Genomic DNA, 111745 nt, shown 5'->3' with positions numbered 1-111745 from the left:
CCCTCGGGTAACAATTCATCTTATTGTGTCGCATACGCTCTTGACTTTGGCCAACTTTTTCTTTTTTTATTATTATTAATTTTTTTTGCGAACACCTTGTGAGCTGTAATCCTCCTGAATGGAAACACACACAGATGAATACCCAAATGTTGGGAGAATGTCAGGACATTAGCATTGACCCGGCAGGGTAAGGCAGGATTTTCCGTGCTGATCTACGCCTACCTATGCTACACACGTCAATCATTGCCTGTGAATAGGGAAGTTGCTCTTTTGATTCTATTTATGTCTGTCATGATATGATCCCCAAAGAACATCCTATTTCCCTCCTTCCTCTCTGTCACGCGCTCACAGAGCAAAGCGATGACCTCATTAATCTTTGGTGCATTGTGCGGACCCATCTTGTCATTCCCTGACACCGGACTTTGTGACACGGGCGCCGCTCATTAAATCATCTGACAGGATGAGGTCGGCCTTGAGGTGAGGAGTCTCCAGCTGTGCGAGCGCAGATAGCAGAAGCCGCCGGCGCTCACTTTTGTGTTTTGAGAGCTAGTGCCCACGACGGACGGATGTGGCAGCCACAGATGAGTCACGAGGTCGCTGTGGTCATTTGGGCGTTAAAATGAAAAGGAAAAGCCCTCATTTGAAGCATTTGCTGTGTTCAGAACACCTGAAATCACATCTCCTTCAGTTCTTTTGTTTGTCTTTTTCCCGTCGAAGCTTTCCTCAGCAAAGATGCCACCAAAGACCGAAACGCTTGGAAATTGACCAGAACAAGGGCTCCGTCCAAACATGTCAAAGTGTACAATCTGTCACTCATTTTGCTGTTATATGATGACTTGGCCTTGTCCAAAAGTAAATGCGGGGTGGACGTCAATTCCAGCGGCGCTGCTTAAAATAACAGCACACGGCACGGAACTCCCCCTGAACCCTCGCTTGCCTTGGTTGTTGCCAAAGTGTGTCTGAAGACATGTGGGACGGAAGGCAGGCAGGCAGGCAGGCAGGCAGGCAGGCAAGCAGGCAGACTACTGTGAGAGGGAAAATAGGAGGCATAATGGCCTCAGGAATGGAGCCAGCCATCAATAATGCAGCGGAAACGCCGCTTAATGCCCTCAGTTAGTCCAACAGGTCCACAGCCGCTGGGACAGTTATTCTTCTTCCGCCGCAGACACTCGGCTAGAGGCCGCTACAGGCTAGAGGCTTGATGACCGTGTGCGTGCGGGCGGGCGGGCACCGCGTCTTTTGCCGACCTTTGTCCCGCATGAGCCGTTAATGGCTTTCTAGCAATAGAGCCGGAAAAGGAGCAGCCATCTTGGCCCGGTCTCTAAAGAGGGTAGACTACTGTAATCAAAGGGAACCACCTTGCTGAGGTGGTGTCAGGTGATGGACAACAATCAACAAATACTATCATCTACAAAAACACAGTACAAACTGTGGCTGGCATCTGAGGATGGAGAAGATGAAGCACAAAAAGAAGAGGCATATGGCCAAGAAGTCAGCGACCAAGAACACAAAGGTAAAGGCAGCTACAAAAAAAAAACAATGTCAACAATGGAGAAACCGGTGAGGAATATCAAAAAGACTAAAAACATGAAGTGAAACAGGTGATGAAGCGACAAAGTGCAAATCTATGACCACAGAAAATAACAGGACATAGAAGAGCAGTACTTGAAGTCCATCTAGTGGACAACTCACAAAAGCGCAAGCTCAATCATGTTGTCGTCACTTACGTTGCAAAACATGAAGAATAAAAATACTGATGATAACAATACCACAACAAAACTAAATAGCTACATGTAAAGTCTATATATTGGAATAAAAAGAAATACAAATGAAGTGGAATGAAGTAGATTACATTTCAATGAAAATACCTTGTTTGAATGCACCTTATGTTCTGTTGTTGCTGATAACAGATGGAATCACAACAGGCTCTTATAATCAAATAGTTGCGTCATAAAAGTACACATCCGCTGATATCAGCGTAAGAGATAAGCTGAGAAATGGATTATGCCCTGAGATAAAGCCCTGTTAGGTCACCTCAACATATAGTTATGTTTGACATTGCATCAGCTCGAATAAACAACATCATTTGACCATATAAAAACTGTAAGTAAGATCAAGGGCGTTGCACCAGCCGAACTTATATGCAAGAACCAGAACTGAATTTGCCGAAATTTCTAGTTTAGTTGTTTTGTATTTAGCGCCCGGAGATTTTTATTTATTTTTTCCCTAAAAATATTTGCAGTAATATAAAGATTATGTTGTAGGCTAGTGATTGGAGACATGTGACATGTGTACAAACAAAGCCGCCCCGAATGCAGTACATATATGCGTACTTATATACATTTTGATGTGCGTAAGGGTTGTTTTTTTTTTTTTTTTTTTACTGGGGGCTGTGAATGAGGCAAACGCCGCCTGGTCGTCACATGGGTGCTCAGAGGAGGGGAGGGGAAAGAAAAAAAAGAGAGCTCGCTTCCTGAAATGCTCCTCGTCATTGACTGCGTCTTCCGTTCGCCTCCCTAGTGCGAACCCTTTGCTTTCTCTCCTTTTTATTTGATTCTTTTCTTTTGTGTTTGTTGTGCGTCGGCGCACGAATCGATGCCGACGATGATCAGCAAAGTGAAAAGCGCCATGTCCACGCTGGTGGGAGGGATGATGCCCCACGGCCACCATCACCACCAACACCAACACCACCACCACCATCATCACAACCATCACGGTGGAGGTGGAGGCAGCGGTGCGGAGTCCGGGGGAGCTGACGGCCTGCCGCCGCGCTTCCCCTACGGCCGGCCCGATTTCTTGGAGCTCACCCCGGAGCTGCTGCAGTACTCCACCGAGCACGCATCGCGGCCGGTGCTGACGCTCAAGCGAGGCAGCAGGCTCCCCTGGCACACCGGATACGCCGAGTGAGTGCCTGACTGGCGTGTCCGTTTGGCCTTGTTTTTTCTTATAGTGGCGCTTTCATCACACGCACGCTTAATTAGCGAACGTTTTTGACGTTGAGTGCTGGTGCAGGGTGATCACCAGATCGCAGAGCACTGCCGCATCTGCAGCAGCCACTAAAACCAAATGCTGCTGCACTGACTCCTCCTGGTTCCGCTGCAGAGGTTCTTCCCCTCAGCTCCACTCATTAGCTTCTTCTTTCAATGTTTACACTCACACTTTGGGCTATGTAGGGTCTACAATGATGGCATCAGCATCAGGCTCAAACCCTCATGTTCTGCTGTGTACAATACCTTGCAAAATGACTCGCCCCACTTTCTGAACCATTGCCACATTTTAGGGCAAAAAAACAAAACAAAAGAAAAAAATCTCTCTCTCTCTCTCTCTCTCTCTCTCTCTCTCTCTCTCTCTCTCTCTCTCTCTCTCTCTCTCTCTCTATATATATATATATATATATATATATATATATATATATATTTATATATATATATATATTGCATTTCCGCAAATACAATATGGTAAAAATGCTACACTGTTGGCCAGGTCCAAATAAAACGCAAGCAATTGTCAGGCGGGGCTGCAGGTTGCAATAGAGAAAAGTGTCTCTGTTGGTTGCATGCCAAAGTGCCTAGCATGTTTTGGCCTTGACAGCAAAGTTTAAATGACTATCATGAAACCTTTAAGTCTCCCTTGGCATTAGTCCTAATGTGCAGCATTCCCGCAGTGCCAGTCCTCTGCTTTCAACTGATTAGAAAGAAAGGAAAAATGGAGGGAAAAAAATATAATCCAGATTTGGCCATTTGGGTCTCTCCCATATCAGGCTCTTCTCTGATGATTGTAATCAGCTAAACTCTTTAGAAAGCCAGCAGTTGGAGATTTGTGTCTGAATTTCCTTTTGTTTGAATGTTTTTTTTTGGGGGGGTTCTTCTCGAGGTCTCCGCTCCTGCTCGTCTCACTGTGTTTAGTTCGCTTGAGTGAATATTCCTAATCCTCTGTCTGTGTGAAGCCAATACATGAATTAGCGGAGTTGTGCAACAGGCTCGAGGTGCAAATGAGATGTAAAAGATGTCATTCGATTTCAAGCTACAACAGTCAATGATGCACTGATATCGTGTAGTCACGGCACAGGCTCATAATGAATCCCTTTGCCACTTCCCCTTGGGACATAACTGCATCCTGTCCCACACATTTTTGTGATTCTGTTTCATGCTTGTGGCTTTTCCGCACCAGGGTGATCAATGCCGGCAAGAGCATGCTGAACGAGGACCAGGCCTCCTGTGAGAAGGTGTATGTGAGAAAGTCCAGCGGCAAACAGCGCAACTCCACTCTGCTGGAGGACAACGGGGTGAGCCAAGGGCAAACTTCACTCATGACATCCGATCAGGAGCCTGAGAGAGGGCACGTGAGCAAACGAGTCTGGCAAACGACGCTTGCTCATCATTCTTAGTGTACTGTGTTGTCATTTTTGGGCAAAAGTGGTGCAAAAAAAAAAATCACATTCCTGAGCCCTGCCATGAATAGCAAAAAATGTCATCGTTTCGAATTTCCTATATTGATCGTTTCAATGGTACCGTGAATACATCACAAACTGTGATCCCCAAACTCAGTATCATTTCAAAATTGTGAAACCCTAACTCTAAAAGTAAATGGCCAAAAGCGACTTCAAAACTTGTCTAGAGTGCGTATTCAAATGCACATGTGGAGAAGACTCCCCACTAGCAACCCAGGCTAAACTTACTGTAGCTCCTGTCTGACATGTAAAGCTTGTTTTCAAAAGTTCATAATGTCAACAATCTCAAGTAGCTTAATAACATTTTAAAAGTAGTTGGGGATTTTGATCTTTTTTCCAGGATGGCCCAGGGATTCCCCTTTACTTCTGGGGCGTCTTTGATGGACACGCCGGTTCTGGTGCCGCCATCATGGCCTCCAAGTTGCTCCACCGCCTCATCCGGGACCGGCTGGGCGAGATCTTCCACTTGCTGACGGGGGGAGCGCCGCCGCCCATTTGCTTAGCCAAGAACGGCAGCCCCTACCAGGCCGAAGTCAAGAAGGGGGCAGCGCAGGAGTCGGGGGAGCCCGACGCCGTCAGCGATTCGGCGGTGGCCTACCACATGGAGAAGGTCGTCAGCCTGGAGAGTCTGGTGATGGGTGTCATTGAGACTGCCTTCAAGCAGATGGTGAATACGCAGCTAACCTTTAGATTATTTATTTTTTTGCCTGTGCCATTGAGAGTCGAGTGAAAACTGGATGGTCCTTCTGAGGTTTTTATTTGTTTACTTTTGCTTTATTTCAGGATGACCTGATCGAAAAGGAGAAAGCGTCCTACGCTATTTCTGGTGGCTGTTGTGCCTTAGCTGCCATACATCTAATGGGCAAACTCTATGTGGCCAATGCTGGAGATAGCAGGTGAGAGAGAGCCCTTTCGTCAAATCTTCAGGGCAGAGTTATTTCCTCTTTATTGATTGCTTGATTGATAAAGTACACTTGTGTAATATTGAGTGGTTATAGAGAACATTTTGTCTCTAATATTTTTTTACAACTATTATATACTTATTTGGAATGTATAGTACATGTGTAAATGTATATTTTTATTCCAATTTGGTGGGTTAAAAAAGCCGAGCGTCTGAAATTTGAAGAAATGAACATTTTATGTCAAACTTTGGATGTTCTGCAGGGCTATAATAATCCGGAATAAGGAAATTGTTCCCATGACCAACGAGTTTACACCAGAGTCCGAGAGACAACGGCTACAGTATTTGGTATGGCACCTCCGTTTGGCTTTGTATGTAGAAAGCGTCCATTCACTTTGTACTTGTTCAAGTAGGTGAGCTGGATGCAGGCTTACTATTATTCCTTTTTTTTTCTGTTACTTTATTTGTTATTTCGGATTTGTATTGCTGTTTCTGTCTTGCAGTTCTCAGCTTCTTTATTTCCATCTTTATCTTCATAGCTCTTACACAGCAACTTTTACTGTCTCCAAGACCGTAATGCTCAACAACTCGAGACAATTTGTCGTCATGAGTGTTGTTGGTCTGTTTGCAGGGTTTCCTGAGGCCTGAGCTCCTGGGCAACGAGTTCACTCACATTGAGTTCCCACGCAGGATCCAGCACTGCGAGCTGGGCAAGAAGATGCTATACAGAGACCACACCATGAGTGGCTGGTAAGCCACTTTTGAATTCAAGCTCATTTGTTCCAATAACAGCAAGCAACTTCCTTTGCTTCACTTCTGGATATCATTAAGTCTAGCTGAAGCTGCACTGAAATACAGTGGAATTGATTGATTGATTGATTGACAATTGTCGCTTGGGCGGTTTTGTTGCAGGGCGTACAAGACAATCGTTGAAGATGATCTGAAATTTCCGCTCATATATGGAGAAGGTAAAAAGGTAAGTCAATTCGATTCAAAGCACTTTCAGGTCTTTGATGCTTTGCAGGCGTTTTGAAGCAAAACACTTTTTGGAAAACTCTTAACACTGCAGCACAGAACAACTGCTCGGCAAAAGCTGAGCATAAAATGCTACATTTGCTACATTACTATGCCCGTATGTGTATGCCGAGCTTAAGTGACATGTGTGTGTGTGTTTTGAACAGGCACGGGTCATGGCAACTATCGGAGTGACTCGCGGGTTGGGGGATCACGACCTGAAGGTGTATAGCTCCAACATTTATATCAAGCCGTTCCTCTCGTGCGTCCCTGAGGTGAGTACACACCTTCAAACATACTGTAAAAAAAAAAATATATATTTTTTTTTTAAAAAGCGCAAGATTTACACCTCGAGTATGACGTTTAAATTTAAAAACTTGCAGCTTCGTGTTAGTCACTTTCGGTTATGAAAAAGCTGCCCCAGTGTGTAAACAGAATAAATAATAATGATAATCCGCCAGAAATAAAATGGTCATTTTTGCTCATTTTTAATGATATGAGGTGGAGGACATCTGGGTTTAAATCTGAAGGATCACTTACCCTGATGTTTTCTTGTTCTGGTCATTATCTTGCTTTGTGATGATAATACTGTGAAGGTTCATACCGTCTTCATTGATCATTGTCATATCCATTTGTAATGTTAATGCATATCATAAATACATGTGAATTAATGAATTACGGCACACACAGGTGCAGGTCTACAACTTTGATGACAACAAACACGGCCCAGACGACGTCCTTGTCATGGGCACGGATGGACTGTGGGACGTAACCACGGACAGGGAGGTGGCAGATGCCGTCTCGGCCTACCTGGCGTCTTGCGATCCTTCTGACCCCATGAGGTATACCTTGCGCGCCTTTCAAAATTGGCTCAACCTACCTCACAAGAGCTCAGATCTATGAATGATGTCGATTTTGTTTGGATTAAACCAACAGCGTTTTTTTCGTTGACCGTGCTCATTCTCCGAATGTGTTCTCTCGAAACTCATGAGATGTGACTCTTCTTTCCCATGTGCAGGGAGGGCATGCCAGTTATTTTGACTATTTATCGAGGTGGATGTGCGTGTTTTCTGCAGGTACACACTGGCAGCACAGGACCTGCTGATGCGCTCCAGAGGAGTTCTGAAGGAGCGCGGCTGGCGGCTTCCCAACGACAGGCTGGGCTCGGGCGACGACATCACCGTGTTTGTTGTCCCACTGGCGGGATATGAGGCAGAGACATGAGACATCACAAAAGAAATGAATCGCGACCCCACCCACCCCCTCCACAGAAGAAGACTCGAGTTGAGCAGCACTTTGATGGACTCCTAGATATTTTGGACCCTACAACTCCTGAGGAAATTTTCCAGTGGTGTCGCCGATGGTTGCCGGTGAGATTGAACCCTAACCCTCGCATCTACTTTCTCCTAGTGTTCAAGGCTGGGCAGCTCATTTAAAACCTCAGCATGGACTGTGCGTCTATCTAGCTTCACACCACTCACAGATGAGAAGTGATTCCCTGTTTGTATAAACGAGCCTCTTTGTAGCGTCAAGATTGTGAGGAAACCAAAGAGATGCCTTGGTGGCACCAGGATGGAATGAAAACATGAACAAAGAAGAAGCATGGGGTTGAAGTCATTGAACCGGCACCACATAATCATTGTCTGTCTGTATTTTCTTTTGTTGGTGGTGAAGGTAGGGCAGCACTTGAAGAATGTTTGCACATATGACACTGTTCATGTTAAGCATGAAGGATCAGAATCATTGGTTTTTTTTCTTATTTCAGGTAAACAATGTCTAGGTATAGTAAGCTGTGATAAAATTCACGCATATGCCTTATTAAAAAAGGACTAAAGCGTTTGTATTATCACACCGTGTGAGGACTATGACCTTAAATGTACCATATACCTCTCTTTATATATTTTTTGTCATTATGATGGTTATTTAGATTCTCCATATATTTCCAAAGAGTACGGAAAATGTTTTACTTGTTACCTTTCTTATCCATAAGTGCTTGTTTAGGAAGGTGGTGTGTGGTATAGAAGACCGACTAAAATGTGAATGATGTCATTTCCTCTTTAGAAATAAATCACAATTTTCCCATTTGTCTCTTCGGACTCCTATTTATTTCATTTCATCCTGACACATTTGTTACTCAGGTTGCTTTATGTTAGCATAATATTCTCGAGATGATCAAGATTTCAACCTATTCTCCAGCCCCACGTGTATTGATCAAGCCCCTCTTTCGCCACAGGAGAAAGACAAATCTGGAAGTGTGACTGGAATTTTTGCATGATCATTTATTTTGGTGACATAGGTGGAGGTGGTGGAGTACTGTGAGATGTTGAAGCTTTGGGGTTGGGAAAACTGCTCTAGTTATGAATGATTTCTATGATAACATTGAAAGCACACCCAATACGTGTAATTGTGAACAACAACGGTTTGATTAAATGAAAGAAACAAGTGCACCATTCAGTGTGCCATTGCTGACAATGGATCATAGTTTGTGGGCCATGGTGAAGATTCCAACTTGAGCCCAGCACCTCCTGTTGCACCCACCGGTAGTCCTGTTCTACTTTGCAGATGATGTCATTTTCCACCAGTGAGGGGAGGCATGCGAATGACTCCATGCAGCAGCAGTTTAAATCACCGATGCGCTGCATTTCCCGGAAACTAAGATAATTCACCTTCGAAATAAATGTGTTTTGTCAATTTACCCAGTTACTTCTGTTAATAGGTCCAAAAAGGTTTGCGCCGAATGTTATTTAGAGAACAAAACATTCATTTCGTTGACGTTTAGTTGACTTAAATACGGAAGGGTCAATATTTCTATGTAAGTTTTATATTTTATTTCGGAAACATAGGCGGAATCAGCTTATATCAGCAATTTAGTGGGCGGGACTTGTTGGCCTCCTGTGTAGCATTCGGCGAGCACTGCAGTGTGGAAAAAGGCGAGGAACAAGTCCCTGTTAAGGAGGCGCAAACGGGGTCTGAATATCTTGGAAGAGGACTCAAGTGGCTGAAGAGAAGGTAATTACAATTTCTTTTTCTTGGAAGGTGAGGCCATTACTTTTCTTAATCTTATTAATTTCGCGTGACTGACACAGTAGTTGTGACTCATTTAGGGTGGTGGCTCCCGCTCCAAACATTCGCCCTTTTCCCTTTTTGGATAAACTAACCTAACCTCCTCCGTGCTGCCAGTTCTAACCAGTTTTTGACTTTAATTTTTATTTTGTTTAGTTTTTTCATCCCATAAAGTTGATAGTGTTAAAGTGCGAAGAGATACACACCACCGTCTCGGTGTACACCGTTCACCGCAGCGATCTGTATCAAGGAGGAGGTAAATCTAATGAGCCGCCGCCGCGTCTATTCCTGGAAACCGCTCCAGTTCCTCATTAGTTAAGTTAACTTTTTTTTTAAATTATTGTAGAAGGCTATCTAGCATTCCCAAAGCCAACAAAACTTACATTTCATGATTTTTTGTAACGTTGTAGATTGTGTACAACTTCAAAGGTCCTATCAAATCCTTTTCTTCCAGAAGGAAACGTTTATCCCCTGGAATGTCCTCATGGTATCTTCCACATTCCCATGGGAATGAGTGGATCACAGGATTATGTCAGAACATTTTCCCATTTCACTTGGACCTCAGCTAGTTGACTTAGATTGACAAAACCTTCAGAAATGCACATGCTTAGAGTCAAAACAATACCTACTGCACATCATGACTCCGAGAAGGGGTTGTTAAAGTTACAATCTTAAAATACTTGCACAGTTAATAGCATGACGCGTGGACCGACTATTCTGTTTACGTAATATATTTTTGGGAATTCCCAAGCGAAAGCTCAGTTCTGCACCTTCGTAGTCCCGGTCGTAAACTCTCTGACAAGTTTACTTGAGGAGCATGTCTGATCCTGCAGGTGATCTGTGTTTCCCATCAGATTAAAACCGCTAAGACGTTTATCATGTGTTGCTTGAATGTAGCGGCGCTGCCTCTGACGCTTTCTAAATTGGTTTGGCCCACTTAACGGGCAGACTATACTGGTACGCTCTACGTCTTTTATGGCGTTTTTGGCATATTCATATTCTCTCAGCAGCACCGGGTCACGTTCTGCTTTCTGATCATGTGGTTGAACGTGTTGCATAATCACCATCGGCCCCTAAGCCTCAGGAAGCCTCCTTAGAGAAAGAAAGGCAGCAGCGTGTTCATTAACCTGCCACTTGAGTTGCGCCATTGCTTCGGTGTGTCTCGGTGGATTCCTGCTAAACCTTGGCATTCTTTCGTGCAGTTTACAACTCTCGCATTGTGATTGTTTCCATTGCCAAGTCACGTGTCATTACAGCCCATGAACAAGTTTATTGTCTAGTATGCCGGTAGTTAATTAGACACAAAGTATTCACAATGTGGATTATCAGTTGGGCCGGAAAAGTTAGTTTTGCTGTTTGCAGTGTTCTATTTTCCCTTCAGTGAGCTCAGTTAACAAAAAAACCCCACTCAATTTCCTGTCACCCAGAACATCAGAAAGGGTGTTATATTTCTTTTCTTTTTTAGGCAGTGTTTGTTTGAGTTCCCTGTGTGCGTTGCCAAACCGGCCAGATTTTATACAAACCGATTCAACTAAACATTGCCTTTAACTTGAAGTGATTAGTTAATTTATTTAGCAAACTGATCTTGTCACAGCTGTAAATGAAGAATGATGTGCTAATTATCACTTTTTTTTTTTAGATGTTACCAATGACAAATGTTTTTGGGCTATTGTAAGATTGTATCGGGTTTTTTGGTGGCCTTCACGCCTTCTTTTCAAGCTTTATCACATCAAAAAAATCGATCTGACACTTAATTCAAGACCTTGACAACCAACTTCAACAATAATGTTTGGACAATCCCCCCCGCCCTTTTTTTCCTCTGCAGATATGGCGGCCATTCGGAAAAAGCTGGTGATCGTCGGCGATGGCGCTTGCGGAAAAACTTGCCTGCTGATCGTTTTCAGTAAAGACCAGTTTCCTGAAGTCTACGTGCCGACGGTGTTTGAGAACTATATCGCTGATATCGAAGTGGATGGCAAACAGGTTTGTAGCGACTTTCATGATTTGTTACTTGCACACAGGATCACCACTTAGCAGCATAACAGGAAATGACTCAAGCTCCCGGCCGGCTTCCTGTTCAGACGGGGAACGAAGACGTCGTCCTCTCAAATCCCCACTCCATCCCTCAGGACTTTCTTCCTCCCAGTGTGATAAAAGTCTCCCATTTCCTGCCATTTTAGACCTTGGATAAAAAGAAATGGGATCCACGCTGGACTTGAGTCTAGTTGGGAATCACGGGGACATTTTGAGGCCTCTCCCTCTCTGTTATACAACCAGATCAAATTCCTTTGCCTGAAATCTCCAACCTTCATGCAGATGGGCCCTGCTTCCGTTTTTTTCTCTCCCAAAAGCCCGTGGGAGCACAGCCGCTACACTTGCTCATGCACGGTGCTGCCACCTCCCACCGTCCGCCTCTGCAGACCTCTATTTTGGGACTGATGCCTGCGCTCTCCTGAAGGCATCACTTTTACCTTTTGAGTTTGAAGTGAAGCTCTTTTTTTTTTTTTTTTTTTTTTTTTTTTTGTCAATTTAGTGCGAATGAGCAAATGACCGCAGCCGAGAGAGAGAGAGGTGGCTCTCGTGTGCAAGCGCAGAAGGTGATGCTTGCTAATCTCCCACTTTCCCTAATTGAATTAATCAGCAGCTTGCGGGGATGGAGCCAGTGTAAGCCTTGTGTAAATTTCCACAGCAGTGACACCACAATGATTAGGATTGAGTGATGATTGGAGAAGCAACTTCCTCCACATCCCAAAATGCATCACTTCTACAGTTTGACCACAACAATGACGATTGTGTATTGTTACGCTGTGTAATCATCCATTGCTTTTCTCATTAATCATTTGAAGCATCTCGTGATGTTTGTCGCTGCTTTTCCTGTAGGTGGAATTAGCATTGTGGGATACAGCGGGCCAAGAGGACTACGACAGGTTGAGGCCTCTCTCCTACCCAGACACTGACGTCATCCTAATGTGCTTTTCCATCGATAGCCCTGACAGTTTAGGTATGTTTGGTGATTCACCCCATGATTCACAGAAATGTTTCGACTGCTTGTGATTCTTTGAAGCAGCCTGAAAGTATGTGGGATGAATGCAGCTCCAAACATGCTTGCTTGCAGAGCAATCTATCAAGTGACGCTGCGCTGCGCTGCACTGCCTGTCTGTCGTCCTTTTTATAGTCATCCCCTTTGAGTATTTCTTTCCTTCTCTCTCTCACTTGGGACAGAAAACATTCCGGAGAAGTGGACGCCTGAGGTGAAACACTTCTGTCCCAATGTTCCCATCATCCTCGTGGGGAACAAGAAGGACCTGAGGAACGACGAGCACACGCGGAGAGAGCTGGCCAAGATGAAGCAGGTACACCGTCAAAGGCCTGCTGGGATGTCGCTGTGAGATGTCTGCGGGCACATTTTCAAAATCAGCTTGTTGACACATACACCTATTTATACGTAACACTTGATTGAAACTCGTTCACTGTGTGCAGTTTGTAAGCTGGGAACATCGTATGTCAGAAGCGTTATAAACCGACATCTTCCTGTCGTCTACCATGTAGGAGCCGGTCAAGACTGAGGAAGGCCGCGATATGGCCAACAGGATCAACGCCTTTGGCTACCTGGAGTGCTCTGCCAAGACCAAGGACGGTGTGAGGGATGTGTTTGAGATGGCCACCAGGGCGGCGTTGCAAGTTCGCAAGCGCAAGAAGAGAAGCGGCTGCGCGCTGTTGTGAGCCATCTGTTAAGACGCCGTTGTGAAATTGGAGAAACAGGATGAGCGAGAGAGGAAAAACACGAAAAGGCCTGACGACCCCCCCCCCCCCCCCAATGGCATCTTTGTACTGTATCCTGCGCTTCGTAGTGGGAGTCAGGCCGTCAAATTATACGCAAAACTAACGGTGAACTTTGTCTATATTAGAAATTGATGTTTGGAAAAAAACGTTATTGCTTTGCTTTGTCTTTCAAAACAAAAAGCATGTTTTCTTTCATATATAGATTTTTTTATTTTTTCTCAACCTGGCAGTGAGCATGATAGAATATCGTCAAGCAAGGGTGGTCAGCGTCCTTCCTCGCAAATAAGCCGTCTCTCTGAGGAAGTTCCCATCCACAGCGTTCCCACCGGCAAATCCACGCCTGCGTTAACTGCTAGTGCCTTTTTGTACCTTTTCGACACCTTTTGGTTCCTTCTCATTGTCTCGTCATTACAAAGTACGCAGCTGCTGAGAGCGACAACTTCTTGTGGTTCCTGTTCTTGCCTTGCGCGAGTCACCCGTAAAATTGCCTCCGCACGACGGGAATGCGACAAACGCAGGAATGCTCGCCACGTTGCTCGAGAAGCGATGACTCGCTGGAAAGTGGTGAAAGCAACACGAGCGTCTATGTATGACTGTCAGTCTCCATGCAGAGGCAGGCGTGATGAATTGCGCTTACTGGCATCCCCACCCGTGGCCGGAATCTGCGCTTAACTGGTTAGCCTGGAACTCGTGTCGTGTTAGTGTCGTTTTCTCACGTGAGCTTCCAATGCTTGTCATTTTTTTGCGTATCTTATGGGCGTTAAGTGACAGTGAGGAGTTTGTCCCCCCCTCCGGTGCCTTGTCTGTGCCGGTGCGCCATTTGCATTCTCTAGCAGACAGACCTGTTAGACCAGTTGAGCTTGTGTGGTTTTTGTTGTTCCCCTTCTTGCTGCTCAAATGCAAACATTTCATTTGTAGCTTACACTACTCCTAAACGGGGATATCGGCGATTTCAGGATGAACCTAAAATGCACTACACACAGTTTTCGTTCAAGTGATCAGTATTTATTTGTACGTCATGTTGGAGGTTGCGATATCAACTCTTGTGAATTTTCCAATCCCAATAGATGTGCAAAGATGAGGGCTAAAACAAGAGTTTTGATTAACTTTGGGTGCGATGGCAGACATGATAGAATGACAAAGCACCTATGATCCTACATAATTGAATCATCTCCCACTCCCTGTATGCGAAGATAATCGCAAATAAAGATGAGACTGCTTCACTTCATGACAGTTAGTCACAGCTTGTCTTTAGCTGAAACAAAAGTTAAGCAAAAAAGGACCAAAACACTGAAGAGTTGGGCATGGCCATTCCAATCTTTGAAGAAGGTCAAATCGAATTCATTGCAAAGTACAATTTTCACTTTTTAGTAGTTGTCAAGGAAGTTATTGCTACCTGAACATTGCTCAACAGCCATCCGCATGACTACTGGTGACAAAAGTACATGACTACTGTCAATCATTAAGACAAACACCCACAATAATTAACTTGCTGGCTGAAGTGGCAGCTACTCGAAATAGAAAGCATTGGAGTCAAACTGATTCCTCCCACATGTCTCTGCACATCATGCACATTAACAGGTGTTTGCATGGAGGCCGCTTGTTCTGTTCAAGTTTGTTGCTTATGGACGTGCAACAAAGATGAATTGTTCGTTGCAGCTGCTGCGCAATCATGCACAACAAGCACACTGACGTGACGTGACAAGACGGTTCTTATCAATGCACATGAATCTTGTCACTGCTCAGTGTCACATCATTACCACCCTCTGAGAATATTTGAAAAGTCAGAATGCAAATTTAGACACAAATTCACTGGCGCACACAGCTTTGTTAACAAATGTTTCATCCCAAGTGGACTTTGTTAATAAACTATTTTTGTGATAAGACCAAACTGCTATACTATGCTGAAGAGTTTCTTGGTTGGTCATAGTTGGAGCGTGCCTGTGTCGTTGGCCATTTTGTGAGATGGGGATCACTCAAATGAGGTGTATTTTTTTTTTCAACCAAGAATTGAGTTAATTTTTTTTATATTCACAATGGCAGATACATTTAACGAGTATCATGTGTCATAAAAACTGCATGGCAGTAAAGGCAAACTTCCTATGTTCCTTTTTTCTTTTTAATAAAATGCCTATTTTGTAGACGTAATAGATTTATTGAAAATGTCGTTGTAGCCTACAGCTCCCTTTCAAAAAAAATACAGTGAAGTGCTAAGAATTAAATTGAATACAAAAGTGCTTCATCAATACCAGAGTTTTAACACTAGGTGGCAACCACGTAATGACCCACATGGCTAGGGAGTAGAATAAAGAGGCACGAAGAAGGAATCTGGCAATTGTTGACGTCTATTGGGAGTTGAAATTATACCTCCGACCTGGGGGCGGCGGCAGCGAGCAAAGTAGCGTAGCGGAGATTCAGTTAAGCAGCCATCTGTCCTAAAAGAAGAAGTAGGAGTGGGGGTTGACTTTGTATGAAGACAACGGAGACGTGGGCTTGACGGGATAAAACCAGATTAAATCCTCTTTGGAAGGTAATTCCTAATGTCTTTATGTCCCAAAGCAAACGTGGCTTCGCTCTACTTTAAAGCAAAACGCCCGTACCCTTTCTTTTACTTGTTAGCTAAGCTATCAGCTACTGGCTAGCACACAGTTATTTATGTAGGTAAAACCGCGCGACCTGAGGTACGTATCAAAGAGGCCGTGAGGTACGATTAAGTAAGCGACTGAATGCGCCCGTTATTACGGACATCTTTTTTGTTGTTGGTGCTATTTGGGGGTTAGCACTACTCCAGCCCCTCGAACTTCGCCATTTAGCGAGGCTCGCGCGTTTGGCGGTGGACTCCATATTGTCTTTTTCCACAGTCGAATAGGCATGCGCAGCGCGCGGGCTGGAGAGTATTTTCAGCCAATTCCCGGATGATTTGAATTTCGAACCAATATCTGATGACTCGAGCCTGAAATACTATTATTTCATGATTAAGTGCATTTCGGTTGTTAATAAACGCTGGTTCTCTACGCCGCCGCGCATCGTTCGATCACGTAATCCTTGGTTGTTGTCGCAACGACGCCACCGAGTGGCTATGGAGGATGACGAAATATCAAAACTGTCTGAAACTGGTCAATAAACCCACTTTTATCAACAGTTTTTGATTTACTTTTGTATATTTCGGCAAGTACAACACACTTATTACAAGTTAATTTCACATTTTGATTGACATGACATGAAGCAGGTTGAAGCAAATGTGCTTATCTAGTCCCGCCCCCTAAAAAGGTTGAAAGGCAAAATAAAAGTTTTACAAGACTGTATAATGTGTGGGCCGTCGGGCTGAGCGATTTGCCTGGAAGCTTGCAGTGTCATATGCAACGTATGATGACATCCATGTTCCTGGCTCAAGCGGTGCCGCAAATGCTTCTTTGCAGAAGACCCAGTTATATGAACCTTAATTATTTGTTAACAGGCTCTTTACTGCCATCGGACATGTTATTGTTTTACCTGATTGTGACTTGCGTGGAATGCTGATGGTTGGAGCCAGCTAACGTCCAAGCTAGCACGTCAGAGAACTTTGACATCCTGTATCCATCCAGGGGTGCTCAATGTCATCTTATAATCTAATTGCGGGTGAGGCATCTGGTCATTTATTTGAACCACGTTAAGCCCCAATCTTGTGTTTGACGTATAAATACGATGCACCTCTTTGTTGTTTCAAACAGCTTTTCCTTCGCTCGGTTACTCGGCTGCATTCAAAACCTGCTGTCGTGCTCCAAATGTCTCAGACGTACACACTTTAGGGTTCCTAATCAACGTCTCCTTACAAGACTTTTTCGATTCTCTTTCAGACGCTTGTCAAATTGATTGGAAGTGCCATCCTCGCCTTCTGGATTACCACCAAGGTATTTGCAAAGTTGTTTGCTGAGCAGCATTATAAATGTTTGCCTGTTTTTGGGAATCCCTACATTTTTCTTTGGATGAAACAATTTTGCGTTGTGCCGTCAAACTCTTTCAAAAGCGGACCTTTGCCCGATGGCAAGACGCATAATGGTGCCTTTTCGTTTCAGCATTTGCCAAAACCATTTCATGTCTCCAAAGTAATTTTTCCATCAAGACATTTGAATTTGAATCACCATTTGCGAGGAGGGGCTGCCAAGGAGGACCCGTGCGAATTTTGCTGTCTCTGATTGTGATTTCTGCGTCACTCAAATATAGAATAGATCTTTATCGTCATTGTATCTAGTGGACTGTAGAGTTTGTACATTTTCACATGGGACAAAATGTGACACACAGTACGCCATGTTTTCTTTCCACATTGGGGTGTGTATTTTCCAAGACAAACCTTCTCTCGTCGTACAGGGGGTTCTCGGTCTTGGAATGGCATGTAGTGAACGAGTTTGCGCGGTGGCTCTACTTGAATACATCAAGGCACACGCTAAGTTACTGCGTACTGTTTTTTTAATTTTTTCTTTGTCTTACTTTTATGCCCGTGATGTGTCTTGAACACAAACATTTATTGTGTAACTTGACAACTTTGCGAGTATAGGTTAGCGATGGACTTTTGAGTGTTCCAACTTGCGTTCATTAGAGTTACATACCTGCCATAGATCTCAGTCATAAACCGAGGATTCCCTGTACTCAATTGCTTCATAATAATAGAGAGAGGTGGGACACATTCTCAATTGGAATAACGTCGATCAGGTTAAAACGGCCCCCGTACACATTACAGTGGGGGATCCTCGCCCAAGCTTGATGGTGAGCTTATGTGGCCACGAATAAAAACGACTAAAACGATGCCAATCGTTTCTTTGTCCCCTTCGTTTCTTGCATCAAATTTTCAAACCATGGATTGGATCCACATTTATACGTGGTGCATTTTACCGGAGCGCGCCGGGCCGCTAATCGTTGAAGAGTTTCCGAGCCGACCGTTTTCCTGCGTCCGTTGAATTTCCCCATTTCCAACGCACAACCTCTTGACTCCATTTGCAACTTTTCATCCTACAGAGAAATTTTAATCTCTTCTGTCACCCCCATTGACATGTTTCAGGATCGTGGACGCTCGTATCCGCTCAAAAGTAAACGTTTCCGAGCATTTCCGAACGTACGAAGAACCAATCTGCTAAACCTGGGGATCAAGTCCCATGTCTCGCCGAAGAAGCCGGAGTCCTTCGCCGGTGCACTTCTCACGCACCTGTAGCAGTACAGATCCACGGGAAATGGAGCGAAGGATTTTTGTGGGGAATTTGCCAACGTCTGACATGGATAAGAAGGATTTGGAAGATCTTTTCAGTCCATATGGAAAGATACTTGGTCAGTAAATACGTCATCCTGAGCAAAACAAAATCCACAGATTGTAGCTCATTGCAATGCCTTGTCTAATTTGCAATTTGTCTTAAGCATGTAACTATTCCAACCGTGCTTGGCTAAATGGGTAGGTATCCACTCCAATGTTTTCTTGTACCACTGAAAGTATCCCTCTTTCAGGCGTTTCCCTGTTACGTGGATATGGATTTGTACAATTTGAGCGTGTAGAGGAAGCCGAAGCTGCAAAGTTGGCCCAAAAGGGTCGCATTTATAAAGGTTATAAAATAGGTAAGCCTTGACTGTATCAAGTCTGACTATACTTCCTATGCATAACCTGTGTGACAACCCCATCGAACAAATCGTGTTAATTACGAGGGTAGATAGATGATTGAGTACCTTCTGTTGGATTGATCAAGTCAAATACAGCTAAACTCATATCGTTGGTTGCAATGTTTTTGCCTTTTCTCCTTGGAAACTTGTTTTGAATGATTGGCAGACAAAGTAAATAAACACTTACACAATTAGTTTAATTTCCCCCCAATTGTCTTTGCATTTACTTCGGAATGCCTTTAATACGTTGTCCAAATGCGCCTCGCCGGAAAAGAATTTTCGCCTCGTCGTTTCATTCGACAGACTGCATCTCCGCGCGCTGCATTTCGACCTGTCGTCCAGTCAGGAAACTCGCGCATTTTCATTTTGGACCATGGGAATTTCTTTGCCGTGCCCAATTTTGCGTTCGTTCTGCGCGTACTCTGATTGCCATGCCATTGTTTTTTGTTCAACGTTTGGATTGATTTATTTTCAGATGTAAATATGGCAGTGGAGCGACGGTGCGCTAAACCTCATTCCCAGCCGAGCCCTCCACGCAGGTAAAGTAACACAAATTCTGTGGGAAGACCTAGCATCGCCTCCAAAGCAGCCGCTCAAAAACCAGCGACTAAAACGTGATTTTTAAACCTTCGATGGTTCGGGTTGGTTACGGAGGTGTTCAAGCCACTATTTTGGAAATTGTTTCCGTTATTTCACTGGCAGGAATTTGAGTCAAAATAAACCTGATAAGGGAATGTCACAATTTGTCTGCAGACATCTTTTTTGGCTCTCATTTTGTTTGTACTGAAGTTTTTAAGCATGGTCGGATTTCATCGTACATTAGTGGAGCAATATTCGCACACTTTAAAATCAAATTGACTAGACTACTTGATGATGATGATGTCAGCTCCGACAAATAGGTTCACACTTGGGCCAGAGCCCCTTCAGGCAGCATTCTGCTCAGGAGTTTTTTCCCCATCCCACCCCGTAAAACCTAAAAATGATGCTCATGGTTGAACAAATAGATGTAGCGCCCAACCACCTTTGGAAAAGGTCAATCAAGTCGAGCAAGGCCAAAAGGTGCTTCTCTTCAAATATATGAAAGAAAGTACCATTGAAAATGAATTTGACCTCTCGTTTCAAACCATTTTCATCACGTGACGACGGACGGACGGACGGACGGGCATAATACCTCGAGTGGAAAACTGCAGTCAATTTCAGCGGTGCCCTGCTACCTTTTGTAAAGGCCGTTCAGTGAATCAAGAAAATCCAATATCATCAATAGTTTTCGGCGGACGGTGCAAATCTATTTCGGTTTCAAGGCGTGACAAGTTTTTCAGTTCCTGTGAATACAATTTCGATTGCCTTCAGTAACCAGCTAGTCTCTTAACTGACTTTGGCTATGCTCTTAAAGTAATGCAATTCATCAAAAGAGCTTTCATACAATGGGTGGGCGCAAAAGAAATCTCTGCCGCAATTTGCGTAGCACAAGCAGTGGCTTCGCGGTTAAGACGGACGGTCCTGACATTCGGCGTTCCGACCGTAAGAAATAGGGTCACGCGCAACAAGAGGGCACCCGTGCCCATTATTTTTTGTTGTGTTGTCATACAAATTGCCGGTGTAAATGTCACGTACTGCTTACTGGTAGGGCCACGGACCTCTATGAACTCGTGAAGGAATCTGGGTTATGTGGCGGCCCTGTGAACCAAACGCTATCATCGAGTATTGTGTTTGTTTGGTTTATTCCGTCTTCTTTACAAGCACAAGCCTCTGTGTGATGGTAGTGACTGGGAGAGTTTTTGAGAAGCAAATATTGAATGTATTTGATAGATCGCAACACTTGCCACGAAGTAAAAGAAAGACTTTAGAAGTTATTCAATTCTTGTCAGAATTTTCAGGACGAGTATGGTATCACAACAGCTAAACATTTTAAATCCAAACTACAAGCTTCACCTTTTTCCATCCCATGGCGTCGTAATGGACTTTCCCAGCCTTTGTGCACGCCTAGAAGGATACTTGTGGGTTGTCATAGTTATCTTGAGCTTGGTCTCGTCTTCAAATCAGTTCCCCTTCGTCACCCCATTGAGCTTGGGAAATAGAAAATGACATGGACCCTGGTGAGGTGAGTAGGGAGGTTGCACCAGCACGGCGTTTTTCTCGGCCGTGTTGCGCTGCCTCAACGTTTGCGTCTTTTCGCGCGCTGAACTAAGCAAACGCAGCAGCTTCTTGTTCTATCATCTGGCACAAAAAACTCGAAGCTTGTAGTTTGGGTTTGAACTTGTACAACACCAGTCTTGGAAGTTCTCACACACCTCATCCACTTGGATTCATCTCAGTCATACAAGCAGACTTTGCGTATTTTACTCGAACACCAACTTCTCTGGTTACTTCCAAGCATTGGGACCTTGGATAAAGTATTTCATGGGGTATCAATCATAATGTTCCAGGGCCAGCTTGCATTATAATTTCATTTATTCCTCACGGATGTGAAGTTTAATTGTTTTTTTTTCTTCTCTCTTTTCTTTCTCTGAATGTGTCTCTGCTTATTTACAAAATGGTGAGACTTTACGGGAAACGAATAAAGAACGATCAAAAGGTTGAAGTTTGTATTTAAGAGGATTAGGAACAAGGACCACTTGTACACGTGGAAAAAAACGTCGGAGTCTCCTGGGTTGAATTTATTTGATGCAGATTGACTGTATTTATTCCTTGGCGTCAGTAAACACTGTACTTTTAAAGTTTACGTACGAGAATGTACCCTCTCACGATTTGTACCTTCTTACGCAGGCCATACGGCGGGTTCGGGGACGGTAAGGATCCCCGGCCTCGTTCCCGCTCGCCGGTGTTCCCCCGTGATAGCAGAGATCGAGATGCACGCGAATCCCGAGATCGAGACTCCCGTGACGGACGTGACGGGAGAGACCCCAGGGACCCTGTTCGAGATTCCGGCAGAGAGCCAAGAACGGGAAGCCACGAGTATCGTTATCGCGGCTCCGAGAACAGAGACAAGGACCTGAGAGGCGGCCCGCGGGATCCCGCCCACAAGTAAAGGATATGCATTGCAGCTAAAAGAGCATATCGCATTTTTCCATTGACTTCTTGTTTGTTTTGATACAGCAGAGAGGAATACGACCGTTACTATCGTGGTGGAAACGCCCCAGATGACTACTACGGCAGAAGGAAGGATGACCTTTACAGGGACCAGTACAAAGACCCATGGAACGGGCGACGCGAGGCTGATAGTTGGTCATCTTTATCTTTCACGTTTTCCCAACTCCATAGAGACGACCAATTTTTTATTTTTTTTGGTCCTCACCAGTAGATGACCGCGGTCGTCCGGAGGAGCGCCGGCGTAATGAGCTCTATCGACAGTACTATGAGGAACTGCAACGGCGCCACGAAACAGAACGCCCTGTCGACTGCTCCGTCATTGTCGTCAACAAAGCACAGAAGTAAGGCTGCACTGTGTTCTCATTTCAGGGCAAGGTTTAAGAAGTTTATTTCACTTCACGTGGCGCCTTTTTTGCATTTGAACCAACAGCAGGGAGTATGCTGAGACAGTCGGACGCAAAGTTCACGACTTGGGCATGGTGGTGGACCTGATCTTCCTCAACACCGAGGTGTCCCTGACTCAGGCGCTGGAGGATGTGGGCCGCGCTCGCACTCCTTTTGCCATCATCATTACCCAGCAGCATCAGGTGCACCGATCCTGCACCGTCAACATCCTGTTTGGCACGCCTCAAGGTAACCTCACCTTATACTTGTGTATTCTCCATGTCAGTAATGAGGGTTTATATCGCCGGGAGGGAAATAAAAGCACATCTGCTTGAACCTTTCACAGAGCACCGGAACATGCCGATGCAGGATGCCATGATGCTGATCGGCCACAATTACGACACCTACAAGGTGGAAACCCGCGAGAAGGATCGCGAGGAGATTGCCCGCAAGGCCGCCAAAATGGCAGACGATGTGCTACTCCGTGAGCCTGACCGTGAAAGCCACCCAGTGTCTGTGCTAACCTTCATCACGTTGCTTGCAGAGAACAGGTAAGAAAGCTCACCTCCCTGCTAGGAGCTTCACTTCAATCCTGGTTGGAAAATGATTTACTTACATGATGAACAGTTTGGACTGTGCCTTGGGTCAATAAGGGTTGGGAAAACTTGGTTTTGTTGTCACTCGATAGGTTTTTAATGCCCGAGGAACTGGAAGGTCTGATCGCGTACCTCACTGACAAACGGACGCGGCTGATGAGAAATCCCGCAGACCCTCACGCAGGTATGACTCGTCATCCTTAACGCCGGCCGGCCGGCGCAGCAGGGAATGAATGTTGTCACGCTAACATGCTAACCCGTTTCTCTGGACAGCTACGGTCCTTCCGGTCACCGCTGATGGCCAGCCCTCGGCTGCAGGGTTGCCTTTGGTGGGTGCAGCGGCGGCGTTGCCTCCCGCCCTTTCTGCTCGCCCAGTACCACAGCAGTCTAGCCACATGGTTCCGCACTCGGGCCTCGTGGGGCCCCATTCTGGTCTCATGGCACCGCAGCAGTCTAGCCACATGGCGGTTCAGTCCAGCCCCATGGCGGCACAGTCGGGCCACTTGGCGCCCCAGCCCGGCGGCCTCATGGCGCCTCAGCCAAGTCACATGGCACCCCAGTCCAGCCACATGGCACCCCAGTCCAGCCACATGGCACCCCAGTCCAGCCACATGGCGCCCCAGTCCAGCCACATGGCGTCTCAGCCAATGTCAACGCCTCTGAGCACGCAGACCAACCCCAATGAGGAGCTCCAGGCCAAGATCCTCAGTCTGTTCAAGAGCAGCGCTTCAGGCGCTTCCTCTGTCCAGTCCCAAGACTACAGCTCGGGGCGCCAAGGCGGAGCAGCGTCTCAGGGCTACGGCGCCTCTATGGGCCGCTCGCCCTCAGCCGGTGCTTCTGCGGGTGGTCCGAGAGGCGCCAACTCTACCGGCGGTATCAATTTTGATAACCCGAGTGTCCAGAAAGCTCTGGACACTCTAATCCAGAGTGGACCGGCTCTCAACCACCTGGTGAACACCGGCAGCCTGGCACTTCAACAGCAACCCCAGCAGCAGCAGCAGCAGCAACAACAACAAATGCACCACCAGTCCCAAATGCACCACCACCACCACCAACAACAGCAGCAGCAGCAGCAGCTACCACCAGTTCGACCAGCAGCCAACATGGGCCAAATGACACAAATGTACCCCCGGCATTACTGAGATGTTCTAGATAATTTTGTAAACGATTTTACTTTTGTTGTTGTTTTTCATATCCGCACCCCATGTTTGAGGTTCTGTTGGTGTTAGGATGATTCCATAAACATCTCCCCGCATGCAAATGTTTCAGTCCATCGACTGCTCCTTCTCTTACGTTTGATGTATTCCATTAAAAAAAGTCACCACACTGCTGTAATAAAATGGTATTGGTTTATTGCATTTTGTGCTGACAAATCTATAAAATAGAACGGGTATCATAGCCATAAGCCAGAGATAGAAGCATTTGAAATGTAAGATAAAACTACTTTCTTTTGAAATGTATCATGAAACACAATAGAGAATACATGTTGACTTTTTTTTTTTTTTTTTTCCTGTTTTTCAATCCTTAGAATATTTCACTGACACTAACACAGAAAATAAACACTTCCACACTAATTATATTTAGTTTATTTACACATAGCCCACCCTCTCGCTCTCCACCAGCCCCGCACCCCCAGCACATGTGCAAAACACATCCCACCCCACAAAACCTAAAGGAACAATAAATACACTTTTACCACAATATGAGCGATTCTCAATGGAAAAACTTGTGACTTGTCCATTTGCAGTACAGTATTTAACAACCTACACTGAATTTTTAGGCATCGTACAAAGTGTTTCCCATGACTCCAGTGAATTAAAAACAACTAGTGGCGTGTACATTACGGGCCGCCATCCATATTCTGGATAATAAAATCGTATCTCAAACGGATTGCATTTTTACCCATACAACAGAACTGGGAAATACTTAACGTAGCATATCTTGAACTGCATTGTCTTGCTTTTTAGTGTTAACATTTTATTGGACACTCCTGATGATGATGATGATGTGTATAGCTCTACGGGTGCATCCCATTGCCTGTTCACTGATTTTATTCTGCAATTGAAACTATATCAGAGCAATGGATACTGACTTTTTAGAGCACTTTTGATTGTAGCTCACAGCTTTTCAAGAAATGAAATCCATATTGCAAATTTATAAATGAGGCAGGGTATTGTTGAAATGCATTCAAATGAATATAGTATGTGAGTTTCACATTTTGAATTGAAATTTGAAGAACATTTCTACAGCATTGTCAATTGCTCGATGCGTCTACCATTTCTCAAGTCATAAATTGGACTTTTCTTTGGCACAATTTTCCCCAAAATATTTGCATCTAATTCACTGGAGCACATGTTTGCACAATATGTTTTTATATATGAATGTGAATATATAGTTAATAAATATACTTTGGTAGTATTTTTTTTTCTCCAGATAATACATGAAAAATAGAATCTTGTACTCTTCTATACTAATAGTCATCATTTGGAAACATTTCCAGTGCTAAAAGATAGCGAGGGAAGGGAAGGGAAGGGAGGTCTGAAACACAGAGTCGTGCGACCGGAAAGAGGAGAAGAAGAAAAAAAACACTTTTGGGAACACAAATATATTCTTGTCATGTTCACACGTGCATGCACACAATAATGTTTACACCGGCTGACTGGAGAGCGCCTCTGCTGGCAGCCGCATTTGATGCGAGATTGTGGTGACGTCGTTGGCCACCAGGGGGTGCTGTTTTTCTGGTGGTTTGTTTACTCCTCTACCCGCTCACTCATGTGTTTAGTCAGAGCCCTTGACATCCATTGAAGGATGGAGACTTGAGAAATGATCACCGGCAGCTCTTTTTGTCTCATGCTACAGTTTGTTGCTTGCTTGGGTGGGTTAGTGGGTTGGTGGGTGCTCCGCGTCTGTGTGTGTGTGTGTGTGTGCGCGTGTGTGTATGTGTGTGCGTGTGCGCGTGTGTCGGTTCCGAAACGGACTGTTGTGAGGGGCGGTGTCCAAGCAGAGTCGCTCCCAGCGTTGGAAGCGCGACTTTGATATTCTTTCATCACTTTTGGAGCATGATACTGCAGTCACATTTAAAATACACAGCCTTTGGGAGGAAGAGGAGAGAAAGAGAGAGAGAGAGAGAGAGAGAGAGAGAGAGAGAGAGAGAGAGAGAGAGAGAGAGAGAGAGAGAGAGAGAGAGAGAGAGAGAGAGGCTGGGGGAGGAAGGATGAAGGGCTGGCTTTGTGGGATGATGAATGAACATTTCCAGCATTACAAACTTTGTAACTTAGCCAGTCTTGACTTTGAAGAGAGAGAAAAGTGGCCAGAGCATGCCAAGTTGTTAAAAAACGCAAAATAAATGTGCCGAGTGGACAAAATGAGCAGGTAGTCAGTCCTTAAGCAGCTTTTTGTGGGGAGGATGCGAGCGAGCGAGATATGCGAGATGGCTGGTGTTATTGGCGTGGCTGTCCAATTCAAATCATTTTCATCACCATATGTTGTGTTTCTTGTTTGGTTGCTTTTCATTGGACAGTGGACACTTGGACGGCCAACCAGAGAAAGCAAAGATATCTCCAAATTGTCACTATCCGTGACGGAAACAAAATGAATTAAAACACGTTTGATTATTTGTATTCACAATATGACAAAAACATTTTCCCTTGCGCCTTGAATAAAAGAATATTTGGGATTTTGAGTGAAAGAAATTTGGAGATGCATGCTTCTTCTCATCAGACAGTAACACTCCAAGGTCCAATCACAAAGAGATTGGATTCATGTCTCCCACAAATTGCAACAGGTCATTTTCTTTGCGTTTTAGCTCGTACAAATGGAGATACGGGACATGTGATTTTCCAAAATAAAAAGCAAGCATTTTTTTAATCTCAAAAACAACATAAGTCTTTGATATAAAGACGCAGAAGTATGCCTTTTTTTTTTTTTTACCATGAAACACTTGTCTCACCAAAGTTTGTTTTAGAATGTTTATATAAAAGCCAAAAAAAGACGAATTTTATTTGGATACACAGTTTCAAATTTGGAGTCCGAGTTAAAAGAAACCCCACAAAATATGGATATGTCACCATATCTCAAAATGATGAGTTAAGATTTTTATAATCAATCCATCTTTTGGGATGGAGAAAAGACTCACACCATTTGGAGATACAGTATATGCTTTTCATTGGGCAGCAATGGTTAAGGATGAGGACAAAAATAAAGCCAGTGCGGAGCTTGTACAGTCAAAACAAAACCAAAAGATAAATAATATTGCACATCATCTTACAAAACTCTTAAGACTTGAGTCCACAGTGATCAAACAGTGTACAAGAAGACAACACTAGTAAGTTAACAGTGTCTGTAGTGATTCATTCATATTATGTACAAGTGACTGCCCAAGGTCTCGCAACAAAAAACAACACTATTTGAAGCAAGAAATAGAACAAATAACGATAAAGTGAACAGATCTTGAGTTGTTGTTTTTTTTTGCAAAAGACCTTTTCAGATTGATGTTTGGCAGCCTCCCCCATCTTTAGCGCGTGTAGTCACTATAAAAACCACGAAAACAAATATCGCCACACGATACCATGCAAACGGCATTTATAAAACATTGAGATTTTTTTTTTTACGGAAATAGATTACGTCAAAACCTTTTGCGTGTCTCCTTTTCGTACTTTTTCAAAGGCTCAGTTGATGCAGGCAAATGTTCTCAAACCATCCAAAAACCCAAACAAACACCATTTTTTGTTTTTGACTTGTTAGCCCAGATTATTCGTAAATTACGGTCACACTTTGACAATTTCCAAATAATTGATACAACGAATAATTAATTTATTGATAACTGAAGGAGCATGTTCTATTGCATCGGTTTTTCAAATACTTTTGCTTTCGCAGCCACGGCTGATATGTATTGTCTGTCTGTCTGTCTGTCTGTCTGTCTGTCTGTCTGTCTATCTATCTATCTATCTATCTATCTATCTATCTATCTATCTATCTATCTATCTATCTATCTATCTATCTATCTATCTATCTATCTATCTATCTATCTATCTATCTATCTATCTATCTATCTATCTATCTATCTATCTATCTATCTATCTATCTATCTCTCCCCTTTTTAGTTGTTCATTCTTCACCACCTGGTGGTGTCAATGTGGTTTTGGTGGTCTTTCTGTACAGTACAAAGACCCAAATCTACCAGAACTAGCAGCATTCACCACAAATGGTCCTAGACATTCAAGCAACACCAAAAAGAAAGCTTTTTTGTTTTGTTTGCTTTAAATAGCTAACTAGAAACTAATTTATTTTTCAATACTCATATACTGTATAGATATAGATATATATGTCTGTATATATGTATAAATATGTAAAGTATCTCTTTATAATTCTACTACAAGTGCAAGTGACCCCACCCCAAAAACAAATAAAGTGACTCGAGATGACTCTTCAGAAGATGTTATACAAAATAGATGCCTTAAGAAAAAAATGAACATGAGTCCATATTTGAGCTATTGCACGTTCCTTCCGAGATGCGCTTCTCAACCTAATAACACAATCCAGCGTTTATACAGTCGCTAAGTCTTAAACCACCATCAGATTGATTGTTTTAGCAAACAGATTTTTATTTTTTAAAGCTACTACTTCCTGGCTCACAGAGACGGACGGGCCGTATCATTGTGATTTGGGAACGACGGGGGAGTTTGTTTTCAAACATTTTGGTACCATTTCAACATTTGAAGAATACATTTGAATTGAATCACATTTTTGACTGTGTTAGAAACTGCATCATGTCAGTCACAGTGGCTTCTAATAACATGAAATACAGGCCTACTTTGAGGAATAAAGCCTTTGTCTATTTTTTTCTGAATATAAACAGAATGAGGTAGCAAAGTCATTCTACCATCAGAGAAGTCGTTTGTTTTCGAAGTGGGAATGCAGCGCTGGAAGTGGTCTGAAGCTGGACATTTTGCGGCATCTTTTGCGTGTAAAAAAGGTTCAGATTTAGGATAGAAAGAAAAAACAACAACTCAATTTTAAAACTTCATTTAGCATGTAAACGGCCAATTCATTTCAATTGCTCATGCTGCTGATTTGATCGTCATAGCAATATTTTGCCTCGGCTGGGTTCTGCAGCTGTTGTGGCTCCGAAGAGGCAATTTTTCATGAACTCCGCGTGAATGTGGAGTCATTGCTTTTGTGGAATCTTGCAAGCTTAGAATAGAAAAAGGAGGACAAAACAACAAAGGTAGCTTCAGGTGGCTTAAGACTCGCGCACAGTACCGGGTATTCATGAAATATGTACTGTATATTTCTCGGTATAAAAAATGTCACTGGTGAGTCTACTGCATAGAAGTCTGTCAGGTGGACAAAGTGGGTCTCCTTGCTACAGAAGCCGAAATCCTCTCGTCATGAAATTCCTACTTTATCTACTTTCCAATAATCCCACGCTTCACGTAGACCTCTTTTCCTTTTTTCTTTGTTCTCCGATGATATCGAATTTGACTCTGTAAATTATATGGCACGTATATTGTATCGAAATTTGGCAAAGAAACGACAAATAGGTTGTCGAGTGGATGACATACTCTATCGATAAACTCCGTCTACAAACATAAATAGCTATTTTTTTTTGTTCTCTAGATGAAAAAATAACACTTTTCGATGAACAGTGCAGGTGCAGTGTGCGCATGGGCCATCCCATAAATAAATAGAAATTTAAAACCACCGTTCGTTTTCAAGCGCTCTCTCATAGCGAAGGACTGTTTATCCCCCTTGTTCTTTTCTTCTTGGAATATATCACAAAAATACTACACTCATACCCAACGAAGCATCAGAGCTTGTACATTATTTACAGAGATCCACACAAAGGGTTGCTGTTGGTGATCATTTACCCCCGGTCCCATGATTTGCGTCCTCGTTGTGACGATAGCTTGGCTTGTCTACAAGCTCAACTAACCTCCTTTTTTTTTCTTTCTCAATCTGTGTACCATTCAATTGGCACTAAAAACATAGGAAATGACTATTTTATTTCTTGTTTTAATCTGACACAAAAAAACTCTTTCTTAGCCTGCCTGTGAGCAATATCCATCAGCCAGCCAAATGAGATCCAGGACAAATATTGCAATTGATTCCATGCATTATTTCTGACGTGTGATTGCATTGTTTTGAATGAAGCGCACACAACCAAACTCTATTAACCAAGTATCGAACTGCGGTCCTCAGGGGCTGCTATCCTGCATGTTTTAGATGCTTCACATTTGATCCAAACGATTGGGATCGTTATCAGGCTCCGGCAGAGATTGATGAGGAGCAGATCATTAGGTGTGTTGGAAAAGGGAAACATCTCAAATGTGCACAAGCGGTCCTTGGGGATTTGGTATCTTTGGTCTTATGTGAGAGTTGTTGTTTTTTTGTGTCAAATTAAAAAACAAAGCCGTTGATATTTCATTGTTTTGGAAAAAAAAAAGAACGATTTGTTTCCCTCTTTTTGTTTTTGGCACATACAGTTGGGCAAACGACGCTGCGTGGAGTTCACAGTTTGTACGTGAAGACCCCTTTCTTGGCTGGTGGTCGTCTTAGCGGCGGGCTAAGGTCCCGACAACGGGAGACCTTTTAAGCATCTTCTTTGCCTTTTTTTCCTCACCTTTTGCAAACGACACCGATTGGAACGGAAAAGCCAAGTTTGCATGCATTCGCAGCCACGGCTTGGCCGACGCTAACCGAGACGGAACCAACAGCTACAGCTGGACCCGGTGCGATTCTGCTCGCCGAGTCGGGCTGCCTGTTGGGTATGATATGCCGTTAAACAGTGAGTGCGACATGAAGCAGATGAAGCAGCATTGAGTGAGTTGGGTGAGACAGGAGCAGGACTGGCGGGTGGTGGGGGGGATTGGTCATGGTCAGGTTGGTTGGAGGGAAGGGGAGGGGTGGGGCGGGGGTGCTTTTTCAGGAATAGATGGTGATGACCTCGCGTCCGCCTCCGCGGACCAGAAGGACCCGGTTGAGACCTTCGGTGAGGACCTCAAGGAACTCCATATCTGGTTGAGAAAGGTCAAGGAATAGCTGAATGTGCTTTGTAGGGATGAAGAACATGAGGGAGAAGTTGCCACCTTCTTTTTTGAAGCAGGATTTCATTAGCAAAGGATACAATTCTCGTCACCCGTCCGGTTCTTGGGTGGCCCGGGCATGTTGAGTAGGACCAGCTTGGCCTCCGAGGACTTCTTCATGATGGCCTCGTTGAGTCGCAGCGCCGTGTGCATGCGTCGCACATTGGACTGGTTCCTGGACAGACAGACAGACAGACAGATGGAATTGGGTGTCGTCGGGATTTGGAAGACAAGACTTTGCCGTTTGTTTGGTTGGCGCTGGGTGACGGATGCTCACTCACGCACGTTTTCATTGTCCTCATCTGCTCACGTCATGTCATAAATAGTCAGAATGAGCTTTAAAGAATCTTTGGTACTTACAGGTTCTCCCATTCACTGCGGCAGGAGCAAGAAGGGAAAGATGTAGATATCAGAACCAGAGGTAGCAAGACACACTCTGAGGTACAGATACTTGCGGAACAAAATATTTTCAACTTCTTGCTGACTACTTGCTATTGTTCGTAGGAAATACAAGAACTGCATAACAAGCTGGAACTGGTTCACATTCTTGGCACACTCATGAAGGTGAAACAAAGGAAGGTGCAATGTTTTCAACATTCAACTTTAGAGATAGACGTAAACAGCAGCTGATAAAAAGAAAAAAAGCTCAAAATGAAGCTAGCTCGTATTGGCTCAGGTTTGTATCATAAAACAGTATTTTGGCTTCCCCCAATTGTGAACATGCATCTCTGACAAGCATAATTCTTCTGCAAGTTTGGCCTCGTCCAATTGTGAACGCATCTCTGACAAAGATATTCGAATTTTTTAGAAACGAAACCAGAGAGGTGGAAGTTGAAAAATGACCTTCAAATAACTATCCTTTCTATTGAAGTGAATTCCTCCAAAACCAAGAGAACTGTTAGCGCTCATGGACACAGTTTCGGATTGTGTTTGTTGAACCCCTGTGAGCACTCACGGCTTCATGTTGAAGATGTCCTTGATGCCGCACGGTGTGGCAGCGCCGGCCGGCTTGCTGGCGTCGCCGTCGCACTTCTCCGTCCAGGTCATTTGAACCTGCTCCCCGGGGCTCTGGGCCACCTCGGCCGGGGCCGGTGGGGGTGCAGCGGTAGCGGGGCTGGTCGGGGTGGTGTTGTCGTGGATGAGCTGCACCTGGGCAGGGGGGGGCACAGGGGGAGAGGCCGACTTTGACTATGAAGAGGAGGACGGATGGTGACGACGTGGAGATACACGTAAATCCACCGGTGTTGGAATGCAGGTCAGAGTCACAGAATGTTTGAGAGGGACAAAAGAGAGGAAGTGGGGTTCAACAACACCATCTTTTCATACTAAACAGCCACGCCTGCCTCATAAAATCTGGAAAACTGAAACGGTGACAAAAAAATAAAAAAGGCATTTTCACAATTGAGTATGACATATTTCTCAGTCTTGACACATTTTCACCAATGACCACATGTGGCCCACGACCGCTAATTCAATAGCCCTGCCCGAGACGTTGGACAATAAGCGGGGATAAACCCTGTGCGAGCTCTCTACCTCCTCCTCGGGCTTCTCCTCCTTCTCCTCTGGCGGTTCTTCGCTCACACTCAGCTGGGTCGTGACAGAGGCTGGGTTCTTGCGCCGAATGGACCCACGGGATGAGTCAGTAATGCTCTGGATCTGCAAAGACACCACACAAAGGAATTTGTTTTCAAAGAAGTCAAAAAGTTCCAAATAAAGATATTGAAATCATTGTTGTATGCTCCTAGATCTAATACCTAGTATCATAGAAGTGAATGACTCTCTACCAAAATGACACATTGCTTCTAATATATATAATTATGGAACAGTGTAGGTAGGGTACACTCACTTGTGCATCTAAGGGTTAATTAAAAAAAAAAAAAAGAAGAGATTTCTGTTTTAGTTTGCGGTGGATGGCAGGCAATGACTCACAAAAGTGAAGTCAAAAGCAAGCATGTTTGGACCCGGAGGAGGTAAAAATAGCACGAGGTTCAGATCGATATGTATTTATTCCAGTGCTCTGCCAAGACCTTGTGTTGTCACGCTCCACAGCAAAGATGGCATCCCACTGCTTGGCTTTAGCGCAAATTACGCTTCGGTCCAGCAGCGCTTTATGTGTCACGTCAAGTCAAATCAAGGCAGGCCATGCTGAGCTGAGCTGAACCCATCCAGTCAGTCTCATTTGAGAACACGTGCGCCAGGGAGCCGAGCGAGCGAGCGAGCGGGAGCTTTCTTACCTCCCTCTCACGCTCCGTCTTGGTCAGGTTAATCTGCTTGAGCATCTGCGAGCGTTGTTCCATTACCAGGGTCTTCTCGTAGGTGTATGCCGAAATGTCGCCGTCGTGCTGCGGGGCGGGGCGGGGCGGGGCAAACACACCAGTGTACCAATATTAAGCACAAACTGTTATTTTCAGCCAATGCAAAATGCCCAAAAGTATTTTCCCAAACAATACCATTTCCACCACTTCCACCATGGCGTCGATACGGAGATGATAGAGGAAGGTGGTCAGGTCCTTTTTCATCTGGATGCTGTTGTCGTCCATCTGCGCCACGGTGAAGATGCGCATCTTGCACTTCCTCCAAACCTGAGAGTGAGAAAACGCACCTTGTTGCACCAGGATGCTTTTGCTTCCTAAAAAAAAAAAAGAGATTGGAGCTGGAGGAGAACCTTGTGCTGGCGCAGGAGGAAGGGAAGCAGCATCAGCATGCCTCCGTCATGGACAATCCACCACACGTCAATGTGGCCCTCGGTGAAGCGCTCGCCGTTGGATGGGAAAGCCGCAATGTTTTTAGGTACCAGCAAGGCCAGGTGAGCTGCAGTGGTTTCTCTCACCAACTCTGCAAGGAGGACAAAACACACATGTGGGAATGCAGCTTTGGAATATTTGGACAATCAATCAAAAGTACAACGATGCAATCTTGTTAGCACTTGCGCCTATTTCCAGCCAACCCACCGACAAAGTTCCTCCAGGTCTGATGCTCGTCGCCTTGTTTCCAATTGCGCGGCCACGACACCAGCACGGCGTTATGCTTGAGTCCGCCCAGGCCGCTGGCCTGGAGCAGATGGGAGGTGGCGTCGCGCAGGTTGGACGACACGGTCACCTGAGAGAAGCCCTTCACCTTCTCCGTCTCCATCAGTTTACGCAGCGCCTATGTGGATGTGGGTGGAGGCTTTGTTTGAAAATCCAGCCCGGAAAGTCACTTTCAGCCACATGAAATTTGGTCGGCATGAGTAGAACCCACAAAAAAGTCTGCCATTTGAAGTGGTCCTTTTGACCATTTCCAGGGCAAACCCTCCTCTTATCTCCTTTCTTTCTCATCGACAATTTGCATGTGACTCGGTGGGGGTGGATGATACCTGCTCGGCCTTCTGACTGTGTTCGTAATTGTCCAGGTAGGTGCCCACCAGGGCTGTGCCCACGATGGTCAGGCCCTTGCCCGCCTTCAGCTGGTTGGTGAGCGAAAGCAGCCTGGGCTGTTCCACGTTCTGCTCGGCATCCACGCTCACCAGCACCAGCAGCTGGGGCCTGGGGCGGAACAAAGCCACAGTACAAAAGGTGGGAGGAAACTAAACAGAACCGGGACGCCAAAGGGAAGCAGCTGAAAAAATTCTTGTTGGTTTGTGATGCGGAGAACCACATGAGCCGGGAGATCGCCGGGCATGTGGTTTATTTCTCTGTTAAATTGCCACAATCACCACACCGGCGTGTGTGTGTGTGTGTGTTTACCTCCAGTTCTTGGTGTGGGGGGGACCTTCCTCCAGACGCATAAGAGCGTAACGTGCGGCGCTCAGGGACAGACCTCGAATGCCGTCACCCCACTCCTTCTCCGCACTGCCAAACGCGCACACACACATACAAGTGAATGGTCGGGTTAATATTAGACGTATTAGCTTCATTTAACTTATGCATAAATATTGTTTTATAATTCATGCAATATTCATATCTATTTTTATTTGTATTTAGGTGATTTTTAGGGGTGATACACCCCTACAAAATGATAGCATCCCAATTTTTTTTAGATCTCAATTTGAAGAAAATGCGGTGCTACCGATGGATGCTGATTTGATCCGACTCCTCCTCATAATACAACAACAATATTCATATTAAGCCTCATTATTATCACTCACCCGGCAAACTCAATATACTTGTAGATGGAACCGGCAATCACCATAGCAACAATGGCGTAGTACCAGGAGCAGAGGAACATGAGCGTGAGACACAAGCTCATACCCAGGAAAGAGAGAGTCCTGTGAGGGGGAAGAAAGAAAAAAAAAGAAAAAAGACACAGGCGGTGAGAGGACATGGAAAAAATGGACTTGCTCTTTTGGACACGCACCAGTGGTAGAACTTAAAGCGGGGCCGCCAGTTGGGGGTCCGTAGTAGAGTCTGTAGGGCGCAGGCCAGGTTGACGAACATGTAGCACATTAGGAAAAACCTGCACAAAACACGCAATGAGACCTTGAAAGTCAGCAAACTCGGGAGTTTCAACCAAAGCGTCGGGATCAAATAGAAGATTGACTTTTTAAATGTAGCTGGAGTGCTTGTCCTCATGTCAAGTCCGAGTCCATTTTGCTATCAATTTTGGAAAAATGTGCCTCAGAACCAACTGTTTTAAAATGTGTCTCACAATTCAATTCATTCCAATAAATAAATGAAACGTTTTTTGCTGATATTATTTGGGTTATTTATTGTACGTTCATTTTTATCCGTTTGAATTTGCAACCGTCTGATTTTGCTTCTGCTTGTCAAACTCACATGGACAAGATGGGAGCCACCGAGTCCAGGGAGGCGATGAGGATGCCGGTCTCGCAGATGAGGGCGGTGAGCAGCAAGGACCATGTGGGCTCCCCGTTGGCTTTCCCATGTCCAAAGATCTAGAGAACAGAACAATCCCCCACTTGTTAACTTTTCTAAAGGAGTACGTCAAGTGTGATAAGACTGACCCGTAGCGCGGGGACGATTCCATCCTTGGCGATGGCCTGGAGAAGACGCGGCGCCCCCGTCAGGCTCTGCAGTCCGGCCCCGCAGGTGGAGAAGAAGGAGCCGATCACAATGACCCAAGGCGATGGCCACGCCAACGTGCCGATCACCAAGTTCCCGTGCACTCCTTCCCCAAACCTGAGCCAGAGTGGGCGGGCGCTTTCAGCTTTCAGAGTCAGCGCGAAAGCACAGTATTGGGTGCCACTTACTTGTCTCGGAGGACCACGCCGTCGATGCAGGCGCCGAACAGAATGACGCTGGACATGTCTGAGCAGCATTCACTAAGGAATGTCAACAATGACTGTATTTCTTCAAATAGGAGGCATCTATTTGAGAAGAAGTCTGAAGCTGTTGTCTGCTAGCTTTTAATTGGAAGAGACAATGCTGATGACCTCAAATTGTGTCTGTCGGAAAGTTACATTATTGCCGGCCGGGCTCTCGTCGTTTCAGGGAGGCTTTTAATTTGACAAATGCTCATCGTAGAACTTTAAACCATTTGCATGAGTAAAAAATGAAAGACTTTATTTAAAGTGTGCACTTAAAGACCGCAAGTTTGGAAATCAATATAGTCTGGGATGAAATCTAATATCCCTCAGCTTTATTGAGTCACATTTGCATTAGCGGCCCGGCCACGCCATTAGGAAACCTAATCAAATTTACTAGCCGATTACTGAGAGACAAGATGGAGGACACGGTCACATTTCACCTGTGATGTTACTCAACTTTAGGCACGTTCATTTCAAATATGTCTGCATGCATTAGCAGGCTTCTATACAGAGGCGTCGATTTGCGAAAAAAAACTCTCTGTCTCGTCTCAAAGGGCGGAACGAGACACGAAATGTGCTCGCTGTGCTGCTGAGAGGATACAGACAAAGGAAGTGGTGGTGATGGCCGCGATCGTTCCGACCGGGATGGACTTCTGGGCGTCGCGCAGGTCACCCGAGCGGTTGGAGCCGGCCATGATTCCTGAACAGAAGATCACCAATGCCTAACGTCAGTATCGGGAGCACCTTAGGTGTCTGCAGGGCCTCGGTCACCTGTCACTGAAGGGAAGTAGATGCCAACCAGCAGCGTGAAGAAGCTGGTGATGTCGGCCAGCACGTAGCGATTGGCGTTGGTCAGGGGGTCATCTACGTCCTCCGCGGACTCCATGTTGATCCGGGCGATCAGATCGCCCTTCTCGTAGTACGTCGCAAACAGGTTCTCTGCAGCCACCGCAAAATACATGAAGCGTCGTAGAAAATGAAAAGCCATTAGAAACAGAGATGCTGACCTGTCCAGAGGCCGCTGGTGACTCCGGGGATGCCCTGGATCTTAGTTATGTTGTTGGCCACAAAGTATTTGTCGCAGGTGGCATTGAGCAGGGGCGAATCACAAAACATACGCCACAGCTGCGTGGTCACGGTCCCGTTGGCCGTTTCCACCGTCTTGGCGCACACGTCGAATGACTTGGACACGAGCGTGCGGTTGCCCAGCAAACAAACGCTAGAGCAAGAACAGAAAAAAACTCTTTTCAACCATGCGTGGCCAAAGCTTTTTTTGGTGGTTAAATATATACAGAAATAGGAAATAGGACTGAAATGCTGGATTGGGACTTACGGAAATTCGGGGGGATCCACGGCAGTCTTGATAACGCCGGCATAGACGGCCAAGATGGAAAGAATGACGCAGGCCAGGAAGACCAAAGCCAACTTGTTGACATACTTGACACCGACAAACACCACGGTGGCCATGGACGTGAGCAGGATGGTGCCGTACACCCGCATGTTGTTTAGCAGGGCTGCTTCCGCCTCGGCGCCCTCCAGCCCCTCCAGCGGGAAAATGGCCGCCTTGGGTACAATGTAGATCTGAACGAGCAGAGATGCGGAGATTATCATTATTATTCTTTTTTTTTATTATCACTATTTGTCAGCAATATTGTTCTATGTTTTAAATAGAATATAAACCAAAAGTAGTTTGAATGTATACATTGGTGCAAAGAATGAAATTAAAATAATCATAGTAAAACCTTTTTGAAGAATTCAATACTACATATAACAAAGGTGGAGCGTAACGCTACATTGAGCATAGAAATATCGGGAAAATATAGAAAAATACATGTACAAATATTACTATATAAAGTTTTTTAAAAATCCTAATAAAATACAGTTTATAAATAGCTGCATTTATTGAATAAAATAATATCTGGCACATTTTGTGTATGGGAGCAAATGTTTAGAAAATATAGAGATATTTATTAAAAATGCTGCAATCAATTTCCTTTCTTTGCCTGCATGGGGATTTACACTTGAAGGTCAGAGGTGTGCTCCTGCTGCATCTTGTTTACCATGCAATTCAATCAATTTTGCCCACAGGGGCAATTTTTCATTTCCATTTGTTGACTTATTTTCAAATGTGATGAGAGGTGAGAGGAGACCTATTAGAGGTGTGAAACCAAGGCATTACCATTATTTTAGAGTTAAACAGGGGTCAGTGTGAAAAAAGAAACAAAAAAAACAATGAACCCAGTTTTGGACGAATCACAGTGAGGCTGATAGAGTGGATATGAGAAAGATCATGTGGTTGACATATATACATACGTATGTGCACACCCTCTCATAACATGGCTGTGAATGTCTATTTCTAAGTCACGTTGAATGGAAGTCAGCAAACATCGGCCACCATTTAAAGTGTCTCCGATGAACCCAAATCAAGTGCAGGCTATTTGTTTTTGCGTTTGGGACGCGTGCACATCATTTTCTATCCAACGTACGTATATAATGACAGTAGGAATTGCACGTTTTCCACGTGATTGGCATCACGAGGACAAGACGTTTCCTGCATCACCGCAGTCGTTTCCCAAAATAGCAGCATTAGTTTCGCGCGAGGATGAAACATATTCAAATGAGCCGGTTTTTTTTTTTTCTTTTTCTCTCAGAGACGGGCTCCTCGGGATTGTGATTCCACAATGAAAACTGTAAGCCAACATTGACCCAGAAGACAGAATTAACCTCTAGGCTTGATCAAGCTCTGCATATCAATACAAAACGCACGGACAAGAAGAAGATGAACAACACACGTTCTGTTCCAATGTTCCCGATACTATTCATTGTGTATGTTTGAAGGGCGGATTTGATCCAACCAAGTCTACAATCGTATCATAAATTCACAATCGTAAATTATGAACTAAAATGTCAGTGTATGAATCTGAGAGTGAATGGTTGTGTGCCCTGCCACTGACTTCAGCTCACCTGCTGCGGCACAAAAAAGAAAAGGTTTCTCACCAGGAGCAGCTCGATGGCACCCAGGATGTACATAGCTCCGGCATAAGTGGTCCCCAGGTAGAAACAGATGCCCACGGCGCCCCCAAACTCGGGGCCCAGCGAACGGGATATCATGTAGTACGAGCCTCCAGCTACACAAACACAACGGTGCAACTTCAAGATGCAATAGAATGGAGGTAAGATGAATTGTCTTTTTCAAAAACTGCATTTTTAACTTCATGTCTGTGGAGATTCGCAGTCATGCAGGCAATTCACAAAGGCCACTGCACTCTTCAAAATGACCTGACTTGAATTATGCTACGAGGTCACAAAAAATTCATTGTTAGACTAAGAGCACAATTGCCCAAGTGGTGAAGAGGCTTAAGAAATGTTGTGTAAAACATTTTGTGGACACTTAAAGCAGCATTGTATGACAGTGAAACATTATTCCCATGGCCATTAAATCTTATAAGAAAGAAATTTGCCGCAAAAGAAAAGCCTGAATAAATGATGTTAGACTTCATGTGTTAGGCTGTAGTCATATCACGGTCAAATATATCTTTCTTAGCAGCCAAAAAAAGTCATCAATACGCAATGAGCAGGGTAAATGCAGACCCTTGGCCAGCAGCCACACGCTAATGTAAATTTCCAGGATCAAGATTCTCAATAAATCCTGCATTTTAATACATTTAATCACTGTGCTTCTTCGAACTAGCCTAAAAAATGATCCCCAGTGTGTCGCCAAACTTCATTTATTGCTCTGCTAATGCTGAAATCTCTGTGTAATCAATTTGTAAAGTTCCTTTTACTGTGGCAAATAATATTTATCTGTGCAAAGCCTAGTTAAATTGCGCTTTGCTCTAGATTTCTGCTGAACCTGGAATGAAGGAGTTAGGGTTAGTTAGGGTTGTGTTTAGTGTTGTTTTAAAAAAAACATGCATGCAGTATTGTTAATAATTGACTAAGTCCTCAGACAAAAATATTTGTGGAGCAATTTGTTGGTGTCACGCAGTGCTTCCCCCTTCAGTCATAATTCACTTACGCGCTTATCTCTTATTATTGTGTTTTACTACAGCATTTGCATTTTCCAATTTTGTCCAAATCAACTGAATAGAAAAAAGATAACAAGCTTAATCAGCACCGTGCAGCTATAGTCGTTCTAATTTCTTCGAGCCGCTCATTTGCACGGAAACCTACGCATGCGGCCTCCTCTTTTATTCAAGATTCAAGATTCAAGAGTTTTTATTCGCCATGTTTGAGCGTGCCAAACAAGGAATTTGACTTCGGTAAATATCGCCGTCAATATCATTTGCGTCGAAGAATCCCAAAGTGACGATTTTAGCCGCGACCGGATAACTCGCCAAGTGTGGTCGGCGACTAATAAAAGGGAAATTTAGAAGCTGAACTGGGATTCCGGTGGCGTCTGCTCACCCACCTGGCACGACTCCATTGGTAGCAATGGCGCTCATGGAGATGGCAGTCAGCATGGTCTGCACAAGGGAGAAAGAGAGAAAAACATCATTTCAAAAACATATATTGCTGTATTTTGGGTTATTTTAGGAAGACATTTTTACAACATTTTGACAGAATTTTGGTAAAAAAGAAAAGAAAAGTTTTTACTTTAACTTCTTTTTACCAAAGTAGATTCTCCAAGCTAAAAGACAGGCTTGACCTTCATTCCAATGACTACAAGTGAATCTCCCACTAGGATGGAAAACATTTGCCGTATCTGTCCCCGTGAAGGTTGGTAGTGGCACCTAAGGGCTCGGACGTCGACGAGCCAAGCGACTGTTCCTTCCCGCTAAGCTGCTCCTAATGAGGCCACAAAGCTCTTCTCCAGCCACAGCAGATAAGGTCGTAATTGTTTAAGTGTTTTATCTGATGGGGGCACAGAGGTAGTCCCACAGTCACGTACGCAATTGTTGGATCACAACACGACAATGGAGGCGGCAAATTTGTCTGAATGTTGAAGGTGGCGCTTAAAAATGGAACACCGTCGCAGCCTCCATCAACAAAATTGTGTCGGGGTGTTCAGACAAGGTGAAACCAGGATGTTTCATCTCATTTTCAACTGTCATTTGATTCCGTCAAATCCCACTTGGTGACTTTCCGTTTACTTTTACCGGTGTCCTACATTTCTCCACGCCTGTCAGAGGCATTAATAAATCAGTGAATGTCTGAGAGGGACGGACGGCTCCATCCTATTGACGTATCTGCAGTTGCACCTCCCGCCGGGTTGCACACGTGAGCCAATGCTCGTTAACCTTGAGGACAATACATTGAGAAATGGGGTAAATGAGCCATTTTATAGTCTGAGTACAAAGTTGTTATTTCGAGGAAAAAGTCAACATTTATCTTAGCATAGAGCAAGCAAAGTATCGTTCCAATGTGGCATGTCAAGGACGAGCGAAGATTTGTGCGTTTGCAATGAATACTTTCACCGGCCGGCTTGTCGCCACTGAGCACAAAGGACACTTTAGGTCTGCTTGCATCCTGACCTAACGCTCCTATTTGGCCTTTGGTGGACCTTGGGAGCGGAGAGGAGATTGCTTTTGACAAGAGAGTGTCCCGCAGCACGAGAGCCCGGCCCCCCCCCCCCCCCCGCTTCATTAGCACGCTTCACTACGCCCCCGTTGTCAGATGATTTCTTCCGTGGTGCGCTGCAACATTTGCAGGGGAGCTGACATCCAGGTGGAGGGCAAAATGGACTCTCAGGTGTCGGCAAAAGTAAGAGAGAAGAGAAGACACGCAGCAATGTTGGATGAGCGATGGGATGTGGAGGGCAATCAAAAGCCAGGCAGCGAATAATGAGAGCGCAAAATGAAAAAAGGCTTCCAGAAAATTGAGGAAGCGTAAGAGATGAGAATTAAAGGGAAAAAAAGATGAAGGATCCGCAGCATATAAATGAATCAGCCCTCTCCCGACGCCGCCGCCGCATTTGGATTCAAGACCTGCAAGTAATGAGGCCCGACCACCATGCACACGACAGACGGACGAGGATATTAAACCTCATTGTGTCCAAGTCTGCTTTCATTATCTCCAATAGAAATATGAAAGAAACGAGATGCGCACGCGTGTGTGTGTGTGTTTTAATAGCTGCTTGCATGTATATATGATAATACATTTGATTCGTTAAACGTCCAAAATGTCAGCAATGTAAAATGTGAAGGGAGCCGAAAGACGAAAGAAAATAGTACAACAGCGACAAAGGCAAAATATTAAGAGAAGAAATCTCTTCTTACAGGTAAATTTACAAAAAGCACCACCACATTTTTAACCAAAATTCTTGCGACGTACATTTTTATCATAACAGTAATCGTTCTTGAGCATTAAGCACCTTGTCAATTAGTGGGTTGGGGGGGTCACGCTCTCAATGATGCAAAGCTGAAGTGCACGCTTTTGCTCTTCATGTCCTGTGGATTTCACTCTTGGGTGCTGGTGGGGGGCGGGGGGGGGGCATGAGCACACGTGCACACGAGCTGCCCCCACCCCCAGGGCTGGGTGGTGATGTGTTATGTAAGAAGCACAGGAGGAGAGCGAGGTGACGGGCGGTCCTCGCGCAGCATTCATACCGGGGCTTATCACCCTGAGGCCTCTGCAATGATCTCAGCAGTGTGACTGATAAGAAACACGCCTCTTCCACTGTGTCTGACTGTCTGTCTGTCTGTCAGTATGAAAGAGAATGAGAGATGGACGGAGAAGACATTTGCGTGTTTGTGTTGCTGTCAGTGTGAGCCAGCTCGGAGCTTGTTTTTCCCTCTCTGTGCACAATGTTTTCATCACGCTTACAAGATCAATATAAACTGGGATGGATGGCGAGCAAATACGAGCGGCACGCTAAACGTGAGCACGTACAAATAGAAAAAGAAGAGTGTCACCATTGGGGGAAGCAGATTCATGCTGTTCCAGTCTGTGTGTGTGTGTGTGCGTGTGTGTGTGTGTGTGTGTGTGTGTGTGTGTGTGTGTGTGTGTGAGTGTGAGTGTGTTTATGTGTGTGTGTATGTGTGCGCGTGTGTGTGTGTGTGTGTGTGTGTGTGTGTGTGTGTGTGTGTGTGTGTGTGTGTGTAGGCTAGTTTGCCATGGCGAGGGTTTGAGGGGGTTGTTCTATAAATACACTTGGTGCTGGAGGAGAATCTAGGCTGCTCACACACACACACACACACATTCTCACACATACAGAAGCACACACATTTACACACACCGACACACAGTCCTGACAAAATGCTCAGTGAAAGTGAAGAGAAGACACGCTAAAGCAATCCTGAAGTAGGAACATTTTTGAATATGGTTGACTTGTTTCCACAAGGGCCTAGTGGTTGGCATGTGTGTCTCGCAGTCAAGAGGTCTCGGGTTTGAATTTCAAATTTGTATGTGAGGCTTTTTCTGTGGCTTCGCTGGCCAAAAGACAGAAAGGAAGGAAGGAAGGAAGTACACTCACGGTGGTGCAGCACATGAAGACGATGACGAAGGTTCCAATGATCCCTCCGATCCCGACAAGCCAGGTCATCCTGAGGAAGAGGATGACGCCAAAGATGTTCTGGATGCAGGGCAGGTAGACGCCCATCAGAGTGCCGAGCTGGGGGGCCTGCAGGTGGACACAAGCGGTGGTTGGCTCACAATCAGGCAAATAAACTGAGAATTATTTTTATTTTTTCTTACACATTTCTCCCCAATTTATGACTTTTCCCTTAAAATATCTGATTTTATTCTTATAGTATTGCAATGGGATGCAGGGAAAAAATGACGACTTTTCTGCTGGAGTCCTGCAAAAAAGCGTTTTTATTGTGTACTGAGTGTATTGATGTCCATCGCACCTTTAAAACATCTCAAAGAAAAAAAAATCAAAGCTGCTGGCATCAAATCAATGTTCTCTGCTTCCATTTTTATTTCATTCCAAGCTGCACACACTCAATGCAATCCTGTAATTAACCACTCGTATTTTTTCATTGACTGGTCCTTGTGGACGGAGGGAGGGAGGGAGGCTCTTCTTAACACACATTAGCAGTCAGGTAATGTCGTGTATTGCACAAGATAAAAAAGGTGACACAATGCGCAGCTCGTCAGAAAGTTTGGAGTTTTTTGAAGTAAATGTGATCTTATGTTGAAATATCAAATTGGACGAATGTGCTATTTTTAGACTCTATGCAAATGAAAGCAGATCTGAAGAATAAATAAAAGCAGATTTGGAAAAATGCTGCGACACTGGCAGGCGAAGAGGTCTATCTATTGTTAGAATTCTAGAAAAGGAAACAAAGTTTCTTTTTGACATGGATGCATGTCAAGATGGAATAAAAATACTGACTTTTTATGTGCTCTAAAAGATGACGAAATGCGATATTAATATAGCCTTGTGCACAGGAAAGCAGATTACAGACAAGAACTCTGACATTCAAAATCAGCAAAGAGCTTATTATCCAATGTCTCGAACCTGTTCATTTTTTTATTGAACGCCTCAGTGTTGCAAAAGATGTGGATAGAGAGGACTTACACAAAAGTCAAATGTAAAGTATGATAACAGGAATCCTGTGACACGTACACAAACAGATTTGGCAAATGAGTACATGCTTGAAACGATATAGCCAAGTAGCCGCTAACAAATTGAACACTTGTCTATGCATTGAATCAGCCCGACGGACACGCGCTTATCAAAAGTGCCGCTTTTCCAATTGCTGTTTCATTTGCCGACAGCGGAGCGCAGTGCTGTTAACGCACACAAAATAGGTTTGGTAAGCGGGCCGGGCCGGGCCGGGAGCGAGCAGCGCTGATGATTTCCCGTGGGAGCGAGCCGCCCGCCACCGTGAGCGAGCGCAGGGAGCTGCACAGCCACAGGTAGGCCAGCAGGGCACCGCTAGCGGAGCAAGCTGCCAGGCAACAGCTGCCCACCGCCATGGCTCAGGTGGCTTACATGTGCACCCTTTGCTAAATTTCCCATGGCACTCAATTCCACTTCCTCACGCTCAGTCTGTCTCTCGCCGCTAGCCTCTCCACAAAGTTAAATGAAGTAACATTCCAAACACTTACTGCAAGCCTTGAGCGGCTACTCTTATTCGACATTTAAGTGGACGTCTACTGCAGCACGGTTGACAACCTTGGTCCAATCAATAGAGACGTGGTGAACTCCCTACCCTTAGCGTGCCCCGGGTTAATGAGAAAACGGGAGCCCAAAATGGCCGGCTATTTACATCCGTGGCCTAATGACGTTTTACGTTATTATTCCTAGCTGGAATGTACGGGAGGCCCTCGCGTAAAAGTGGAAAGTAACATCTATGCGGCACATTCACAATGAATTTCCAATTTGAGCAAGGGAAGAGGATGTAATTAAATGACTAACGAATTAAATGGTAGGGAGGGAGGGAGACCAAGGGTGAGCTTATAATGCCGCCGCCGCCGCCGCCACGCTCGACTGGACAAACGGGAGTGGATAGAACAAATATGTTTCTACTCAGGTGTGCTGAATTATTAAAGAGGAGAGGCCAGCTAACCTGACCCACCGCCCCATCACATCTTCCACCCCCAGAATCTCCCTCCAAGCTGAACGCCAACGACAATGAGCTCATTAAAACAGTAATAAATGAAAGCTAGCCGGAAAGATCAGAGTCGCCCCCCATTGTGGCTGCTGGCCGGCCAAGACTATAGGAGTCCTGGAGGTGGGGGTTGGACACTCTTGCACAACCCCCCCCCCCCAAAAAAAAACCCGACCAATGTATGGTAACTTGTGTATAGTGTAAGCAAGATGATATGAATTTAGTTCTTCAACTAATTGAAAAAATGCCAAAATAATTGATGGTGGTAAAAACACTGCATTTCTAAAAGAGAAAGCTATGGCCTGAGTAAATGAAACTCCTCGCCTCACTTCAATTAAGTTCAATAGGTTCCAAAAAATAAAAGAAAATGCACGAATAGGCGAACGTGCTAATTGTGAATATGCCAGGGAAGTCAGTGGTTTGAAACTTAGTAGAAGTGCCTCAAAGTGTAATAAACGCTCACACGTTGAGAGCGATACATCAGAAGACTTGCAAAATGGGGAGCAGGGCATATCAACAATTTATGGTTCCAAAGATTTCAAATCCGTGTTAAAAGGCTCAGCTTTCTGAATCTTTCATGACTCCTTTTTTGTTGTTGTTAGTTTTGGTGACATAAGAGCTTGGGAAAATCCAGAATCGACCTTACAGCTCTTTAAGAGGGAACTACTTTTTCCCTGGGAACAAGTTTATCAAATGGTAGATTTGATGAATGGACTCCAATGATGAATGGAGTCTCGCTCTACGACAAAGTTCCGCTCCTACATTAGTATAGAAGTCCAAACACGTCGTAACTACCTTAGTTGGTAAATTTCGAGTTACCGTAAATATTTTTATGTGAAAGCACTTCAAGGCCATAAATGAGAAACAGATGGAAAAACAGTAAGTGTAACAATAACTGACCTGGCCTTCTTATGCCATAATCCTACGCTACTTAAAATATGATTGGGTTGTCCCAACCCAGGCCAAACTTAACTGAGCTGTACTAGCGAAGGGTAAATATGTGCAGGATGTCGTAAAGCAAGGAAACCTTATGAAAAATCAACATGTTCATCTATGCGGACAGCAGGTCTTTTGCTCCAGGCCCACCAGGGATGAAAGAATAATCCCATGAGGCCATTGACAGGACAATATGTGCGCTGTGAAATGTCACTTTAGCAGCCGCTCGGACGTTGAACTTATCACGAAATGACATTCATCAAGATGGACGCTCATAAAAGGCTGTTGATGGGAATACTGATCCGATGAGCTGGACAAAAGGGATGGCGGTGGATTTAATGTGTGTGTGAGTGAGTGTGTGTGTGTGTGTGTGTGTACAGTATGCAGACGTGGCGTAATTAATATTAATAGTGTTGGCTCGTGAGTGAACGATGGGTTCAAAAGAACGAATCTTTTCAGTGAACGAGAGTGACCGAATCACTTCCTAAAGTGATTCGTTCTTTTTTCAGTTCATATGACTTCAACCAGTAGGTGTCAGTAATGCCCAGTGAAGCTGGTGCCACCTCGCCGTAAAACAAAACGAAGAAGAAAATGACGTCACTTCGAGTCGTGAATTGCATTTCCCGTTCACCAACGAACGAATCTGTGAGTGAACGAATGAGTGAGTGATTCGCATTTCCAGTTCATCGCGAGAACGGATGAGTGAGGGAACGAATCGTGACTTTCCCGTTCGCGGACGAGTCAATGGGTCAACTGCCTTCCTTCCTTCCTTCCTTCCTTCCCGTGCATCAACGGATCAGTCAGTGAACGTGTTGCGTCTCCCTCCTGGCGTCAACTATGTAAGGCAGAATGTCGATTTACGATTTGCCAAGGAAAGAAAAAAAAACACTCACTGAAACACCACTTCTTTTATGCACGTTTTCTCCAAGCTAACGTTAAACTTTATTGCATGAAGGGATGCGCCGCTATGCAACAACGGGGAGATTATGCTTCTCTTTGGGTCATCTTGATTTTATAACACTTGTAGTAGTTTTTAAATAACGTGTATGCATATGTACGCCTAAATATTGTTATCCAATATATCTACTGCAATTTCACATTAGGTTGCTGGTTTGAAATTTACTTTAAATATTATTATTATTTTCAAATAAACATTTATGTTAAAACTTGTCTGGTGTTTTATTCCTTGTTTTTTTATTCGCCAATTAAAACATAAAAATCTGACATTTGGTGAACTGCTTTATATGACAATATGTGTAGGTACACCTCATGGACACTTCAATAGGTACACTACACGATAAATAAGAAAGTGTAGCGAACGATTCGGTGAACGATTCTTTTGAACAAATATTTTGAGTGAAGCGATTCTAAAGATTCAGCTCACCTAAAAGAACTGGAATGCACTAGTACAAAAACGTGCAACGGTCACGTGTGGCCAGGTCGACATAGCCGACTGGTTAGTGACACGGGCTCTCGCTCGGAAAGAACTTGGTTCGATCCCAGGTGCGAGCATGTACCTAAGTGTTCTTTTAGAATTCGAACCTCGCCGCATATGCAAACAAATGCAAGTATTTATGTGTAAATACATAAGGTGGCCCGCCCCCAAGTTGGCGGAGCAAACCAATGGATCACGCCTACTACCTAGTATCCAGTAGTGTAAGGGGTGGGGGAAGAGAGTTAGGGTTCCGAAGTAGGGTTTAAAGCTAGGGTTAGGGGCGGGCCACCTTATGTATTTACACATAAATACTTGCATTTGATGCCATATGCATACGCAGCGAGGGTCCAATTCTAAAAGTGTGCCTAATAACAGGCCACTTTATTAGGGAAATATCATGGTCAAAGGTCACAGGTGTCAAGCTCTAGTCCTCGGGGCCACGTTCCAACATGTTTTCCAAGTGACCCTCGTTAAGCGCACCTGCGTGAAAACTTTTAGCTCCTTTCACGTTCCGCAGGAGCTAAAACTTTTCACGCAGGTGCACTTAACGAGGGAATCACACAGACACTCCATTAGGTACACCGCCATTTTCAAGTGTACCTGATAACAGGCCACTTTATTAGGGAAACATCATGGTCAAAGGTCACAGGTGTCAAGCTCTAGTCCTCGGGGCCGCGTTCCAACATGTTTTCCAAGTGACCCTCGTTAAGCGCACCTGCGTGAAAAGTTTTTGGTCACTTTCACGTTCCGCAGGAGCTAAAACTTTTCACGCAGGTGCACTTAACGAGGGAATCACTCAGACACTCCATTAGGTACACCGCCATTTTCAAGTGTACCTAATAACAGGCCACTTTATTAGGGAAACATCATGGTCAAAGGTCACAGGTGTCAAGCTCTAGTCCTCGGGGCCGCGTTCCAACATGTTTTCCAAGTGACCCTCGTTAAGCGCACCTGCGTGAAAACTTTTAGCTCCTTTCACGTTCCGCAGGAGCTAAAACTTTTCACGCAGGTGCACTTAACGAGGGAATCACACGGACACTCCATTAGGTACACCGCCATTTTCAAGTGTACCTGATAACAGGCCACTTTATTAGGGAAACATCATGGTCAAAGGTCACAGGTGTCAAGCTCTAGTCCTCGGGGCCGCGTTCCAACATGTTTTCCAAGTGACCCTCGTTAAGCGCACCTGCGTGAAAACTTTTAGCTCCTTTCACGTTCCGTAGGAGCTAAAACTTTTCACGCAGGTGCACTTAACGAGGGAATCACACGGACACTCCATTAGGTACACCGCCATTTTCAAGTGTACCTAATAACAGGCCACTTTATTAGGGAAATATCATGGTCAAAGGTCACAGGTGTCAAGCTCTAGTCCTCGGGGCCGCGTTCCAACATGTTTTCCAAGTGACCCTCGTTAAGCGCACCTGCGTGAAAACTTTTAGCTCCTTTCACGTTCCGCAGGAGCTAAAACTTTTCACGCAGGTGCGCTTAACGAGGGAATCACACGGACACTCCATTAGGTACACCGCCATTTTCAAGTGTACCTGATAACAGGCCACTTTATTAGGGAAACATCATGGTCAAAGGTCACAGGTGTCAAGCTCTAGTCCTCGGGGCCGCGTTCCAACATGTTTTCCTAGTGACCCTCGTTAAGCGCACCTGCGTGAAAACTTTTAGCTCCTTTCACGTTCCGCAGGAGCTAAAACTTTTCACGCAGGTGCACTTAACGAGGGAATCACACGGACACTCCATTAGGTACACCGCCATTTTCAAGTGTACCTGATAACAGGCCACATTATTAGGGAAACATCATGGTCAAAGGTCACAGGTGTCAAGCTCTAGTCCTCGGGGCTGCGTTCCAACATGTTTTCCTAGTGACCCTCGTTAAGCGCACCTGCGTGAAAACTTTTAGCTCCTTTCACGTTCCGCAGGAGCTAAAACTTTTCACGCAGGTGCACTTAACGAGGGAATCACACGGACACTCCATTAGGTACACCGCCATTTTCAAGTGTACCTGATAACAGGCCACTTTATTAGGGAAACATCATGGTCAAAGGTCACAGGTGTCAAGCTCGAGTCCTCGGGGCCGCGTTCCAACATGTTTTCCAAGTGACCCTCGTTAAGCGCACCTGCGTGAAAACTTTTAGCTCCTTTCACGTTCCGCAGGAGCTAAAACTTTTCACGCAGGTGCACTTAACGAGGGAATCACACGGACACTCCATTAGGTACACCGCCATTTTCAAGTGTACCTAATAACAGGCCACTTTATTAGGGAAATATCATGGTCAAAGGTCACAGGTGTCAAGCTCTAGTCCTCGGGGCTGCGTTCCAACATGTTTTCCAAGTGACCCTCGTTAAGCGCACCTGTGTGAAAAGTTTTTGGTCACTTTCACGTTCCGCAGGAGCTAAAACTTTTCACGCAGGTGCACTTAACGAGGGAATCACACGGACACTCCATTAGGTACACCGCCATTTTCAAGTGTACCTAATAACAGGCCACTTTATTAGGGAAATATCATGGTCAAAGGTCACAGGTGTCAAGCTCTAGTCCTCGGGGCAGCGTTCCAACATGTTTTCCTAGTGACCCTCGTTAAGCGCACCTGCGTGAAAACTTTTAGCTCCTTTCACGTTCCGCAGGAGCTAAAACTTTTCACGCAGGTGCACTTAACGAGGGAATCACATGGACACTCCATTAGGTACACCGCCATTTTCAAGTGTACCTAATAACAGGGCACTTTATTAGGGAAACATCATGGTCAAAGGTCACAGGTGTCAAGCTCTAGTCCTCGGGGCCGCGTTCCAACATGTTTTCCAAGTGACCCTCGTTAAGCGCACCTGCGTGAAAAGTTTTTGGTCACTTTCATGTTCCGCAGGAGCTAAAACTTTTCACGCAGGTGCACTTAACGAGGGAATCACTAGGACACTCCATTAGGTATACCGCCATTTTCAAGTGTACCTAATAACAGGCCACTTTATTAGGGAAATATCATGGTCAAAGGTCACAGGTGTCAAGCTCTAGTCCTCGGGGCCGCGTTCCAACATGTTTTCCAAGTGACCCTCGTTAAGCGCACCTGCGTGAAAACTTTTAGCTCCTTTCACGTTCCGCAGGAGCTAAAACTTTTCACGCAGGTGCACTTAACGAGGGAATCACTCGGACACTCCATTAGGTACACCGCCATTTTCAAGTGTACCTAATAACAGGCCACTTTATTAGGGAAATATCATGGTCAAAGGTCACAGGTGTCAAGCTCTAGTCCTCGGGGCCGCGTTCCAACATGTTTTCCTAGTGACCCTCGTTAAGCGCACCTGCGTGAAAACTTTTAGCTCCTTTCACGTTCCGCAGGAGCTAAAACTTTTCACGCAAGTGCACTTAACGAGGGAATCACACGGACACTCCATTAGGTACACCGCCATTTTCAAGTGTACCTGATAACAGGCCACTTTATTAGGGAAACATCATGGTCAAAGGTCACAGGTGTCAAGCTCTAGTCCTCGGGGCCGCGTTCCAACATGTTTTCCAAGTGACCCTCGTTAAGCGCACCTGCGTGAAAACTTTTAGCTCCTTTCACGTTCCGCAGGAGCTAAAACTTTTCACGCAGGTGCACTTAACGAGGGAATCACATGGACACTCCATTAGGTACACCGCCATTTTCAAGTGTACCTAATAACAGGCCACTTTATTAGGGAAACATCATGGTCAAAGGTCACAGGTGTCAAGCTCTAGTCCTCGGGGCCGCGTTCCAACATGTTTTCCAAGTGACCCTCGTTAAGCGCACCTGCGTGAAAACTTTTAGCTCCTTTCACGTTCCGCAGGAGCTAAAACTTTTCACGCAGGTGCACTTAACGAGGGAATCACTAGGACACTCCATTAGGTATACCGCCATTTTCAAGTGTACCTAATAACAGTCCACTTTATTAGGGAAATATCATGGTCAAAGGTCACAGGTGTCAAGCTCTAGTCCTCGGGGCCGCGTTCCAACATGTTTTCCAAGTGACCCTCGTTAAGCACACCTGCGTGAAAACTTTTAGCTCCTTTCACGTTCCGCAGGAGCTAAAACTTTTCACGCAGGTGCACTTAACGAGGGAATCACACGGACACTCCATTAGGTACACCGCCATTTTCAAGTGTACCTAATAACAGGCCACTTTATTAGGGAAATATAAACACACCTGCGTGAAAAGATTTTGTTCATTTTCACGTTCTGCAGGAGCTAAACGTAAAAAACGCATACTAAGTGGGGTTCCAAGTCTAAAAGAACACTTAGGTACATGCTCGCACCTGGGATCGAACCAAGCTCTTACCGTGTGAGAGCCCGTGTCACTAACCAGTCGGCTATGTCGACACATGACTGTCTGCACTCTTTTGTACTAGTGATGAGCATTTCAGTTTAAGTTCACAGGTTCGTTCAAAAGAATCGTTCACCGAATTGTTAGCTACACTTTATTTATTCTTTTTTTTTTTTTTTTTTTTACCTCGTGTAGTGTACCTATTGAAGTGTCCGTTATGCCGACATTTGTTATTTTGGGGGACACCAACTCCTATAACAACGTAAAACACATTGTCATATAAAGCAGTAAACCAAATGTCTGATTTTTATGTTTTAATTGGCGAATATAAAAACAAGGAATAAAACACCAAACAAGTTTGAACATAAATGTTTATTAAAATAATAATATTAAAAGTAAATTTCAAACCAGCAATACAATGTGAAATTGCAGTAGATATATTGGATAACAATATTTAGGCGTATATATGCATGCATACACGTTATTTAAAAACTACTACAAGTGTTATAAAATCAAGATGACCCAAAGAGAAGCATAATCTCCCCGTTGTTGCATAACGGCGCATCCCTTCATGTTGAATAAAGTTAGCCGTTAGCTTGGAGAAAACGCGCATAAAAGAAGTGGTGTTTCAGTTGAGGGATCTTTCTTTCCTTGGCAAATCGTAAATCGTTTACATTAGTCCACGCCAGGAGGAAGACGCAACACGATCACTGACTGATCCGTTGATGCACGGGAAGGAAGGAAGGAAGGAAGGAAGGAAGGCAGTTGACCCATTGACTCGTCCGCGAACGGGAAAGTCACGACTCGTTCCCTCACTCATCCGTTCTCGCGATGAACTGGAAATGCGAATCACTCACTCACTCATTCGTTCACTCACAGATTCGTTCGTTGGTGAACGGGAAATGCAATTCACGACTCGAAGTGACGTCATTTTCTTCTTCGTTTTGTTTTACGGCGAGGTGGCATCAGCTTCAATGGGCATTACCGACACCTACTGGTTGAAGTCATATGAACTGAAAAAAGAACGAATCACTTTAGTATGTGATTCGGTCACTCTCGTTCACTGAAATGATTCGTTCTTTCGAACCCATCGTTCACTCACGAGCCAACACTTGTGTACGTGTTGTATTATAGAAAGAAATGTGTGAATAACCGAGCCAATTATTATTATTATTTTTATTTTATTTTTTTATTTTGGGGGTGTGTGTGTAGTTGTATATTTTGATGTATATGTTGTCCCCACGGGATGTTGTAATATAGAGAAAAATGTGTGCGTTGCCGTTGTCGACATTACCGTGTGTTGATTGTTTTTTTTGTCTGGTGTATTGCTTAGTTGTGTGTGTTATTGAAGTTAAAAAAAAAAAAAAAGGATCAGTGCGTGTGTGTGTGGGGGGGGGGGGGACGATTCGTTGTACGAATCCTTTGAGTGAACTGATTCTAAAGATTCAGTTCACTTAAAAGAACTGGAATGCACATCACTGGTAATGAATGCACGGCAATAAAACACAGTGGAGGGAAACTGCGTTGATGTGGAACAACAGGGGGGGCTGTCATAAATAGGGTGGTGATTTTATGGAATGGCGTCCAAGCACTGAACTAGATTATTATTTATACAATTAGACATTATGGCAAAAATATAATGTTTTAAGGCTTTCATATCTGTGGACGTTGTGCCAATGTGTGAGTGCATTTAGATGCTGTGAACATATAAGGGACCAGTCTGACCTGTAAATATCAAAAATCTGTATACACTTGGGGTGGAGAGATTTCATAAGATGATTCCATGATTCCACAATACTATTAATTAGTACTCTAGATGTATGGTTAGATTAAAGTAATTAAAGTAGAATAATGAAGATGGAATATGAATCAAATCTAATTAATGATATCAAATAAATAAAATTGAAATGACAAAATGTATATTTTATTTAAGTATTAATTAAAAATAACGTTTTAAGCAAACAGTGAAAATGACTTAAGTACAATTCTATACAGCATATACTTTCTAAAATCAATATTTACTATGAATACAATATGATTAAAATAGATATTGAAATATTATGTATATATTCATAAAATAGACAATCATGTGGACATTTATGAGTGAAGAGGTCTTTTATTTTCCAAGTCCAAGACCTAGTCCAAGAGATTTGTTGTAAGGTGTGAATCACAGGCCATTTTGCGCTTGAACTTGCCCGACCTCCAGACGGCCCCCTCATGTCACAGGACGAGTAATCTGCCAATCTCGCCTTTCACACTGCCATACAAAGAAAGCCATCTCTCCCCCCCCCCCTGGCTGGGCCCCCCTCCCCGGGAGGAGCCGATGATGAGGGAGATGGAGAGCAGAAATGGAGAGGGAAGGCGAGCGACAAACCACGACAGGCAGCCTTAATGAAAAGGCTTTGGTGGTGGTGATGGAGAGATTGGCAGTGCAATGTCTCGCTGATTGGCGGCGCTGCAAAAATGCATTATGCAAGTATTAATGTATTGGTGAGGTTGGGCTGACAGGATGGAGATTAGACCAGCACCTAGGATTTATGGACCGGAGGAAAAAGGCCAAAATAGTTCCCCCAGCTTCTACTTGCAGGATTTGTCATGAGTGGGGACCAACCTTTACGCTCACCACATTTCATTTTTAAAATGGACAGATGCTAGGCAATTTAGTAGATGAGGTCAAATTAAAGGTATAATAAGGCAATTATTTCTCCAAAAATGCCTTTAATCATATGAATGAATTCATTACTTAAGATGATTCATACATGCATCAATTTTAATGATCAATATACACCAAATGACACGATATAATTGACAAGGCTGATTCACGCAAATATACTTGATGAATCCACTGGGAATATTCTTAATGCAGCAGAACCTCCTACAGTCAAGACAGCATAGCCCGAGTGAATACTTTTCTCCCTACCTGGGGCTTTGCGTCTGGCTTGTTGCGGAACTGAAAGCAGCAATTCAATTTGTCCAACGGCGTCTTTATGTTGCCTTTTACCGAAACGAATTCCATTGGTTTAGATTGAATCAGGCAGAATCAGGAAGAGTGCATCCATTTCTTTTCTAAAGCGCTTGCTTATCTTGTCCAGAGTCACATTTGAATTGGAAACGATCCGAGCTGACTTTTGGCCACAGAAGCAGAATAAACCCTGGACAGCTTACTGGTCAATCACAGGGCACCTATAGACAAATATTAATGCCTGACCTTATTAGGGACATGCATGAGATACGTAGATATGGTTCTGTCAAAGGAGGTGGGTCACACCCAAGACATCATAAGGCACATATAGTACAGACAAATACCATTCACACTTAAATTTGTGAACAATCGGGTCACTTAGCGTGCCAGAGGAGCTCCGCAGGGCTCCATTTTAGAACCCCTGATGGTGTCATGTTTGTCGCCTCATCCATCCATTTTATATAGCGCTTATAGGTGAGCTGGAGACTATCCTAGCTGGCCATCAATTGGTGTGCACATTAAATTGCGGGCCACCTATAGACAAGCATCTTGAAGCTTGTCAGCAGCCTCCGGTAAAATAAAAACAAAAAAACAACAGGACACCCTGTTTTAATTACACGACTCATCAGGATTTACAGTAAAGGAAGCGTACCAGACAGGAACGTCAAAAGACATCACCGAGTTCAAAATGAGGACGATGGCGCTGGAGTGAAAGAGTCGCGGCTCGTCACAAGTGACGTGACGAGGAAGGAAAACATCACGGGGGCGCTGATGAACCACCTGGGCAGACATGACGGGTCAAAGGCCATGGAAAAACTGTCAAACTGTCACAATCGGAGAACGTCGGGAGTAAGTCCAAAGCACGTTCCGCCTCCAATGATCCCGACCGAGCCCTTCGGTACGCGCCTTGTTATCTGGCTTTGCTGCAGTGACTAAAGATGCACGAGGCGGACAAAGTCCCAGAGAAACAAACTCCTTCATGAAAGAAATTGTGTTGGATAGTGTGACAGCAACTCATTAGTGAGTGACATTTAAGATGCACCATAGTAATGCAAACCGGAGATTTAGAATGTCAACTGAAAATGATTGACGGCTTCTGACGGCGGGAGGAGATTTGGAGTGTTTCTTATCCCCAGAGCTTCTTTAAAAGCATTCACTGCAAAAATGAATCAAGACTAAATACTATCTCAAATCAAGGCAAAATACGCTTGTTATTTGCCATCAAATATATTTTCCCTTAGCAGGCTGTTTCACTGGCACTTGGAAAGTATTTCTTCTGTCAAAAAGTAAATAGGGGTATTGACTTTTTGCTAGCTTGTTAGTACTTAATTGGCGAATGTGTGTGTGTGTGCTATATTCTTGCAATACCTTGACGGGTTTCTTGCGGGACGGCTCAGCCTCGTTGTTCTCGGCCTCCTCGTGCTCCTTGCTCCCTTGCGGCAGGTTGGAGTAGTTGGCCAGGCTGCTGAGCAGAGACGACACCATGGGACTGGTGTCCATTTCCTCCTGTACATGCACAAAACAGCACACGGATAAGTTAAGATATGCATTTCTTATATTATCATAGTTGGCTGCATGATCAACGCTTACTGTAATATGCTATAAACAGTGTACATTTTTTTTTTATGGTGGGGATATTTGAGTTATTGTGAATAAAGTTACAGTCAAATATTTCAGGATTATTTAGTAGATTTACACTATTCGTGAAGCCCGGATAGCGGCACGCGTATACGCAAGCAATATCAAGGGAGAACGTTCAGAAGCACGGACAGCGACACGCAGACGCGTATGCGAGCAGCGTGAAGGGAGAACATTCAGAACCACAGACAGCGACACGTATATATGCCGGCAGCGTGAAGGGAGAACATTCAGCGCCACGGACAGCGACAAGCACATATGCCGGCAGCGTGAAGGGGCAACATTCAGAACCACGGACAGCGACACAACCGCCTTCACTCTCGGGCTTTTCTGTCGATGGGTAATCTTCCCAAAGTGAAATCGGAATGGATGCCAGCTGTATTAAACACCGCCTTCCCTTTCTGCTCAAATGTCACATGGGTGAGTATATTGGTGCAGGGGTTTGCCTCCTTTTCACGTTGATCCCTGCACCCGTGTGAGATTAGCTTGCATTAACCCTCCGCTCCCACACGGCCTTGGCGCTGTTGTTGCCGACATCGATCGCCAGTCAGCCAGCCAGCCAGCCAGGGCCGCCGCTGCTCAAAATGTGAGAAGGATCACACGTACCTCAAACAGGGCCATGTGCTTGCCATCGTACTGCTGGCTCTTCTCGGCCGCTGCATCGCTGCTGTTGATAAAGGGGCTGCTCTCCTTGGGGTTATTGTCACCTGCAAAGAGAGACGAAAACAGGAAGTCAAACGACACGCGCCAGACGAGTGACGTTTGACGATGCAGGCCTTTGACATACTATATAGGGTGGCCATGTTTTTACAATTCAAAAAGTTCATTCAGAATAAATTGATAAGACCAGTTCATCAGAGTTTGAGTGAAGCGTAAGACACAAAATATACTCCGAGAAAAGCATCTCTTTTGGATGGACCATTTCATTGCACTGTACGTAACTCTTCATTCATCCCAGATTAGTTTGAAAAGAAAATGAACGACATGAATGTGTCGTGCCTCAGGCCTGGAGCACCACCTTGGGGAGACAGCAGCTTGCTCTTTCTCCCTCTGGCTCTCAGACCTCAGTGCTGCAAGACCAAGTTATTTATAGCGGTGCCGCGGCGACCATGTGGCGTGACGCCGGCCACGGCTAGACACAGACCAACAAATGACGAGGACAAAAAACAAAGCGTGAAGACACAGACGGAAGATTGGCGAATGGAACACCAAAACCACTGGCTCCATGACTCCAGAGCTTGATGAATATGAACTTCTTGATAGCCTTGCTCTACTCTAGCATTTGAATCCTCGCGGGACGAGACCCTAACACGGATGATGACAAAAATAGCCAGAGATTTAAAATTGCCATTCAGTTAACTGATTGACATTTCTCCATTGAGGGTCAAGTAAGGCAATCCAGTCAAGTAAGCCATTTATGAGTGCCAACTCGCATGTTCTATGCAAATATTGGCAAAAAGATTTTCCATGAGAAGCAAACTTGAATTTGTTGTATTTAGCAATTGGCATTCCTGTAAAGATGAAAACACACAGCACAGCAACCAAGTCAGCTTGTGAACTAGGGACAAATGAATGATCTGATGCACATAGTATCGCTGACTACATGTGAAGGTCGGATGCCCCCAAAGAATGCGATCCTTCACACTTCATTTCTTCCTACTCTCTCACAATTAAAGTCCGTCATTGCACAACTGATGGACGGGCCGCTTCAGGAAACATGACGCAGCTCAAGAAGAACTCACCTCCCCCTGAGCGGCTTATTGCTCTGCAATCTGATGGGAGGCGTCCAACAGCGGCTCACTCTGTCAAAGCCTCTCGCTATCCATGGTCCAAATCCACAGCTTTGAGGCTCACTGCACATTGGATACTCTTACCAAAGCCACACAAACCTTTTTGGGAATACCATTAGGGGTCAACTGATGGGAAAATGATTTGCAGATGCTCAACAAACATTTCATGTATCTTCTTCAATGGTATATTATATCAGTGGTCCCCAACCACCGGGCCGCGGACCGGTACCGGTCCGTGGGTCACTTGGTACCGGGCCGCGGAGCCGCACAGGAAAAAAAAAAAAAAATAAATAATAATAATTTTTTTTTTTGTTTGTTTTTTCATTGACGATCAATTCATTCAGGTTAAGACGCTCGTCCCGGTCACGTGACATGTTTCCCCAGTCGAGCCCGCAAAGCTAGAAAAAATGAGTAAGAATTTATTTTGAAAAATATAAAAAATTTGGCGAATCTCTCCCAATTACATCTGTCGGTGCATCTGAAAAATAAGGACTCTTGACACAGGGCGCTCGTCTCGGTCACGTGACATGTCACCACAGTCAAGCCCGCGAGGCAAGCAAAAATGAGCAAGAAACAGAGAAGTTTGGAAAGCTTCTTCGGAAAGGGAAAAACGTCCAATGAGGACACTGAAGAAGAAGAGGCTACGACTTCTAAGAAAAGGAAAGCTGCATTTAAAAGAACATTTCTGGAGTCCTACTTAAAATATGGATTTATCGCCACAGGTGACTCTGACGCGCCAAGTGCACTCCGCATATGTGGCGAAAGGCTAGCTAACGAGGCAATGAAGCCTTCAAACCTGCTTCGGCACATGGAGACCAAGCATCCTGCATTTAAAGACAAACCTTAACCACTTCGGGTGTCATTGTCTCCGATTACGCCTAGATGGGAACGGCTCATTTCTGAGAAAAGAGCTCGGTGCTCCCACTAATTCAACGTTTTATTTTTATGTGGTTTATATTTGTTTTTATGCCAGTCGTATCATTTTATTTCATCCTATTTATATATATAAATATTTAAATAATAAATATATAAATATATTTATTTATATAAAGGCCGGTCCGCGAAAATATTTCTGACACGTAACCGGTCCGTGGTGCAAAAAAGGTTGGGGACCACTGTATTATATGACGAGAGTCTTTTCCGCACGATGCTGCCTCCCAACAGAAAGAAAAGACATCACACCCAGCATTAGCTCTACGCACACACCAAGATTATTAGTTACATATTATTTAAAAAAATAAATAAATCAATGATATTAAGATGTACCCCATTCAACAAAGGAATGCACGGTATAGCGGTCAACGGAACTTCACAGCACTCGTCATCCAAATTGTAAGTCACTCTGCGAAGGTGCCTTTGCCGATTGTCATTGTTGTCGTCGTGTGTGTTTACGATCTCCCGGGCAACTAGCCAAAGCAGATCACAATGTCCCCGACGCACCATTTAGGCAATTTACCGTTCACCTCCCAAACATGCTGACTCCCACAATGACTTTACTGTATATTTGTCACGCTGTACATGCGACAGTAATTTAGGTTGCTTTGTTTTTTTAGGAGGCTTTATCGGGGTTAATGGAGTTCAAATATTAGGTCAAGTCAGACGCATAAATAGACGAGTGGAGTGAAGAGAGCGATTGTTGGTCTACAAGTGCTTCCCTCACAAGTACTGTGTTTGCACATTTTGCAGCTCACAAGGCCAGTTTACAGTTCTTCTGTTCTTTGGACAGAGCCATAAGGGAGCATTTGAATTTGCGCTATCGACCGGCGCGCCGGGCGCAGTGCAGTCGTGAAGAGACTGAAAAGTAACAATAACCATCATTATTGGAGGGCTTGGAGGACGTAAAAGTTGAACGCATCAAATGGAGTTACAAACACATATCAGAAAGATGCAACTCAATTGTACTCTTGTTATAGTTAGCTCTTTTTACACACCAATGCTTCTCATGCTATCATCACAAATGATGACATTCTTGCTAATAATCCTGACACGTTATATATTCAAATAGAATTGTTAAAATCATCACTGCAATCAATCACTGCAATCAATCAATCAATCAATCAATCAATCAATCAATCAATCAATCAATCAATCAATCAATCAATCAATCAAATCATAAAGTTCATATAATATTATATAATAATTACGCATGCTTGCATTGAGCACAAAATGAAATTGATACATTTTAAGATGTGAAAGAAGAGTAAAGAAACAGGCACGCATTTTCTGCCCATGATTTCCGCCGCAGAAGTACTTCAACACTCCAGTCCGCCAGCCGAGAGGCTATAGGTCTCTTCTGGCTCGCCCGCAGCCGGTGAAACGAGGTAAAGGATTAAGGTCACTTTAATCTAAATTCCAGTCAAATCGGGATTGAAAATATATTAACATGGGACGTTCTCACAACACGGCAAAGAGCTTTTTTTTTGGGAGTCGCAGCCAGCAGATCATGATTATATTTTGATGGAGAATGTTTTGAAAGGGGCAGCACAATAAATAGCACGGGTGCCTCACCGGTCTGAGATTTTGGGTCGCAAATCTCAGAACATGCTTTCCTGTGGCACCGATGCCTGGATCTCAGCAGCACGGTTAACACGTCTGCCTGGCAGTCAAGAGGTGTTGACTTTGAATGGCCCTCATCCTTGACTATTCTTGGCCAGGATGCATTTTTAAAACGGAACATTAATGTCACTGTATGTGACTGCAGAGTGGACCCGTGGCCCTTATCAGTATTCAGGCTGCCACTTTGCCTTAGTGTGAATTTGAATGCTTCGCCACCTTCCATTTTGACACGGGTCCCTCCGCTTTCACTTCAACTTCTTTGCTTCCAGATCCTGCTTGGACTGCATTTTTTACAGCTGACCGCAATTGGACCAGCGGGCTGAATTGCTTTCACATTTCAATTTTCCAAATCAATTTCGACATCCAGGCGGCTCGGTGGCGCACTGGGTAGCACGTCCGCCTCACAGTTAGGAGGGTGCGGGTTCGATTCCACCTCCGGCCCTCCCTGTGTGGAGTTTGCATGTTCTCCCCGGGCCCGCGTGGGTTTTCTCCGGGCGCTCCGGTTTCCTCCCACATCCCAAAAACATGCTTGGTAGGCCGATTGAAGACTCCAAATTGTCCCTAGGTGTGAGTGCGAGTGCAAATGGTTGTTTGTCTCTGTGTGCCCTGCGATCGGCTGGCAACCGGTTCAGGGTGTCCCCCGCCTACTGCCCGTTGACGGCTGGGATAGGCTCCAGCACTCCCGCGACCCCCGTGGGGACTAAGCGGTTCAGAAAATGGATGGATGGATGGAATTTCGACATCCCTTCGCAGCGTGTTCGTGCATCCGCAAGGCATGAACGTTGAACACCCCCACCCCCATCGAAGCTTGGCCACCTTTGGAAAGGTGGTGGGAGCGTCCCATCAGCCGCACAACTAACTCTCTGGATCCAAAAGGCCCAGCCGGAGATATTGGCTCGAGCTGGCGAGCCGAAGGGGTTGGAAAAAAAAGTAAGCTAAGGATAGTACCAATGAATGGGCAAAAATATTGAGTTGTAAGGGAGAGGTGAGGTTAATAATAATAATAAATTATATTTATAACGCACTTTATATTCGGGGGAATCTCAAAGTGCTACATGGCAGATAAAAAACAAGAAAACAAAACAAGGACAAGTATAAAACAACTGGACAACAACCAAGATATGAGAGAAATTACGGAAATGCTAAGGTAAAGAGGTGAGTTTTAAGTCCAGTTTTGAAAGAGGTTGGCTTGAATTACTACACAGCACTAAGGAAATTGGTGCAAGCGCAAAGGTGGTGCCATTTTTGACTTTTCATCAAGTGCCAGGTCATAAGAAGGGCAAACGCATCCATCCATTTACTACAGGTGCGATATCCAAGTCTGCTATCTGAAGCATTACGCTAGCCATGGGACCAACAACCTGTTTGTAAGCCCAGGGTCATGTATACTGCATGGAAAATAGCACAAATACAAAACACTTCCTTCCATTTTCTACTCCCCATCTGCACATGTATGTGAACAAGGCTTGAAGCATCGCTGGCTATTTTTTATTCCTCCAAATCTTTCGTACAGTATCTGTTGAAGGACTTTCTCATGTGAAAAAGTTCCAAATGGAATTTACAAAGCTGACAAGACACGAGGTCAGCCAGCTTACTTGTGCATTATTTAGGGCCAAAGTAGCTTGTAAACTGTTTAAGTGCTGCACGTCCTCCGCCAGGCAAAATGCTGCAGTAGCACCGACAGACGTGGCACTTTAAAGTCGGATGAGGCAAATTGACTGTGCTTTCTCCAACCATGGGCACAGTATGCGCATTCTTCATCTTCAAACACAGTCAAATATAACTGATATCGATCGCCAGTCAATAGCAAGGCACGTGTCGACAAAGAAGCATTGGACAAGATGGAGTCTTGGATGTTTTTTGGATATGTGGGAGGAAGCTCGAGTACTTGGAAGAAATCCTGCAAGTGCCACACAAGAGATTCCAACCCAGAACCTCGTGACTGCGAGGCACATGAGCAAACCGCTCGTAGACAAGAATTGCTGAGAGTCATTACAGCTGCCTGTCACTAGTGAATTGTTTTACAACTGATTATCCTTTTAATTATTCGACGGAGTCATCGGATTGAAGTTGCACTTGCGTTTATGTCAACTCAATGGTTTTGTCTTATCCGACTTTCTTCTTTTCTCTGTAAACACACGCACGCACACACAGTGAAGCACTTTTCTTCCGTCTGCCTCCCTCCCTGCAACAGATAAGACTGCAGCATTGTGAGATTTATCAGGCGCCTCAGTACAGGTGCATTACCTGGGCGACCCACTGAAGTCACACTCCTTTACGGATAGTGTGCACAAAGTATGTGTGTGAAGCTCAGCTTTTTACTCTTTGCTGTGTACGATCGCCTTGCGGAGACAGAGACCCACCGCAACAATTGGGCGGGGCGGGGCTGGGCTGGGCTGGGGTAGAGGATATTTGCAGCCTCAGGCAGACGACTAAATAAATAATGAAACAACTGTTTAGCAGTTACGAGTTGAAAGCTTTAAGGGCATGCCTTTTCCCTCCCCCTCGCCCGCCACCACATTTCCAGTGATGACAAGGCCTCTGGGATGTGCTAAGGTATCACCTTGAATACCTGTTAAACTGATGCAATGACATCATATGTTTTCAATAACCAATTCACTTCATTGGGGCTGTGGGTAGATTTTTTTTTTTTTTTTTTTTTTTAAATGGTCTCATTTCTCATATAAAAAAGCCTGGGATTTGAACAAGGGTGTGTAGACTTTTGATATGTACTGCATATAGCTTGGATGTTCATACTCATCCGCATTACATGAAATATTCATTTAGCAATGAAGCCAAAACACTTTTTTTTTTGCCCCCTCTGGATTTTCTGCAGCAACTCCCACAAACACAGCCAACGTTATCTCCACTTTGACTTGGTCTAGACAAAAGTGCTCTTTGAATAAAAGGTGGAGGAAGGGAGGGAGAGAGGGAGGGAGGCTGGACGTAAAGAGGTCATCCCTCCATCTTTACCTCCGCGTGTGATGTGTCGGAATGAGTCCTGATGGACCCGCATACTCAAAGACAGCAACCATTGTCTGCCTTTGATCACGCTTATGAATTATGCAGCTGCTTATCCTGTTTGCGCGGTGGCCGGGGTGTTCCGATACGTGTGTGTGTGTGTGCGTGTGCGTGTGCGTGTGTGGACCTGAGCCAAACACTGCAGTGTTTAGTGACAATGATGACTGATGCTGTTCTGCCCTTCCTCCAATCTCTCCTTTACACACACACACACACACACACACACACACACACACACACACACACACACACACACACACACACACACACACACACACACACACACACACACACACACACACACACACACACACACACACACACACACACACACACACACACGCACGCACACACACACACACATACGCACACGTACACAGACACACTAACTCAGTTACAGTGAGTGATATCTGTCCTTGGTGGCTCTTTAGCTGTCCATCAGTCATCACAATCTGAGGTAACCAATGCAGGTCTTACCTAATTGACTTTTTTTTTTTTAAGTAATTGACATCGATTTAACTTTATTCATTTGCACTTCCGTCCCTTGCCCCCCCCCCCCGTACATCAATCCTTGAAATGATGGCAAAATTTCGACGCCATACTCTGGAGGCAGGAGATAGCATGGGCAAAAAAAGCTTTCCCTATCTGTCGAGCTTCCGATTGGAGCTCAATTTCCCACTCATGGGAAATTTCAAAGATTACAAAAAAGCATGCTCCCTAAATTAGTAGGGAAGTAAAAGTTTCAACTCCCGCAATGGGACTACTAATACTAGTATCTCCAAAGTCAGTCGTTTCATTTCATTCTCACCGGGCAAACTACCTCTTGCACCTAAACTTACAAGGTAATATTAACCCTAATGGTAAACCCCAACCCCTACCTTACCCAAAGCACTTGGATTCTTACTGGTATTTCCCCATATGATAGTAGCGATCCATTCTAATCAAAGTCTTAGAAGCCCCTCCTCGTCTCCAAATATTTTTTTAACTGGCCATAGTCTTGCACAATATCTTGAGGAAATTTGCTTTTGTGTGCAAGACCAAACACATTACTCCTTGGCAGAGCTATGACAATGATAAGGGACACAATATGAATGTGTGTCTGCAAGGAGAAAAATGTCGCTGAGATGCTGCATTCGATACGAGTTCAAGAGCAACGGGAATTGAGAGGGATCAACAAAAGGGATCTCTTCATTCCAAACATGAATTTTCACCATGGCACGATACTGCTATACATCCATCTCAGACACAAAGCATCGCATGAACGGAAAACAGCATTTTAAGATAATGTGCCTTCAACATCATCTATCAATTATCTCAATAGGGTTGAGTGGGCCAAGACAAGCTGTACGATCTAACAGTTGCTCTCACTCAAATGAAATGAATGCTCTCTCTTTTCTTGCAAACAGATGGCAGGCGTAACAAATGCTACACGCCATTTAAAACAGTGAGTATTTACAAACACGCAGACTGAACGAACACAAGCACGGTTGTCATTAGCCAGGAGACAGACACAGGCCATCCAATCGGTTTACAAGAGAAATACTCCGATAGACTTGCATGACCTTATTACTTTGGTAGCTTATTAATCTTTACTCTTGAGTCGGCAGTTTTGAGTCTTGAGCTTCCAACCACAAATTTTGAAATTGAAGCTTTTGCTCTGTGACCTCCTGGCTTCAGCCTACAAGCCTTTGGCCTCCAGTTGCAAATCTTCAAGCCGTTTTCTCCGACCGTAAGCCTCGAGAGTTCATCTGTTAACCTGCAATTTTCAGCGTTTTCAAGCTTGTGCACTTTCAAATCTTCACCCAGAAGCTTGCAACCTCCAGCCTCGAGGCCTGGTAAGAAATTCTGCAATACGCACTCACAGTCTTCCAACAAGACAGACTTAACCATGTTCTTTCTCTCTGAGGGACACTTAGAGCTAAGTCTCTAGCAACAATCAATAGGGCTTTTTCAGGATAATGATGCTTGACAATAGGGCATACTGGACAGTGGGCCCATGGCATTAAGATTTAGCAAGCATTCAGATAAACTAACTGGGAGAAAGAACAGTTGCATGATGTCATTCATGTCTGCCAGAAGTAAAAGCAGCTCCAAAAAATGTACTCCGATAACCTTTACTGGGCTCGTCTCATTTCGGATGCCAGTCGCCAGCACGCTTTGCTGCATCCTTTCTCATCTATAATGAGGTAGGACCCCGTGATAAATCCAGCTCGTCGCTAATCTGACTTAACCGCAGAGTTGCCCCACGTTCCCCGTAACGGGAGGTAAAATGACAAATAATAAGCACGTCAAATGTGCGGCGCGGATGTGAACATCCCGCACAGCACGGCTGAGTCACTGGTGACTGACGTATGCTAAGCGCTGTTCTGTCCCTGGCTCGGCTTAACCTCTCCTCAACAACAAGGCGGCATCGTGCCGCCCGCCAATATGTTTTCTGCGTCTAATCCCCTCCTTGCCCTCCGGAAGAAAAAAAATCTCTCATGTCCTAACCCCTTAATTCCTTCTGTTTTTGCTATGGTTGCGTCACACCCAGATCTTCCCCACGTTTCATAAGCAGCTGCTGAGGCAGATGTGTCGCCGGTGTCGCACTCCAGCTAAGAACGCTTGATCTCGTCTTGAGCGCGCATCTGTCCAATGTGCAGCATGACTGGAGGAAGGGGCTTTAGTTCAAGGGCACTGGGCACGCGTCCCATTTGTCGGGGATGTTCAATGCTTCGATGCAATCGATGGAGCGCAAATCGGACAAAAACATTGTCCAAAAACTAATACCAATCACGACGCTACACAGATACTGTAGAAAATGTAATCCTGAGAGTCATGACGTCAAAGGGAATTACTGCGTACTGGAATTATGGTGATCATCACGTGCATCCCTTTGCCAGAAATACACACATCTAGTTCAGCAAATAGATTGACGAAAATTCTATAAACTATTTATTCGATTGCCAATCAAGACTTGCCTATGGGTTTGGCGGCTTCAGCCGAATAAGACCACAATTGAAGGGGAATTGCCTTAGGCCTCATAAATAGAAAGCAAAAGGGCAATCATAAAAATAATCATCATAATAATAATAATGGTTATTATTATTATTACACACGCACACAGATGGGACACGACTACTGCTGTAGCTTTATTTTCCAAGTGCGCCATTGGAGCAGAATGCAGAGGACAAGGTCTCTGATATGGATGCACATGCGGGATGCTGCTCGCCATCCCTCCCACCTTTGAAGATGGAATGCCGGGAAGAAGGCAAAAATAAATAAAGAAGTAAATAAAGCTAATTACCGCAGGCCACAAGGCCACACACGTGCAGTTGAAAGGCCAGCCGGCCGGCCGGCCGGGCTCGAAGCATGGAGCTGAATCTGCTTTGCTCTGAAGCGCTTCCACGGCCACGGGCTCGACGGCACAGCACAGATACCTCGCTCTCTAATCCCCCCCCCCCCTCCTTTTTTTGGACTCTGTATGTTACATAACCTCCCTCTAGACTAGAGCATGCATGTGTTAGTGTGTACGTGTGTGGGTTTCTCTTCTTGTGTAACCATAGTAAAATGAAACGTTGTTGCATATTGGAAAAGCTGCATGAGGCTCATTCAGAGAACAAGTAATGACAGTTATTTATTATATTTAAAAGACACGATATTTTAGGATATTTAATTAAATTGAGAATGGCGTGTGTCATCCATTTTCAAGTTTCCTTACCTGATTACATTTTTGCGGCAAACCCTAATAAAGTTACACATGCAGTCATGCGCCCCCGCTTATTCTATTTATTTATTCTTTTAACATCCTTATTTTCTCAGCTAAATAAAACATGAATCTTCGTAGCACCAACCATTCAAATATACTATGCAGTGAGTGGAACTCTAATCCATGACTTTCTATTATTGGCGTGAGCCGGCTGGCATGCCGCTCTGCTGCACTGCACCAACGCTGCCTTTTCCAGAGCGACGATGTATGACAGGTACATAGAGGTCACTTTTTCAAGGAGGATGACAGAAGAGGATGCATGAGAAACACACACATTGCACACATTGCACCTCTCCCCTCCTGAGGTGATTTATAGAATGTGTCCCCTTTGCAAGTGTTAGGATTTGAGGCAGGATTTTGATGTATCACCCAGGAATGCACAGTAACAGCAAGCTACAGCTGGATGCATTCCTATTGCACTAATGTGGGTGTGTGGGTGTTGACTGCAGAGGATATGACTCGATAGAAACCAACTTGGACTTTGTGGCGTCATCAATCATTGAGCGCGGATGACAGTTCAGAGTTGGCTTTACGAAATTTCCACTTGCAGAGTCTGAAAGACGTGTAGCGCCGTGTCGCACCCTGCAGCCTTTTGCAAGCCAATTTTGGAATTACAAAAGCAAAGTGGCTTTGGGGAAGAGTCTCCCGGTTTTTGGTAGAGCTATGTGGAAACGTTTTCTGAGCAGATGGTAGAAAGCAGTCATTCTTGACGCACCTTGTTTTATAATTTTATATATATTTATATTTTAGAATTGTGTCCACTCTTGTTTCAGGTAACTTGTAATTTTGTGCTGAACTGATCATTTCTTGAATTTTGTTGCAAGAGAGGGAAAATACTCAAATTTGGCCAAACTATCAGATTCGTTCACTTTAGATGGAGGTCTGTCAATTTAGTCATTATGAAGCTATGTAGTACGAAAACTAAGGAAAACCATTGGCAAGAAGCACTCACTCACTCCAAACTAAAAAAGAATAATAATTAATAAACACATGCAAATTTGATCACAAGCCCCAATTGTAAGCAGCAACGACAGATCAATGAGTAAAGCTGACAACTTTTAAATGCACTGAAAAGACTCGGCTGTTCTATTTTTGGCTCTGGAGCCTTGTCCTAGTTTTTGTGCCTTTGACTGAAGCAATAAGAAATGCTGCAGATGATGAGACTTCATTTGGAGAGCTTGCCGGCATCCGTGCCTCGTTGGTCCTCAGCAGTGGTCCAAATGAATCTTTCAGATACCTATGTCAACAAGCCTACGCCGATTAAAAGGAGGAACGCGGTGACATGTCACCTCGGCTTACTTTGTTGCGTCTTACGTAAGAACGTCTACGACAGCAGGGGAGCCTTCAAATTTGAAGGCGCTGCATGTCTTCACACGAGACCTCCACAGACCTTAACCGGCTAATCCTCCAGCACTTTGTGTAAAACCAATTGGCTGTGGAACATTTCTTTTGTGATCGGAAATTTCTTAAATGATCATTCCCGAAAGTAAATGCCCTGCAGCAATCATTAGCCATCTTACAAACATATTGCTACCGAGCCGCCATTTTGAATGAGTCTTTTTAGATCCACAAATGAACAAGCTCCCCTAGTCATAATCATGTTTCCCGACTTGTCATTTGTCTTCTATGAACCAATATGATCTGCTTTCCTGAATACCATCAATCATCCGAGCTTTTCTCATTCTAAGAAGTATTTTTACGCCCAAATAGATCATCATGATATTTAGTGATCTTAATCACCCGGATTGTAATTTCTATTTCTTCCAGATCCTTATCAATCCCTCCTAATCCTCATCTATCTCTCCTGATGCTTCTCCCAATGTCTGCGGGCTTGAACGGACATCTGTTCTCTGCATAGTTTATGGCTGAGATTGCAGATCAGTGATTTCTTTTGAGGGCGCCGACATTTTTGAGGCTACCGACACAACAGTTGCAAGTGTTAAGAAGACCATGTGACTGTTCAACTTCATGTGTTTTTTTTTTTATATCTTAACGGAAGTCTTACTGGAGATGGTTGTAGATATGCATTTGTTTTACTCTGAGTCATTAATCAATTGGCCTCCACTCCCCTAATGCCCTTGACAAAGGTTTGCCCATCCACAATTGGAATGGAGTGTTGTGTATTATCCCTGCTGACATGTCCCAATCCTTCTCCTTCATGCATTATACTGTGTTGAATTTACGGACGGACTGATGGACGGACAATCAATCTGAGGGAAAAATAGAAGGTTAAACTGTTTCATCTTTGTGACTCATTTCATTGAGTTGTATCTATAAATATTCCAGCCCATGTCCGTACAAAGTGTGTTCCAATTAGCTCTGCACTGGTGTGCACATGTTCAGGCATGGTCATGCATGACTGTTCATGCTCCAAATACAAGCAAGTCCCCTGTGATATGCTGGAGAGTCTTTTTTTTTTTTCCCCCAGTTGTTTGCTGCGTTTGTTTTGTGTGACCCTCTGCAGATGCGGTACTAACGAGCCAGGGACGCCGGTGCCACCTTGTCTGTCGTATACGCCGCCGTGCACATTCAATTAGACCGGCGAGGTGACTTTTTTTGCCTTGATGCACACAAAATCGTGAGCGTGTCACACCACCCAGCGCACAATCAAATGTGTTCATAGCATGCAAAAGGAAAACCAAGTTTCCTTTGAATTTCAATGAAAGAGCCCGGGCAATTTCCAGGAAGGCGACTTTACTTGGCCACGTTATGGCCTTTCACAAAAGCAAGGCTCTCTGCAAGGCTCCAGTCCCATGCAGTTGTCATGGCTGTAGGTATTTGAAAGGACAGTTGAGCGGGCTTCTACTGTAAGCGGGTTCCCTCGCTCGGGCGCCCGCATGGCTGTGCAGTTTTCCTGATGGAGGAGCGGCTGTCACTTTCCATCTCCGTTGCCATTAGATGCAGGAGGCTGCACGGCACATCATTTCTCTGCTCTACGCGCTTGATTAAAAGTGCCCAATTAGCACTCGGGAGTTCCAGGAAAAAATGTCGAGCGTACCAAAAGCCATTTGAGCATTATTCAATATCTTTCCAATGCAGCTTAAGATAACTCAGCACACTAGCAGGATATCAAATGAGTAGAACTACAAGTACTAAATTGAACTTGACTAGTAAACACTACTGTGCTGCACTAGTCGGCCTAACTAGTAGTCATGTTTCATACGCTAGTATTGCTCTGGATCCTACTATCCTTCCGTCCGTCCGTTTCTCCGTCCGTCCGTCCGTCCGTCCGTCCGTCCGTCCATCCATCCATCCATCCATCCATCCATCCATCCATCCATCCATCCATCCATCCATCATCCATCCATCCATCCATCCATCCATCCATCATCTTCTCATGTCGCCTGCTTTGGCAAGCTCAATTGCTATTTGATTTGTACTGTTAGCAGTATCAGTGGGACCAGAATAAAATAGTAGCTGCAGTGATGCCAAGTGACGCTTTGTCACCAGATTATTATGTTCAATAACCCACAGACAACGTTGCCTGCTGAAAATGACTTTGTTGAAGCGTCACTCAAGGTGATTTTGTTTTTTAAATCTGTTGCTATGTTTGCTTCTGCAAACTACAGTATGTCTTCACATGGTCCGTAGCATTTATGCCATTGACAATTGTTGAAATGTCAGGTTTTTTTCAGTTACAGCGGCGGAAGTCGATTGGACCTTAAGCCGGACGTCATTTCCAATAAATGTTCAAAAGGCTTTTCATCGTTGGAACGCGGCAAGTTCTATCCCACGGAGGCTTGACCCCAATGCAAATCAGTCTCCAGGCTCACCACGGGGTGACCACATACAGGCTGCTCATGAATCACCAAGTCCCCCCCGTAACCAGTCTTTTGTTAGTCAGCACTTGTGAAGAGATAATAACGGTGTAGCACATTGCGGCTCGTAGGATTTACTGGCGGGCTGCGCACGGGTGGCCGGACGGAGAGCGGCGGGCACGCGTTTGCGACAATGAAAATACATCAAATGCTCTTATTGGAGCTAATATCCGCAGTATGGACGACGCCCCCACCTAGCGCGCTGCGGCTCAGTCAGCCTCATCGCTTTCAGCGCAAAGACAAGGAAGGCTCGCGGAGGGAAGGAGAGCCATCCAAAAAGGAGGCGGCGGCGGCAGGCAGGCAGGTGAAAAGGAATGCAAAGTCATGTTGCCATGGCAACTAGCTTAGGATGGAGGCTGGAGATAGAAACCAGTGAGCGAGCGAGCGAGCGAGCGAGCGTGCAAGCGAGCGGCTCTCCCAGCTTCCTCGCGACGCTTCATTGCATGGAGCGGAACTGATGATGATTTATCTGCCTATGATGATCTATCTATCTATCTATCTATCTATCTATCTATCTATCTATCTATCTATCTATCTATCTATCTATCTCTCTATCTCTCTATCTCTCTATCTCTCTATCTATCTATCTATCTATCTATCTATCTATCTATCTATCTATCTATCTATCTATCTATCTATCTATCTATCTTCCACATCTCCATGCTCTTGATATCATCTATCTAGAGTGTAGCTATTACATAACTGTGGTCATATTTGTGTAACATGGAGGTAAATTTAGTGGTAGGGCTCAATTGTAAGAGCGCAAAACAGAAACCAATCCCAGGCAGGCAGGCAGGCAGGCAGGCAGGCAGGCAGGCAGGCAGGCAGGCAGGCAGGCAGGCAGGCAGGCAGGCAGGCAGGCAGGCAGGCAGGCAGGCAGGCAGGCAGGCAGGCAGCCAGGCAGGCAGGCAGGCAGGCAGGCAGGCAGGCAGGCAGGCAGGCAGGCAGGCAGGCAGGCAGGCAGGCAGGCAGGCAGGCAGGCAGGCAGGCAGGCAGGCAGCCACGCAGGCAGGCAGGCAGGCAGGCAGGCAGGCAGGCAGGCAGGCAGGCAGGCAGGCAGCCACGCAGGCAGGCAGGCAGGCAGGCAATACACCTCATTTAAAATCCCATCTGTGCAAGTATGAAGCTCTAAATTCAACAAATGATGAATAATTGATATTTTTGTATTTGATTGTGTGATTTCTGTGCCATACTCACCAGAATAACTAAGCCTTTTCCGCTTTGGGCTTTTCATGTTCACTCACGCTCTGCACAAACATTTTTCGGATTTGCATTTTCACAGCTGAATTTCTTTTCCTTTTCTTTTGGTGGAGGGGTTGTTTTACAATTCAATTGCGAAGATTAGCGGCCAGAGCACGTCGGAGGAGAAACTGTGATGCTGTCGATGCGGAAAGTTGTATGCTTAAGGTGGAGCTGCTGCGACTGTCATTTGCAGAGCCTGTCAAAACGGCTTAGGTGATACGTTCTTCCTCATATAATCAACACATGCATGGTAAAAGTCGCGATTGTTGAGCGAATGGTTCAAATTCACCCACCGACACCAGGGGGTGCCTTGGAGTTGAGAATCCATCAATTATTCCTTCCCCTCACTTTAAAATTAGCGCACCCAGAGGCTGTGGAGATGTTTGCATAACATTTGGCTCCACGCCATCTGTGGCCATGTTTGTAGGTTGCCAGAGAAGCAGACGTAAGAAGAGACGCCTCAGATGTGTATACGTCACCTGAGCATTAAGGCACTAACATATAGCCAGCCTCCTGCCCTAAAAGCCGAAATATGTACCAATGGGATGGCCTCATTCAGTCAGAGACGGTTTGGCCACCAAAGAGCCATTAAGCCTGTCAGGCCCTCCCGGCTCGTAACATGGGATGATTATTATTCCCCGTTGTTTCCTGGCTTTGGAAGCCAGTGTGACAGCTGCCATAGAGGAAAAACAACAAACCCTCCAGGCTTCTGCATTTGAACTCATTTTTTCCTTTCTTTTCCTCTCTAAGCTAGAAGCGCTTGCTAATTCACTATGCCCCCCCATCTCTCATGACCAATGAATGCTTCAGCATCCCACAGATAAAACAGAGCGTTGAGTGGTCTGATTTTCTTGTGATGTTACAGAAATTGAGGCTGAGTAAATGTGTTACAAAAGTGTCAGCCAAAGGCTCAGTGAGAAGGTGACAACTATTGGCAGCATAGCTCAAAAAGAGCCAACACGCAACGAAATGACCATCAATTGTCTGCAACTCCATGCGAGCGCTTGAGAGATGCTTAGGTAGGTCAATATATATACAGTATGTATTGTTTTTCTTAATGTCGAATATATGGTTAAAAAAAGAATACAAATAAGTGTTACTTAATGGATCATGAATTATGTGAGTGTCTATTTTCAGAAGCTTTCAGATCCCTCAGAAGATGCATTATTGAATGGTTAAGTTTCAAATAATACATGTACGTAATAGTGAGGATTGAAATGGTGAGGAAGGTTTCACGTGTGAAAGAAAGCTTTAGAGAAAAACCCAATCAATTGAATGCAAAGAAGCTTCGTTGATCGAGCACAACAACAGGTGTCTTGCAGGTGTCCGCTTTGTTTGTCGAGCATGTTGGTAACAAAGGTTATTTGAGTCCATTGCCAGAGTCCGCATCAAAGCAAATATTTGACTCTTGAGATACCAAATGGGCCGTAAGGCCAAACAGTAGGTCCTTTCAGCTTCTTTGTTGAAGATAGTGGGATATGCTACGGAGCACCGTGTGACTGACCATATTTTCATACCAGATCCAATTTGAGCACATGTTTGGTAGAAGTGGAAGCAAGCATGGAACATGCCCATTTCTAGCAGAGAATACATTAAAAAGCTGCGATATCAACTCCAGTTGTCTGTGGCTAGAAAACAAGCATTTTCATTCCACAACATAGCCAAAAAAAGGAGGGGGGTGCTGAGGTAATGTCATCTCCGGCTCCCAGCCCCAACAGAGATGCCTGCTCGACAAACGCTTCATTTCCAATTACCAAGAGCTGGACAGGAAATACTATTCATGCAGCCATATCTGGCCCAGACACAAGCTTGGCGGGGACTTGAGGCGACATGAGAAGGCGGAGGGAAGAGTGAAAAGGGAGGTAGAGAGCATGAGGTGTCGAAGTGGTCAGCATTGCCAAAGGCAACACTCTACTCAAGGGAACGGCGTGTGAAATTCAAACCAAGCGGCATCAATATTTGATGGGGAGATTACACATTTCATCTATACGTCCACTTAGCCAGCTCCTGTTTAAGTGAAAGGCGACCGACCGCCGCCGCCGCCGCTTTGGTGCCTTTTAAGTGGCGTTTGATTGCGCTCTCGTGGTGAGCTATGAATACGTATGTCGCGTGTTTTGACATGCACTTGAATTATGAATACAACTACTCAAATGGAGGGTCAGTACTGTATCGTGGAACTTCCAAAAGTTCATTATAAAAGCATCAGCTCATTTATTTCACCTATTATTCGTATCTTTTATAGTCGTATATATACTAACTATTGATACAAATGATCATCAAACAGGCGCTCACTTAAATCAAAACAAAGCATCATTCTAATTGGAAAATAGAGTGGAGTAAATACAAAGAAATAGACGTAGTGATGTAAACTACAGATATGTGAAAATTCTATTGAGCTAAATTAACAAAGTTTTTGTATTTTGTTACAACACAAGACGGAGCCTCCATTTGTACACGACCGCAAAGACTTCACAACAAACCGTAATCAATACCTTCATGTGTAAATGAGTGCAGCTGAATTGTCCAGCACTATCAACAAACAAAAAGGCAAATGACTATTTTCCCAAATACGGCCGCTCACACTTCAAATTACAGTTTGGCTTCTTAGTGTGCCCCTTTAATAATGATGAGCCCTAATCCATCCACTAAGGCCCTCTGCATTTATCTGGAAGTTCAATTTAAGCAGGGATCAGGATTCTGGAAGGAATTTGTTGTTCAACACAGATGCATTATATTTCAAAGCAACCGCTGATGATAGCCACACACGTTTCATTGGACACTAAATAAAGGCTAATGATTGATGAAATGCAGGTTGGCCATTTTTGTCTGGAAAACCACAGCGGTTGAACAAACTCCATACAATACCGGCACAATCTTCCATTCGCTTTTGTAAAAATATTGTGCATTTGTATTTTACAATTATATATACACGTATATAGTTATATAATAATGATGATGACAATTATTATTATTCCAAGGAAGCTTTTTGGCGCCTTGGAAAAACCTCATTGGCACTCTTTAATGCGCACTCGTCAGGCTTGTTAGTCACGGTGGGTACATACACACAGCCCCACACACGCACACACACACACACACACACACACAGACTAAACCACACACGTGCTGCCGGCACGTGACTATGAGCGCGCTGTAGCGAACGACCACTCTCAAGATGAAAGGGGGGGAAAATGCACGTTTCATGGAGCCGCTCGTTACCTTGGCAATGAAAGATGGGGCTGAGATGGTACCTACAAACATGACTTCTACAATGTGGATGATTTATACACACGGGAAGTGTTGAAGGCTTCATAATGGACCAGTGGTTAGCGCATATGGCTCACAGTTCCAATTCCAAGTGTGCTTATTTTCTGTTGAATAGTCCCCCAATATTGAAGACTCTCAAATGTCCATGGGAATGTGTATGTTTGTGCCCGGCGACCAGTCCGGTGACCAGTCCGGGGCGTATCCTGCTTCTGATGCTTCAACCCAGCCATCACTCAAAGGAGGATAAGCGGGATTGAAACCGGATGGATGGACAAGTGGATACAGCCAGTTACGGCTGACCTCGTCTCATACCTATACATATGAGGCAATAGTAACCATGGTAACTTTTTTTTTCTCCTCAGCTTGACGAAAAGTAACGTGGAGAAATCCCGGAACACACGAGGCACTTGGTGCGCATGACTCAGCGCCTCAGCGCCATCAGCGCCTAAAGGTAAGCGAGGGTGAATGAGAGCAAATCAATGTGAGGCTTTTCATTACGTGTCCATCTCCTCACTCAGTAACACCAAACACAGGTGGAAATTGAGAGAGCTGTCAAGGACGCTGTCTCCGAGGCAACAAGAGAACGTGTACATTGACCTCAAAGTACAGCAGAACCAAATGACAACAATCCCCCATGTATCTAGAAGTTGGCGCCTAGCTCAGCTGATTTTCGCTTCAAGAAGAGAGCTGCACCTGAGACCAATCATATTGCACATAGAGACAAGTATTCACAGTCACATTGACACCTGTGGACACTTTGGAACATTCAGTTCAACTAGCGTACATGTGCTGCGGTCAACCTCAGGTTAGAAGCAGGGTGCTAAGAAATCACCTAAAGCAAAGCAATTGGATTCTTTTTCAAATGAATTGGCCAATTCATCGCTAATTTATATGGGAATCGGCATTGGCCTGAATAAATCCATCTCCAAATGTGTTTTGGTTCTCCACAAGCTGTTTTCGAGATCCACATCTATCAGAATGTAATAACAGCACTGAGTCCATCGCAATATAGTAGCTGCTCAAATGGTGCAGTTTCACACCGTGTCGGCCATGCAGTGACAACCTCAGAGGCCATTTTCATTTACTTTGAGAGCCCAGGCTTCCCCCCCCCCCCTTTTTTTATCCGCCTGCTCGCTGCCCTCTCTTGATGATGAAATAAATGAGAGAGAAGATGAAGGTCCCCGTGTTGGGCTTGTTTGGGCATGATTCATCTTCTTGCCTCAGTTCATCCATCCTTCCATCCACTGCAAATGTGTTACCTCAGAAAACCTTGGCGGGTCCCGATTATCGGGGGCGGAAAAAGGATCTGCTGCATGCTCTTGCGGGATTTTAACTGTGGTGATTCAATTAAATCTCAATGCGCCAAAAAGAGTGCACTGATGAAAATAAAAAGGGTGTTTTTGGTGAGGGATTTTGGTGCAATTAGCATTGAGCTAAAAGCTAGAAAAAAGTTGATTCCGTAGAATATGGCTCTTTAAAGGAGGCATTTTATGAGAAATGTCAAACTTCACCAAATCAAATAGTTGTGTCCCTGATGCAGCTGCCCACCCACCCGCCAAGTGTGAAATGGAACAGCCAAGTAAATCTGCCTATTTCTGAAGATCCAGCCAGCTGTTACGTAACAGTGGAGCTAATTTACATAATAACCACCCCTCACTGGAAAAAAAGTGAGATCGGTGTATCACTAAATGCAGTGTCCTTAAAAAACAACAACAACAACAACAACAACAAGCGTCCCCTGAAGAGCAACGAGGGGCGGGAGAGGGGCCGGGGGGCTATTTTGCAGTACTATGCAGTCAGCTATGACTAAAACATGATTCCACTCGATTCATGGCTATGAAAAGAGTGCAGAGTGGATGCAGAGCGGACAGACCATGGAGCGTATGGATATAGCCACGCACGGCTTGATGCTGCTGCAGACAGGCCAAAATATTGGGCGCACCTCATGCTCTAATTATGCTGAGATTGTATTTATTAGTGTGGGTTGTCATTGGCATTATAGATTTGAACACTGTAATAAGGTCATGTTGCTCACTTTTGCCAGCACATTTGTGTGGGTTATACAGTATTCTTGATTTGCCATTTGACAATAGAACGTTTGCGGATCATGTAAATACTTCTATACTATATTTTGTGTGACTTGTCATCAAGATGCAAGACACGTATCTTCTTAAATGGAGATGTGTCTTTTGATTCAGATATTTTCCCATCAAATGACAACCTTTTTCGCAAATGTTTTAAATGTGCCTTGAACATTATTATTAAAATAATTAAACATGTTTGTAAAGGATTTTTCTTCTTTTTGTCTTGACCATTTATTTTTAGCTTGTGAAATTGTACCTAATGATGCGGCCAGTCATTTCAACACAATTTGCCACCAATTTGATAACATGACCTTGAAAAGTGTTGTCTGCCTGCTCAAAACACGTCTGCTCAAATGAACTCATTGTCTTCTAATTATTGGGGATTGCTGTTAAATCCAAAGAGGAAATACTTCAAAAGGCACCTTGGACTCCATCAGAACTGATCAAATCAGTCATTAGGGTCGTCTGTCCTCCCCTCCACATGCTGACCATTTCATGATGCAAAAAGCAATACCATTTTACATGGCAGCCTCTGGAGAGCAATGTGTGATCTATGTGTCATATGACCTGCTGAGCTAAAGACTTTGATCCAGCGAGGGCAGCAACATGGTAGCAACATTCACGTGGAAATAATTCCATTTGTTGAGAAAATTGGAAATGCATCCAAGTCACTCCAACTTTAATGTCATGTTTCCTTCAAACGCATCCCACCTCTGTCAAAAAAAGCAAATAAATCGGCACGGCGGGTGAGCAACGTGACCGCTTGTGAGTCATTTTGGCTGTGATGCAACAACGTGCGCCTCTCAAGCTTCCTTATGACCCAATTTGGGATGGAAGACAATTTCAAATGTTCCAACTGCTAAATACAGGACATAGAGAAACAGTTTACCAATCAAACGATGATGATAAAGAGCTGCTAATACAGAATGTGGCAAAAGATATTGTGTCAATTGTTGTCTGTTGTTTGGTTTAGTTTTTGTGATGCAATGCTTTTGCTAGCATAATGGACTGCCCTAAAATGTTTCTAAACTTTATTCATGGTTTAATCCATGAAGAGACCACAAACTAAGACTCCAAAACACTTGCATATCATTGGAATCTGAATGTTCACATATATTGCTGTGACTTCCACTCACAACCCAGGCTAAACCTCGCTCCCATCTATAAATGAACAGTAATTGCTCCCTTTCCGATAAGATGGTACTATATGCTACATTTACACCACCTTTAATGCACCGGAAACTTCCATCAACAACCCAGACTAAACTTGGCTTCTCATACCAAGCTTTTGTGTCTCATGAGATGTATCACTTCAACATCCTTGACACCAATTTCTTCTTTCCTATGAGTCAAATATGCAAAAGGCTGAGAAGAGGTTCTACAGGAAACAATGCAAATGGGTGAATACAGCGATGCATTTTGGTCATTTTTTAAATATATTTATATTTCTTTTAGTAATATTGTAACCAGGCAGATTACAACAATGTGTCTGGTCACGTTAACTGTAATGTGAAATTCGCCAGGCTGATACGCCCGAGCATGTAATAGACACCATCAATCAGCACCATGGACAGCGGCACGTGTATATGCAAGCGGTGTGAAGGAATAACATTCTGAGCCACGGACAGCGGCAGCGTATAGGCAATCAACGGAGAACGTTCAGAACCACGGACAGCGACACGCGTATACGCAGGCAATGTGAAGGGAGAACAATCAGAACCACGGACAGTGACACAACCCGACATCACTCTAGTTCAAAGATCCCACCGTCAATCTGCCAAAGTACAACGAAACACACATTCTAGCAACTTTTGTGTTGTTTAAAGGTGGGAAAAGGTGGAAATAATTCGCCCCAATTTTGTATATAAAGAATTGAGAGGGGACAAAATGGAATAGGGGACTTTTTTTAATGAATAGCGAGGGAAACATTTTACAGATAAAATGTGAAGAGGTGAGTTTGCAAATAGCGAATAGGTGTAGGTTAACCATTGAGATGAACTTGTCAATGTTGAGATTAATTTAAGGGAAATGCTGATTGTGCTGGTTTCAAATGAGGCACCAACATTAATTTTAGCCAGGAAATTAAACTGGGGGGGGGTGGCTCTAATACCTGAGGATGCGAGGTTACTTTATAGCTGAGGGAGCTATAATCCTAAATGAAGCGTGTGTGTGTGTGTGTGTGTGTGTGTGTGTGTGTGTGTGTGTGTGTGTGTGTGTGTGTGTATATGCGTGCGTGTGTGCGTGCGTGCGTGCGTGAGAGAGAGAGAGAGCAAGAGAGCGAGAGCAAGAGAGAGCAAAAAGATAGCAACACATGGCAAATGCGCATGAGGCGTTCTCTCTGCATAGATTATTTACCTTGCAACAGATAAAGACCGCTGACTAACGAAAAGCTCAGACGTGCAACAATTCACCATTCAAATCGCTACCTCACTACCATGAGGGAAGAAAAAAAAAAGATGCCCGCATTTAGTTAAATATTCATGCGCCTGATGATGGTCTATTTTTATCATTAGGCCCTCCACAGGTAGAGGTGCTCTCATCCACAAACCTGTCTCCTCACTGGATCCCTGAGAGCCCAAAATCCAGAAACAGGTGAGAAAATACAAGCGTGCGACAGGCACAAGCGTGTTTCAACGAGTAGGTATTATAAGACGGACATAGGGATAGACAGGAGGCAAATGGTCATGTCAGATCACACCAAATCTCCTCTCAGGACCATATAAAGCCCCTGTGCCATAGGTTTCCTATTAGAGTTGGGCAAAACTGCTGCATGACCGCGGCGGGAAATGATTTGTGAGGGTGAGGGTGTGTGTGTGTGTGTGTGTGTGTGTGTGTGTGTGTGCGTGTGTGTGCGTGTGTGCGTGCGTGCGTGTATTGTAATGCCCTCACACTGGCACCTGGTGTCATCTATATGGGACGAGTGCATTACTATTCGTGTCACAGCATCTTTGCAGTAAAAGGAATGAAGCGGGCGGGCCGCACACACGCACGCACGCACGCATACATTGTTTTTTTTCCAGCACTTCTAAGGCAGCAATGCTGTGCGTAACATCCACCTCAACTTGTCATGTCATAATATAATCCCCCTTGCATGGACAGATTGGAGTGCGTGTGCGTGCGTGCGTGCGTGCGTGCGTGCATGCGTGTGCATGTGCGTGCATGCGTGTGCATGTGTGACACATCCCATCACTCACCCTGGTTTTGCGCTCCCCCGTCCCCCTCCTCTGTGTCAGTCAGGTTGTTAAGCATCCCGACGAGGATTGTGATCGTCTTCTCCTGGTGCTACTTCTTGTGGTCAGTGATAGAGGGGCCGTGGGGCAGCTCTCCTGCCGCAGAAATGGCCAGGCGAGGCGGCAAGGAAATGTGCCAAGCCGCTTTTTTGAGGTGTCCCCCTCCGCGCTCCTCTTCGCTAGATGCTCGAAGAGAGGCGGCAGAACGGAGAGCGGGATTTTTTTCCTCCCCTCTCTCACTCTCTCTCTCTCTTTCGCTAGGTCCTCCTCTTGACGTCTCTTCTGTGGCTGCCTTGTAAAGCGTGACTCTCTCACTCGCTCACTCTGTTGCTCGGTCAGATCTCTGTTGCTCACTCTCTCTCTCGGCAGTGGAGGGAGGATGAGGAGGAGGAGGACAAATCTGCAGGAGTTTGGCAAAAAAAAAAAAAAAAAAAAGACTGCACCGTGGGGCTCCTGGCTCGACTCACCTGATCGAGCTTTGAGGAAATTCATCAGGAAAAACGACTTGGATGACATTGGTTTTCGCTGGTCACCTCACACTTGTTGCTAGGCAAATTTCACAGGTACAACTTCCCCTAGCCTGACCCAAATAAACTCAAATGAAAAAATAGCTGCACGAACATTAACAGCACAAATATTTCCAAAGCTGTACTTTTCTGGCATTTTCCTGCAGCCTGTTATGTTTAATGAATGCATCCTCATTCCTTTTGTGCCAGTGCAATTCTACGCACATACTGCTGACTCATTGGGGCGTCAGAAGGCTTTCTTAGTTTCTTAAGAAGCAACTTAACGCTGTCTTGTCTGCTAACAAGCGCCTGTTATTGGATTAGTCCTTACAGCGCAAAACAAAAGCAGCACCCACAAAAACAACATTTTGGGAGGTGCCACTTGAGTAAAAAGGCTATTTTGATTGAAGCATTTGGCCTACATTATATCAAATAGTCAATATTTGATGGTTTGATTGTGACTAAAGTGCATGATTTTTGCTTGGCATATTTCCCCATAATGCAACAGGCTATTTACTAAAAGTTTTTTTTAAATATGTGAGTAAAAAAGCTATTTTGGTTTAAGCAATTAGACTACAAAAACTAACTAAGTATAAATGTTGATTTGTAATTGAACGGTTCTATCGTTTGCGTACTGCATGATTTTCATTCGGCTTCTTTTTTAAATAAATACACAAAACCAAAATCCTGCTACGCGGCCACAATACGTTTGAACGTATTTGTTGCCAGTCAAAACGTTTGAATTGGCAGTTCCGTGCTGCAACGTTTGTGAGACGAAAGGAGAGCCTTGAACAAGTGCAAAAACTACTGGAAGCCATCTCGTGTGGCGCCCGCCCGCCCGCTAGATCCCGCCGGCCCGCCGCCACCTTTTATAGATGAGAGAAATGCTTGGACGCAGCCTTCAGTGGAACGGCTGCAAACGACTGCAGCTTCAAGGTCGTCGGGTTTGATTGGGCCCTGACAAATGTCACAATGTAAGCCAGAACTGAAACGGGGACTTATTGACAAATAGGAGTCATTTTGCCAAAGTTGTTGTGTGCGCTTCACTGTGCCTGACAACTGGCTGGCCATGTTTTTGAACTAAATGCACCCAACCTTCAACAGTGCTTTTCAAACATCCTGAACGTTCCAAGCAGGCTCCAACGCCTTAGTGGGGGACGCCATTATTGTGTGCCGATGTCGTGCGGACCCCATCTGAGGTCATATCGACCCGTTCCCAATGGAGACTCAAACACTCCATCTTTCTTTGCAACCACTTCCTCGCTGTGCTTCCTTAGCTGCCGTGACCTTCCTCTTCAAATGGAAAGTGGCGGCACAATACAAAGGGAACCAGACACAAAAAGGAGGGAGGGAGGGAGGGAGGTAGGGATGGAGGGAGAAAGGAAGGGAGACATCATTTAGGATTTTCTCTCACACACTACTGAAATAATCTCAGTTATTAGTTTATTTAGTTATTATTATATTAAGATATATTAAGATATATTATATTATATTATTTTACTAACATACATCGCTGAAAGACTCTCACACACACCACTAAAATGATCTCACACATAACTAAAGGCTCTCGCCTGTAACAGCGGTTTAGTAGTGTGCATGAAAGCGCTTTATTAGTGCATATGAGTGTTTCATTAGTGTGTGTGAGAGGCAATCCTGCATTATGTCCCTGACAGCAATTCATACTCACGCATGAGTCCTCACATCAACTTAGTCATGCTCTGAATAGATTTTAGCGTGCCGCATTTGAGATGAGGGGCAGCGAGTTACGGCGGACTGCGGACTTAAGACTGAAAATGTGCCGTAGAGGTGCTGCGGCAGGCAGGCAGGCAGGCAGGCAGGCAGGCAGGCAGGCAGGCAGGCGGGCAGGCGGGCAGGCGGGCAGGCGGGCAGGCGGCCAGGCGGCCGGCCGGCCGGGGAATCATGCACAGCAACATTAGCGGACACTCTGAATAAGTCATGACACGCATTCTCGGTGAGCTTTGAAAACAACTTCTAGGCGTCAGGGAATCATTTCAAATCTTCCATTTGCTGACTCAAATATGAGAAAACAGATTGTGCCACTTTTGCCCTTTCTCTTGCACTAAACACAGGACAATGAGCCCTTGTTGAATGACATTTTTATTTTGAAAGCGCTTGTACCACGCTTTGCTGTGACATGCGGGCAAGCGCTGAGGTGGACTGGAAGAAGTGCAGCAGAAGCACAGACAATATGTTTCTTTGTGAATAGACTATTGTTGCATGTTGTTTGGGGGGCGGGCTTTGATTTCTGATTTTATCAAAGGCATTTTCTACTGATGTTGATCAAGTGTCTACATATTGATATTTGATTCATATTGAATTCATTTCATAATTAAAGATTTAATTGATATTTAATGATCATAACTTGACATTGCTTGGGATATATAGTTAGGAGGAAATGATGAACTGCTTCCAAAATGGTGGTACAGCTGTAAACAAAGGCTGCTGGGGCAATCATTGAGACAAATAGATGGGAACATGGCTGTATTGATGACATAGTTACAAACAAGGATGGGGGGGGGGGGGGATAGGTTTGGAGACATAGCAGAGGAATTTCTGAGGATATACGTAGGTGGAAGACAAGAAATGGCACATAGGAAATGGAAAGAGCAGGGAAGCTAGTTGCTGATGTGCCTGGAGCCCAAGAGTCAGATCAACGGACATGATAAGGACACGTGGTGGTAGATACGGCTGGAGATGTCTGTTGAAGAACAACAGCCTGTTTCACTGGCAGCCCTGCGTGAAAAAGCTTCACCTTTTCAGGTGGTTTTTGGAACCTATCCAAATCATGATGGGCTGTCTGAGCATCTCTGGGTGTTGACAAGGGCACTGAGTACTTTACAGCAGTCAGAAAACAACAGGGTGGACGTGGAGAGAATACAACATACCATGTTGGACAACATCCCAAAAAAGTCATGCGCCTACTTTTTGAATGTGGAGGCGAAAAAAAAAAAAGAAAAATCAGGCAGAAGGGAATTTCTTTTGCATTTCAACGACGCCTGTTACTCCATCACACACGATTAGGAGAAGGAGTCATTTTATAGCTCACAAGGTACAATCTACACTAATGTACCACATCGGGCTGCTTATTGGGCTCCCAGGTAACGTGCGTTTTATGACACTTGATGGCTGATCTCATCCACGACTGCACCTGCCGCTGCCAAAATGACAAATAACTTTACAGCATTGCCGTTAATTGGCCTCATCCAGTCAACCAGCTGTTGTTGTGTCCTTCATCAAATAAATGGAATTACACGTCAGTCCCTGGTGTTGGACACGTGGCCAACAACGTTGACTGTCATTAAGGGACATGACGGGCGGGATGTGAGGGTGCCCAATCAGGCAAAATTGACAAACTTGTGAAAAGTGTTTGTGTGGGGGGCGGAAGCGTGGTGGTGTTCAGAGCAAAAAAAAAAACATAAATAAATAAACAGATGAATAAATAAATAGATAGATAGGTAAATAAATAAATCCTTTTGACCGGAGAAAACCTCTCCTTGCATAAATCAATCAATCAATCAATCAGTCAATCAATCCTGCTGCCTTTTGACCTGGGAAAACCGCTCCATGCATCTGACAAGGCTTCAGATGCTGAGCAGTAGAATTTTGTTGCATCTGCAGGAACTTGTGAAACCATCAAAGACAACCATCTTGCTTCGGACAAGCCTCCGAGCATTGTACTTCTTTTCCGACTGGCTCGATGTAAAATGTGCTGATGTCAGGAATTACCTCCTACTGATGAGCATGGTAATGTGCATTTCGTGGCATGGGCATCTCTATTTTTGCACGGCATAAAAACAAGCGCTTCTTTACTTTTGAACAGGGGCAAGTCTAGTTCATCGTGTTTGGGAATTTGCCAGACATCGCTGTGTCAGGCTAGTAGGCGTTCTTGCGGACTGAGCGCATTTTTTCCATCTATTAGACACCCGTAGCGCACCTGACAACGTGGTGACAAAAATTAGACTAGTCATTGAAACAGTTAAAAGCGGGCCTTAGCCTGCTTTGTAGAATAGACCACTTCATATTTCGACAGTACATATTCAAAGAAGTTAAACGTACCAAATGACATCTTACACGAGTCCCTCAAAAGCTGATTGACTATAACAGCAGAAAAATCACACACAATGCTAAATAACACAGCCACAAATGAGATGGCAACCAGAAGATAAAAAAAGGTGACATTTTACAAAAGGTTTAGCATTTATATTGGTGGATAGTCTTTCAAATCAATAGCATGCTTTTCCTGACAACGGAAAATGTACGTGTGTGCGTCCGTGTGTGTAGACTGACATGCAACTACATTAAAAAGGTGAAACTGACAGAAGTATTGAGCTGTGGCGGCAGGCGCTCGCTCGCTCGCTCGCTCGCTCGGCAGCCAGATGCTAGATAAAGATGTAGCCAAAGGAAAAACACCAACCCCATGTGTCTTCTTCAGGAGAGAAAAAAGGCCTCAAAAGTGAATAAGAAGCACTCCAACAGGAGCCGACTATTTCCTGCAGAGATGTGCCAGCGATCCATCTTTGCAACACACATCATCACAGCATTAAATATTTCATTTCATTTTATTATTATTTTATATCATATTATATCTTTTTTTAATTTCATTTTATTTGACTTTTTAATAATTCCATTTAGTTCCAAGAGGAGGAGGGAAGATGTGGCCCACTTTTATCTCTTCCAAAGAGAAGCGTCACAGGACAAGAGAAAGTAAAAATGAAAAGGCTTCAACGATGTTTTCAGGAGCATCAAGGTGCTGCCGCCAGCTCCTTCCTGGCCTACAGGCCTGCTCATGTTATCTGCAACCAAGCAGCTTTTTTTATTCTTAACGTTACAGAGGAGACACTTGCGTGCGATGGAATGTCTTTTTGTTTGACCCTCACAGACAAATGAGGAGAAGGCTGCCTACCGGTGGGAAAAAAAACTGCATTACATTCTCACCACACATTTTTCACTGTAACACCACTGATGAGTACATTTGAGCTAGCTAATGTCCACTAAATAAGTGTCCTAAAAGTCACAATATGATTATGATTGCAAAAATATATGAATGAACAAATATAATGCATGTGTGAGTTTGGGAATAGCCAAGTGCAAATAGGCGGAGGTTTACACTGCAACTTGATGACTGGCTCACTTGGCTCTAATGGACAAAAATCACCAGTGTCTGACGGATTCTATTTACCGAGAGCTGTCAAGCAATTTGGTAATAATGTGCTTCGCGTGACCGTCCGTTATCAACGGCAATAAACACAAAGTGTAACACAACACTTGTCACTTGGTGTAATAATGCTCTGCTTGCCCGCACTGTAAAACAGCTTTTAAGATTTAGAAGGACTTCTAGCTTTACACATACACACACACACACACACACGAATCCCGATGATGATATCATTCAATATATTCAGATGTGCGGATAGCAATTTTGGCATGGCTCTCAAATGAGCACCAGATGTTGTTTGGTGCTCATTTATTTTTCCCAAGCCCTGATGATATCATGTCATACGTCAAAGTACATGCTCTGAAACGTACCCAAAATGGCCATTCCGTTTATTTTTGAAAAGGTATGTACAATGTCAACTACATGCTTGGCAAAAAGGATTTAGCATTTATGGGTACCATTCAATTGAATGGAATCAAAATTGCATCGCGGCTATAAATGCAACCTAAATCATTTTTCTGTGATTCATTGACAAAAGTATTGAATCTTCCTTCCTTTCATTAATAGGTGGTATAAAAATAAAAGACGTCAAACGTACTACAATGTAGTTTGGGGAGCAGTAAAAGGAAATGACGGCTGTAAATGGATTTTATTGGCGTATAAAATAAAATGACGATCTTACACGTGAGGAGGGTGTGTTTGCAGTCACGTCCGAAACGCCATATCAGTGCGTAAGCTTATCGGAGCACGGGGCAGCCAGATGCCACGTGTGTTTGTAACAGGAGGCGAGGACCTGATCTGGTGAGCCTTTGCCCTTCAAACCTCTCAAGGTCACGCAAATAGAGCTGGTGAAAGCAAAACTGCTACAATTTGGTGTTGAACCAACATTTTCTGTCTTGAAAGTCACGTTGGACTGACTCACTGACATGACTTCAGCTCAATGAGCAACTTCATCAACTGGCCGCCCAAGATTACATCAAACAAGATCATGATGGCGACGGGAGAGTAGAGTAGCGTTTGCTTGTCTGAGAGCAAACCAAAAAAAAAAATATTCATTAAGATAAATAAATAAATAAATATATATATAGAAGGATGAATGGTTGCCTGTCTGGGGTGTGGCCTAAGCCAAAGGTCAATTACAGATGAAATAAAATGGGTTTTACCAAGGATAATAGCATTCAAGCTGATGCATCGCAAATAATATCTGTGACAGCTTTCAATTAAGATAATCACGACAAGGCATCCGAGCGTATTTTTTTTTCCCATCCGCGGTCTCAGACGTATTTCCTATCTGCACGTTGGCAGGCTCAGGAGCTGCACGAAAGGTCAGCTCATCACTCCTGCCGCATGAAGTAATCCCATGTCCACTTTACGCTCTGCCGATTCCTCTCGCTATTTCTGTGGCGCGCGCGCGCGGCGGTGCACCTGTAGGCCAAGCAACGCCACGTTGACATTTCTGCCTAAAACACCCAAAAAGGACGCAATGTTCCTTCCTGTTTTTTACACGTATGCTCCTATCTGCAGATATCTAGCAGAACACCCTTGCCCGTAAAGAGCCTCAAAGATGTTTTCACTCATAGATGCAACACTTCATACACTACAGCATGCCTACTTGTATACAAGCAATTCTAAAAAGTCCATCCTTCATCCTTTCAAGTGAATCCTCATCTGGCCACTGCAGTGAAACAGAAGGCTTCCATTGATTGTTTTTCCGCCCCTTCCGCATTCGATTCAATATGGAGTCCATTACAGTGGCGAGCGAGAGCAAGTTGGGAGCAGGTGCCGTTTACGCCAGCCACGCGTGCTCCCATTTGCCGCTACTTTCATCCGCGTTTGTTCTATTTCCATGGCGTCGCAACCCGAAGAGAATAAAGCCGCCCATACTTGTTTTTGTAGCTGTTCTCTTCTATTTTGGGACATTTAGTCTGCTTTTGGCAGAGGCAACAGAAGCAGCAGAGGCAGCGGCAGCGGCGGCGGCAGCGGCTGACGACAAATACAAAGCTACAGCGACAATGAGAATATTCACCCGTGGCTTTTCTGCCCCACTTGGATGATGTCTTAGTGTGATGATGAAACGTCCAAATGCTTCACACTCCAAAATAAAGCTTTCTCGCAAATGGAATCTAGTCATGCATTCTACCAGGGGTTCTGAAGTATCATTTTGAGCCCGAAAAGAGGCCAGTATTTATAGCGCAATTGACAAGGATTTCATATTTAGGAACAAAAACAGCTTTGGTTCATATCTTTTTGTTGTTGTTTTTAGTTTTGTTAGTTCTGTCTGAGGCACAAACCAGTGAGGACATACGTACGTACGTCAGAAAATGAAACGGAGGGATCACAGGCAGCTAAATCAAACTACAACCATGTAGCTAATCCACAAAAGCTAATCCAACCCTGCAGCTCTGAGGCAGACATACTAACCAGCGCTCGACCGCGCTGTCCAGTCCTGATTCCATTGATTTAAAAAATATCAATCAAGCACCATCTCGACCTCCAAGCAGTCAACCTAATCAGCCCGTGATGAGGGTGGCCTCGTCCTATCCTGCCGCCGAGACGGTGATTGGATCAGTGAGCACCTCTGGCTTATGATAGGTGATAATGTGCTATTGTGAGTGGATAATGTGGAGGTAATCTGGACTGCATATCTCCATCACTGGTGCGCCTCCGCCTGGCCTCCGACTCGCCTAATAGATAACACGATTGCCACACGCTGATGCAATTACCACTTTGTCCACGGTGCAACATTTTATTTATTGTTTTCACAAGTCCGTCAATGCGGCCCGATTTAGATGTGCTGCGTTTCGTTTCCATATGATTGTCGTTTTTCTGTATATCCTTATTCTCTATTGCCAATGAAATGTAAAATGCAGATCAACATGCGATTAATGACCCAACAAATGTTTTGTTTTTTGGGTTTTGTTGGTGCAACTTCATTTTCACCCTTGTATGATCATTCAGAATATTTTACCATCTCTCAAAATTGTAATTTGTACTTCCAACCTTGTCCACATATCCATGTATTGTTCATTAATGTGAGTCCAATACACCAACTTACTTGACAGAACTTTTGGGCACACACCGGATGTGGATTAAACATTCATTTGCAGCGGATGTATCAACACAAATCCACAACGTATGCAATATTCACCGAGGATGAATATTTGATCGGAGGAGGTGACTGTGATAGAACTCAAGACGTTAATGCAATCGTACTTGCACTTGTCAGGCAGATCCGAAAGACAACTGAACACTGTCTGTCTGTCTGTCTGTCGGTCTGTGGGCTTGTCAGTGCATCAGTGTTTTTTGCTTGTGATAGTCAAAAGCAGCGTCTGGATTGTGATACAGGAAAGTCATTTCTTCCGCATTCGATCAAGTTATAAACCCTGGCAGGAGGCGAGCGCTGAGTGAAGACAGGCTGTTTATGTTTAGAGTGGCCCTGCAGATGTCTTTGATAAGAGTGCCAGCAAACAGGGATAAACAGACATCTCAGTGGATGGAGATTTGAACACAGCCCGCTAATAACCTTGACAAGCTTTCATTGGAATATGGATATTCATTTATCAGGTTTTGATTGTTGTTTTAAAATTGGAAGGCACTAGACAAGCGTGAGTCTTGATTTGTATGTTTTTTTCCTCCAGTCATTTGAGGGAAGAAAACTAGTAATATGACAGACACTTGCCATTGCACGTCTTCCACATGATTCTAGAGAGCTAATAGAGCCCAAAGGAGCCACTTACAAAACAATACTTGATCTGACACAGTGGGGTCAAGCGGCACCCTACAGCATCACCTTTTCCCAAACACCAGCACAGACAACCTGCTGAGTCGGGCAAGGAGGGGGGGGGCAAACGAGGGAGGGAGGGAGGAAGACAAAACGCAAAGGTACGCTGGTGTCGGGAGCGTTCAGCCGCCTGGACATCAGGAAATGTGAGGTGAAGGAAAGCAGATTTTGACGTTGACTAAATAAGACAGGCGGGCGAGGGTGACAAGAGACGGCGAGAAACAGGCCAAGATAAAACTGTCAGAAAACATGATGATGCAACACGGAATATGCTAAGAGGAAACATATATTGTCCCCAAGAGACCTTGCTGTCTGTCTGTCTGTCTGTCTGTCTGTCTGTCGCATGCGTCTTGCACAAAGACCTGAGCTAGGCGGAGACGTGAGCGCTACCTCACGTGAACACTCCAGGCAAGACATCCGGACGTGATGACTTGCAGGTGACGCTCCCACTGCTAATACTAATGCTAATACACAACCAGTCGCAACCAGTTCAAGAGGACTTATTACACAACAAAGGATCATACTGTAGAGTGGGAAGGAGCAACCACTGAAAAATGGTTCACTTGAACTGGTTTTGGCTTACTTGTTATCGATTTGCTGTACCAACACAAGATCTGGATTTGATTCAGGGACAGTACACAGTCACCGACCGCTTCTCAAGAATGAGACGGTGGCAGTGGTGCTACCTGGCTGATCCTGACTTGACTTCATGATGAAGTCATGCGAGTCTTGTAAGTCAATTTGGAACCTCACCTGTGTAGTGAGACCGAAATTCAAAGAGAAAATTGAAGGGATGTGTGGACTGCCAATCCAGGAGATATCCATATCTGTCGTTGCCATCGTTGAAAAAACGACTCCCGGCGCTTAATCGATCAGTAATATCCAATATCCTGCTCAGCGTGTGCGTGTATCTCATTATATCCTTTCTATCAAAGTGAGATCTGAATTCACTTGGACAGAATGTTGACAGATCCACACGTTTCATCGCTAAAGTCCACTGTTAGTCATTGGCAGGCGTACTGACGCTAATCTACCGCCAATAACCCTCACCCAAATCCATCAACAGGAATAGTCACTTGAGCTCTTAAGAAAGGTCAAGGGGTCAAGCTTTTTCGAAGAAAATGCATGTTTCCGTTCCCATAGCAGGAAAAGTGCACAAATAAATTGCAGAGTGGACCCAAACAGAAGCAATCTATGAACAGTCTGCTTCCGTTTTGTTACAATGGAAGGTAGAATAGAAGGCAATTGTTGCCTTGGGAACCACGTTTTACAAGTCAGTCCTCTCCAATACAATTACTTTTAACAAATATTATTCCAAACCACACACCTGTGGTTACTTTTGGTCTCAAAGGGCAAAACTGTCTGCAATCAAATAAACTGTAGGTCGTGGAAACTAGACGGCAGCAATGGGACCATTCGACATCATCAATCAATACGATTTGATTTAGGGCGTGACAGATCAGCATGTCATGTCTCGCTATTCTCATGGGAGTTTTGTTCTCAATGGACTATGCGGTGTAATCAATAAAATGACAAATGAAATCTGCACTAACAAGACGGCATCGGATTCATGGTGGTTTGGACCCCACCAAGCAATGTTTGCAACCTTTCGTCAATGTGACTGGACGCTACTGCAAAGAACGAACCACTAGCTTATTGATATGCGCAGCCAGCCGAATCACATACAAACGCGCTGGGCAAAGACCGAGCGAGCGAGCGAGCGAGCGAGCTCTGGGGATTCATGCGCCGAGCCCTCCCCGGGGGCCGCTAATAGGAATGATTGAAAGAAAGCGTGCGGTGGATGGAGGACAAGGGGAAAAAGCCGGAGCTTTAGCCCAGTGGTGAGGAGCCAGAAGACTGGAGATAAAAGGCAAGATAGACAGTGATGGTTTGCAGACATAAAGGTAGAGAGAATGTAATCCACCATCCAGATGGAGAGAAGCTTGCTGCTGTTAGCTTGGGAGCAGCAGGGGATTGGGACTCCGGAGTTAATGTGACGGAGATGTTGGGTAAAAATAGCCCGGGGAAGCAGGCCAGGAGTCCTCAATGATAAATAATACACAAAGAAGCCGGCGGGTGAAGAGGCTGCTTCTCTTAGGTAATATTCAAATTCGTTACTGGAATCCTGCTGTCTCAGGACCCACAAGGAATGCACCAATGACAAATATATTGTCAGACGAGTTGATCTTTATGAGAAAGTATAGTACATTTAAAAGTTCCAGATGAAACCATGTGAGAGCAGAGAAAAAGAAGATGTTTCAAAAGCATCATAAGTGGCAGGATATGAGGCGCTTTTATCGCCACAATACCCACAGAGACACCCACCCGTCTATACTGTACAGTATGTTCGCTCTTTGCATCAAATATTCACGCAGGGGAGAAAAAGTATTGCACAGCAAGTATTTCCCCATGGCTTTGCCTAGGACATGGCTGGGATTTTTTCTTTTTTCTTTTCAGACGCCAGTTATCGTTATATAAAGTCATTCAAGAGCCAAACTGCATTTATAAAAAAAAAAAAAAAAATCAAGACCATGTATAGTTTATTTGTTTAGGTTTTTTTTGTTTCAATTACTCTTGAGATTGAGGTCTGATGATGATTTTGTATTTTTTGTATTGTATTTTTTTCAGTGATGCAGTGGAGACATTCACAATGAAGCAAGGTACAAATACCCGGACAATCAAAGACAGCAAAGGTCCAATGACGAATGCCTTTAACAGATGACTTGAACAATTATTCTGTTAAGAATGATTTTGTTCCCCCTCCCGTTCTGCTTTGGTCATCTTGAGCAAAACACACAATAGAAAAGCAGTCTGACAATATTTTTCCCTTGCCATGTGTGGTCTCTCACATCTTCAGAAACCGTTAAGATATTAAAAAAGATGATTGCGTGTGCACCAGGCTATATTATATTGGAGAAGCAGGGTGCGTGTTGCTTTCTTTATGGTCATTAAATGCAGCAGCTTGACACAAATGGTTATGTATGTGTGCGTGTGTGTGTTGATGCGCATTTGTTTACACGTAAAAAGTCTCACGAAGGGGGAGGGGGAGGGTTCAAACAGTATTCAGCAAAAGATCTACTAGCAGAGGCTAAAAATGGAAGCAAAGTGCTCACTCGCCTTCCCCAGGAAGTGAAACCAGCATTCAAATATTTAAATGACAATGCGGGTGTGACATTGAAGCCTTTTAGCAGATTCATCAAGCCAAGTGGAAAGCAGAAAAGGGAAGCCGTGATGAAAAGTAGCCCGGCCAATCGCAAGAGGATGTCTCTACCTTTTGTTTGCTTGAGTAAGCACATATACTCATACGGGTGCTTGGATTGCTCACAAATAGTGAAGCAACACATACAGACAGACAATATAACTACTAGTATTAGTGCTATACTGATGAGCTGAGAGACGAGTTGAGCTGTCTCAATGAAGAAAAAAGAAAAAAATCGATCTGTCTGTAGTCTTCTGCCCCCTGGTGGCTGAGGCAATCACACCAGAAGGAACAGCACAACGGCCAAACGTTTAATTGATGCACTTTCATGATGTCATTAATGTCTGCCTTTATGGAGTACAATTTTATGGAGTGCTATTTACATCCATTTAAAAGTGTTTTTTTTAACAGATGAACAGTATTTCAATTTGTTTTTTTCGAAAATCCTTTTTCCCTCGACTCCCTTGACCGTCAGAGTGGCGCAGTTGGTGGAAGGTGGCATATGGCGAGCTTGGCCAGCGCCATATTAGCTGACCCCAGATGCATCGCAAATACCAACAGAGGGCTGCCGGTCGCCATGGCAACGAAGCTCCTGCCTGATGGAGCGCGTTGTGGATCTCTCTCTTGTTCTTGCTTGTGTCTCTACAGCTCATTTCTTCTCCAAGCGTCCGTCGCGTGGTTTTGCTGTGTGTGACGGTACATATGACTGGATGTACTGCAATGACGCAATTCTTGGCTGTGTGGTCCGCTCTCATGGTGTTTCATCAGTGCTGGGCTTTCTCGCGCTATCGGAAGCACTGACCTATATAAGGCATTTCAACAAACTCTGCTCCATACGTGTTCATTTTGTATTTGTGTGCTTGGCTGCTTGATCCATTCAACAAACAGCTAATGAGTGAGGATTTATTTTTCATTTGTATTTCATTTCAGCAAAAAGCTGACATGTGATGATTAATTTGTTACCAACAGTCTATTTTTCTCTCATTTCATAGTGTTTGCCTTGGGTGCACGGCTTCCAGATTGATTCGAGCAAAAAATCTTAAAAATCCGATTTCAGATTCTTTGCATTGCCATGTCAATCCAATCTGCCCAATGATAGCGGACGTTTCATAAACTATATTAGCAATGGTCAGCTTTCAATGAAACCTCATGGGGCCGATCCACAACCACATCAGCATTTTTTCATCCTCGGATTGAAAGTCCAAGAAAGCCAAGTTTGACGAGCAGTTGAATCTTCGATTCCCACAATGGCTGAGAGAAAATGAGAAATTGACTTTGCCTGGAATACACTTAATAAAATCCATTTTCAAGGCAGACATTGTCACGGACGAGGCAGGGCAACCAATTGCCACATTGACTTCTTTTATGGAATAAAGGGGAAGGGAGCGGTGGAAGGCTGGAACGCCGGCGGGCCTAGCAAGGCTTGGACCTGGCCAGAACAGGCTCAAGAGGGTCCAAACAAACAAACTGGGAGGGGATCCTGCTTCTTTCATATGAAGCTCTCCACTCCCTTTCATTGTGTAATGTAAGAAATAAACCGGACGGCTCCACTATACTTTGAGCGGCCGCCCCTCTACTTCTTCACACCAGAGCGGCCTGCGGTGCCCACCACCCACCCACCGCCCGGCCCTCCTCCCTCCCTCCCTCCCTCCCTCCGCTGCCCACGGGCGAGCACGCTTCTGCTCCTCTGCTACACCTTGCTGCCCCTCAGCAGGCTTCTCACAGATTCCAATAAAAGTGGACTTTGATAGAGAGTGTCTGCGCTGTCAACGGATTCTCAAATCTGTCAGGAGATGTGACAGACACTCTCGCTTGTGCTTTTTTTCTTCTCTTTGGACTGGTGCACTGCGAGAAGCTTTGTATTTACGGCTGAATAATAAACTCGTGCCGGATTCCTAGCCATCATAAAAAATATGGATCATGATCAAATGTTTCGCCATACATCCTACAAGCAACCTCTTGACTTTAGCCAGTGAACCGAGGTGCGCAATTACAAGGCCTAATTTGAGCAACACATAACATTTGACAGAAAACAGGATTGTAACTTTTATATTGAAAATAAATCATTTCAATTTGCCCACTCGTACGTAACGTCATCCCTTAGACTAGAACAATTGAAAGCGCATCACCACTCTTTCAAATAAGATTCACTCGACAAAAAGAAAAGACATATTGGAAGACTCGAATCGTCTAAAAAATGGAATAGACCTCTCGAGAGAAATGGAAAAATGGAGACTCAAATGGAATGGAGGCCTCTGGGAATGGTGACACCGCGTTGCTGTTGACCAAGCAACAACTGTGCAGGGGTCACGCAGCTCACCACTGGAGATATGGAGCTAAGACAAACACGGCCACAACTTAATCTGTTTTCACAGCTCAGCATATTTAGCCAACGGGATTACAAGCATGACTATCACGGCGCGCACACGTCAGCAGAGAATATCACAGCGTTGTTTGGCGAATGCCTAAGCCTCTTAACCACATGCCACGTGGGAAAGGCACATAGCAAATTATTGGGAGGTGAGAGGGCTACAACCCAAGTCAGGAACCACTTCACCTCCAGAGAGAGTTTAGCACTGCGCTAATTAGCACACTTAATTAGTCTTTCAATCAATGCTCGGACAGACTTGTCTTTGACAAGGGCTGATGAACACGGGCGGGGCTTAAGCATGACATCTATGTTGTACACCTAATATGCAATCAGTCAATCTTATAGGTTCTATGTAGTAGAAGTCAATTCAATGGTGGGGGGGGGAAGCGATGACAGATTTTTTGCTGTGCATAATTACACCAACCTGCACTTTTTATCTGGTTAGAGTTTTACGCTTTCTGTAATAAACAAAACAGCCTCAAGGAGCCATAGGAAAGGTTGGCCCTTTTGACCAAGGTTTGGCCATTTTGGCTTGTAGTAGTCGTCATTTTCACTCACTTCTTCTGGGGAATTCCCCCAAATAAGAAGGTCATATCTGAGACCCACGGTCCCCAAACAGCAAGATTATGAACCGCGACCTTCTCAAACACCTTTTATTTAGAAAATCCAATTTGATTTGTTCAGTAGAAACAAGTGCAGGAGTCACCACAACAACTATATGAAGTGAAGAGGTGGGCTGCGTTATTCATGCTTTGATTATTTTGTTGCCTTTCTGTCAAAATCTTGCTTCATGTGGTTGGGAACTGCAGTTCCAAGTTTCTTTTCCTAGAGTCAAAGTTTGATGATGAATTTTCTTCACTGCTTGCAGCTTCAACTCGCTACACTTCCAAGCCTAATTGTAATACTAGCGACACGACATCCCTGCTTTGTTTTGCTCTGAGCAGCAATCCTACACAGAGGATGAGAGTAGGCGAGCTGCTGCCGCTGCTGCCGCTGCCGCCGCTGCTGCTGCTGCTGCTGTTTTGGTTGCTTTTGCTGCCGCCCGTTGTTGTTCCCGTTCTAGCACAGAGGTAGCGAGTAGCACGGTAGTGAGATGAATCACTCCATCGATCTCCCACGTCGCCCTCGCCTGCCAAGTAGAAACCAAATCAGCGTGGCCAGAGAAGTCAGAAGCGAAGGAACTCCGCCGGACTTCGCCGAGCTAATTGCATTCGCGGGAGGAGTGTTTTCTTTCATTATTATTCATTAAAAAAAGTCTTTTTTTATTATTATATTAAAATATAGTAGATTATTTTATTGTATTATTATATTTAAAAAACAGTCGACTGTTTTCTTTCATTATTATTAAAAGAAATATTATTACATTAAAAAATAGATTTATTTTATTATGATATTAAAAAGTAAAAATAGTTTTGTGTACTGAACAGCGAAATCCCACAAATAAGCATCCATATTAGATGGTTTCCTTGACAACACGGCATCCTGCCACGTCCAATAATAGAACAGTGTGACGTGGCATGCTCTGGCTTTCTTTCCCAGAGCTGGAAGAGATGATATGTGATCCACTTTAAACAATTATCTGGATGGAGTCTATTCTCGCCCTCGTAGCGTTGGCCGGCCCCCGAGGGTTTAGGGAAGACCCCGTAACACCATTCCTCCCCACGGAGCCCTGGAGCACAAGCCAAGCCGCAGTATTGATGCGGCAACGGGCACGGCGGTAAATACTCACAAGCACATGTGGTTGTGCGGAGAGCAGCGCAGAGGCTGTAATTGGTCGGGTCTGATTCAATTAACAGTGCGCACAAACAGCCCAGACACATTTCACTCACTCAATGCGAGACTAACGCTGAAGGATACGCCTCTCTGTCCCTCTCGTCACCTATGATTATTTTTTTTCAAGATGAACATTTTTCTCTGCTTGCCGCCCCTCAGACATAAGAATATTAGCTTTACGTTCAATTCAACAGGCTCATACGTTGTAAAGTAAGTCGTACCAATAGTTGTATGTCAAAATGTGCCCTTTATGTTTTAGACAAAATGCAATTTAGATGTTGATGCTATAAATGCAGCCAGGGGTAGGAGTAAAATAGTTTGATTTTCTTTTGCTCTTATGGTGCATTTCATTTTCAATTTGCTCCTCGGTTTTAGTCATGGACTCTGAAATGCACTTTGCACATTAACACAACATTAATGATGTTCCAAAAAGATGACACACTTGCTTCATATAACTGCTTCAAACCACAACGGCAAACTAAGGAATGACAGCTTCAGACTTTTTGGTGAATAGACTCGTGATAGGCAATTCGACCAAATGTCACGTGGCTCAGATAAACCGGCTTCAAATTTGAGAACGTTCGGCAGAACGCTGCTCAGCCATTATTCATATTCTATCTAATGCGAATCTTTATTGCAAATGAACATACTCCAAAAAATGACAGATGACGATTGTAATTGCGGCCTCAATCATCTCAGACAGAAAACAATGTAGAACAGCGCCAACAACTCTGCAGTATTTTGTCGCCCGGCCGAGTGCCAAAAAAGAACGCGTCTGCGAGAGTTCAGTCCGTGAACATAACGTGTCATGGCGCTAATGTGGCTAATCCGTGCAAACTCTTGACAGGTCCTTTTAAAAATCACCCGGAAAGACCGACGCTGACCTTTTGCGGTGGACTGCGACAATGCACGGAAAACACACCAGAAGCCAACTCTAGGCATGCACAGATATGACATAATTGTGTTCACTGATGTGCACGCACATTTACACACAAGCCCGTCCGTCATCATCATGCAATCCCTGTCATTAATAAAGCATGAAAGACAAAGCGTTACGTAAGCCATGCATGGAATTCTAAATGGGCTTTAGCTTTTCGCAAATTGAGGTGTTGCCTTCCAATAATTGTGCCGTGTTTTGAGAAGGTTCAGTGTTTATGTGTAGCTAGCGAAACACAGCAGGTCAATTGATAAATGTCTCCAGAATGAGTCCATGTTGCAGACATGATGTCATTTTCACATTGAATCGGACTAACAGCAGATCGTTTCCAATCTGTGGCTACTCTTCTAACTGATGTTTCAAATACGTACAGTGGTAAAAGGTAGCAAAGGGACAAAGGACATAAACAGAGGATTGATTCAAAAAAAAGTCCAACCATTTAATTGGCTGTCATTACATCACACTTCATATTGAAGTGTCCTTGAATATGATAAGCCAGCAAATGTAGGTGATGGAAAATTGCCGTGGCAACCAAAGATGTTATTATGAAGGCTTTCTTTGTGAAAGAGATTAATTGTACAGCCCCACTCGTACCAAGATGACTATTTTCAAAGGATGGCCACAATTTCAAAAAAAAAAAAAAGGAAGGAAGGCATTTTATTCCGCCTACTGATATGTCAAGTCCTCATCAGCCCGTGTGTAAGGGAATCACTCAATGGCGTGTGAAATTTGACAATAGACTTTACAGAGTCACATGACTTGATTCAAGTCAAACTTTGTCCATTTTACAACTTGGTACTTGCGTGGCGAAAACTATTAGACAAGCTTGCTATTTTGAGACTCAACTAAGACGGCATGACTTGACAAGTGTTGCATGTTTACATTTGAAATTCTGCATTTGTTGAGATGTTGTTGTTGTTCTTTTTTCTCTTCTCATTAGTGTCTATGGTATGATGCATAGCCCTCACAGAGCCACTTGGAAAGATCATTACCTTGTTTGGGAGCACTAAAACGTAAATTGTCAGTGATTAAAATGTGAATATGCTACAATGGAGCACAAGGTATACAGTAAAACCCAATTTAGGATTTCGCTTGAGACTCACGTCATTGCACCTTTGCTATGTAATACATCACAGTGGACAGTTGCCTTGACATCATCTCATAATCTGGTTTCAGGATACAGTGCAAAATTTGGATTAGGAGGCAGGAACAGTACACAACATGGAATTAGAGTGTCTGAAAGGTGTCCATACTCCAACGTGATGGCCCAGCTGTGCCATTAGTGGGAATTTGATGCACTGTACTTCTGGCGGCTTCTCATGTAGATATTAAACTTTGGCTCAAACACAAAAGGCACTTAGAGAGCGACAGCCACGTCATCACCCTTGACAACGTCGGTGGGGAATGTAAAGATGAAAAGGGCAGACATTTAAATGGGAACTCGGCGGTGGCAAATCATTAAGCCATGGAATGCATAATATCTGACAGCTTCAATTGCATAAGAGCTGGAACATTGACCATTAGGGACATCAATTGCTCTTAAATGAGTAAATACAACCTGAAAGATTGATGTGTATGTTGAGAGTGGATTTCTTTTCTACTTTTCGACATGAATCCAGACCTCCTGTATTATTGACAACATTGAGATTGTTAGCCACGTATTTCTTTGCATTTCCGGTTTGGTTCCCTGTGTTGCAAAATCACCGATTCGGATGCTTTGAATTGAGGAGCCGTACCGTATGCAAAGAAGTGTGGCACCATGCTGCAGCATCAGCAGGTGTTTGTGACCTCCTTTTGTCTTACTACCCCCCGTTGCTTTTTGATCTCTGGCAAATTAGGACAAGAGCCCCAATAGGAACACGGTGTGATCCTGAAATGCGCGTGCAGTCCAGCCGAGAATACAGGAACCCTTCGTCAAACACGTTTAATCAATGCTGACCCGCAGGATCGATGGCGGTACGGCGGACGACTGTGACGAAATCGAGGACAGTTGCCTGCCAGGGATTGCATCTCTGCGCCTTTTGTAGCCCTTACCCAATTGGGAGCAGCTTTATTTGAAATGGAAATGGTCACGGCGACAGTTGGGCTCATTCTCACGGCTTTGTCTCTGGCTCCCGATAAGCCTCGAGAGAGAGCCAGACGAGAAAAAACGGGGTCTAAAATAAGCGGCCGAGAGAGTAAGTGATACCGAGGGAGAAGGGGAGACCTCATTCGGTGAGGCTGGCTGGTTGGCTGGTTGGCTGGCTGGCTGGCTGACTGGCTGACGGGCTGACTGGCTGACTGGCTGGCTGGCTGGCTGGCTGGCTGGCTGACTGGCTGACTGGCTGGCTGGCTGGCTGGCTGGCTGGCTGACTGGCTGACTGGCTGACTGGCTGGCTGGCTGGCTGGCTGGCTGGCTGGCTGGCTGGCTGGCTGGCTGGCTGGCTGGCTGGCTGGCTGGCTGGCTGGCTGGCTGGCTGACTGGCTGACTGGCTGGCTGACTGGCTGGCTGGCTGGCTGGCTGGCTGGCTGGCTGGCTGGCTGGCTGGCTGGCTGGCTGGCTGGCTGGCTGGCTGGCTGGCTGGCTGGCTGGCTGGCTGGCTGGCTGACTGGCTGACTGGCTGACTGGCTGACTGGCTGACTGGCTGACTGGCTGGCTGACTGGCTGACTGGCTGACTGGCTGACTGGCTGGCTGGCTGGTGTGTCTTCCAACGTGGCGATGGAGCCACTGCAATGCACCAAAACCAAGGGGAGCGAGGTTGAAAGGAGTGAGGGGGTGGGTGGGTGCCTTAGCTAGCTAGCTGGCTGGCTGGCTGGCTGGCTGGATGGGTAGGTGGGTAAGCGAGACGAGACGGCAAGGAACGCTACAGACGACCGGGTAAAACACAGAGAAAAGGGGAGAGGAGGAGGAGGGACACAAAAGATAGAAAGAAAAGGTTCGTGCAGGGGAGGAAAAGACAGCGGTGCCATCAATCCGCATGTTGACGTTTGGGAAGGCAGGAGAAGGTGGATTGAAATCAACACATCTCACATTTACGTCACTTAGTAAAAGCTGCAATGTGGATTTTTTTTTTTTTTTAAACCAATGCCAATTCAGATATTTAACAGGATAAAAGTCCGAGACCCAATTAATGGGCCAATTGATTCCAAAATATATAGGATGGAAAAACAGTTTTATGCTCACAATAATAGAGAGGAATTGAAGGCAGAACATTTGGCTGTTTTACAGTACTTTGTAATTTAGCATATGTTTAACAAAAAATCTGCCAAAAAATGCAATTTCTGAGGTGGTTTTTTTAACGTCATTATCTATGTCTTGTAATGTAAAAAAAAAAAATCACGGTAAAGATCGGCAAAATGTTTACGGATCTTAGAAAAACAAACAATCATTCTTCATTTGTTCCATGACAAAGCTTGTAACTCAATCCATTTTGTTGTTGTGTGCCTTTAAGAGGCCTGGCTTAGTGAGTGACATCATGTGAGACTTTGTGTGTGAGTTGTGGCCTACAGCAGCACCTTGCAAGTGTCCTCATATTGTATTTCACTGTTGGTCATGGACGATTGCGGCCTTGGGCTAACACAGTGAGTCGGCCAACTGGCCGCCGCGTCCCTCCCTCCCTCCCTCACACTCCATTATAACGGCCTCATACTTTAGGAACGCCCGAGTTCAATGGCGAGCGCTGGCGGGCAGAGTCGTCACGTCGGCACTTTACTCAGCCGACAAATAAATGACTGCGGGACAGAAAAGAGGCCGGCTGAAGGACCTCCTTCCAGCTCTTATTGTCAAGGGTGCTGCGTCCACTTTTGGTCAGCGAGAGATAAAGGGAAAGGTCACGCAGACCTGAGAGGAAAAGGGGGGAGACGGCCGAGCAGCACACAAAGGTGGGAGATAAATCGCCTGTCATGGCTCAATAGAGGCTCGGAACATCTGTCGCGAGGCTCCCTAAACGGCCGCTGGTCAAAAGGCCAAAGTAATGAACTTGTACTAGACGTGGCAATGACTTGAATGCAGTGATTCCCAAGCACTCGGAAAGCTCATCAGGAAAAAAAGTTATTTACCACAAATAATGTTCATGCGCCAGCCGTGTCCCCTCACAGGCGGAAGCATTAACACACCATTGAACCAGAAGGTGCAATTAACCTGTCGCCATTTGATCAGATTGACGTGGCAACACGTAGAGGCTGAAATATGACATCCAAGGAATCATAGGTGTCAAACTCAAGGCCTGGGGGCCAGATACGGCCCGCCACATCATTTAACGTAGCCCGCAAAGACACGTTTTGCATCGACTTTGCGTCATTACTAAAATGACAAATCATCGTCACGTATCGAAAAATACAGACATTGCTTGCGATTGGACTTTTTTAAATATCTGAACAGTCTTTACTCGTCTCTGATTTCAAAACGAGTTACTCATCTGTTTTGTTTTGTCGCCTATACAGCCTATAGAAGACGTCGCCAATCATATTGACCCTCCGAGGGAAACTATGACTACGATGCGGCCCGCGACAAAAAACACTTTGACTCCCCTGCAATAAATGAATGCAATTTAATGGAACAAATAGGTGTGATCATCTCCATTAAAAGACCATTTGATACGTTACACACCTACTACATTTAGGTTGGAAATGAAAGTCAGCAGAGAACGCCACCTTTTCAACATACCTACTCTGATTTCAAAGAATGCCATTCCTTCTGGACTTCACGTTTGGACGTTGGGAACAAGCCTCAGCGTCCACCAGTAAAGTGGACGTGCTGACCTGTGACTGATAGCGAGGGGCTTGGAAGATGGAGGACGGGTTCTACCTCCCTCCTCCCCGCTTTTGGATCGTCTTAGCTTGTCTGAGGTGCAGCCCACCTCCGCAAGATGAGGATTTGCAGGAAATACATGCTACATGTATACAGTACGCACCTCCCCCATAAAGCCCCAGCATCAACTGTTACATAACACACACACACACACACGAGGATTTCTAGATTTACTCCCCCACTTCGACTGCTACCCTTTCCCATTATTCCTCTCACTGTCTCTTTTTTACACACACGCACACACACACACACACACACACACACACACACTGTTTGCTCAGCCATATGCTTAACACCCACCTTCCATCACACACACACACACACACTCACACACAATGCAGACGGTTGTGTAATTTACTGGTCTTCTAATCTCGCCCCCCTCTCTCTATCTCCCCTCTCTCTCTCTCTCTCACTATTTTTTTTCCACATGATTCTGACAGCAGTTGCCTGCAGCGGCCTTGAATGGAGTGAGGAACAGCAGCGCCCCCTGTCGTCTTTCTATAAACATGCACTTGCAAGTAAAGTGGAGTCACCGCATTTGTTTTCCCAACACATTTGGACATCTACACAATCGATTGCATTCAGTCCTGACTTGCCATCACATTTGAAAATTTATAAGGACACAAATCACACCACCTGCCCTGCCCAGCCTGTAGTTTTTGCCAAGAGGCAAAATCTCATTTATTGCTTGTATTTGAGTCTGCTCATTTTTCAAGTTTCTGCTCATAAATTCAATTCTGAATGCTATTCCAATCTGATGATAACAAATGTATTGCATTTTTTCCTCCTCTCCCATGTTGTGTATCCCAATGTTGTCACTTGAAAGCAAAGAGATCAGATTTGCATTCCTTGCATGCAGTCTTAGAAGCATTCACTGAGCTAAAGTTGCCTTGTGAAATTTGCAACAAAGTCTCAAGGGACTGAACTTTTGGCACCTTCAACTTTGGATATTAAGTATGAACAGAAATTCAAATCAAGGCAGTGGGTCCCCCCAACCAGATAACGCAGAGTGCACCTAATTCTATCAAGAGCAGAGCACTTGGCCCATTTTCGACGCATCGGTGGCGCCGGCCGGGTCCAGCAAAGATTGATATGATGTCACTTGAAGGTGAAAGGCATTGGAAAGGCAGCGAGTGATAATGGCAATGAATGGCTTGCTCACATCTGCATGCCAATCAATGGAAACTAAATCGGGGAAGAATCCACAATGTCAATCTGGACAATTTTGTGCACCGTCCCTCCCTTGTGATCAAAGTCAGATATCTCGTCAAGATTATCCTGAATGGAAAGGAATAAAGTGTGTGTAGAGAAGAACTAGAAGAAGCAAAGTTGAACTGTTATTTATCTGCTAGCCGCATTACGGTTGCAAAGTAGTATTTTTTTACTGTGGGAAATAATTTGAGTGGATACACTTTTGACATAACATTCACGATTGTTGGCCCATATTTCATTTTGTGCACAATAGAGGGAGGTAAAAAAAAATCCTCCTGACACACCCACACCACAGGATAATATTGTGACATCCAGTAATCAGGCCTTTGCAGGCATTACAACTCTTTAAACAACAGATACTTAAATACAAATGGTAAAGTACTTATATTGCAATACTCATGTATATATATTCTTTATCATCTGCAAAAAAAAAAAAAAAAAAAACGAATCATATTGCTGCTTAATGAATCACTGCATTTGTGAAAATGTTCTATGCTTGCAAATCCAGATCCAGAAAGTTGAACCTGCCATGGTTTGGCTTTAGTCATACGTACTTCGAATCAACCTGCAGGAAAACAAGCTGATTGATTGCAAGTGCTTTCCTGGACCTCCATTTGACACCTTTATGCATTATGTATCTCTGTGAATTATGACTTGCAGGAGCCAAAACATGCACACCAGAAGGAGTATAAGTGGGGCCACTGAAGAATCTTGGCTATTTTGGATCCGTTTCAAGGGGGAAAGAGGATTTGAGATTTCGAGTTACATGCATGATCACGGAATGAATGAAACTCACATGATAGCACGAGTAATTGTAATGGTAATTGTTATTCTTATTACTGTCAACCAAAGCGTATTTGCCAATGATGCAAGTAAAAACAAAGCATGCATGTAATCATGCATCATTTGTCAGGTAACCTGCCCTCTTTCATCGTGCAGACGGTGACCTTTTTGTGGCCCAATCCACAGTGGAGTCACACATCTGTGCTAGCATGTAGCCGGTAGCTGTGTCCTTCCTACCTTTTAGCGTCACCACCGTGGACGTCCACGCCTCCTTCCCCGCCGCCGCCGCCGATTCGGCTCTTTCGGCCACAGCTGCATCATCGCCTTCAGCCTCGGCTCCGCTCGAACACTTGTCGCCCTCGAACAGAAGGTTGACTTCCCCCTGGATGTCCACGGGGAGCCTGACATCGTCGCTCTTGGACACGGTGAACCTCTGGCTCATGGCTGAGGAGAAGACGCTGGGATCGGGGAACCCGAGGGAGGGATTTGGTTTCTTTGTTTCTTTGTTTCTTTGTTTGTTTATTTTATTCCGAGCAAAGCGCTTCTCGCTCGCCTCGGCAGATCCACCCGGCAGAAGGTTCGGTCCTTGTCAGGTGAGAAGATGCACAGTGGGCCGAGTCATCAACCGGTGTCTGCTGGCTGACTGGTTGGTTGGTTGGTTGGTTGGTTAGTTGGTTGGCTGGCCGGAGGGGAACCGGGTCCTAACGCCGATCCAAATCGGAACCACAAATACACGTTGAGACGCTCTTTATAAACGATGTGGTTGCAACACACGTGACAGCACGCTATATGATGCGATCACGCTATTTCATGGCTATAGGAGCATTTGGAATACGTTCTGAATAACACTCAACGTCGCTCAAGTCGGCGTTGCTAAGCAACCACGTCAGCCAGCCAGCCAGCCAGCCAGCCAGCCGGCCAGCCAGCGCGTAAAGCAGACACTTCATTAGGGACACTTGACCATGGGGGAAACGATGCGGAAACTAAATACAGAATTGGAGATATTTTACTTTAGTTTTTCAGTCCCTGACATATATATGTGATATGTTTTTTCTTTACATTTTTTTTGTTCGGGCTTTCAGATTTGCAAATTTTGCAGATAAAACTACCGTAACGCGCTTTTTTTTTTATTGTACTTGTAACACCAGGGGGCGCTATTAATCCACATCTCGCATTTGTCAGTCGCACTTGACGTCACAGGAGTCTGGTGGAATGTTGGCGTTTGTTATTAAATTCATTTTGAATGCTTGTAATTGTTGTTGTTGTTTTCTTCTTTTAAACATGCACAATTCTTGGCTCGTTTGTTCACTTGATTGTCTGATAATTCAGGTGTTTTTCTCGTCGAAATCCATTGGACAGCGCTTAAGGCTTCAAAACAAAGATCATTCATGTTCAATTTGAGGTATAGGATTGTAGCACAGTATCCGATTATGAACATATTACTTTATCTGATGCGTCACCCTAAACATGACATGCAAATACATTTTATTATGATATACAGTCATACATTTTACTGGGTGACATTAGACTGGACAGCTGTTTTGAACTAAATGTCCCATGCGTGTATGTATGAGTGGACTTGTTTTTCCTGAGTGAGTTATGTTAAGTACACAAATTTCTCTTTCATCTCGAGGGACAAAACGCACGTGCTCGCACACATCTTGGCAAACGTGCGCACTAAAGCACTAAAACACATGACACTTGTTTTGAGTTCATCGCTACACACTTTTCAGGTGAATGACACTTGGCTTGATTCCAAAGCAAAGAATATGATTGGGAAAGTAAAGTAAAGAAAACTCCTGCCTGGCCTGTGTTATAACGCTTGGCACACTTGGCACATGTGGGGCTCAAAAAGGTACTTTGGGTTCAAGCCAAACGAGATGCCACTGCTGAATCTGTGTCAGTCATTCCAGAGGACCAAAGATGGATCGGGAGAACAGGACTGCTAGGATGACCGACCATCAATCTACCAATCTACTAGCCAACCTACCTACCTACCTACCTACCTACCTACCTACCTACCTACCTACCTACCTACCTACCTACCTACCTACCTACCTACCTACCCACCCACCTACCCACCTACCCACCTACCTACCTACCTACCTACCTACCCACCTACCCACCCACCTACCTACCTACCTACCTACGCCATCATCCGCACAGCCATCTTTGGAGGGATGTAAATTTGAAAGTCGTCCCATCCACAAGGGGCAACCACGTGTTTCACAATAAGCCACTAGTTGTACTGGCAGAGAACACCACGATTGCACAAAAAGTGGCCAAGAACACACAGACAAATACACAGTCGAGAAGACAGCTGCCAAGCGGTGAAATATTGACCTGATCCGGTCATGTTGACAGACAGGCTTGCTTTAATGACAAACAGACTTACGTACATCACCTGAAGGATGCTAAGTGGCAACTCAGCCCAGGTCAAACCAATCAACATCACAGGGCTACTTTTACAGCGTTTTACTTTGGAGTTAAGGGATTTGTGAACTGTGTACAAAAGCATCATTTTGGATCGTAATCATCCACCTTTCCCGATAGCCGCCCAAGTAAAAATGACCAAACCGGGCCCAATAATTCATTTCGGCACCCTGGCGTGATCTGACTAATTAGAGTTCCATGGTTGTGTGTGTGAAAGGGGAGCAGGTGTGTCAAATTTGACGCTCACACTCACTCGTTCTCATTGGAAAGAAGTAAAAAAGATAACCAGATGTTTTAACCATTTGCTGTGGTCCAAGAAAGACTTATTTGATCTTGCACGTCAAGCATGATGAGAGTGTCATGGTCCGGAATGGATGACATCCACCATTTCATACTCTACATCAACTGTCATTCTGACCACCCGCACAATCTAATGCCTAGCCCATATGAGCTCATGTTTATTATTCCTCTGACTATTTGCAGCCCAAATTTCCTCTGATGCTTGATTTGATTTGAGGAATTGCTTGGCGAACCGGATCAAAGGAGATCCCCACATCCCCGACCGATCATGCTTGTCTGAATGGATACAAAACGATAGCAGTTAAATCAGGCTCCACAGAGGTTGCTCTTAGAGCCCGGCAGAGGCCATTAAGAGGCCTTTCTTTTAACATGGCTGACTTACCGTTACAGTGAAATAATATTTACCACCCAATAAAGTGTCAGTGATGCATTATTAGGAGTGACTGCGCCGCCTTGCTGTTTTAACAAGGAGCTTTTACAGTGACGCTGATTCCCGATCAGAGGCCTCATGTGCCTGTGCGTGTGTGTGTGCGTGTGTGTGTGTGTGTGTGTTTTCCAGGACGAAAAAGAGAGCACAACAAGTTTACGGCCACAAAGTGCAGAGCAGAGTCCTTTGGCAGCCAGGCCTTGAGGAGGTGCTTCAGGGAGAAATCGATGGGGTCCAATGAAGACTGTGGCAAAAACAGCCTTTGGAAAGGAGAGTCACACACAAATGGTTACACAGTGGGTTAATGATCAGATGGGCGGCCTCATCGATGTGTAATAACATGCATGGAGAGGTCAGTTCGTTTTCAGCCCCGTTGCTCTCCCGACAACGGTATGCCGTGGATGCAAAAACACGCTCGCAAGGTGGGACAAAAAATCAAATAACATATTGCACTCTTGTGGCCATTGGCGATTCAAATCATTCCAACGTCAAATTGATCAGATCGTCAAAGCATCTGGGGAACTCGTTTTCCATGTGCCAATACAAAAAACAAAATTTCACCGATTGTATTTTCTAACTGGACAGTTCAGCATGGGCTCTTCCGCATCCACACGCAATTTCGCCATTTTCAAGTCTTAAGCATGAATAATTTGAAATCTGAAAAAGATTGTACAACCAAGAGTCATACAAATGTGCCAATGGTCGGTCGTTGGGCGACCAGTTCAGGGTGTGCCCATAATTTGAAATCTGAAAAAGATTGTACAACCAAGAGTCATACAAATGCGCCAAGGGTCGTTGGGCGACCAGTTCAGGGTGTGTCCATAATTTGAAATCTGAAAAAGATTGTACAACCAAGAGTCATACAAATGTGCCAATGGTCGGTCGTTGGGAGACCAGTTCAGGGTGTGCCCCACCGACCATCAATGACCATCAATCGCCCAATGACTGGATGGATCACAATCATTTCCAAGCGACTTCAGGTAAACAATAAATGCATTCGCATTCGTGTATTCTTTCTTCATTCTTTTTCAACAGTGTATTAATTTTGCATGCAAACCTACTAAGTTAAGTCATTGGCTTCGTCTATATGGGCTCCCTTAAGAATGTTTAGGGGCAAAAGGAATGACTATTTACTGGTCAATGCTTCAAAGTGACCTACTAAATTGGCAGTAGCTCTCGCAATATATGCATAACAACCGACAATTTCCCCCCACCAAAGCATAAGGGAACTCTTATTGTAAATATTGTAAAGTGATGGCAGCCACTATTTTATTTTATTTTTTATCATCATGTTATGTAATATTTGTGCTTCTAACCCGTTTCATTCCAGGCTTAAATGTCTTCTCCCAAACGCACACACACGAGCATCACATTGGAATGATTTAAAGGCATTTCTGAGAAACCAGTGCATACACTAAACGCGCTGCGGCGGTGGGTCGGAGAGAAAACGGCATGATTTACGACGGACGAAAAGGCCAAATTTGGCAGTGCCTCCACGTTGCTTGGAAGTAATGAGAACAGATGGTAAGCCTAACATACAATAATGGAGTTCCTGCAGGAAACAGGTCCAAGTGTGTGCAGAAAAAGCAAACATGCCAGTTGTGGAAATGGAGGCTAAAGTGTCCAGATGCAGCCAATTATTTTTTGCTTATTTATTACCAGCGGTAGCATTTTTTAATCCAATCCATATTAGCCAGTGATTTTAACGAGGGACAAATGTTCCACGTGGAATGCAGTCCTTCACCACAGCAGGAAAAACAAGTGTCCCGCTATCTTTCTTTCTTTTTTTCTTTAAAGGTTTGTTTAAAGGTCGCAGTTTGGTTGACCCTGGGAGAGTAAGAAGCAAAATGCAAAACAAAACTGTTTCTCTCATATGTACAACTTTTAAATTGAGCGTAAAATAACTGCAATCAGCCAGCGAGCGGGAGGTAAATTGTCGAAACAAAACTCCAATAAGGTTGACTGTAAAATAAGGCAAAAAGACTCATGTCTGAAAGTAAACAACAGCTTAAATCGTTTCCTTCTCCATTTGGTGAAGTGCAATGTCATGCTTAGGAAATGAAAATTGCATAACAAATTACAGCGGGGTTTTTTTTCTTTCTTTTCAGAATTGTTGGCTATGGACTATCATAGCCTTAGTGTCCCTTTAAGGAAATTCCATGTTGTTATTTTATAAATGCTTTTATTGTTGTTTTTTTACAGTAGAACTGTTAAAATTGTGAAGTGTGTGTGTGTGCACGTTTGCGTGCGTGTGCATGTATGCGTGTTACGTGTGTGTGCGTGCGCGCGCGTGTGTGTTATCCATCCATGACTTTCT

At 44.5% G+C, this 111745-nt stretch overlaps 4 protein-coding genes across 10 annotated transcripts; 3 read left to right on the top strand and 1 right to left on the bottom strand.

Moving 5' to 3' along the window:
- Positions 1–2440: 2440 nt before the first annotated feature.
- ppm1j (protein phosphatase, Mg2+/Mn2+ dependent, 1J) lies at positions 2441–8449 on the top strand. The gene is made up of 10 exons (XM_037252067.1): positions 2441–2903; positions 4171–4285; positions 4791–5117; positions 5234–5346; positions 5615–5699; positions 5983–6101; positions 6264–6327; positions 6533–6640; positions 7056–7207; positions 7442–8449. Exons 1-10 carry the CDS (start codon positions 2596–2598, stop codon positions 7587–7589), a joined length of 1539 nt encoding a protein of 512 aa, XP_037107962.1. The 5' UTR covers positions 2441–2595; the 3' UTR covers positions 7590–8449.
- Positions 8450–9245: 796 nt separating this feature from the next.
- On the top strand, positions 9246–15361 carry LOC119123179 (rho-related GTP-binding protein RhoA-D). Its single transcript, XM_037252068.1, has 5 exons — positions 9246–9374; positions 11254–11411; positions 12309–12429; positions 12651–12781; positions 12978–15361. Exons 2-5 carry the CDS (start codon positions 11256–11258, stop codon positions 13149–13151), a joined length of 582 nt encoding a protein of 193 aa, XP_037107963.1. The 5' UTR covers positions 9246–9374; positions 11254–11255; the 3' UTR covers positions 13152–15361.
- A 239-nt stretch (positions 15362–15600) lies between these two features.
- ncoa5 (nuclear receptor coactivator 5) lies at positions 15601–25627 on the top strand. 5 transcript variants are annotated; one of them, XM_037252062.1, is made up of 12 exons: positions 15601–15741; positions 17048–17101; positions 18247–18509; positions 18684–18791; positions 19309–19372; positions 21600–21857; positions 21933–22054; positions 22132–22264; positions 22354–22556; positions 22654–22858; positions 22996–23087; positions 23177–25627. In XM_037252062.1, the coding sequence occupies exons 3-12, from the start codon at positions 18341–18343 to the stop codon at positions 24043–24045; spliced, it is 2223 nt and encodes a 740-aa protein (XP_037107957.1). In that variant the 5' UTR covers positions 15601–15741; positions 17048–17101; positions 18247–18340; the 3' UTR covers positions 24046–25627. The 5 variants fall into 5 exon arrangements, with proteins under 5 accessions (XP_037107957.1, XP_037107958.1, XP_037107956.1 ...); XM_037252063.1 differs by having other exon boundaries at positions 21930–22054; positions 22135–22264; XM_037252061.1 differs by having other exon boundaries at positions 21930–22054.
- Positions 25628–30029: 4402 nt separating this feature from the next.
- slc12a5a (solute carrier family 12 member 5a) lies at positions 30030–106832 on the bottom strand. Of its 3 annotated transcripts, none has more exons than XM_037252058.1 (26): positions 106506–106832; positions 57594–57694; positions 56718–56855; positions 43647–43793; positions 40644–40698; positions 39230–39360; positions 37566–37813; positions 37240–37451; positions 37004–37171; positions 36834–36932; positions 36176–36233; positions 35930–36104; positions 35742–35860; positions 35323–35421; positions 35114–35233; positions 34713–34817; positions 34343–34511; positions 33939–34134; positions 33653–33822; positions 33438–33569; positions 33222–33329; positions 32521–32643; positions 31943–32175; positions 31348–31362; positions 31029–31162; positions 30030–30918 (listed from the first exon to the last, which is right to left on the bottom strand). In XM_037252058.1, the coding sequence occupies exons 1-26, from the start codon at positions 106708–106710 to the stop codon at positions 30827–30829; spliced, it is 3552 nt and encodes a 1183-aa protein (XP_037107953.1). In that variant the 5' UTR covers positions 106711–106832; the 3' UTR covers positions 30030–30826. The 3 variants fall into 3 exon arrangements, with proteins under 3 accessions (XP_037107953.1, XP_037107954.1, XP_037107955.1); XM_037252059.1 differs by having other exon boundaries at positions 31943–32136; XM_037252060.1 differs by lacking the exon at positions 106506–106832 and adding an exon at positions 81705–82048.
- Positions 106833–111745: the final 4913 nt, after the last annotated feature.

This window comes from Syngnathus acus, chromosome 5 (assembly GCF_901709675.1).
Source record: "Syngnathus acus chromosome 5, fSynAcu1.2, whole genome shotgun sequence".
NCBI lineage: Eukaryota > Metazoa > Chordata > Actinopteri > Syngnathiformes > Syngnathidae > Syngnathus > Syngnathus acus.
This window is presented reverse-complemented; position numbering and strand designations above follow the sequence as displayed.

Excerpts from the sequence above, each read along its gene's own strand:
- ncoa5 (XM_037252061.1), top strand. The coding sequence starts at position 18,341 with ATGTCTCGCCGAAGAAGCCGGAGTCCTTCGCCGGTGCACTTCTCACGC. Across the intron at positions 22,557-22,653 it reads CCTGTTTGGCACGCCTCAAG|AGCACCGGAACATGCCGATG; the intron begins GTAACCTCACCT and ends AACCTTTCACAG. Across the intron at positions 23,088-23,176 it reads TCCCGCAGACCCTCACGCAG|CTACGGTCCTTCCGGTCACC; the intron begins GTATGACTCGTC and ends TTCTCTGGACAG.
- LOC119123179 (XM_037252068.1), top strand. The coding sequence starts at position 11,256 with ATGGCGGCCATTCGGAAAAAGCTGGTGATCGTCGGCGATGGCGCTTGC. Across the intron at positions 11,412-12,308 it reads TCGAAGTGGATGGCAAACAG|GTGGAATTAGCATTGTGGGA; the intron begins GTTTGTAGCGAC and ends CTTTTCCTGTAG. Across the intron at positions 12,782-12,977 it reads AGCTGGCCAAGATGAAGCAG|GAGCCGGTCAAGACTGAGGA; the intron begins GTACACCGTCAA and ends TCTACCATGTAG.
- ppm1j (XM_037252067.1), top strand. The coding sequence starts at position 2,596 with ATGCCGACGATGATCAGCAAAGTGAAAAGCGCCATGTCCACGCTGGTG. Across the intron at positions 6,102-6,263 it reads GACCACACCATGAGTGGCTG|GGCGTACAAGACAATCGTTG; the intron begins GTAAGCCACTTT and ends GTTTTGTTGCAG. Across the intron at positions 6,641-7,055 it reads TCCTCTCGTGCGTCCCTGAG|GTGCAGGTCTACAACTTTGA; the intron begins GTGAGTACACAC and ends CGGCACACACAG.
- slc12a5a (XM_037252058.1), bottom strand. The coding sequence starts at position 106,710 with ATGAGCCAGAGGTTCACCGTGTCCAAGAGCGACGATGTCAGGCTCCCC. Across the intron at positions 40,699-43,646 it reads TCTTCATGTGCTGCACCACC|ACCATGCTGACTGCCATCTC; the intron begins GTGAGTGTACTT and ends TCCCTTGTGCAG. Across the intron at positions 39,361-40,643 it reads TACCAATGGAGTCGTGCCAG|CTGGAGGCTCGTACTACATG; the intron begins GTGGGTGAGCAG and ends GTGTTTGTGTAG.